A 144,179-nucleotide genomic window follows, 5' to 3' on the forward strand; every position below is an offset into this window, starting at 1 on the left:
TCTTCCATTGGTCCATTGAGGTAACATGGTCATCATTGCTCTCCCAAACATCAAGGTTGCAGGGCTTTCACCTGTGATTGAGGGAGGGTCGGAGGTTAATCTCGAAGAATTGAATTTAAGACAGTCTTAAGGTTGAGCTTTTCTTGTACAGCACATTGGACAACTTTCTTAAGAGTGTTCATGAAACTTTCAACAAGGCCATTGGCCTGTGGTCAAAGAGGTATGCTCTTCTGATGCTTCACATTAAGATGACTGAGAAAGTCTCTGAATCCTTGACTGTAGAAAGGTGGGCTGTTGTTGGACTTTAAGAATAGCAGGAACCCCCCATGTCTTGGGGATGCTGTCTAATCTCTCAATGACTCATTCTTGAGTGATAGATGAGAGATCCTCTATTAATTGAAAATGTGGGTATTCATCAACAATCACCATTAGGTGATGTCGGTTTTCAAGAAGACCGAAGAAGTCAACGGCAATTCTTTTGCTATGACAGGCAGTTGCATAGAAGACAGACCTTCAATTCTCTTTCAACTCTCCCGTTGAGATGTGGAAACCAGACTGGGTCTTAGAGAGCTCATTTGATGACAACAATTCCACATTGTCCTTCATGGGCCACTTCAATTATCTGTTGTCGTAGACTCTCTGGAATGACAATGCTCAAACCTCTAAGAATAATACCTACCTGAGTAATGAACAGTTCATCATTGACCTTTTTACACTTCTGGTATTCACTGTTGCTGGTAAGAGGTTGAGAGTGCTGTTACCATGACTGATGTGTAATAATGTCCTTCAGTTTTAGCATGTCCCTATCTTGTCTAGTGGCAGTGACAATTTGTTCCTACAACATAGCAGCTGGGTTGGTTCAGCCATCTTAGAATGGGTGCTAAGGCACTGTAGATGCACTCATAAGAAGTAGTCGGCAGAGGTGTCATATTTCCATAGATGATGCACGATGGTGTAGCTGTATTCTTGCAATCGTAGACCCCAACGTTCAATGTGAGGAGGTATTTTTGTCTTTTGATTGCCAAAGATAATCAACAATGCTTGATGATCCATCACAAGCATGAAAGGCTTCCCATACAAGAATACGTGGAATTGTTCACAAGCCCACACCACTGCTAAACTTTCTTTTCCAGGTTGTGAATAGGCGCTTTCAGTTTGGGACACATTCATATCCGCATCATCAAGCAACTGACACACTTTGTCGTGCTCTATCTGGGTAGCATCTTGAAATAGCTCTGATGACACACCAAAACTTGGTTTTTTGTAACAGAGCAGACTAACATGGTAGAACAGGTTGTAATGTACCAGCAATTCTCATTGATATTCCAACTGATAATATCCTTTATTCTGATCATCAAGGTGAGAGAATACCTTTTCACTATTCAATTGTGTTATCATGTTGGCAAACTGCGGACCTGGATATCATTTCAATTGCTTTGTTCACTCAATGCATATCCACGCAGATGGGTGCAGCTCCTTGACTATCCTTTTTGGGTCCTACCACTATCGGAGAAACCCATGGGGTTGGACCAGTGGAACGCTCAATGATATTATGTTTGAATAGGGATTGAAGTTCTTTTTCAACAGCTTCCTGGAAGTGAAAGGCAATTCATCAGTGTCATTGAGCAATAGGATGGACGTCCTCATTAATGTGTAATTGGGCTTTCATAATCTTGAGATTTCCCAACCCATAAATAAACAACAGGAATTGGCTTACTATTTTGGGATGAACATTCATGTTATAGTTCAGATATCAGTCCCATATCAGCAGTTGTGCTGAAGCTGAGTAAACAGGCGCTTGACGCCGTGCCTTGAAGTACATGAATGGGTGCTTGCACTTTTGTTTTCTTATGTTTCATCTTTACTACAAACCTTGACATTATAGCAGTGTTGATGCTGTCCATTTTGTCTTTGCGACGTGACATACTTACTTTTTCTTTGGCCTTGCAAACGGTTACAAAATGGTTCTGCTTTCCACAACCTTTGCAGGTTTGCCCAATGGTGGGACATTTACTTTCGTGTGGAATTAAAATCCACACCTGAAGCATAATTTGTTTTTCTGTGAAGAATCCACTCTGTGTCCCTTGGCCTTATACTTGGAGCTACTTTTCACATTCATTACTGACTCACTCTGGGCACCTCTGGCCTCCATGTCAGCAGTTTGTCAATAAGCTTGCTCTTCAGCTCTATCAGCCATGAGTACTCATTCCAGACTAAGAGTTTTTCTGAGCATTCTTCGTCTGAAAAAATCTGACAAGTATCCGTCAATCACTCTGAGGTGTATAGCTTCCTCATTCATAAATTCGTTAAACTTACAGTGTTTGATGAGTGTATCCAGTCTCTCAACAAATTTGTCGATAGTCTCACTGGATTTCTGTAATTATTGACTGAAGATGTACCTTTTGTAATCTACATTTTGCATTGGATTGAAGTTGAGATTCAAGCCTGCTTTGATTTGACTGTATGTAATTTAATTGGCTTGCAGCATTTTCTTTATTACTTCTATTACACCTTCAGCAGCAAGATTCTTAAAGTATTTTATAATCTTCTCATTATCTGCTTCTTCAATTGCATCAATTAATTCATCAAACGTCTCTATCCAGGCAGTCCACCTGTCACTAATATTCTACTTTTTGACAGTATTGAATGGCAGTGGAGGTTTCAAGAAGGTGGCGGCATTGCAGCCATTTACAAGATCGGCTGAAACTGAGGGTGGAGTTCTTTCTGACACCGCTAGGACCTGCTTCATCCATACCACCACTAAAGTCCTGTTTCATGCTGGCCTCTGGGTCATCTTGGACAGCGCATGGAACCTTGCCCTCCCATTTGGTCTCCATGAGAGCCCTTTGGTTTCAAGAAACCGTGGGAGTTGTTCTGAGCCATCACCCAGCAGCTGTGGTGGTGTGCCACTTTGGGTATGGACAGCTCCGTAAGCCCAACCCCGGGTGCTTCTTCTGGGGTTATTACCCTAAGCGCTGTGACATAATGACTTTCATTGATCAGTTCTGCTAAGCAGATGACTGTTTCTTGTATTTGAATTTCGTTGCTTGTACGCCTCTCTTTGTGTTGCCTGACACCTGGTTGATCTCTGCGTCACAGTGCTTCTGTTTACAGCATTCTCACTGCATATGATGTATGGCTTTAGGTGTTGTAGTAGTGCAGTACTTCTCTTTGTGGCCTTCCCAGCAGGTTTTTGGCCAACGATGCATAAACGTCTTAGTGAAGCTTTCAGTATCTTCAAATGCTTTACATGGACTAGGGTTGCGCTTTGATCTCATGTATGCCAAATGTCAATTACGCCCTTCAACAAAGGCATATGTGGCATGCACAACAACTTTGCTAGACCATGTAAAACATTATCTTTGGGTTACTTATCCCCTATCTCGTCACCAGTTGTAGCATCCTCTCCAGCCCGGCTACTTGCCAGTGACTACACCACATTCAGAGCTTAGTATAACATGCCTTTATTCCTCTTCATGTAACCATGAACCCAACACTCTAAACCTACATTCACTATGTTACGCTCTAATGCTTACGTCACAGTTCTAAAGAGTCCATCAGGAGACACAAAGGTTCTGTCATTGCACACTTACACAACACTACAACTGGGAGACTAGATTTCTCAGCAAAAAATAGTTCTCTCTCCGCTGATAATATGATAGAAAAATGTGGTACATTAGATTTATGCTTCACAATTTATTTCATTATAAATACTGTGCAACGTTAATTGAGCTAACCAGGCTGGGCAGCATGTATTTGTTTTTGGACAACTAATGGCATGTTGTAATAATTTCAATCGCCCTGCTCTTACCCTACTCTCTCCTGAGTTCCACCCTGAAGTGACACTAAATTGCACACTACACCCTACACTCCGAAATCATTAAATGTACAAGAAATTACATGTGCAACAACTTTACATGGATAATCAAATGTCCATGTGCTATGAAGCAAGTGAATCCTGGGTAAAGTACGATCTGATAAAATGTAAGGACTTGAGCTAGGCTTAGATTTGTCTATGGACAGTTTGGGTCATATGTACTAGTACTAGGCTTGTTCAAGTGGTTCATGAAGGGTACACTATGAAACAGTGTAATGGAGGATATGGAAGGAAGAAATTAAAGCAGAAACTGTGAGAGAAATGTTTCATGCTCCTACATGGAATTTTGGTCTGACTGGTACAGAATAGGGAGGTGGTAGGTAGAAATGGGCATGGGGCAGCACATAATTTCTTCTCTTGATTACTTTCAATGGCAGAAAGGCTGAGGCAGAAACATAGTAAGATGGATAATTTAAAAAGAATTGGTATCCACACTTGGAAGCGAGGAAGGGGGAAAATCCTTTACAACGCAACTTTTACAACGCACTACCATTACGATGCAACTTTTACAATGCAAGTTATTACAACGCATTGCGTTGGAGGGCGCTCTAGGATAGGTAATAGTTTAATTTACTATCCAACACCTTCCCTACTATCAACGGGGACTGGAGTTGGAATAGTAAATTAAACTATTCACTTGCCAGCGCCCCCCTACGCAAGTCGTTGTAACGACTTGCGTTGTAAAACCTGCGTTGTAAAGGCATGCGTGGTAAAAGCATGCGTTGTCACTTCATACATCCGCGAGGAAGGAGTTCCTTAACAAATGCAGAAATTGTCACTGAGAAAGGAAAGGTACTTATCACTTGTCCCACTTGATCCCACTGAACGGTCCATGCCCTCCTCCACAGAGTGGTTGAGATTGTAGAAGCACAGTGAGGAGGTGGGGCAGACTGAAATCCCCAGCAGTGATAGCTGCAGGAGAGCCACCACCAATGCCAACAGTTTGTGCCTGGAGGTGCCTTTGAAACCAACACTGGTCTCCTGCAGCATGAGATGTGCAGCGAGGAAGTGGGGGCAGATCCATTCCTCAGCAGTGACTGCTGCAGGACAACCACCACCGACGCCACCAGTTCGCACCCGGAGGTGACTTTTAAGCCAACGCTGGTCTCTTGCAGTGTGGGACATGCAGCGAGAAGGTAGGGGCAGACTCCATTCCCCAGCAGTAACTGTGGCAGGACATCTAACACCACCAGTTCGCACATGGAGGCGCCTTTTAAACCAACACTTGTCTCCAGCAGCGCAGGACGCAGGTGGGTCACGTCCCTGTCTGAACTGGGCTAAGACGGGCTGAGAGGGGGGCTGTCTGCACCCAGCTGCAGCCTGCCAAGGCTGAGCTGGGCCACCCCTCCTTCATTTCTGATCTCAGGTCAAGCAGCAAAGGGTGAGTGACACACCTTCATAATAAATGTTTACCTTTCATTGAAAAATGCTTTTATCAGTTGGAATCTCTTAGATAAGGTTTTGGTGGGACTTTTGGACTTTAGAGGACCTTTATTGACTTTATAGCCTAATTACTCTTGACACCCTACTATCAGGGGGAAGAAAAATTGTCAAGAGAGACCTGTGTTATCTCCCATGCCCCCAAAATAACCTCCATTGACAAGATGCTTCAAAACGCGATAAGGGGTTGTGGCCACTGAGATCGAGCATAACAAGAGATGGATGTCATTGACTACTGACTTCCTGGGAGGTATGACTGGTCCGCATATCTCTCCATCTAGCCCTGATAGGCCCACCGAGGAGGAGGATCTAATGGTACAAATTCATGTTGCAGGTTCTCAAGAGGAGCATATTAGTCCCCACATACAGAGCAGGCCTGCTAGGGGAGCTGCTAAAAAGGATCCCGTCCCATGCCGGCTACTGAATAATAAAAGTGAAGGTGGACCCAGGGAGGCCAACACACTACCTAGTCTTTCAACAAGTATGAATGTTGATGCGCAACCTCCATGGTTGGAAACATTCACTAAGGTTATTTTGGAGTAGGTTAAAATTATCATCTGTGAAGAATTGAGTTCCTTCTCCACGCAAACTTAATCTATTGAAACCTGCATCATTGGGAGACTAATCATACACAATGTGGTGGATTAAATGGTTGCATGGATGTAGAATGTCAGACTGATCAAGCTTTAATTGCTGAGCCTGTGGGGCCGTGTCACTCTGTGGAAAATGACAATGTATATGTACATAAGCGGCGTTCATTTGTGTTCACCACAGCCACTGTTGAAAGTAAAGCGAAAATCACGAAGCAGTGGCCACGCCATCTTGTCCCTTTTAGGCCCCATCACGAACGTAGGTGGCAGCCATTTTGTGTGTCATGACCTCTCTGCCCACTGCCAATAGCCTGTGCGTCTCTCCCCCTCACTCCCCAGCCTCGCAAGCATTCCCCCGCGCCTCGACAGCCCCCGGTCTCTCCTGCTTGGGCCATAAACGCACCTCTAACGCGACCCTGTCTCCGAGCCATATCCCGTGCTGAACCCCCTCGCTCTTTCATCCCATTCATGGAACACCCCCTTTCTGACAACCCCTTCCTCCCTGCCCGATTGTCCAGCCTCATCCTAGGCCATCACCTAGCCCAACAGATGCAGTTTATTGCCCCCTACAGTAGGACCTCGCCTCACATCAAAGGAGCGGTGGTTAATCAATACCCTCACACCTCCAGATCCGACCGATCCCCCACTTTCCCATTCCCAGCGGAATGTCCAGCTGCGCGACAACCACCACATGCTGAGATTGGGGTGGGAACTCTACTGTAGATGTGTGTGGGAACGGGCCTGGACCTGGGATTCCGGGGATGCCTTTCCGTACTTTAAAGTATTGACAAGAACATGTTTCATACAATAAAGCCATAAACCTGTGTATAAGAGGCCAGGCCTCAGAGATGCGGTTAGAGCACCTCTTGAAGACATTGTGTGCGTGTCCGAAATGACAGGCTCTCCTCATGAGAAATAAAAATCTGTTCTTGCATTCCCGCTTCCAGCGCCCGTCTCTTTATTTGATAACTGACCAAAATGGGAACTAAGAGGCGTCTTGTGCCAGCAGCCTGGGCATCGGTTGTAATTTGGGCTGTTTTTCCTCAACTCTACCATTAAGGAAGGGTCTATTAACAACACTGGTGACAGGGCTGGGTCAAGATCAGAGGATGTGCAATTGAGGCTGCCCTTGCCTACAGGTACTGCTACCAGCAAAGCAGAGGGAGAGCCCCAGCAGGTCACCAGGGGTGTTGCTGTGAAATTACCCATTATTAATTTGCCCCCAGCATCATGCTACTATGTTGTGGTTTTAACTGGAGTTCCGGAACTGAACAGTAACCAGAAAGAATCGCCAGAGGACCTTAAAAACAAATGTCTACATTGGCTCTCGAGGCACAGGTGTTTTCCCCCTACCAGAGTTGGGGGTATCATTTTAATACATATGTTCTGCTGGATTGGGGAAGGCCCCAAAGACAAACATTGGAACCGCATCATTACTAAATTCAGGGACCCAAAGCTGGTACAGGATTTATTATCAAGGGATCGATCTATACAGCCTCAGAATTCAGCAATGTTGATTGTCCCGCTGGGTTATTTTTATGGACCCTCCTTAGGTATGCGTACATTTTTCTCCTCAAAACACCTCAATTCTTATCCCTATGTCGGCCCACCAACTTCCTCAGATATCAGACCCTCGCATCTATGCCATACCTGTATACAACAGATTGAGGTCTTAGATAGGGTGGAATGACTCCCTGAGCCTGGGGAGTCTGTGACTCTTGGACAGCCGGTTTGGTCTCATGGAGTCTCTAGTGCCCCCAGCAGTGTGTGCCACCAAAGTCGGGCTGAACAGGGTGAAGCTTTGACTTGGGATCGGTTGGTCTGCACTGCAGGTAGAGATGGGCTAGAAGGAATCGCTCATGTAGACCCCGAAGTTCCTTGTCATGATAATGAGGGTCGTTTGAGCTTAGAGAGGGGAGAGAGGAGGAGGATGGTGGTTAATAGAGCTGGAGTGAAACAGGAGTTATGTCCCTAAAACCAATAACACAGGACGTCTGCCTGTGGAGCGAAAGCAAGAGTCCTAAGTGGACAAGGCCTTGTTAGATATCAACATCCAGTCAAATATCATCAAGGTAATGAAAAGAAGAAGAAACACAGGTATGATGTGGAGCTCTTCTTTAATCTTCCCAATAGATCTCTGTCTCGGCAGCAACTGCCATCTTCCACACCCCACACTCCAAATACGAATGCCCACAGATGCCACGAGCGGTGGACCACGCGGCACACATCTTAACACATCCCCTTTCCCACATTTCAAACAAAGAAATACAATCTAACCACCCCACCCCAAAGAAAAAAACAAAGGGGACAGAGGAAAAAAAAAACAAGCAAAGACATGAAAAAAAAACGACAAATGATCATTCAAAATGTAACAAAATCTCGATACTTGGCAGGAACAGAAATAGTTCTAGAAGACCTCCGCTGAGGAACAATACAGTTATCAGTAGTCCTCACGCTCACACTGGGAGAAATTTGTTCTTTACAAATTCCACTTTAGACTTGGGTACAATGGAAATGCAAGACTTATTCCAAATCTTCCCATTATCGAGCACCACAACATGATCCTTCACCTCTTTGACTCTTACAGGAGGAGAAAATTTAGCATGACCTTTGCGTATGAGTATGGGTTTCTTGATTCTCACCCAATCACCTTGACATACCGGAGATGTTCTAATATTACTACGTGCATATTTTGCTTGGGCTGCAGCCCTAACATCAGCCACTCTTCCAATCTTACCAACATCAATCTCTTTCCTCAACATCCAATCCTTATTAAGTCTGGAACCTGCAACCCTACCCCTAAGCAAAGTGAATGGTGACACACCCGTACTGGAATGAGGAGTAACCCTCGTAGCCCACAACATGTCCGAAATTACTTGCTTCCAATGTAACCCATTTATAGAAGCCAATTGTAATTGATCTTTAATAACACGATTCAGGCGCTCAACCAAACCATTGCTACATGGATGATATAAAGAGGTAAGTACATGTTTAATACCATGCTTCTTAAAATAATCCTCCATTTCACCTGAAACCAACTGGGTACCATTGTCCGATACTAATTCCTCCGGGAACCCCTCTCTCAGAAAAACATCCATGAAGAAATTAATTACCGTGCAGAATTAATACCATAAACAAATTTAACCTCCGGCCATTTTGACATGTAGTCAATTAAGACTAAAGCATACTTGGGGGTACTACCCAAATCATAAAATGGACCTGCCACATCGAACGACAATTTGCACCAGGGTACCTCTTTAACAGAGATAGGATTCACAGCAGACGGACAAGTAACTTGAGTCTTGTCGCTCAAAACACAGGCCCCACAATCACGCAGACAGTGTTCAATTGCCCGATCCACACCAGCCCACCAAAAATCTTCAAGCACTCTACGTTTCATAGCACGGATACCCAAATGACCAACATGAGCTAAATCCAGAACAGTTTTACAAAGTGACTTGGGCACCACCAACAAACCCCCTCTGCGTAAAATACCATCCACCAAAGACAACTCATCACTAACCCTACTGAATGGAACCAACTCTACAGACAAAGACTTTTCACAAGGCCATCCACTGGTTACAAAGTCAATCACTTTACACAAATCAACATCCTCAGAAATTGCACGTCTCCAATCAACCTCAGACAAAGAAGCGTCAGTCTCAGACACAGAACTAACAGCACACACCATCTCCAACTGGTCATACACCTGCTCCAAACCGTAGTGAGAAAGGGGTAACCTCGACAGACAATCAGCTACACTGTTCTTTACCCCAGGTACATACTCTAAATGGTAATTGAACTCAGCCAGTCTGTACTGCCACTTCGCTGTGCGAGGTGTAGCTCTTCCACCACCGTTAGTTGTGAAGAGATCCACCAAAGGTTTGTGGTCAGTTTTGAGTAATATATGATTACCCCACAAAAAAATTCTAAAATATTGTACACCCCACCATAAGGCCAAGGCTTCCTTTTCAATAGTCGAATAGGTACTTTCAGCACCACGAAGAGTTCTGGAAGCAAAAGCTATTACCTCCTCTCTATTATCAGATCTCCTTTGCATTAAAACCGCTCCCAGGCCAACGTTACTGGCATCTGTAATGACGATGCATTGACCATTGAGATCAAACAACTTGAGTGGATGTGCCTGCACAATTACTTCTTTCAAAGAGCTAAAATCATTGGCACACTGCTCAGACCAATCATACCTTGCATTCTTCTTCAGCAAATTACGTAAACACATAGTTCTGTCAGAAAAATTTGGAACAAATTTTGCGTAATACTCAACTAGTCCTAAAAAAGAACGTAATTGGTCTTTGTTCTGCGGTTCAGGTGCATTGCGAATGGCATCCAACAGTTTCATTTTAGGTTCCACACCCTTGGCCGAAATATGGTAACCTAAATAATCTACGCCGTCCCTGAGAAAGCTGCATTTATCCTTCCTTAAAGTCAAACCATAAGATTTTACAATATCCAAAACAGTCTTGACCCTCTCATTATGTTCAAGAATAGACCTCCCATGTATAAGAATATCGTCCTGAAAGAAAACGATAAGACGCTGAAACACAGCAGAAGCCGACGCTAGTCCGAGCGGCATCCTCAGATAATGAAATGCCCCCTCAGGAGTCACAAATGACCTGATATGTCTAGACTCTTTGCATAATTCAACTTGGTGGTACGCTGAAAATATGTCAAGAGTAGAGAAATACTTTGCCCCCTACCAAAGTAGACAACATCTCATTTATATTGGGCAAGAGCTGACGATCTATCCAAATGCAGGAGTTCAAGTCGCGCAAATCCACACACATCCTATGGGAATTATCGGGCTTGCGTGCCAAAACTATGGGAGATAACCACTTCGACCCCTCAATAGGCTCGATAACACCCAAGGCACACAATCTCTCAAGTTCACACTTCAACTCATTACGCATACTAAGAGGTACCTTGCGAACCTTGTGTGCAATCGGCTTAGCACCCTCTTTTAAAACAATACGATGTTGGAAGCCCTTTAGTTTGCCCAGCCAATCACTAAAAACATCAGGATGCTTCTGAACCCAATCACTTTCACCCAAAGCACACACAGAATTCACAGGCTCAGCATCCGAAAGAGAAGCATAATATTGCTTTGCTCACCCCTAGATAAAACCATATTAGGATGATTAGGGTCAAGAATGATTCTAATCTCCCCTTGTTCATGCCAACCCAATAAATTAACACCATCCTCAACGACATAAATCATACATAATGTGCATTCTCCTTTGAAATCGAGCTTGGCTTTGAATTTGCCGAAAACTTCTACTCTTTTACCCCCATAAGCAAACATCTTGATTGATGATGGTGCCAAAGAGATTTCACCCAGAACCACGAAGTCTGCAACATTAATTAAGGTGAAGGGAGACCCTGAATCAGCAAGAAATTTGGTGGGCTTATCATTAAGATTGATATCACACATAGGAGATTTTCTCCTCTGGGATTCATCAAGGGATGCAATTACCACTATACCCTCAGCCTCCATGGGAGAAGCCGATAACATCAACAACTCATAACAGGTGTCATCGTCATCACATTCCACATTATGCTCCTCTATATTCTTTACAGTATGTGCAGATCCTTTTTGTACAACAGAAACCTTACACATACGCGCAAGATGACCCTTTTTTCCACATTTGAAGCAGGATTGATTAGCAGCAAAACAAAATTTGAAATTTCCCAGATGTGACCTACTGCCACATCGATAACATGACAAGCCTTGAGCATCATTTTTTGATTTGGAGACTGAAGGCGGGGAAACACCTGTGTTCGTAATCTTGGAAAACTTTGAAGGCTTGGGAGTGAGTACATTGATCTCTGTTACAGTAGAAGATGTAGATGCAGGAGCAGTAACAGGTGTACTCATCTCTTTCATACAGAACTGTGAATGTTCAACAGATTTAGCCAGAGTCAAAGCAGTCTCCAAATCAGGATCATCGGACGACAAAAGCTTCTCTCGCACTTTCTTGTCACATGTGCGTTCAATCAACTGATCACGGATGACCTCATCTCTGAACTCTCTGTAGTTGCAGTTCACTGCTAAAATCCTTAAAGCTGCGACAAAGTCATCGATTGACTCTCCAGGCATCTGTGCACGTTGCAAGAATTTATGACGTTCCAAAACAATGTTGCGTTTAGGATTAAACCTCTTATCAAGCGTTCTTATTAACGAAGCATATTCATCAATGACCAATGAATCACTATCTTCACGTGAATTGTTGAGTATTCTCCCTTCCTCCAGAGGCAGCGTTTCTAGAATGGATCTGCATTCAACCCCCAGATTGTACACAAGAAGTGCTTTCTTCTTTTTCAAAGTGAATATATCACCATCAATTGCATCAATGTAAGCCTCAAAAGTGGCTATCCATTGCTTCCAAATCATGGGAGGAGGACCAGGAGATTGCAAAAAGGGAGGTGGTGACGCTACTTTCTCCATTTGTGTGGGTGAGTTGCTGCCCCCAAGCGAATAAAATAAATAAACAGCTTAAGTGAATCACAACACTTTAAAATAATTTTAAAATGCCAAAAGTACCAGAAATTCCAAATGACAGTTTTCCCGTTGTGTGCAATGTAATACAGTCAGCATTCAATTCAAGATGTTTTTAGAAAGAAAAAAAACCTAAAATGTCTTTATTCCTTGAACTCCTTAAGACGTCTCTTCAGCGCGTATAGATAGAAATGCCCAAACACACACCACGAGGACAAAATGGTAATGACTTTACCCTTTAAATGTCAAATCCATTAAAACCGCTCTTCAGCGTGTGAACGTGTGTCCTGTAGCATTGATATCAGGGCTCCATGAAAACAGATAGTGACGTGGTACGCACGCTGACAAAACGCACGCACTGTGGCAGGCTCGCGCTCAGGCTTGCGCTGAAGGTTTGTGCTCAGGCTCGCGCTGAAGGCTCGTAGAGACTCGCGAAGAAGGCGTTGGCACAGTAGGACAAAATTACAAAACACAGCAAATCAGAGTAAATCCTCGCCAGAGGAACTTACTGCTCAAAGACACAGACAGGGAAAGTCTAGAAACGCGTCCATCGGCAAAATCGGAGACGTTTTATGCCTGGACGTTGCAGTTGCCTCGCCGTGAAGTAGAGATGATTCCAGGGTGTCCAGCAACGCCAGTGAGAGCAGGCACCACTGGGAGTCTTCGTCGTCGCCAATGAAAAGAAGAAGAAACACAGGTATGATGTGGAGCTCTTCTTTAATCTTCCCAATAGATCTCTGTCTCGGCAGCAACTGCCGTCTTCCACACCCTACACTCCAAATACGAATGCCCTCAGATGCCACGAGCGGTGGACCACGCCGCACACATCTTAACAGGTAGCCTGCTGGAATGCAGCAGGCCTAAGAAACAAGCTGGGCCACAGTGACTGGTGGTCATTTATAGATAACTATGATCTGGTGTTAATTCAGGTAACATGGTCTAAAAAGGAGATAAGGTGTACTGGCTATGTGCACTTCAACAAGCCTGCTGTCACTGGAGTGAGGGGTAGACCCACGGGGTTCTGACCACCTGGATTGCTATCCATTTAGTCCGTTTGGCAAGGGAGATTCAGACGGGTCCCCTAACTTATTGTGTGCTTTGCTGGAATTTACCTCTGCAATAACCCTAGTTTTCGACAATGTATATTGAAGATTAGTCAGCACTGGCCAAGAATCCCCAGCAGTGGAGTAACTATCATCCCTCCTATCCACCATACCAGGGCATGTTTTCAAGATTATTCAGGGTGATTCTAATTGCCAATTTGAGGCACTGGGTATTAGACAGAGTGATATTTTAGAGGAAGAAGATAGACAGTGGGCTATACCAGCCTTAACAATACCTCTCTATAGAAGTGGTCCTCTATAGCTCTACAAATTTATGCTTTCACACTAAATCACTCAATAAGGGCTTGTAATGGGCAAACACAGTCAGACAAACATGGCTATCCCACGTTTAATGGGGTTGGGTCTCAGTCCCTAATTGATTATGTCTTTGTGGATAACAAACTGTGGTCTTCGGTTTTGATTTTGCCATCTTACCCCATCATGATAGTGACCACAATTTTTTTTTACACTAGACCCGTTACTTCAAGATGGGAGTAAGCAAGAGAAGTGTATGGATCCACTTGAACCTAGTTTTAGTCCGTCAACATCTTAGAGACGCATCCATTGGGCTAACATTCAGGAATCCCCCTATTCACGGTGGGCGTGTGCGGAGGACGGCCGGGGCTGTCTGAACCCCACCCACTCATTACTTCACCTGCACCGCGGGGGAATGTGCACAGCGCGCAAGGGGTCAAATATAAAGACTCAAGGGTTTTTGAAATATAGTTAAATTTGGTAACAGGAAAAGGAGAAACAGTTTAGAGTGAAACATAGTGCCCAAAGTTTGGAATGAAAATTTTCGCTCCTTCTATGATGTGCAGGACTTTCATGATGAAGGGTGGTCACAAATGTAGATCGACTATCAACTGGCAGGAATCTGGCTGATGTAAAGGGCACTGAGGATTTCCCCACTATTTCCCCTGAGGAAATATGCAGAGCTATATCCAAAATAGCTCCTCACAAGGTGCCCAGGATCGACAAGATACCTGGGGATGTGTATCTCTCAGAACCTGTTGTTTGGGGCCCCTATTTGTTAGTTATCTTTAATGCCATACTCGGGGGCATGCTCATCCCTGAGTCCTGGGTCTTTACAGAAATAATTCCTGTGTATAAGAAAGGTTCTCCCCTTCTACAGTGGAACTACTGGCCCATCAGCCTTTTAGATGTGCTGCAGATGCTCTTCCCAAGGGTTATCTTAGAACAGATCCAAGATTCGATAGAGGACCACGATGCCATTAGCACCTTACAAGCAGGCTTTAGAAATTGAACTTCCACCATTGATCAGGTATTTTGTCTCTAACTCCTTTATTGAAAAACGGTGGTGCTGGAGTGTGGCAGCTTGTATCTAATCTTTGGTGATCTAAAATCTGCTTTTGATTTAGTTCCTAGGTCTAAACTCTGGTCTGTCCTGACTAATATGGGGTTTCCCAATTATCTTTGCAATATCATTAGGAGGTTGCATAAGAACATCTATGCACAGATCTATTGCGGAAAATTAGGGGAGATCGCTGAACCATTTGCGGTGACTAGGGGTGTATGTCAGGGCTGTGTGTTGGCTCCCACCCTATCCTGTTTGTACATCAATGGGCTTGTGGACACTCTGAATGGGATTAGAGACCACAATACTGCCATGGGTTGTTCCACTAAAACTCCAGCCTTGATTTTCACCGACGACACCATCCTTCTATCAAAATCACCCATATTAATCCTGTGCATTCCACAAGACCTAATCCTCTGCTGAATGGAATCCCATTGAAGAGGGTCACCATCTTTGAGTATTTGGGGCTCACACTCAACGAGAATATGGATTGGTCTTTTCATATTGGTACACAGAGGTTGAAGCTAACGGAGAGGACAGGTGGCCTGGCCAAGGTTCACAGGACCTCCTTTCCAGGCTCATCAGTCGTTTGATGGAAATTTATAAAACACAATCCCTGGGAGCAATTACCTACAGGGCAGAGGTATGAGGCACAAATCTGTTATAGACATTGTGTTGATAGAAAAATAATTATATTAGGGCACTAGTGAATCTTTCTTCCAGTACCCCCGATCCCTTTCCGACTAGATCTAGGGCTGAGATCCATTTAGGAGGCTATCAGCCTAAGGCCTCTCATCTTTTGGAGGAGAATCTGGTCTACCCTAGAGCTGACCCCCTGTAGACAAGCATTAGAAGAATTTTTGGTGAGACCAGGGGCTAAATGTTTACTGTGTTTTTTCTATCTGAGGGATACTCTTCCAAGCATAGGACAAACATCCCTATGGGAAGAACCTCTAGCAACCTCTCTGGTAATAACCAGAAAGAAACTTGTGGACTGTTTTCGGACCTCCAGTTTCTCTCCTCTTTTGATGACTACAACCTTGGGCATCTTAACCAGGAACTTTATACAGATCAAAGATGACTATAGTTATGAGACCTTCCTAGACGAGATCCAGCCAGTTCTAACCAGGAAACTGTATTTGCAGTTTAGGCATGGCTCGCTTCACCTGTGCACTTTCACTAGTGCCTGGTGAAAGGAATTTGATCGGAAATATCCCTCATGTGGAGCAAAAGAAGAAACTGCAGCCCATGCACTTTTTTTGTCCAGTACATTAAAGACAAAGACAAAAGTGGATAGCACAGATTTTTAGGACCCTAAGGATCTCCAATCATCAAGAAGCTCTTAGAATACTGAAATATGACCCCCACTGCGCGATATTCTTCACGATTTTCAAATACTTATTTTCTATATGGTGTGCAAGGAAAAAGCTTCTAAGATAAGGGATGGATAGTTCATATGGTTTTAGAACTCAGGGTTTTAAGGTGGTCAAAGCTAGATCTTTTGTTTGTTTGGCAACTAGCCCTGGCACTTTGTGCAGTGGACACAGGAAGTAATCAACTCTATTTGTTGATACTGCATTATCTGGTTCTAAAATGTATTTAACTTTTTATTACCCAGTTTTATATGGGTTTAAATTTGTACATATTTCATATGTGTGTTAATTGTATTTATGAACTTTTATGGTTTTTAAAAGCCAATATAAAGATTAAAATGGAATGGAAGAAAAAATAACACAATTATTTAGAATATCACTACCCCCTAGTATTTGCACAATTTAGAAAACAATAGTTAACAAATGTGAAATTATTCTTAACCAAAGTAGTACTTTGAAAGTTTTGCTTGACATTTTAAAAATCAAATAGTCAACAATTCAATGCTATGAAAACAATGTTTTGATAATGGAGGAAAATGACTCAAAGGAAGGGGATTGAATGGAAAGGATTAATGTTAAACAGGGGTGAAGGAAATGTTTCTGCCACAGTAACACAAAAAGGGGCATGAAAGCTGCAAACAGGAGGAAGTTAACAAGGAACAAGGAATACAACAGAAAATACAATGACGAATGTGGGGTTAACAGACATTAAAGCAGAAAAGGGGAAGTTGGAAAAATGGGACAAAAACAGAACTTAATAATGTATACTAGGTGAGAAGTGTTCAGAAGTAATAAGCATTACTTAAAAGCACTAGTGGGAATGACTGGTTTGGAGGCTGTGGAATGGCCCTTGGCTGTGGCGGGCTTCCTGGCCCCATTAGTTCTTTCTGGTTGTCCTGAACCAAAAAGGATGAATGATAAAGAGGCACTGATTAGTTCATAAAAGCATTTTATAGGAACACAAATCTGCTAGCTGTCTAACCAATCCTCTTCTTCCCTTTTGCCTCAAACCTAAAAATAGTTCCCTGTCCTGCACATTGTTACTTACAACTTATATTATGCCTCGACTTGCTTCATACATTTTTTCTATTGCCACTCTGAAAGCTATGCGCAAGTCAGTGTACCATCTTGCACATCACAGAAATGGAGACTATACTAGTGACTTAAGAGCCATGAAGAAACACTAAGGGGCAGATTTATGTTAACTGGCGCATCCCCAGGGATGCGCCAGTTAATGTGCGCCGCAGTGCGCCACAGCTCCGCCACCCATGGTGCGCCGCATTTATAATGCGGCGCACCATGGGGCAAAAACGGCACAGATGCGTGACGCATCTGTGCCGTAAAGGTGGCGCATTGCTGGAGTTGCGTCGCAAGCGCGACGCAGCTCCAGCAAGGCTCGGGGGTGCCCCATCTTAACAATGCTGCGTCAAGACCTACGCCTGCTTCAAGCAGGCGCAGGCTTTTGACGCAGCATTGGCCTGAAAGTGACTGAGTGAAATCTTATAGATTTCACTCAGCCACTTTTGCGAGGCGCACCTGCCCCGGAACGCCCACCCTGCGCCGGAACGCCCACAAGCGGCGCAGGGCTTTACAACGTGACGCATCTGCCTAGATGCGTCACGTTGTAAATCGTTCGTAGGGATGCGCCACGTTTACGCCGCCTTGCGTGACGCAACAGCGGCGTAAACGTGGCGCAAGTGCCTCATAAATCTGCCCCTAGCACCCTTAACATCGGGTTATCCTCCTGGCATCTTGCACATTAGTCAAAAAGTACCGGACTCACTATGAACAGAATCAAGGCAGTATGATTCACTTGATGTCCACTCCCCTTCCCCCCCAATCTTCCAGGCCTACACCCTTCCTGTCAGGATGGCATGCCCCACTACTCTCTGTGAGTCACAATTCCTTCCCAATTACAAACTGTATACAGAAACTCTAATCTATCTATATTCGCTAAAAATAATAATGGTTAAAGTGATGTTACAGTTTGATATGCCTATTAGATGTTAGCTTTAATTTAAAAAAAACCCATAAATTAACCAAAACACAAAGATTAAGGTGATGTTGTAGGTGTTGAAATACCATAAAACCGAATGTTTAAAAAACAAAATGCCACTGAAATGCAGCAGTTATATTTCACTGAGCTAAATATAAGTCTTGCCCCTGTCATTCACTACTTATTCAAGTATTATGTCACTGATGACATGTTAAATGACATCATTGATAACATCACTGATGGGGGTTGGCCGCGCTGCACACCCGACCACTTGTGGGTGCCCACATCCACCACTGTGCATGGCCAGCAGCCAGGCCCTGCAGCCAACCCCTGTGGGCATCCAACCCTCTGCTGCGCAAGGCTTTGACCATACATTGCTTGTGGATGGCTGCAAGGCATGGCCCACCAAGCTCTTCACCCACCCCCCATAGGTGGACAAACCCTGATGCCTGCAGCCTTCAACTGTGCACAGCCAGACCAAAAAGGCAAATGGGAGAAAAGCTCTCTCAGCCAATAAGAAACCCTAATATTTTAAATTAATGGTAATGCAGGACCTCCGCAGGACACTAGTGGGTCCAACCTGCTGGATAGGACTATTTATTAACCCTTTAAGCCACCCTGAGCACTTCTTTCAATGGGAAGTTTTCGAAAAAGCCTGATGGATTTACACCAAACCATGACATTCGTCCTTTTCGTGTTCTAACTTTCTGCCAAATGTGTTTGGAATTAGCACAGAAAAATAATGCTTTGGGCACTCCCACTTAATCCTCAGAAGGAGCTGAGGTGGATGATGTTTTTTTGGAAATTATTGTGAAGATTTGTTGAACGACGCCCAAGTTATCAGCAAAATAAAAACTACATTTACTCTGATCTAACTATAACTACACATTGATGACCCCATGGGTTCCAGAGGACATGACAGAGCTGCATCCCTCTGCCTTAGCTTGGATAAAGAAGGTAAAAGTGGTAGATATACAAAAACAAACAGTTGCAGTCAAATGGAAATTAAAAGTGAAAATAAAGCTGTAGTATGGGTAAAGGTGGACAAGAATGGGGTGGCTGGAGTAGGAAAATGAGCTATATCTAGGCAGGAGCAGTGTAAAGTAAAGAAAATGGCTGCACGCTTGCACAACACTGTTTGCTGTTTCATGCCCATTTTGAACAGAAATGCATCTACTATGAAAATTTTTAATGCGAGATGCTGGAGGTGCTTTATACATGACTATGTGTAATTTCGCGTAATTTATTTGCAATTGCTAGTACTTTTCAAAAAGGAAATCAAAGTCATTTTGCACACCTCTAGCCAACTGCAGGGTTCTGACTTCTCTGGTCAGATGAGGCCTTTTTGAAACAAGAATACGTCTGCTGTTTGTGTCCTGCAGTCAGGCAAACTGGAGGCCAACCACTTGACCATTGGAGAGTAGTTCCTGTCCCTGGGTGGCTGCAGTAGGAGCACTTGAGCGTTTTGAGCTATCCCTCTATTTCCAGCATGGATAAGGAGTCAGGAAACTTCTTCCAGCAGGCCTTTTGCCTTCAGGTCGAGTTTTCCTGAGTCCCAGAACATTATTAGGAGGGGGCGTTGAGGTGCCAGATTTGTCCTGTACACTGGCCAATGACTGGAGACATTCTACCACTCAGCTAGTTTTAGCCCTTTTCCAACCTTCTTTTGCAGCAGTTGCTCCATGCTTACTGTAAATTCATCCTAGAGATATCAAAAACGGTGTGGCCACCAAGCATGCCAGTTTTCAGTTCCTTGGAAACTCCCCTATTTAGATGAGCTCTCCTTCTGTCTGGCAGGGTCCAAATTCGTTTTCTATGCACTGTGAATGGAATCTGTCTGTTTAGAAGTCACCTGTGAATACATAGGAGAAGTCTTCTCTTGGCATCTCCAAGTCAGATGGAATAATACTTTAGTTATCCTTTGTTCTAGCAAGTGTTCCTTTCCACTCCCAGATTGCTACCCCCGACTACATGGTCAGAACATAACATCCCCTATTCTTCCTGGACTTAGAGGCTAGCCATTTTATTGTGAACCAGGTGTTATAAACTCTCCCAGTCAAGGATGTGTATTTCAACTTTGGAGGTGTGATGAGTGGCAGAACAGGTTTTAAGAACGTTCTGAATCAAGCTGTCTAAAGAATTATTTTATGAATATACTTTATTTTCATCATTAAATTAGATTTAGTAAATTATGGAAAAAATAACTTTGAAGGACTTTGCTATCATTTTCTCATGTGTAGATGTGAAATTAAATATTTTAATCGCAGTTTCATTGCATGTGTTGCTTGCTATACTGTCTTTAAACTGCAGTCCGACCAGATCAAAGTGGTGCTCCTCCCAGATATATATATGTTTGTCATATATGTGGGTGATGTAAATAGACACTGCCGCCCACATATAACATTTAACTCCAATGCTTTTGGTGCATTGTCTTTTTCATCCTATTCTGCCTTGTAAAGAATTACATAGCGTAATTGTGTGAAATCAATTTTACCAGTACCTATTTAGTCCCTGAGTATGCATACTGTGGCACTGAACAGCAGTGTCACGATGCACAGAGCACTAATACCAGCAGAAAATAAAAATGTGATACATGGCCCATATTGCAAGGATTAATGTCTAAAAATTGACTTCTTCATACAGTAGGCATGTCTTAACATAAATTTAATTACCATACAATATTCACTTACAAACTTAAGCTGCGGAAGGCAATATTATAAATTTGAGAACTAATATCACACTATACAACTGCAGCCGCCCATGAGCAAGTGGCACTTGTAGCCTCATAGATTTGGTAACCGCCGCCAATTAATTTCATCTGGCCCACATTTTATCATCTTTTTCATTGCACATTTTTAATCTCTGAACCGTCTTCCCATTACCATAAAGATAGACTTGCTTGCTGTCCAGAACTCCAGTCTGCCAGCAATAGCTTTGCAATGATCAACAGGCATGCATAATCTCAGCATGCATAATACAGCAATTTGTAGAGGGTTTCTTTCTGCCATGCACGGCATTCCAACGCCCACTGTGGGAGCAATGTATCTTCTTAATTCATAGTCAAATATTAGCATCAATGTTCAGGGCTGCCTTTTAGCACAAGCTATATTATGTTTGTTTTCTTGATCATCATTGGCCCTTCTGCGATTAAATAGCAATCCCATGAATATTAATGATGCCATCAGGCAATGGGAAAAATATCTCCCAGCAGACAATACATCTTTTGTTCCAGTTAAGTGACACTGGAACTGGACATTTTTTTTTGTGAAAACTGAAAACCAAATACTCTTTTCATCTTGCCTTTAAATAATTGCTACATGTGCAATGGATCCTTTGGCATGCCTTCTCAGCAAGAGAGTCCATCATGGCACGCACTATGGATGAAATTAATGAATTGAGCCATCACTGAATATTGCAGCAGATGTGTCTAATGGACTGGAATACCACTCAGTACTTTATCTACTGCAATTTCATTGTTTATCCATGGATTGTCTGAGAGTCATGGGCATAAACTAATCATTTCTGCATGCATGGACATTAAAATCGCCACTATAAAAAATAAAAACAGTCATCGTATCCAAATTCATCTGATTTACTGTTTGCTTAATTTACATAGGAGTGCATGCCAGAGGAAAAGTAATCACACCAAAAATGGAGACTACATCTAGTGCCCTGAAATAGCCTCATGCCATTACTGAACACAACATGGAATGTCTAATTAAGATAGGGACGTGGCTGTGTTGTTTTCTTTTTGCTGTACTTCGACTTGGAGGTTACATTTAAGGTTTGTTAAAGGTTCAGTGCATACGCTGAAATGAGGAAGCTACAAGATTTTTTCTTTTTTTTCTAAGTCATGTAAACAAAGGTGTTTTACTTTTCCAGACAGTGTTTTATTTAGTGGGTTACCAGCCTTTGAAAAATACATTTTAGGTCTGAAAACAAACAATTTTTTTAAGCTCAAGTCAACAACACCAAATAAACTTGCACAGAGGGGTCTTGGGTCAGTCCCCTTTAGCTGTTGCTTCGTTGAAGTGTCTAAACATTTATTTGGATCAACCACTGGTGTACCATGCAGACATAAATTGTGCATTGGTTCTTTGCATCGATAATTGCGCTAAAAGAACAACAACCTGCAACCCAGCTCTTCTGATCCAAGAAACAGCGTAACCCGCCTTGAGCCTCTTCATCCTAGATGCAAACTTAAACAGACTTGTAGTGTTTTCGCCTACCCTAGCCCTGCCCTCACTCAGAGCACTGTTGTTTTGAGACCACTGAGTACCAGGTCATAGCAGCTTCCAGTACTCAAATCATGGGCCGAACATCAGAACGATGGTGCCTATCATCTTGTCCTCGGTCACAGCATTCCTTCCGCCTGGCAGTGGCGTGTAAAGTTGTGGGCTTTAGGCCCCCCATACTTTGTGAATGAGTGTGACAGGGACACAGGAGTATGGTGTTTAGAACTGGCCAGGAGAAGGTGCACCAGGGCTCTTTTTATTGGCAAGGTCACCTGACTGGTGAGGCCTGTGTTGGATGGGTGTGGGGTGGGAGTATGGGCCAGCCCTCGGGGGAGAGGCTGGCCAAAAACACTAGACTGTGTCCAGTAGGACGCAACATGGCGCTCCCGCAGACAGCTTAGTCACCAAGGAGAATCTTTAGCAGCTGCGGCCGTGTCACTGCCTATCCCATCACTGCCTTCACCCCAGGCGCTGCCATCTCAGGCCCACAGAGCAACAGTAATTCAAATTCTTTCAAAATGTAGGAAAAGACACTCTCACACTCTGCCTGGGTTTCAACCTGGCTCCTGCAATCCGGCTGTTACCCAAGGAGCCCCGCTCCAGCTCCCTAGATGGGCCCGACTGCCAAGACGTGCTTTATGAGTTAAGCAAATATTGCACCTCTGGCATGGCAATTATTCAATACATTACCTTAAAAGTGAGAAATGCCCACTTATTCAATTGAGGTGTCATGTTTTAAATTAGTCAGATGCGGGGTGTTAATGATTTCACAGTGCCCTCGGATAGTTACATAACGCAATCATTAAAGCTGTATACATCATTCATGTTGTGAACCCACCAAGAGTCAAACGAGTCATTGACACGTTTAAGTAAGCTATAGTGTATTTACATGTCATCAAACTCTGCAAAAAGAAACCACATTGTTATTTTTCCTGATATGGTGCAGGGGAGTGGTCTGAGTGCACAGGTAAACTGGTAACCAATTGTGTTACTAAACCCTTCTACTGTGTTTAGAGGGGTATTTGGCAATTTCCTTGAGTTACTGCATTAAGGATTATTATTGGTGACCTGAGGTTCCGTTCACTTGAAAGGAACATCACATGCAGTCGGCAAGGAAGCACCATCTCTCCCAGATTCAGCAAACGAGGAACAACCTCCAATGTCTTCCCTCAGCTCTGCCCTCACCCAGCAATAAAGTCCAAGGTCCCTCTGAGCAAGAACACAAGTTGCTGCACTTCAGGTCTCAGCCCACCTCTCCTGCTTTCACGCTCTCACAAAGGGGGACCCGATACACCTCCAGGGATGGGCAGATCCAGCATATCTCATCTCTTCATGTCTACCATGGCACACTTTGGGCAAAAAGTAAGCATATCATTATTGTTTCTGTTGTACAGCTGGAGAAGCCTTTAAAGGGGTCAGGAGTCTTGGTACCACACCCATTTGATCTCAAAGGGAATTCTAGTAGCATTCTGAGAGTAGGAAATTACTATATTTTATGTGATGCACCCCAAATGCTTCCCTACTTGTTTTTCTAGCATTAGAAGTCTGTGCACTTTCCCCCTGCTAATCAGGAGTACAGTGCCTGTGCACCCCCTTAAAACTTGATGAATGCCGCAGCCCGCGTCCCCCACAGAGGTACATCAGCAGGGCAGCCCCTTTAGTGCCCATTTGTTGGAGCACCACCCCCCAGGCCCCCGAAAAGGGGGTCAGTGGGGGGCAGTAAGGGTAAGGGTGCCTGAGCCAAAGACCTGGAGCCGCAGGGAGTTTCCGGGGAAACCGCGACGGCGCCCCGTTAGTCCTTCGGGCGGTTGGGGGGCCTGACCAACCGGGGGTGTGCCATACCACGCTCCACCCTGAAAGGGGCGGGAGTATAATGCATGATCACGTGATCCAGAAGGGGATCTACAAAGGTGCTGCACTGTCCGGGCATAGACCCACCGTGCCGGCTGGCTCATTAGGCGGGCGGGGCAGCGAGGGGCTGCCTGCCCTTGACCGCCTGTAAGATAACCCACTAAAACGGCATACTTTTGTTGTATGAAAATAAACTTGCAGCAGTTCTTTACCCATAAACAATGTGTATTCTGTAATCATTATAGGGGCAAGTGTAAAAGGTGCAAGGGGGAGCGGATGACGGTGTGGGCACTAATTGGCCTAAACCTGATTGACGCCAATAACTTTCCCATAAGGCCATAGCATGGGGTTAACAAATATACCCCTGGCAGACAGAGTCAAATGACACTTGTGGAATGCAGCACCTATTGTACCGTCCACTACATTAGCAGTAAAAACTTAGCTTTCGGCCTACTCTGTGTAGCCTGAAGCAGCAGTTTGAACCCAGTTGCACGGATCTGTTATAATTTTGATGGGTTGGAGCACCTCATTTTAAGATTGAAATAAGTCACCCCTGAGCACACCTACTGTCCACTGGGCGAGGTTGGGTAAATAATATTTTAGAACAGAACATGTCTGACATAAAAATGGCATGTTCCCTCAGTGATGAAGCCCAAAACAACATTGCCACTGGTCAAGTTGCAACTGGCACATCGGAAAGTCGAACTATAGATAATATCCTTTAACCTATACATTTTCACCTGTACCAGATACAGACTCCATTCAAAGATGTATTTCTATATTTAATTAAAACCCAGTCTAATGGTAGTCAGATTTCAATTAAATGTATTGTAAATGTAACCCTTATAAAGTTACCTTTCACATGCCAGAAGCTATTGGGTGCCAATTTGCATTAACTCTCCATCAATGAGGTGATGAAGAGATGTGAAAATAGCTCGAAGAGCAGGCACAATGAACTGCAAGTGGGAGGTGTTTTCTTCCCCTGGAAGGAAAGCCAGTTGGGGTGGGCCCAGTAACTTATTTAGCCTCAATGGGGCCTGCCTAGTCACAAGTAAATTTTAGGTGATACCTGGAGATGGTCAAACTTTATCCCCGTAGTCAGGGTGGCACTAAATCCAATGAGAGGAGAGCTACTCCCAGAACCAGCTTTTAATGACCACAGAGGAGAGCACGGGTCATGACCAATGCCACATCTTTGGGTGGGTACAAATTCTGCACAAGGTGTAAATGGGTTCTGCATTCTTGAATTTTGAGAATAAAGGCACTGTGGGATTGTTTGAGTAGAGCAAACAGGTGATGCTGAAGACATTGATAGGGTTACCCATGTGAACCTTTACCCCATTAGATAGAGAATATCCAGCAGTCAATCCCACCGACTAGCTGGTGTGCAGTATAACTGTGGCACCCCAAGCCTCCAACCTCAGGCTACTTTCTGGACCTGCGGATTATCATAAGAGGTCTGTAACATGAGAGAAGCCCTGAAGGACTGGGCCTGCCCACTTTGTCCCAAGGACAAAAAGTGAACTCAAGGGTCTGTTGGCTAACATCCCGTGTGGCTACAGGGGCTCAGCAAGCTGCAAGAGACCTATTTCCTGAAGTGCCCAGCTAACCAGTGGCTCTGAACTTTGTTGATCTCCTCTGCCTGATACCCTAAGAGTCTGTAGGTGCCTTCCTCTGAGGACTTTAGAAACTATTCGATTCTTGTAATTCTTTAAGGTAGCACAAGAAAGCTTGGAAACAAATGTTTCCATCATGCTAAAGAGCACCAGCGAGACTTGCAGGAAGAAGTATTCAATCTGTACTTCCACAGCGTCTGACTGAATTTCATCTTTGTCCGGCTCAAGACTCCTAGTACCTCCAAAAGAAATGTCCCATTCTGCTTTGAAACTTAGAAACATTCCTGCAAGAACACTCCTGAGCTCCAGCTGGACCAACCTGCCTCAGGTGTCCAGCTTTCGTTTCCATGGTGGCAGCTATAAATTCAGTGGTGGCCCATCCAGGGTGAATTTTCCTTCACAAAATTTGATACAGTCCTTTTCACCGTTGGGACATAAAATACGTTCCAGCAGTTTTAACCTCATCGCTGCGGCGCGAATTCCGCCGCAGTGCTGAGATTCCAATCGCGGGAGTGGTCATGATGGCTCCCAGCCGTCATCAGCACACGCCCACCGTGACTCATGACAGCCGGGAGCCGTCATGAGCATGGAAGAGGCTAAAAAAAGTAACAAAGTCCCTTTCTGAAGTGGATTTAAATCGTTTTCAAAAGGTTTCACTGCCAGACTTGAAGCAGAAACAATTCACTTGGGCGAGCCAACCAAGGCTTCATCATTGTCATCATGGGAAACATCATTTACCACGAAGGCATTACCACTACTCACGTTTACCACGTGACACTTACCACGCAGGGTGCCTTCCACGCAGGGTACCTTCCACGACGTCTTTACCACGGGCTAGGGGGGAGACGTGGTATTCCTTCAAGTCGATCTGCGTGGGCATGGGGGGGCAGAGGGAGGGGGGGGGCTCGGAGGGGGGCTGGGGGGGGTCTCCCCCCCCAAAAAATAACAAGCAGGTTACTTTAACAAAAAAACGAACATAAATTTAAAAGAAAGAGGAAAGAGCCTCCCCCAAAGACGTGCCGTGTACGTCAAAAAAGCAGTCCTTTTTTTATTTTGGTATACGTTTTTTGACGCTTGTTTCAAAGGAGGATGGAAGTAAGGGCTCGTGGAGAAAGACGTGAAGGTAAGACGTTGCAACGCGTAGTAAAATGCTACGTTGTAAATACCAGCGTGGTAAAGCCACTTGCGAGGTAAAATTCGCGTGGTAAAGCCATGCGTGGTAACTGAAATCGTGGTATAATCATATATTCTGTCATCATCAAATAAGCTCAGGTCCTGGTTTACGGCTTCCGGAGACTATCATAAGTGCTCTGTACTTTTTGATGTTATTGTTACCTAAAACTTTAAACATTCATATCTTTGGTTTCCAATATTGGATTTTTGTTGTTTTGGAGTCATTTTCTTTATTACATTTTACTTTATAGCTTGTTGTTTTCGTTTTATTCCTGGATTTTGTGACATTGCACTAAATTAAGCTGTCTGCTCTGCGCAATAGCTACCAGATTGAGCTTAGGTTAATTTACTGATTTTGAGGGTTCATTCTAACAAGGGGTGTTATCATTGGGTCAGGTGGAATTATAATTCCGCTTGCAATGCATGGGCTCCTGCTAAATCTGCCAATCGGTGCGTGTCGGAATTAATCTGTCATTTGCGCTTTGCAGGAAAAACACAAGTCTCCACAATGCATCTATAAGAGCAAGGTTTGCCAGCCCGTGGTGCGATTTCCAGTCACCCCAGAGCCTTCCGGTGCCATTTTATAATGCCGGCAGAGCCAAGCAGTTGCAGTCAGTGAGGGCTCTCATTCGAGTAGATTTGCTGCCGCTCTAAAAGCTTTTCTACCAAAAACCAACTCGAAAGGCTACGCACTCTTGCAAAATGCATGATGTAGTTTGCCCTGATTTGCAGGTCTGCTCACGCTACTGACACTAAATTGCAGCGCAAACAGCTTATTTTCCACCCGTTGGCAGAACTCTGCAAGTTCCACTTACCCCTAGTTATTTTTCTTTGAGGTGGGCAGTCATCCACCTCAAATATGAATCTACTTTTTACACTGAGGAACTACAACCTTTCTGTTGACTTCCAAGAAACATCTAGCATGACTAGAGATGTACAACATTAAATGATTGTATTGCATGAAATTGCATAATGTTTTGCAAAATTGCCTTAGTGGTATCCCAAGTTAAAGGAAATTATAAGGACATCTCTAAGATTCAACAGATTCCTGCTTAACTCAGTCACCCACAGAAAATAGTGGAAATGTTGTACTCACATTTGAAAACATTTCAAATTTGGTGTTTGAACTTGGAATGTGGCAGAATTACTGAGTGGTGGTCCAAGAATGGTTCGGAACTGAGAATTAGTGAGGGGCAGTAAAGATCCTAACAGGCTATAATATTTTCTGAGGGATGATTGTGCAACTCTAAACATGCCCATGTATTACTGAGTAATAGTACAAGGGTCCCATTGCAGACAAATTTTCAAGTCATAGTTTAAATTAGGAGTGGGTGGAATTCGCAGAATTTCACTCTTTCGAATTCTGTGGCGTTACATAAAAACTCAGCAAATTTTTGCAGAGTTCCTCCAATTGGCAGAAATATGCATGTCACAATGCTCGAGCTGCAGTTTAGCATCTGTGGTGCATTCCATGCTAAATAATCAGCGTAAACAGCATCACTCAGTGTGGAAGAGTGAGTGACCATTTGAGTTAATTTTGTGCTGCTCAAGAAGAAAATCCACCCAAAAAGCAGACCTCTAGCCATGAGCACTCACTACCGCCCACCTTAGAAAATCCCATTGCAAGTGCTCCTACCAACTGGAAATTGCACTTGGGGTTGCTCCCTTGTGCTTGTCAACTTGTATTTCTGGAGCATTGCGGGAGAAAACATTCTCCCATGCAACAATTGGCAGAATTTGCCCAGACCTTCGCATTACAAGCAGAATGAGATTTTCCAGACGGGACTAGTTTAAATCTGTCTCATATGGGCAAATTCTGCTTTGTCAATCCTGGCGGGTAACCTCAAGTTAAACAGATAGTATTGTAGTTGACCACTGCCTGTCACTCCTGATATCTTTCCAAACAGAGCTTTAAAAAAAAAAACTGGTTTCTTTAACCTCGTAAGTGTGGGTGTCGGCCCATGGCTGACACCCGCAAAACCTGTCCACTGCATGTGTCGGCCATTAGCCAACACTGGGTAGGTGTATAAAGCCCCTTCTGGTGCTCTGCACCAGAGGGAGTCCTTGATATCATTTTATCCTTTGGCTGTTTGGGCAGAGCTTCCCGCGCAGACTGAGTGCTCTTTTTTACTGTAATTGTGATCTGCGCACTGGGCCAGCTGATGTCATTACAGTAAAGTATAAGTGAAATGAGCTGATGGGCTTGTTTTACTTCCACTGCATAAGTGCTCAGAGGGGCATTAATCAGCCCCCCCGAGCACTGATTGCTTTTGGGGAAGAAAGCATAGGAAGGTAAGAATCTCTCCTTTCCAATGGAACCTCTGCCCAGTGAATCCCTGCCTGTGGATCACCACAGGAGAGCGATCTCCAAGTAGGAATTCTTCCACTAGACCCCAGGGGCATGGGGGAGCAGATCCTTAGTCAAGTGCTTGTGGTCCCCCCACCGCTGAAATATTCAGTCTTTTTGCACCCCTGGCAGGGACGGATTGGTAATGTGGGTACTCGGGCATTGGCCAAAGGGCCGGTGTCTCAGTGCTCTCTGTGGGCTGTTTTTTACCCCCTTTCCCAGTCCACAGAGAGCACTGGACAGGAAGAGGAAAGCAACCTCGCTGTGCAGCGGTTCAGTGATGATCAGCTGTGGCTTCTCCTTCACCCTCTGCCCTGCCCAACAATCACACTGATGGTGGGCTGGGGAGGGGCGATTGTGTGCCAGAATTGGCCTCGGTGGCCAGGTGTTGCTCAGGTCATGGAGCGCCCCCCCCCCCCCGGGGGCCCACGAAGCCCTGAAACAGTGTCTGCATTAACACCTCGCCCACAGCCCTTCTCATTCAGGGCATAGTGGATGAGGAAGAATGGGTCTTTGTGTGGGAGCCAGGTAAGGTTGGGAACTGGCACCATCTTCACCTTAGCCTCCCCCCACCCCCATGGATGGACCAGCTGCTGTGTTTTCTGCTTTATCCCCTCTCCTGCCACGCCATTTCCCCGATAAGGAAGGAATAGCTACATCATGTTTCATACCTTTGGAATAGTAATGCTAAATCCTCTTTACTGGTAAAGTTGGATTTAACATTGCTGTTTTAAAAATGGCACTTTTAGGAAGTGGACATTTCTCTGCTCTTACTGCTCTGTGTGCCATGCAGCACGTCTGCAATACACGTCTGGGATGGGTGACAGCTACACGTTGTGCATTCCCTCTAGACAGACACAAACACAAGAAAGGTAGGTATGTCTGAGTGTTCATCTGCATTTGATAGATTTTCCTGGTCAGGAAGAGGGGGGGAGCTGACACTTACACCTGAATATGCAATGAACTGTTTCCCACACAAAGGGCTGATTACCCCCTACTCATAGTCTGGCGCCAGTGCTGGGAAGAAAATACATATGTGCACTTTAAAGACCCTTCTTTGAAGTCACACCCACTTCAAAGGCCCAACAGGGTATAAGTACTGGGTCTCTAACCCTACCAAGGGAGTACACTACTGGACCTGTGAAGAACTCTTCCAGAAGTGAGAACTGCTGTGCCACAAGATTGCCACTCTGCTTGACAGCTGTTCTGGAAGAACGTCTTTTCTGCTTTACTGTGCTGCCTTGCTACCTGCTGATCTCTGCCCTGCTGAGGGCAAGGACTGGTCCCATCTCACTTGAACACAGACTGACTCCAAGGGCTTACTGGTTTGTTCCCTTTTTTCAAGTTTGCAGGGCCATCAAAGACTTACTTCAACTCTACAACAGCACATGGACTCTGCCATCTGTGAGTCCTGACCTGTAAAGCGGTGCCAATCCAGTCCTGGGCCCTTGAAAGTGAACTTCTGCTGTGCAGAACCATCAAAATTGACAAAGTGATGACTTTGCCCCTGTTTGATCCGATGAATTACAATTCGAAGGGGCTGCAGGAGCTGTTTGACGACTTCGCTTCAACGGAGGGCTCGACGACGACGGACAGCATGGCTCGACTTTGATGCAGTTTCTATATCGTACAGGGGTTTATCGAAGAAGCCTTCATCGTCTGCACAGATCACAATTAACACATCGAGTCATCAATGCTGCTTTCTCCATCTAAGGTACTTTTTAAGCAGAACCTCCATGAGTCCTGTAGCCTCCCTGCTCTCCATCGCAGTCAGCCTGAATTTTGGATTCACCCTGGTCCAACTCGACCTCAAGTATCCCATAAGCGCTATTTGTTTTTAAAGAATACATTTTTATTTAATCTTAAAAAAAAAAAATATCCTGTTCTACTTATTGGATTTTTGTTGTTTTGTTCTTGCTTTACTCATAACAATATCATCTATTTTTCTAAACCTGTGTGAAGTATTTTGTGGTGTTTTCATTGTGTTGCTGTGTGTGTGTGTGTGTGTGTTGCACAAATGCTTTACACATTGTCTCTTTAGATGAGCCTGACTGCTCTGTGCCAAGCTACCAGACGTGAGCACAGGTTATCTTTTAATGTATTTTTAGCTTACCCTGACTAGAGTGGCGGTTCCTGCTTGGACAGGGTGTTTATTCTTAAAGCACAAACATAGATAGTAGTGTTCCTTAAAGAGGAAAAACCGCACATCAGAATATGACAATGTATATGTTCCAAAAAGTCCTTTGGTGTGTACCGTAAAATTATGTAAGTTGGATGGGGGTGCTCAAAGCTGCTATCAACATCTGCTACCTAGAGACATCACCAGCATATTAAATACATAACATGCATATATTTGAAATCAAAAGAAGCCTGAACGGCACACTCTTGTATTAATTTATCAGTCCAACATTAGTATATGTTGATTAACAAATGCAAGAAAACATGTACTTATTGGTACATATAAAACTGAAGAGGTCAATTCAATCAGTAAGTAATCTTTGTGTCCAACAGAAAATCCAAACCCGATGCAAGGAGGCAAGATGGCGCCCGCGCGAGTGGACGCGTAAGCTGACCTCTCTAGCCTCTCCACAGGGAGACTGTAGAGAGAACACGTTTCCAGGAGTTTTCATGCGGTTCATTCAGGCTGTGCTCGGCGGAGGAAAAAAGTTAACCGAATTGACCACCAGATGGATGATGAAGCTACATTAAGACTTTAAAGATAAAAGAGCAGAAATCCTTACGGTTTACTTTTACGGTGCTTCAGCAGTAGCGAGAGAAGCGAGAAGATCGAGTTTCTGATGCTGGGCGTTCTTGCGGCTGTCCGTGTGCTCCCGAGTCGATACCGCTGTGTTTGGTGGGCGGTAACCAACGCAGCTGCCGGTGGTTTGTGGAGTCTGAGCAGCATCGTTACGGGAGCACGAGCGGCAAGCAGCAAGCTCGGGAGCCGAAGAATGGCTCCAAAGGGAACACGAGGAAAACGGGCTCTGGAGACGCCGGGTGCCGGTTTGGGAAATGGAGTGGAGGAAGGGAATAAATCCAGTAAGACGACCGGCGCCGCTGAGAAGAAGAGCGAAGCTGGTAAGACCAAGAACATTACAGAAAACAGAACGATACCTGCAATATTTAATGCAGCTGAGGAGAAGCGAAAGGGGAAAGTAGATTCTGCTTCAGCATGCACTCAAGCTAAGGCTCTGTCTAATGTTCTATCTAATGTCAACGCCAACGCTGATAATTCTGAAAATGTCGAATTGATCAGGGCAGACAACGCGGACTTTAATATGCATGCTGACATCACGGGGGAAGCACTCGTGTGTAACATTGAGACTGTGACTGTGATTGAGATTGAACGGGGAGCGGATTACAAAAACGCAGAGGTATCACTGGAGAAAGCTAGTGCACCACATGAAAAGTTTGCAACAAGTCATACAGCTGCTGTTTCAGTTTCTAACAGTGGTAACCTACAAGACGCAGTACATATTCAGCCAGCACAATTAATGCTGGAACAACCGTTAGTGACTGATGGGGAGTCAGGGGATTTTTCTTCCCTTTCAGAAGGCTCAGTTTCATCTTGTGATGATTTAACTATACAATATTCAAGGCAAATGCGTATGGCTGATGATAGTGAGTGTGAACAAGAGGATTCCATTGATTTAGGTGAAGACAGCCTAGCAACTATACGTGAAAGAGGACAATCAGAGATGGAGGACAGAGCGGTAGATAGTATTCAATCATCCGCCTTATACAGCGGTAGAACAGTATCACCTGAAGAGGAGGATATTACTTTGCACACGATCTACCAAACAATTCTATCACATATGGATAAGACTGAGCAAGAAAGTTTAAGAATACAAAATTCCTGTCACAGGTTACAGAGCTCAATAAGACGGTTGGCAAAATCTCAAACTGACTTTGGGGAGAGAGTTGTGGAAGTGGAAACAAGGGTCTCTAATATTGAGGATCAACTTGCCCAACAGAAGACTACTACAGTGTTACTGAGTGCTAATAAAGAGGACATAATATGGAAAATGGCTGATTTTGAAAATCATGCCCGTCGCAACAATCTGAGACTCATGCAGATCCCAGAAGGAAAAGTGGGACAAGATTCACGAAAATTTATTGTAGAACTATTTAAACAAGCTTTTCCAGAGATAACAAAATGGGACTGGGATAGAGAAATAGAACGGGCTCATAGATTCCCATTTAATATACATTTACGGCCGGGGGCAACTGATACTAGACCTAGACCCTTTCTTGTTGCATTTAATAGTTTTTGGGCCAGGGAGGATGTGTTTTTGAATACACGGCCTAACAGGAAAAGAAAGGGGGATGGTTTTGAATTTTTTGCCACACCTGATTTTTGTAAATATACAATGGACTCGCGTGGGCAGCTACGTCAGATTGTTACACAATTTCAGAGTAAGGGCACGCAAGCTTACATAATGAATCCAGCTAAACTTAAAGTGATTCATAAAGAAAATACATGCTATTTCACTAACGTGGCAGCCGCAAAGGAATACTTACATGTTATGTAGGGCGCACAGGGCAAATTGGGTCAATCTGGATTCATAATATATTAGATTTTGTTTTCTCTTTTTATTATTGGTGATTATATTGTTTGGAAATTGGTATCCCTGTGGGGGTAAGGCTGGGGGCGCGGGAAGCCCCACATCCAAGGACCATAAGTCCTAAAGTCTCGGTAAGAGGGGGGAAGGGGAGGCGTGGGGTGGGGGTTGGGGCGATCAGGGTGGTGGGGTTTTGAAGGGGATGGTAGCACTGTGGGGGTTAAAAGGGGGAAAAACCTTGATTGGGACAAAACACAGCACAAGAAGGAAATTATGTTTGATTTAAAGTTAACTTCTATCAGGAGCTCGGAGAGAACAAGCAAATTTTGCACTTTAGTTTTGAATGTCAAGAAAAACTTTAATGGCGAGTAGTATTAAAATATGCTCATTAAATGTGTCTGGTCTCAATAATGTGAAAAAAAGGAATAGGGTCGCTTCGGAAATTCGTCATATTCGACCTGATATTTTATGTCTCCAGGAGACACATCTAGCATGGAGCAACCGCTCTTTAGTAGGAGATCTTGGATATTCGCTAATATGTGCTTCACAACAGACCTCTATGACTCGTGGAGTGATGATATTATCAAAGCCACGATTATGTACAATAATCCGCACCTTAACGGACAAATGGGGTAGATGGGCTGTAGCTGAAGTAAAGATTAACTCCTCTCGTATAACTTTATGTTCAATCTATGGGTCAAACTTAGATGAACCTGAGGTGCTTGAAAAGTTGAATATGGAATTAGCAACAACTTAAATAACACAGAGCTTGCAGGAGGACCTAATAGTTATATGGGACGCAAACCACATGTGTTTAAGGCGTTATATAATTTGATAACAGATCATGGCTTAGTAGACACCTGGAGTAATATGAATCCAACATCACCAGGTTATACTTATTATTCGTTTCCACATAAGAAATTGGCTTGATTAGATTACTTTTTTGCTCCCTTATCGTTATTAACGGCAGCTCATGTTGAATTATTTCCTACAGTAACATCCGATCATGCACCTGATGTATTAAGTATACCTGATTTGAAAGTTGCCCAGGAGGGAAGAACTTTTACTTTTGATAGAAAATTATGTTTTGATGAAGAGTTTAAGACTTCGATGTCAAAATGGATAATGGAATTTATTTTTTTAACTTGGGTTCGGTCAGTATAGATATAGTATGGGAAACATTTAAAGTTTGTTTCAGAGGGGAGGTGATGAGCTATGGTAATTATTTCCAGAAAAAGTTAAGTGGGGAAATGCAAGATTTATATATGGCTTTAAAAATTTCAGAGGAGAACTTAATAAAGGAGATCCAAAAAACTGATCATCAACGAAAAATAGGAGAAGCTGAGGATAAGGTGACCAGAAGTCGGGCTAAGATATTGAGGGTGTGGAGTAAGGAAAATGCAAGAAAGTATTTGGTGCACAAACATCAATTACATGAATATGGTGAGGCAATTGGAAGATCCCTGGCTTTACGGCTAAAGATGCAGTCTACATCAAGATCTATTCCCAAATTACAGGATCAACAGGGTAATATACAACAGGATCCAGATAGAATTCTTGATATATTCCAGCAATTCTATACAGAATTGTATACACAACAAAATGTTGAGAGAGCAGAGTCAAGATTTGACTTAGGGGACTTTATACAATTAAATGATAACGATAAAGAGTGGTTGGAAAGCCCATTTACTCTGGAAGAATTAGAATTGGTGGTAAAAAGCCTGACGAACGGCAAGGCTGCAGGACCAGATCACATTCCTGGTGAAGTTTATAAATAATTTTTTGAACAACTAAAATATATTATGCTGGATACTTTTAGAGCAGCACAAAAGGGTAAAGCACCAAAATCATGGAACGATGCCACTATTGTTGTTTTTAGTAAAAAGGGTAAACCTCCAGAATTGCCGGGTTCATATCGCCCGATTTCCTTACTTAACTGTGACAGTAAATTGTACTAAAAAATATTAGCTAACCGTATTTCTAAAGTTATCACTCCACTAGTTTCTTTAAACCAACACGGATTTATCCCTAATAGAGGCACTGTGACACATATAAATAAAGCTATTACTCTTTTCGACATCGCTCAGGCAGAAAACCGCGCATTAGCTTTAATATTACTTGACGCTGAGAAAGCATTCGACCATGTAGAATGGCATTATTTATGGGAGATTATGAGGAAATCAGGCTTTGGAGACAATTTTCTAACTGCAATTCAAATGCTATATTCAGCTTCGAATGCAAGAATCACAGCAATGGGGCGGAAATCAGCAGTGATTAATATTACAAGAGGGACTAGGCAAGGGTGCCCATGCTTCCCGTTATTGTTTGCTTTATTTATTAATCCTTTGTTAATTAGACTGTCCAATGGCCCTTCAATGAAGCCATTTATAGTGCAAAATATACAGCACAAAGTATTCGCTTACACGGATGATGTGGCAGTTACTACGGTTGATCCAAACGAGGCGTTAGCACAGATTGAGCGGTTGGCCTTAGAATTTGGTCTAATATCAGGTTATAAATTAAATTCTGCAAAGACACACATTTTATGTACCGGTAATACTCAAATCAGCGACCCTAGAGTCGTATCCGAAGTAACGTACCTTGGGATCATAATTAAGACTTCCATGAAAGAAATTGTTTAAAACAATTGGACTAGCACACTTCAACATATTAAGCAATCGCTAGACAGGTAGGGACGTTTACAGTTAACAATTATAGCTAGGGGGAATATTATTAAGATGAGCATTTTATCAAAAGTCTTGTACTTGTTTAGAGCCATACCTCTGGAGATTCCACCATACCATATCCAACAGTTACAATCTATATGTGCGAGGTTTATATGGTTTCCAGGGAAATCCCGCCAGGCAATGAGATTGATAACACTACCGGTTGAGAGAGGTGGTTGTGCTATCCCTGATTTTTTGTTATATTTTTATGTATGCTTTTTACAAAGATTGCGATTGTTATTAACTGGGGAATCGGTAGAGGATATGGCAGAAGCACCATCCATATTTTATTTATTGTTAGGAAATGAAGCCAGGTGTAGTTTATTTAAAGAACTTGAAGGCAATTATTATAAGAGAACAAGGTACAAGATTCTGGAATCAGCCTTTGTAGTATGGAGAAAGGTATCTAGAATGATAAACTTAGCGAAAGTGTCATATTACACACCGTTTAATGCAGAGAAAATACTACCCTCTGTCTTCTGGGATCGGATTGCTATAGAATGGGCACAAAGGGGGATAACGCAAATTGGGGATCTGTTTGAATCAGATGGGTCGTTTGCAACTTATGGGAGTCTGACATTAAAATATCAATTGCACAAGTCTTCCTTCTTTAAATATCTTCAAGCAAGGGACTTTGTAAATCGAAGGCATATTCGATCCGGTATTATTCCTATAGTAGAGGCTATTCGTACACGGAAAAAAATAGGGCTTTCGTACAATTTACTAATGGACTATAGACCTGATGATTTACAGAAGTTTAATATGTATTGGCAAAATCAGCAGGGGGAACCTACTTTATTAATAGAAGATGCAATTGTTATGTCTAAGGAAGCTTTCTTATCTGCCAATTTGAAGGCTCAGTTTTTTAAGACTGTCTTTAGATTATACTACACTCCAGAACGCATGATGAAGTGGGGTCCACAATATGACGGGAAATGCTTCCGCTGTAAATCGGATAATGCTGATAGTACTCATATATTTTTTAGTTGCAATAAATTGCATCAACTAGTAACCCATATTGAAAATTTTCTTACTAGGATCACACAGACTACTGTGAAGATTTCTCCAGCGTTGATGTTACTAGGTATAGGGGATAATGTGAAAAAGGGGACTGTTTTATATAAATATTTGTGGCTATGACTGCCGCCCGTCTTTGTATTGCCTCTGATTGGTTACAAGAGGAACCTCCTGCATTCGAATTTTGGCGAGCCAAACTATATAATCATTTCGAATTGGAATGGAGTTTGTATGCTTTAAAGGGGGCAAAGAAACGGAGACTTGGTATATTAATTTGGGGTGCAATTTATGAACATTTAGAGATGTGAAATGCTAAAAGTTTAATTTGTACTAGAAATATTGTTAAATGGAATTTTATGATTTGTGATATATATGTGCTGTTTGTGCTGATGACTTGTCCCTTCGGGGGAACAATAAAAAAATAAAAAAATAAAAAATCCAAACCCAATCAATTTCGTAGATTCATGTCTTTATTGTTTTAAAAGAATTACCAGCACACAATCTAGCCAACACGTGCGCCAACACGTGTTTCATCTGTACTCAGACTTTTTCAAGGCGATCAACAATTTGAGCACATCGATGATTGCTAGTCACAACGATTGGCGAAACATCCAGTCAAGCCTAATGTGGCAACCTGTAAATCAAAAAACTGATTTTCTGCCAACCAGAAACCCCAGTTCTAACAGGGACTGAATCATATTAGCCCAAAATTATATTTGGTAAACAAACACTGTCTGGAAAACTCAGGAACCAGAAGTTATGGTGTACTGTGCTCTAAAGAACAATGCAATTCGATCACTAGTAGTAGTCTTTAGGGAATATAAACTGCTTGATTTACTTGCCTTGGTTAGTTGGGGTGCTACTTGGTTGTTTGACGTCCAGGAGGTGCTAGGTCCTCTCAGGAAGGAGGCAGGAGATCAAGAGCTGATGGAAAGTTCCATACATCTTTGATAAGGACAGTGAAAGGAGATTTGACCTCTAAAATGGCTAAATGATCGCTACCAGTGGTTGCTGGCCAAGGCAAAACATGCAGGGCTTGTGGATGACACGTTTCATATTTGATTGGGCTTTATCCAAGGAGAAAAAGATAGAAACAGATTTAGACAGAAACGCAATAAACCTGTCTCAGAACAGATGTACTTCAACTTTATCGAGGATTGGTTCGGAGATTAGTTGGCAAGCTTAGGGGCCAGGCACAAGAGGATTATGTGCCTTCTTTCAGCTATAATGGAGGTATGACAATCCCCCAGAAAGACTAGGGTACATTGTGCTCAGCATTGCAAGGCCTCTAGGTCCATCTCTTTAGGTAGCACTGCTGCCTATTAAAGGGTCTCAAGGCAGACAAGAGGACTTGATGTAATTAACAAAGAGTCCTGGCAGTGTTTAAGGGCTCTTTTAAATCCCTTGATTGGGTCACAACTCAGACATTGGAGGAAGGCTAAGCTGCAAGTGTTGAGCTCAGGGGTAGAGCAGACTTTGAATGGAGAAGGGCATTCAGCTTTTAAAATTATTCAAACATGTTTGTTTAGAGGTGTGGTAAACCAGTGGTGTAGGAGGTCCACCACATGGGGTTAAGTTGTCAGGCTTTGGAGTTAGGGTGCCCTAATTCTGAAGGGTCAAAATAGGCTCTCCCAACACTACAGGAGAGAGAATTTTGAGTGGGAGTGCAGGGATAAGGTGAGTTTGGTATAAAGTATTTACTTACAAAGCACCGGTAACAGGTGCAACATCATTCCCACTTGATAGCGATATGGTGGAGAAGTCATCTTCTGTAGTATCAAAGTCGTCCTCATCTACATCCACAAATGGGGCTAAATGGGGAGGGGGCTTGGGCATATTTCTTAATTTGTCATTGCGATCGCTTTCAGTGAATGGAGCCAGTGGGTAATGCACGCTTTAGCCCGGGTAAGGCATCAAGCTGGTGCTTGCATTTATGAACTGCTTCACGGAGATTACTAGAGGGTTCTGGGGTAGAGTGAGTTTGAGAGAGATTAAAGATAAAAGAACACTCCATTGAAGCAAGCTTGATTAAGGCCCGATCTAAGGAATACTGGATACGGGCAGCTAAAGCTGTAAGACTGAAGGCAGGGAGGGAGAGGTGTCATCTTTAGCTTTTTCAGAGGCTGGCATGATAATGTGCCCTGTGATGTATTAAGGTGCCAACTTGCTGGATCAATAGACTATGGATATGGATGGGAAATGCACTGTTATGTGTAGATTTACTAGGCCTCAAAACTTGAAAGGACTGTTTTTTAAATCTGTTTTAGATCTCAGGCCTTGAAAATTTTAGATTGACATCTCACAAGTCTTAGGCATCACGGCTTGAGCATTATCATAAAGGTGCAATGACTGATTACCATTTTTTAAGGCAAATTAAAGGAGTGTTTGTAGTGATGAAAGTATCCACAATTCACCTGAAGATATGAAAGGAGCTAGTTGAGGAAGGTTCATAGCAACAAAGTAACAATCAAGGAATCGCTAATGTTAGCATTGCTAGTTATGTGTGTTGAAAGAAATAGCAGGTGCACCATGTCATGACTGACCTGACAGTATGGTGGTTGAGGAGGACAAAAAAGGGGGAGAGCGCGCCACGCCAATGAGAAGAGGATTTATCTAGATTGTCCAGTCAATAAGGCAGAGGCATGAAGTGTGTTTTAAGCAACATGAAGTGTACAGAAGGAGGGGCATTGCAATGCCAAGTGCAGTGGTGGTCCCTGTAAAGATGAAAAGGGCAGGTCCTGCTAAATTGAGGGGCCAAAAGCCAGTGATGCATATTGGTGTGCGTGGATTCACAAGTCTTTATTGGGAACCACAAAGGAACATCAGCGAGAGACCAACCTAGAAGCAAGAAGGCGTCTCAGTGACAGAAATGTTCCCGCAGCAGCAGGTGTGCAACAAATAGAAATCGAAACTTGTGTGAAATAACAGAAAGAAGTAACAAAAATGCAGTGAAGGTTAAAAAGTAGCATTAATGAGAGGAGTGGATTTCCTGGGAGTAAAGAAATATTTGGGGAGCTAGTGAAAAAGAGAGCAGGTGAGAGATTAATATGTTGCCATCAGCAACAGTAAAAGAGGATGTGTGCCTTATGGTCTGCCTCTCATATAACTCAAGTGACATCTTCTTGTCTTTGTTGACTTATTTATTTATAAAGTTTTATATCTTACATCTCCTTGCTGCTGCCGGAAGACAGATCATAGAGAGTGCATCTATTGCACTACTCCATTGTCTTGGAATACAATCACGACAGCTTTCTAAGAGCAAAGTTATCAGCCAAGGATGGTAAACACATATGCCTGAGCGCTCCAACCAAGGAAAGTGAAGACAACTAATAAAAATTGGGAAACCCAAAAAATCTGGCTTTCGTGTTGAGTTCTAACTGGAATTGTTTTTTAAAGCCTGCTGATTTGAAAAAAAACATAACAAATAACGCTTGCTTTATGCATACCATGAAATAAAGAATTCCGATTTGTCATGAATCAGAATGATTTTGACATGCCATGCAAGCATTCCAGAGGGCGGAGTGATACACAAAACAAGTAAGAGGTGGGCAAGCCAGAGAATTTATGGAAGCAGTTGAGCCAGAGCCGAGGTAGAGGTACGGTTCCAGAAGTGCTAAATCCAGACCAAGTCTGCTAAAATTATCATGCAGTGACAGGCTAGAGGAGACATGGGGGAGCTGTACAGGTCCAGAGGGCCGGCATAGGCGGACCAGTTTATAGTTTGGTAAGAAGATGCAGTGACAGAACCCTGATAGGCCAGTAGTGCAAGCAGTCACAGTCTGTAACACTACATTACTGATTGTGGTCCAACCCTAATTGCCTTTTCATCCAGTCCTTTCCGGTTTCACTCATCTTCCATAGCATTGTTTTGCCCCTATGCCCTTTCTCTCTTCTCACATTTCTCACATCATTTCATGCTAAACTCCCCTTCTTTCTAAGTTACATGTCCTTTACCAGACTGCCACTAGTATCCTTCTCTTGCCTGCCTCTTCCTATTCCAGTGTATAACTTTCTCTGTCAAATCTCTTATCCTCTCCCCCATCTCTTCCTCTCTAATCATTCTTCTCCCTCTCTCACTTGCACTATGTACCTGAGCAGTCGAATGCAGTCTCTGGGAAGGGAAGCACCTAGAAGCCATGACAGCATTGGTGGAGCAAAGATTCTGAAAGAAATAGATTGAAGTTGCTTGATTCGTTTCTGACTCCAGGGTCACCATGCACAGCCAATTATTAAGGGGGGATGGGGTTGGCCCCTGCCTGTCTTCCTTTTCCAAGCATGATGAGTGTCTGTCAGATTTAGCAACGGTCAGCTTGACAGACACTCATCATTTTCAGGCCAGGCAGCCAGACGCTTTAAATGTATTAATGTGCAGGCACCTGGCAGTCAGAGCCAATCTTTGTACTGCTGAATGTTCCTCAGCCCAAGAGGACATTAGCCCATGAGTCCATCAGCCAATCAAAGTCTTGCGAGAGCCTCAACTCAGGACGAAAGTTACTTTAACCAAACGACTCAGACCTGGGCTCATCAGTTGTAAGCCTTGGAGTACCCAGGGCTGGGTGTATCATCAGTGATGCCTCGTCGCAGAGTGTGGTCAGCAACTTTTACTGACCCTATCCCACTCTGTGAGGAGTTGAGAAGGTCCTCCTCTTATTGGCTGATCCATGACAAGGACAGGCAATAAGCGGAGGCAGCGGGATCATTTGCCAGTCTTCCTTTCTCTGAGCCTCCAGAAACAATGAAGGCCTTTCTACTTCTTCACTTGATGTCACTGCTGTGGCCCAATAAGTGAGAACGCGCGTGTGTGTCCGCCCACCTGCTAAACTATATTAGAAGCCCCAACTCAGGGTAGGTAACAAAGGACCTCAGGTCAAGCCAGAGCCAGCGATCTACCTCGAGCCCGACTCGTGTCCTCTGTGGCTCGCCCACCTCTACCACCCAATAACATGTAGTGAGAGAGACATATTCCTCTGGGTGGAGTCATAGCTCTACCGTGTATGCTTTAAAAAATAGGGAACAATAGGGGAAATTAACAGCCGTGCAGTGAAGCCATACTTAAAAACAGGATAAATACCCGCACAATATAACTAGTTAGACTTACACACCACAATATGAAAATGAGACTAAAACACCTTCGCTCAACAACAACAACAAACACGGCGATTAACAAGACAGATCACATGTGACTAAACATATTCATTTAGAACAAAGCAAATCTAAAACGTGCTGCATGGAAAGGGTGAGAATTGCAATAAAGAAAGAGGGTTTGTATGTTGTGTGTTTATTTTTTTATTTTTACATGCCATGGGGTTTCCTGGTTGTGTATTTATTCAGCCTAATTTTCAGTAAAGCCTCACAGCAGTGGCAAGGAAGATTAGGGTTAAAATTGAAGGGAGACTGAAATGCCTGTAATCAAAAGTTAAAGTTATGTGGCTCCCGCTGTTTTTATTTTTCCATTCTCCACACGTGCCCCGACATTTTCCTTCATCTTCCCGCTCATACCATAGGCTCAATGTTTGCAATTTCTAAAGAATCAGGTAGGATGCGGGAACAGCCAATAACAATATTATTAACAGCAAGGACATGGTGGCATTATCAACAGGGTCTACACAGTTAATTGGTCATTTAGCCCAACTGAGCAATGGGGGTTAGAAGGACTTCCGGGTCGATCAAAAGACAGTCTATTTAGATTTCACTGGTCGCGTCTTGCGAGATTTCTCTTTCAAGCAACTGTCACAGCATCCGTCGCCCTGCCTGGAAGTTCCGCCTCTTTGATGAAGCCATTAAGCAACTTTGTGTATTATTGCCAGGAAGCAGTTCAGTGCCCTGGGTCACTACTCCACTTTCCTTTGGGATATATATGCACAATTACTCTTCTTAAAGCCGCTTTATAAACCTCCCTGAAACGGGCCATATAACAAGCTCTCAAGTGTTTGGAACGCTTTATTATATTCTTTTTAAACTTATCAGACAGAATTCCGGAAAGTGTGCAGTGTCGTGTTACTTGTTTGTTTACACTGTTGTTTTTGTATTCATCTTACTGGGCTTTGAGTCTTAAAGCAGATTGAAAACCGTTCTATATATTTCTAGTCTTTCTGTTTTGGTCATATAATAAGTGGTCTGAACAAGAGAACACGGGAAAGGAAAAACAAATTGGGGTTAGTTTAAAGGTATAGAGTGAGGCAACATTTTTTTAGAAAATTTTAGAATTATTCAGGTTATGTGTTTGGTGGATTTTCTTGAGTGTAGAAATTATTGCAGGTAGCTTGTTGTGGCTCTCCTCCAATTGCCCATTCACACATATGTCAGTCTTTACGCGGCATGTGCCACTCTTCAAGTTTTTTAATTCTCCTCCAACGCCAGTGAGTCTTACTCATAAAGGTAAAGTAGCAGGTAAGAATCTCCAAATTGGAGGCATTGTCTCCTTAGTTCCAATTTCATCAACCCTACAGACTTATTCCCTACCTACTTTGCTGCACCAGCAATATAATAATAATAATAATAATAAAAACATTTATAAAGCGCATGGCTGCACAACTGTGTATCCCCGCGCTGACTGCCAACAAAACTCACAGCGGAAAAAGGACGGAAAGGAGCAGAAAATATTATTGGGGAAAGAGGTGAGTTTTTAGTTTGGCTCTAAAAAGAGTTTCTGAAGGTTCCATTCTCAAATGAACAGGGAGGGCATTCCAGTATTTTACTCCAAGGTAGCGAAAGGAACGGCCACCTATTTTCGCTCTGTAGATACGGGGAAGTTTGAATTGTGTCATTCCCGAGGATCTAAGATCTCTGGTCGGACGATGGATAGTAAGAAGATTTCTTAGATTGGTAGGTCCTTTGTTGTGGGCAATCTTATGGGCGTAGCAAAGGCTTTTAAATCTGATTCTCTCCCTAACAGGGAGCCAATGCAGTTTGGACAATGCCGCTTTGGAAGATGTTCTTCTGGGAAGACCCAGTACCATCTTATGCAATTATTACCATACGTACCATACGTACCATGCGTACTCTTCATTAATAGATCTTTTTTTTTTTTAAATAAGTGATAAGCATTCATGCTATTTTACCCCATTTTGATGGAGTTGTTTTGATTGGCTACTGACGCTTGAGTAGCAGACATGTATGGCTCAGCTTTTCCTCTTGTTTCCTCGGAGAGCTACATTATTTGCAGCTTGTCTGCAATATTCAAAATTCCATTTGATGTTCCTGTCCAGTAATAGCTACTCTTAGCGTCATGTCCTTTTTGGTTATATAGTGTGTGATGTATAACCTCATGTCCAGCAAACAATTGTGGGTTTGCCTGTGTTGAATTAGTATCTTCTTTTACTCTTTGGGCATATGGGTTCCTTGCAATTGGGGATTTCAATTTGTGGGCCAAGTCTCCTTTTAGTCTAGATGTCATGTTTTTGGATTGTTTTTCCATTCACTATTTGGAGAAACTGGCCACCCCAAACATAAAAAGGATTACTCTTGATCTGATACTTCATCTTCTAGTATTTTAAATATTTTGTTAATTGTCTACTTCCTTCGTCTGGTTATGCTTTCTTTTTTATTGTTTGTGCACCTGGTGTCATCTCGTCTACATGTGGCACAATGTCGATTTTGAGATGATCCTGGAAGGCTGTGAGGTTGGTGACATTATCACTGATGTAGTGAGTTTTAAATATCGGAGTAAGGATGCTCTCAACCATGTCTACACTCTTAAAGCCATAAAACCTAAGCAATCGAAACCAACAGAAATCTGGCTCAATGAAGTCCTCCTCACAGTCGCATTAAATGCTCATGGTGTTCCAATTATTGTGCCTTTGCTTAGAAACAGTGTTTGACCACATTAAAAAAGATCAAAGTTTCAGGTGAAAGGTGATTTTTCAGAGGGCTTTTCATGCTCCTAAAATCAAGATATAAGAGTGTAATATTGTTCTAAATCTCTCCTCTTATCTCCTCCTTGTGGTGTCAGCACCTCCCACATGATCAAGGCAATCTGCCATTGCATTGTGAACTTATTTGTCGGTAAAACAGATACGATTAACATTGTTTTCTCTTTGCCTCAGGACAACAATTGTTTCCAGGAAGATGACATTTCACTGACCATTCGTCTTCTTTGTTACTTTATTTCAGATAGCCTTAACTTTATAAATAATATGATTAATTCGACGGGAGTACAGTAAAATATCTGAGGATGGTGGCAGATGGTGTAGCGCCTACTTTAGCTGATTACTGCCACATTGCTCTGAGCGCTTCAGTGGCTCTGCTAAATTGAAAGAGAGCAACAGTCTGAAAATACCAATACTGAAAAAGTCGAATTTAGATCAGATTCAGAGTAATAACAATCGACTAATTTCACTCTTCCTCTGGTATACAAAAACTGTTCAAAAGACGTTTAATAGTGAATTTTCCAATCACTTAGAGAGAAGAGCTCCTAGATGTGACTCAGGCCAGGCTGTGGGCTGTTTCTCAATGGAATCAGTTTTAATTGCTGCTTGAAATGACTTACGGCAATAATTTGAGTTTAGCGATGCAGAAGAAAAGCGAAACAGCAGCAGACATCACGTCTACCCTATTTGTGCGTATGGGGCCTATGTGCAGTGCGGATTGGTAACGCGGGCATTCGGGCAATGCCCGTGGGGCCGGTGTCCGAGTTCTCCTGTGGACTGCATTTGTGAGCAGTCTGGGGGCCATTTGGGCGCTGTCTCTATTGTTAAAATACAGCCAGTGACCCAGTGGGTGTCTGAGTGGCCTTTCTAGAGGCAGATGGGTGCTCATTACCTCTGTTTAGCAACAGGCAGTGGTATCACTCTCTTTGTCTCGTTGGCCGGCCCATTAATGTTTGCAGATACTGAGCGGGGGCAGGGGGCCTGAGAAGAAGTGGCCTCACTTGTTTCACCAGTGTAAACTAACATGTGCATTTTTTTACCCCCCTCCTAACGTGTTTTTATAAGATTGCGCCAAAGCAGTGATTTGAGGAGTGATTATGCAAATGTGGGCCGATTTTATTTTTGCGTGACCAGGCCGATTTTCAATCCCAATCCAACCCTGCCTATGTGCACAAATAAGATGGATGGTTAGCCACCACTTTTTGACAGCTATGCTGCATCCACCAAGCACTAAATACAGCTGACATTTGATGGAAAAGCGTGGATCTGACCTCCTAGTCATTTTGCATTTGTTTGCCTTTCAAACCATGCTTCTTCAAAGATGATATTTGACTGGGGCAAGAGGCAGTACATACGCCTTGTGAAGCAATGTTTTGAAGAGTAGTATCAGTTGGTTTCACTAAGTTCTCACCAATCCTCTATCTTTTTAAATTCACCTGTTGGACCTTCTGTGAACCTCACTTAGTCTAACTTTAAATTGCATGTTTCCACCATTAGCAGCTTTTTAATTTTTATTGGTATGCATATTAGACCCAGCTCGTCATTATTTTGGATAACGAGCTAAGTTTCACAATATTGAAGTCATGGTGATAGGGGCTGACTTGTTGCTGGGCTAGTAGTCAATTATCTAATCTAGGATGCCCCTCCATTGCTTGCGTCAGCATGATGGATAATAGAATTACACTTCATGAAAACTGTCACATCTTCAGATCAGCAAATTGACATCTGCCTGTTTCTTTTTTTTAATAATTATTTTTATTAAACACATTGAATTAGTAAATCAGCTTACTGCAAAGAGGAGGTAGGTCACAAATACATTGATAATCACAAGTGTTACAGACATAAAATGACCACACATCAGGAAATACATCATTTATGGTGTTGGTGGATTGTCAAAAAGGAGGGGCACTTGGGGGGTTGCAGATATTACCTCTGTAAGCGCTCCAGTTATTCCAACTCAAGGACCATTTTTTGGGGCATTCCCGTGCCATGTATACAGTTTCTTCCCTGAACATGCACCAGTCCATGTCCGTCTTCCAGGCTTCCGCTTTGGGTGGATGCGCGCCCCCCCCCCACAATTGTGCAATGTTTCTCTTTGCTATCATTAGACCTAAGGTGACCCAATAAGATACTGCGGGACTTTATCTGGGGCATCTCCAGGCATAGGCAGGCGTTGGTGAAGCTATTCCTGCCAACGGACCGGGGGGGCCTGGCTGCTCTTTGTTTTGAACACTACTACCTAGCCGCGCAGCTACAATGGGTTGCTCGCTGGCTGGCGGATAGAGGTAGAGATGATACAGCCATGCTAATGCCGCCATAATCCCTAGAGGGTATAACCAAACTTTTCCACCCCATAGCTATGACCGAGCGCCCAACCCCGCTCCTCCTGGCGGTGGCATATAAGTATTATAGATAATGGGGTAACCCAAAAAGTCAAGACAGACCTGGGCACAATATGGGAATGAAAGAATGGTCTGTGACCATTTGTTTAAACAAATTAAATTCGATTATGAACAGTTGGTGTTGCGTAGAGCACTACAACACTGTTATTTGATAACCAACCCAAAATTCCTTATGCATGCATTAATTCCTTTTTATGCATACATATGTCAAGAGACCACACAAGAAGGAGCACCACAATGTATAGTCGATTCCCAAATAACAACATTTATTTAGAATTAATCAGGAATATTTTTCAATAGTCATAGTTTGCGCGCGAAAATGAGTGAAAAGGTAGTAGGGTAGTGGTGGTGGGTAGTGAAAGTGCAAATCATAGAGATAAGGATGGAACCAATTAGATATTTAAGGATCACTGGTAAACAAAACAAGAAATTGCAGACCTGTCCATGTTATAACTTTCATTTACATGTATTCTGTAAATTACAATATGCACTAAACGCAATTTCCATGATACAACGGATAGGACGTAGGTACAGGTCTTGTTCAGAGGGAGAGCGTTTCATATATACACCATCTGTTTGCAAGCCCAAGATGGAGGGTCAGCCCTGAACTACACGGACCATTGAGAGTTCAGCACTCCGGTTCCCATGGATAGCCCCGGAGTCTACATCAGGGAAGGCGAACTACAGTTCAGACAACTCTGGGCGAGCATCTTTTGTCTGGTTCATTACAAAGCTTGAATACTTGTAATACAATATGACAATGTGCTAATGCATTTATGAAGGACCTGACTCTGCCAATGAGCTTTTATAAGTGATACTTGTAATGTAAAGTGTAACTCTAAAATAACAATGAAAAAAATAAAAAAAATTAGACCTAAGGTGACCCAGAGCTTACTTTTACTACTCAGGTCCGTTGGCTCCCATACATTTAGGAGGCATCTTTTTGCTTTGGGGCGAATAGTGAGTGTGCCTACTTCACTCAGGATATTGTGTGTTTGGCGACAGTACCGCTGAATGTGGTCACATTCCCACAGTATGTGCATGAAAGGGCCCTCCCGCCCGCACCGCCTTCTACAATCCCCTGGTTCTGTTTTCCCCATACCTGCCTGTTTCTTCACTTTGAAAATCTTACGGAACATTCTTCTGCTGCTGCCCATTGAGTACTGGAAAACAATGGCCCAGGCCTTGATTATTTACCACCTGGACTATTGCAGTTCGATATTTCTAGATTTGCACTCATCAAATTTGACATGATTCGATTAAAACAAAAAGCAACAAAGCAACTGCATGTCTTGTGCTTAGGGAGTCCCTTTGTTCCATATTACTCAACGCTTCTATACAGCGCTTAATTTGAGCCGGTGAATACTGAGTTTGGCACCAGCATTTAATTGTCAACATCAGCACTTATGACAGTCTGCCACAGGTGCACTGTCTGTCTGATTTAGAGATGATCTAAAAAACAGCTTATTGATTCAATATAAATAAAAAATGACTAATGCTTAATGCCCAAGACATTCTTGTAGCTTTGGTGGCTGGAATAGACTTAATTTTCTCAGTTGTAGGAGTGTAATGCTTACTAGTTTTTGTTGGTACTATTATTGGCAATGCTAGTAGGGACAATGGTTGGTACAGGCTGCAGTGAACTCCTGACGAGGGCCCTGGCAAGTGACACTTATTTTACTACACATCTCTATATTGGCTCATTATGCAAGAAAGGACGCTATTGACTTATCATTTCCCATCTGGACTATTGTTCCTTGGATGTTTGTCTTATGTGATGTTTACTCCTGGTAAAGATTATTATTTTTGAAATGTACGCCTCGGTCACAATCTGGGAGTAACAATCGATGCACATTTTCACGTTTCCGTTTCTAGCGGGTGTAAAATGTGCTCCTGATTCTGAATTTTGCACCAGGGAAGGGGAAATAATGTGCACATTTCACGTTTTCCCTTTTAAGAGTTGGCAGAAACATGTTCTTTGCTGTGTTTGCCTGAACGACTCTTGACAGTTTTTACTTGTCAAGAATCGTCATGGAAAAATCACTGGAGTTTTGGGCACACACTTATTTTTTGCTTGTTTTTTAAACCCACATTGTTGGCGAGTCTTTAGTGTGTTAAGATTATAACAGCCGGTGGTTAGCAAACATGACATTCCAGTTCAAGTTATACCAAACAGTTGCACAAAGGCACCATGTAACCTATGCATAGCTGTGATTACTGTCTCCAGGAAGTGAGAAAAGCCACCGAGGAAGCAGGACGCCTACTGATGAACTACACGGGGTTCTGTCAGACTTTACAAGGATGCTGAATGTCTTTATAATGAAAACGTGTCGTTTTCTGCTGATGCTTTAGCACTCTGGAAATTCAAACTTCATGGGATTGAAGTGTGTTTTGCAGGAGCTCAGCAAGACGCACACAGCCTGCACGCATCAGGTCTCATGTATAAGTACTCCGACCAGAGGGATTGCTCTGTGTTCCCTTTCCAGAGACAGACATTACTGAAGTGCAGGCCACGCTAGCAGCATTTTTTGTGTGTAATAGACACATATACGATGTGCTTTTTTGTGCTTTGCTAGACTTTTTGTCTCGAGGCCTCAGGTTGAAACAGCAACCCTTAGGGATAACTTCTGCTGTACCGTACTGTGCCGTACGAGAGAGAGTCATTTCCATTTCTAAGCCAACAAGTACGAGGCTTTCCCTGCAAGCGGGTCTATTTTCCTACATAATAGACACAAATAGACTATGCATGCCAGGGCTTTGTAAAAAATGTCTCCAGGCCTGAGGTAGAAAAGCCGGGCCCTGGGGGACCCTTGTTCGGGTGGCAGCCATTTCTGTACTGAGAAAATAAGAGATTTCCATTCTGTAGCCAACAAATACAACCTCTGGGATTTGCAGACTACTGGAAGAGTTAAAACCTTTCTCGTGTTTGCTTCTGACAAGAGGCATCTGAAAAATGCTCGACTCCATCATGACATTTGAGGTCCCTGTGGAAATGACTTGATGTCATACCTGGTTCAGGGTATTAGCTTGAATCCAGTGGTGCAGAGGCTAATTATTCATTTTCCACCACCCCATCTGTTTTGTTTGCTGGTGTGTTAGACATTAAAAGGAGCTCTGTCGAGAAAAGGAATACGCTCAAACCGTGGTGCACAAGAGTGTGAAGGCACAGCGCCTCGGGCAGCTGATGCTGTCTGCTGGAAGGGCTGCCTGGGCAGAAAATTTCACCTGCCACAAACATGTCCTCGGCTCTCTGAAGGCCTTTCAGACATAGCACATTAAGACAAAGTTCAGACAGATAAAAAAGGTTAACAAGAAAAGGCGGCAGCGGCGTCGTGACAATCATTTGTGCAAACAAGCTCACCTAACAGGGAAATGCCAAATGATTGGAAAGAAAGGTATGGACGACACGCCAGCGGGAGAGGCAACGCAAAGAAACCGTTTATCCCTATATGTAACAGATGACACTTTTTATTATTGAAAATTGCTTGAAAAAAATCATCACAAAGCATAATGTGTAGGGTGTATACTTCAATATACCGACTAACTGGAAGTCATTTACCTGTGGTGAAATTCTCTGCAGTGGTTTGCACACGTCCAGTGCATCTTTGAAATGCCATAAAAAGTACACGTTATCTCTGTGTCTGTTTTCGGATAAAGTACTATGCTTTGTCAAGACTTTCTTTTGGAAGTTTTTCGTAATTATGTACGTATTATTTAGATTTTGAATTTGTTTAGTGCTTGACCTCAGTGTGCTGGAGCAAGGAACATTCAGTAGAATGAAAGGAAACAATAATACACCCCTTCTCTCTTTACATAAAAAGTGAATATGCGAATTATATGAAGGACGGCGAGAAACGGAACGCAACGGGCTTATTTTACTGTTTAAAAAAAAAAAAAAACATTTAAGTCCACGTTATCAGAAACTCTAGAATACCAATTTCACATATGACAGGAGTTACCCACCTATGCAGCATTTTCAGTAACAGTGCATATCCGATTATTTCCTCTAAACCATTTCATTAGGAAGCATCAAGCAATTACTTCTATGGTTTTAGAGGAAACAAGGGAAAAGGACAACATCTTGAAGGGGCACAGGAAGCACAATGCAGAAAAGAAGGGAAAACACGAAGGAATTAAAACGAAGTAAATTCTAAGACAATGAAAGCAAACCAATATATAGTCACAGAAGTATGTAATTGAGTCACAACCACTATGCACTAGGCATGTACCTGAGTCCAAAAGATTATGCAGTCACATGAGGCATTTAACCGAGTCCAAACCACTACATGGAGTCATATGAAACATGTAATTGAGTCGTAACCAATGTGGAGTCCCAGAAGCATGTAACTGAGTCCAAACACCACCATGCAATCACGAGGCATGTAACTGAGTCCAAACCACTATGGAGTCACACGAGGCATGTTTCTTAGTCACAACCACTATGCAGTCACACGAGGCATGTAACTGAGTCCAAACCACTATGAAGTGGCACGAGGCATGTAACTTAGTCCAAACCACTATGGAGTCACACAAGGCATATAACTTAGACCAAACCACTTTGTGGTCACATGAGACCTGTAATATTGAGTCACACAATCTAGTAACTGAGTTCAAACCACTATGGAGTCACACGAGGCATGTAACTAGGTCCAAACCACTTTGAGGTTCACCCGAGGCATATAAGAGAGTCCAAATCACTACAGAGTCACATGAAGCATGTAACTGAGTCCAAACCACTATGCAGTCGCATGAGCAGCCGCGGCCCGTGGAGGAAGTTCCGTGGGGCAGAAATGCGGGGCAGGGGAGGGGCAGGGTGGGGGGTGCTAAACACCGGAATATGGATAATGCGAGGTAAGTAAACAGTTTAATAAATAAAATGAATTTCGTAGCGCGCCCTGCATTGAATTTTGAGATGCAGGGCACATTACGGAATTCGTTTAATTTATTAAATTGTCTACTTACCTCACATTATCCATATTCCGGTGTTCAGCACCCCCCACCCGCCCGCCTTTCTGCCCCACGGAACTCCCTCCATGGCCCGCCGCTGCACATGAGGCATGTAACTGAGTCCAACACACTAAACAGTCACAGGAGGTATGTAACTGAGTCCAAACCAATATGGAATGACATGCAGCACGTTACTGAGCCTAAACAATTATCGAGTCTCATGAACGTAATGAGTCCAAACCACTCTGGTGTCACCTGAGGCATGTAACTGAGTCCAAACCACTCCTGAGTCGCACAAGGCTTGTAACTGAGTCCAAACCACTATGGAGTCACGTGAGGCATGTAAGTAAGTCAAAGTTGAAAGCTAACAACCAAGAGCAGGCTACTTTTGAAAGGTAATGAACAAACACAGATTAAGTCTACAGGTCCACAGCACTCGGAGCACTAGAGTGGTTGAAAAAGCATTCTGTGTTTAACATCGAGTTTCGACAAAGGCAGTGGTGCAGTCATAGGTTACCACAAATGTCCAGTGAAAAGTAAATAGCATTCCACATATGCTGAATATGTAAACATATTTTGTCCTTGTGGGTAAAAACCAATGAAAAGCATTGAAACATTTTAGGTTGAGTGGAAATTAAGGTCCTTTTCTAGCGTTCGGTGGACCGGTTACTCCATCACAACCATGACTGTATCCTGTCTACCGTATTACAAATACCTTTGGATATAATGCAATTGCAATATGACTGGCGGGATATGCATCATGTTTGTGATGCAGTAACTCATCTCCTGAACTCTAAATGAGACCCTAAGGCTCCTTGCCGTATCAGGTGAGGTGAATTTAAGATTATGGTATATTGTTTTTCTTGCATATACTGATATTTCTCCAAATGGTTTTCACCAAACTGACTCTGCCTGAGCCCTGCTGCTTGTGTCTACCTGGAGTGAGTCCTGAACAATAAGAGGTGCCCCACAGGTCCTGCATGCTCGGCTGGCATCAGAATGTACTCCTCTTTGCCTAACTGTGGGTTCCATCAATTCCATGGCAGCATAACGGCCCTCAATGCAGGAGCTCACATGGTAGCCCTGAATGCTGGCATCATCGAGACCGACTCAGTGTGACACAACTCAACTCTGGGCCTCAGATCTTGCAGATCCTGTTCAGCGGCCTCATTGAATCTGGCACAGCTTGACCCAACTCAATGCAGGATGTCACATGGCAGCCCTCACAGTGCCTGGTCGGAATTGGCACAGTGTAAGGCAATTAGATGCAGGACTTCACATTGCAGCAACGGGCAACTCCTGATCGGAACCAACGCTGAGTGACATGAAACCTCACATCAAGGACATAAGGTACAACTTTCAGCTCGGCTAACCTGGCCCCCGTATCTGGCACGTGCTCCATCCCTGTCAGTCTGAACTTGTGGCTATGTCCTGGTCCAGCGTGACCTGATAACCACAGTTGGCACTTTGTGTCTTTGATGCTATTTTTACTACAACCTTTAAAATTGAATAACTCTGATTTTACTAAATAGATCTATCTCAATGGGTATCATTTTATTTCTTAAACTGTATTCTATTTTTCTACAGTGGTTAGTGATTTTTATTGTGTTGTGTTTTCACTTCATTACTGTTTGTGTGCTGCATACATACTTTACACATTGCCTCTAGGTTAAGTACAGGATACTGTAGTCACTTTTGTGGCTCATCCTAACAAAGGTTGTGGTTGTTCAATGAGTGGGACTTCTACACCCCTCAATCAATAATCCAATTTCTTAAACTTATATATAATTAAGTATATGCACACCTATCAATGTCATTATCTTTTTACTGTGTGATCTCCGGGAGCACGGAGCCTTTGGCTTGAGTTGAGGGTCTGAAAGCTAGCAGAGGACATCTGAGTGTGAGCTATGATGACTGGGAGCCAGCTGAGGTGCTTTTTAGGGCTGGGTGGATAGTAGGCCCTAAGTTTGAAAATGTGAGATCCCAGGGGATTTGGTCAATAGCAAGGTTTGTTTGAGAATCTTTGAGAGCCGGCAGAAGGAATTATAAGGTTAGCTAAGTGCCTTTAAGAATTAGGTAAGCATCCCTCGGGCTGGCTAGTGGTCCTCTGCGTCCTCTCGTATTTAGGGAAAGGTAGTATGTGGTGGACTGAAGGCAGGTCGAGTGTGTCCACAGAAAGATAGTGACCCATTACTCAGAGTACTTTTGAAAGCCATTGTAGGACATAGTACAGCCTATCTCGGTGCACTATGATTCGGTGATAAACACACTGTCTAATGGGCAGACCATAAATTGCACTCTTGACTTGTTTTCAAAGGAGTTGACACATATTAGAACCTTCTTGTCAATAGCACATAGAAAAGCAGTAGCACCTGGGCTCTGAAATTAAACAGCTCTATAAAAAGCAACAGCAAGGCCATTTAGAAGCATTTAACTAGATAGACCCATTATTTAGTGGCAATCTTCAGTAGCTAGATTTAGATATAATGACATAAAACACATTACTTTAGGGATCTTTAAAAGTAGACACACCCTATGCCTCTGTTGTTCAACATCAATATTTTGACGGACATCTCTCTATTAAATGGGCCTATATGGTATGTGGTTTTTAGTTTTCACCTGCAAAAGTGCATGCGCTGTTGCAGCAAGATGTATTCTTTGTATTCAGTGGGCTCACAACCCATCCACATCATACCACTGGTTGTTTCCATTGTCACTCTCATTCACTAGCTTTCTATTGCTTAGCTTCCGTAGACTTCCCTTTGTTTCTTGCTTTGCAAGTCCCTGGAGCATGGACCAAGTACGTGTTTTCTTCATGCATGCACTATTTTTAATCTCTGATTTTCAGACAGCTGCTCCTGCCATCTGGTTGCTGCTAGTGGGTATGGGGTGGTTGCCCACTGAACAGTATTAACTCATCCATAGTCTCTGCTTGTCAGGTATTCCTGGAAGCGACCTTTATTTCTTTCATGGTGCACCGCGTCTGTCCTTCGCAATCTAGGGCCTTCTGTTCGGCATCTCTTTCACTTGCTGGGAGGGTGCGGAGACTCGTGGACTTCCTTGGGGTACTTTTCAGCACTGTTGTAGTATTGTATGCACTAAATCAATGTCTGGTGCGTCATGAAGTGATGTTGCGTCCTCTGTAGGCGTGGACGTATCTACCATTGGTATTTGTAGTTTTTGTGGGTGTGGCTCATTAAACAGACTGTTACACAATTTTTTATTTGGCTGTGTAACTTTAAATTGTTCAACAAGCATTGGCAAAGCCAAAAGGTCTCGCCTATGCAAGATGTCATGACTTTGTCAATGTTTCATTTATCATGTTGTACAGCAGCACGGCTGCTCTGAAGCATGGCTCAAAAAGCTTTTTTTTAAACTTTTAGCCATGCCGCTCAGCAGCTGTGCTCCAGTACACCATTACAAAAAATCTTACAAAGCCAAGAGATCTCACATAGGCGAGACCTATTGGCGTTGCCAATTCTCGTTATCTCTCCTAGCACTTATTGGTGGGTAAAGAAGAACCGTGTCATGACTTACAGTCACACGTCACAGTGTAACAGTGTGACAGCGACAGTGACAGTGTCAGTAACAGTTACGCGTAGGCAGATTTTACTAAATTTAAGCACGCAGGGTCATGTAAGGCCACGCAGGATTCAAATGCTTCCAGGTTCCATCTTTACCTAGACTATAGCCAGATATTTAGAAAATGTCAGTGCATCAGTAAGCTTTACAGTCCCTTTATCGCTGGAAAGCAGTAGTTCAGGCTTCACAGTCATTACCCAATTATGTTATAGTGTAAAATATAAAAAAAAAACTGTCGTTCAAATACATTGGCCAAAAAAATCGCAGAAATTATGCATAAAATTCTGAAATAATATTTTGCGATTTTGTCCTTTGCTTCCAGGCTAGGTTAACTGCATGGCACACTGCCAATTGAATATGGGTCGCCGAGGCTGCAGCAAGTAGATATCAGCATCCGTACAGTTTCTTATACCGCAAGGTACCCGTAAAGGTTTAGCCATTGTTTCCGAAGATAATTATAAACACAAGCAAGCAACACAGAATGAAAGCAGCATTCCCCAGTGCACATATTACAGACGCACTTCTCTGGCTTCTAAGCATATACTCGAATCTAGGCACGACCCATTTTCGAAAAATCCCATTTTCCAGACTAATATGAGTCATCTTACCGTTTTCAATATAGGATAAGACGAATAATATTACGTTTTGTTAGTAGGACTCGTATACATAGCAAACAAATGGTCTGTCTGCACAGATAAGAGCTGCTATTATTAAGCAACTCAGAGGCATTCATTTAACGGGCCTCAGAATACTGCCTGACCCCGGGAGCTGGTTAAGAGGAGACAAAATCCGGGTGCCAACACATCTTAGAAACAGATGCATGAACCACTACCATAATATATTCATTATCATATTTTATGCCTTCCAATATGGATGCCCACAACCTATATTTTTGACACTCATGAATCCAGATAACAAGAAATATTAGGAATATTCTCAGGCGTCCTCTATTTCCACATTTTGTGGCAAGACTCGAAACTTCAGGACAGGTTAGTAAGGTTTAACGGAACACAGGGCAGCTAGCAACATTTCTGTGCTGCATTTCATGAATAGGAGAGAGCAGAAATGTACCATATCTACTAAGATATGGCGCACTTCTGCTCCCTCCTTGCCCTGTGTGCAGCCATGTGTCAATTCAGGCACCCTTGCACTATAATGCAATGGTGCCTGTGTTACGAACAGGATTGTTTTTTATGTGGGAAGGGACACAAACAATCCTCAAAGTCATTTTCCTTTTTTCTCTGTGTGATGCGCAATGCATCACTCATAGAAAAGTAATGCGGGGAACAACAAATATTTATCTTTGTTACGCCTGGGAGGTGCATGTTTTTGGCGCAATCGCATGTTTACTCAATATACTAGATCTGGAATAGCGTCAAAATCCATGGGTGGATGCATGGGAACACTCATGGTCCACTAATGGAAAGCCACTCCGAAACAAGGTAATGATATGCACTGCCTTGCGTTTTTAAATTCTTTTTTACAAAGCCATGCAAAGTGCCAAAAATTGCCCCTTGAACACACAAGATGATGGACGAAATGTAGCACATTGGCAAAAAATTCACCCCAGCCACCATATCTGGGTTTAATCCATTGTTATTTTGCTCACCACGCCACCCCAGTTCAGACATGGCCATATGAGGATAGCTTGACTCCAGTGGCGTAGTGAGCATGGGACCCACGTCTGGGCATACCCTTCCCACATAGGGGGACAGCTTGACTCCAGTTGCGTAGTGAGCACAGGACCCACGTCTGGGCATACCCTTCCCACATAGATGGATTTAGGCCCACATCTCTGTACTGGGGTGAATGTATGACATTGCTCTGCATTCTGTCAATCAACTGTAGTTTTTGCACAAATCGCTTTGTAAATCACTCCTAACATTTTGCGTTGAGGCTGTGTAAAAAAAATGGTGAAGCCACAATGCAAAAGGTTAGTAATCTGCCCCTTTGGGTATTATGTAGTAAGGATTGCACAGGAGCTTTCGTGACTCTGTACAGTTTTGCGCTGCACTCACAGGCTATCATGATCGGAACTAAATCCTACACAGTGCTTTACAATAATTTGAGTTACTTTGCAAGATGTGAGTGCCTGCGCAAATCTTTAGTAAGTAACACACATTGTATTATTTTTTCATTTTATTTACTACAGCTCTGCAGAAGCAAAGAACAAAATACTGTAATAGGAATTGACTTCAACTCCTGTGATCCTGTAGGGTAAGTGACAAATTTATAAGAGAGGCAATCTTCCCCAAGCCAGAATGTTATTAGTTCTCAGGCATGAAGAAAACATCTTTTTTCTGTTATCCATGTCATCGGATGGGCATTGCTGTTTTTTAAGCTTATTTTATATAATATTTCGCTAATACTGTTGATTTCATGAGGAGTTGTTTGTAAACTTTGTTGGCTAAAAGTGCTTTTTTACTAGGAAAAATTAATTGACCCTAGGGGCCACGTGACAAATGAAGTGATGGATCCGTGGCATCTGGGGCCCTTACGTATCAACGCTTTATCCCATAGACACAAAACGGGTACAACCCTTTCATGCATTGGCCTTTTAAAGTTGTTTGGGTACTACTGTGGTCACCTACTTAAATTGCTGTTAAAATTGTTACCTTTATTCCTGGGCTTCCATGTACAGCAGTCACCACCACTTGTGCCCTTGTAAAGTTGCAGAGTTAAGCCACCGCCTGCAGCAATTTACATATCAAGCCCCACTATGGGGGGAAACTCCAAAATCTTCTCCTACATCAACATAGGCACCAGGTATACATATTGGACCCTCTGATGCACTCTTCAGATCACTTCTGGACCTGTAATGACTCAGAAGGACTGCTCTGCTGCAAAAAGGACTGACCAGCTGCTCTGCTGTTATACTGCTCTGCTACAAGAAGAACTGTTCTGCTGCCCTGCTGTCTGAGTAAGAAGGACTGGGCATGCACTTTGAATCCAGGACCACCAGAGTGACTCCAAGGCATGGTTGGCTGGCCTCCTGATCAGAGCTGCAGGGAAAGAAAATGCTCCAATCATGTTGAAACCTGCTCCTGGACTCTGCCTGCCAAGTCATGCTCCTCCCACCCCAGTGGTGCCTCTGCAGTCCATGACTTGTGTAAGGGGGATTGAAGATGCTCTGCCAGCCCAGCTGTGTTCCCCACCAAAACTGACGCAGCACAATGCAACTCGATGCAGGGCCTCACATTGTGGCTCTTGCAACGCCTCATCACAACTACTGGCACAGTGCAATGAAACTCAAAGAGACCTCGCCTCATGGACCTTACAGCTCTTGCAGCTCATCAGGACCAATGTTACGCATTGCATCTTGACACAGGACCTTGCATCACACCTCGGAATCACAGCTGAGAGTCGCAATGCCCCAAATCTAGGACCTAAGGTAAAATTCTCTGTGGGCCTAACTTGGTCCTGTCTCCCTGCCCGCACTCTATCAGAGTCACCCTGAACTTTTGACCAGATAACCACAGTTGGTGTATTGTTCTTTTAAGCACTATCTTTAGCTAAACATTTTAAAATGCATATATCTGGTTCTACTAATTGCATTGTTGTCACTTTGGTGTCAAATAAGTTATTACAATCTACTCAATATCGCTCGAATTGTGTGGGATTTTTCTGGTATTGTGCTTTTACTTTATCATTCTGGGTAAATTTAGTGACTTTTGTGGCTGAGCCTGACAGGGATTGTGGCTGTTGCTTGAAAGAGCTCACACCTTCTCTGCCAATAACCCAATTTCTCAGGCAGTGAGCATTCAGTTGTGAGTTGAAAGGTACAAATAAGAGTGAAACTGGTGATGGCAAAGATATTCGTGATTGTGCACTGTATTTGTTGATACTTATAGGAAAGCGTATCTTAACCTTGGCACTGAGGACCTAGAGCTCCATGATGCCCACTCAGGTGGTCTGTGATTGCTTAGAAAATTCATAAAAGTAGCAGATTAATAAAGTATATATGCAAAGAAAAGCAAAATGTAAACCAAAAATTCTTTAAACACCCTGGTATTTAAAGTTGGAGGCTAAACATGAAATTGTGAGCAGCACAGGTATGGCACAAAATCAAGTATGGATTTCTGGTAGCCTCAATTAAACCACTTGTATGCACTGACAAAAAGAGAGCATACATTAGGAACAAAAAGACAAAGTGATATGGTAGAGTCCAGCCTATTGTTTTGTCTTTTCGATCGAAAACCAATTTTTGAAAACCTCTAAAATTTCAATTAAAATCAAAATGTCGCTGTTTGTATATTATACAATTTAGCATAATTTGTCTATTTGTTAGATGCATTCTTGTTTCTTAATTTTGTGCATTGGTTTGATGTTCAAATTGTATACATTGCTTAGGTCTGGGTCCCTGGCTTTCAGCGGTGAATCAGCAGGGGTCCACAGAAGTCAAAATGTTAAGAACTGCTGTTCTAGTATGTTGGCAATTCGCTTGTTGGGCAAAATTATGTTCTATAAATTCAAGTTCTCTGTTATATGCATTGGCGATACATATCCAGTGGGTGGGTATGGGTACCTAAATATCTTCGTTAGTGGTTTGATCATGCTAGAATTTACATCAACCGATTCAACAGTTGTTATTTTTGTTCTCATTCATATTAACAAGCCGATCACATTTTCATAAGGATGACAGAAAACTATGATTTTTCTACGACATCAGTATAATTCATCAATTCAAACTAAGAAGTTCAATTTCCTTTTTCACTCACCTGTGACTGGTTGGCTTCTCTGAAAAGCAACTGGCTGAAGGTAGACAGGGTTAGCCGGAAGGGGTAGACTGTAAGCAGCTTTGGTAAACAGGGCCCTCTACCACTGAGCATTGATCATTTAGGAAAAACACAATATGTCAAATATTTTTGGCAACATGGATTTTGGTTTAAAACATCAGCAGCAGGAAAGCCAGGTGAGGCTTTCCCACAACAAAGCCACTTGACGCACCACCGTCTGAAACCTGCTGGACCCTCACTTCTAAATCGGGCAGTGGACCTGCAAGTCAGTAGACCAGCCAGTTGAAGGTTGCTGTCCCACATCCTCCAAGCCCTAACAGAGGACCTTAGAATTTTGGTTTAGAAAAGGAGAAAGAAACAAGAAACTGGAAAATTAAGCAGTTGTAACTAATACCTCTCTGGAGCTTCTCATGCAGAGCAATATACCACAGATACTAATACATCATTAAAATATGTGGAAACTCACAATATGAAAGCTAATTCTCAAAGTTCTTCCTTCACTAGTTGAATACCAAAGCGCCTGAATAATGGATTCTGGAAGATTAGCCAATATGGAAGCCACTTTTTATAGTACATATTCTGAATGCACTTCATACAGTTTCAACTTCTCTACGTTGGTCATGCCCTTTTCTGGACAACATCACAGAGCTGGCTCTCCAAAGCAGAATAGTAGACAAACTGTCGGCATGTGCTGAATTGTAAGATACATTCTAAGGCAAAACATATTGCCATTTTAGGGTCTATACACTATATTTGTAGATTCTTAACATTTGGGACTTTATTTTAAAAAGGACCGCAAACATCAATTTCACTAGAGCAGCAACAGCACTTCTCAAATACGAGTGTGAAACTACATGTACATTGTTCTTTTCAGAACTTTTACAGCTAACCTTCCAAACAACTAGCTCTGTTACACAAGTACTGCCTATGAAACTAGGGTTTGAGTAACTGCTCAGTAATACACCATAGATAATAACCGAATCAAACCTGTTAGAGCTCTCCCTGGTGAGAACACGAGGGCTGCGAGCTAGCGCTGGACCTAATATCTTGTTCACTATTTTTACCACGTTGCTGAGAATCGTTTTTATTCATTTTTAAATCATGCAAATATTTCTCTGCTGGGGGGCTGTAAATCATGTAGTTAAAAGGGAATTTTGAGAGGCACACTAACACCCCTTACACGCTGCTGTTTCTTGCTCCCTGCCTCGCCCAGTCGCTTTTATTGAACCGGCTGCAAGCGACGGCGGGCGCCATTTTAGGTGTGGCTGGGGCTGCGCTCTAGTCGTGCCGGCCTCCCGCCCTCCTCAGCTATTTAGCCTGGTTGTGGAGTCTGCCTCGCTGCCTTTTAGAGCTCTCCCTGGTGAGAACACGAGGGCTGCGAGCTAGCGCTGGACCTAATATCTTGTTCACTATTTTTACCACGTTGCTGAGAATCGTTTTTATTCATTTTTAAATCGTGCAAATATTTCTCTGCTGGGGGGCTGTAAATCATGTAGTTAAAAGGGAATTTTGAGAGGCACACTAACACCCCTTACACGCTGCTGTTTCTTGCTCCCTGCCTCGCCCAGTCGCTTTTATTGAACCGGCTGCAAGCAACGGCGGGCGCCATTTTAGGTGTGGCTGGGGCTGCGCTCTAGTCGCGCCGGCCTCCCGCCCTCCTTACCCTCCATATAAGCAGCACCATGGCCAGACGGCGCAGCGGGCTGGCGCAGCGGGCGCGCGCCGAAGCCGCGCCTAAGCCAAGCCCGTCTGCGCCCGTCCGCGACCGGACTCGGCCCAGGGCCATGACCCCTGGCCCTTCTGTGCGTTATTCCTTAAACCAACTCAGACTGCTCAATCCGGGCTATCTTAGCCACCATTGCATCCATTTGCCTCCCTCAACCGCTGTGGGTATTAACCCCGCCCCGTGTCCTGGATGCAACTATCAATTACCTTCTCCTCTTCTATCCAATTTATTAGCTCCTGATGCCCCTTCCAATATGACCACTACCCCCTTTCATGGCTGTCGAGCAGCGCTAATTAACACACGCTCTCTCCCATGTCACAGTCTAGATATCAGTGAGTTTATTACTACTCACGACCTAGACCTTCTTTTTGCCACTGAAACTTGGGGAGATGAGGGCTCGGGACCGGATTTCTGTCAGGCTACCCCGGATGGCTATAGCGTTGTGAGACATGACAGACAAATAGGAAGAGGGGGAGGACTCGCCATAATTTACAAGAATCAGTACTATACCACGCTTGACCCCATTTCATCCATCAACTGTGAAGCTGTAACCTTTGCAATTAACATCAATTGTAAACAAACTTTTAAAGGTACTCTGCTATACCGACCTCCTGGACCTCGAAACTCTTTTCTTGGGTCCCTCTCTGAGCTAATTGACTTTATTATAGGCTCCACTGATTACACGATACTGGGAGATTTTAACTTCCCTTTGGAAGAACAGGGAAACCACGATACTTTCCAACTTACTGCTGATTTCCTAACCCTAGGACTTCAACAATTGGTAAAGGGAATTACTGACCAGGCGGGACACACACTGGACGGTGTGTTTACCAATAACTCTCTCATCACGATACTAGAGATTTTACCCCTTACCTGGACTGATCATAGGGCTATTATATTTGGTATTGACACTCGCCCAGTTAATCTCCCCGTTTCCAGACCTCCTAGCAGGGCAGCAATTCGTGCCTGGAAGAATGCTGACATCCCTCAGATGGCAAACATCCTGACATTATCCTCCCCTACTACAGGATCCAACCCCATTCCCTCAGCTTCCGGCTTCCAAGATTGGATTAGGAACGCTGCTGATCAGGTAGCCCCGGAAAAGTCCATTCGAACTAACAGAAGGTCGCCATCGGCGGCATGGTACACAGAAGAGCTTAGACTTCACCGACAATATTGTAGGAATCTAGAAAGACGCTGGAGGAAATCCTATTGTCCTATAGCCAAGCAAACCTACAAAGATGCCTTAACTATATATAAAAAGGCTATTTTCGCTCGGAAAACGATTTTTTTTCCACCCAAGTAGATAATGCCAGCAATTCGGCCAGAGAATTGTTCTCAGTGGTCACCTCCCTATCTACTCCTCCGTCGGGTCTCGGAACTGAACCCTCCCAGCTGTTCTGTAACGCACTGTCCACTTTCTTTATCACTAAAGTGGCAGATATTTATGCATCCTTTGGTGGAGATGCAGGGGCCAGATCCACTGTCAGCAGTAAGGACATACCCCATATCAACCATGACCCTCTCTCGTCTTTCGCCTACACCACACAAGACCAAATTAGCAGACTTATCTCTATCACCAAGTCTGGATCCCCTTTGGACCCATGCCCCCCCTCAGTGATGGCCAATTTAAGTGAGGTGATTTCTCACCCACTTATGGAACTTTGCAACACTGCCTTTCAAACCGGCTGTTACCCAGCCCCGTGGAAGAAGGCAGTGATTAAGCCTCTTCTGAAGAAGCCCTCCCTGGATCCCTCCGCCCTGGTCAGCTACAGACCTATTGCCTGTCTTCCCTTTCCTGCCAAAATTTGCGAAGCTCTGATGAATATACAGCTATCAGAGTTCGTCGATACTCACCAACTCTTAGACGAAACGCAGTTTGGCTTTAGGAAGGGACACGGGACGGAGACTACTCTAATAAAAGCTTCAGATGAAATCAGAACCATCATGGACCAGGGAGGTGCGGCCATCCTAATTCTTCTGGATCTGTCCGCAGCATTTGACACGGTCGACCATGCTATTTTGGTCGACGGTGTCACAGCTCTGGGGATAGACGGTTCGGCTAGAGACCTTATTTCATCCTTCCTGGCCGACCGCACCCAGACTGTTAAGCTGGGTAATTTCTATTCTCCCGTCTCTGCATTACCATGTGGAGTACCACAAGGCTCCTCGCTAAGTCCCACGTTATTTAACATCTATATAGCGGACTTAGCGAGGATAATAAAGGCCTACGGGGTACGTTTAACATCTTACGCAGACGATACCCAACTGGTGCTGGCGATCCATAAGAACGGCACAGCCGTGGCAGCCAACTTTCAGGAGGCTATGCTTGCTGTCAATATGTGGATGTCCTCCAATTGCCTAAGGCTTAACTCGGATAAAACCGAGGTTATGACCTTTGGCAACCTCTCCCCAGAATGGTCTTCCATTTGGTGGCCCAACCAGCTGGGCTCTCCACCTATCCCAGTGGTAAAGGCGAGGAATTTGGGAGTCATTTTCGACAGCAAGCTTACTTTCAACCTTCATGTCAACAAGGTTGTCTCCTCTGCTTTCTTTATTTTAAAGAAGATTAAGAAATTGCTGCCTTACCTCCCCACCTCAGCTGGGAAGACCCTAGTCACCGCCTTGGTATTTTCCAAAATTGATTATGGAAATGCCCTCTTTCTTAACACCCAGAAACGTGTGCTGTCAAAGCTACAGTCCATACAGAACGCGGCTGCTAGAACTCTCTTAAACATTCCTCGCCGTCAGCCTACCACTCTCGCCATTCGTCAGCTTCATTGGCTTAGAGTAGAAAGCCGAATTAATTTCAAGGCCCTCTGCATTGCCTACAAGGCAGTGCATGGCAGCGGACCTAAGTTTCTGACTGAGGCACTTCAGCCGTACACTCCCAAAAGACTGCTGAGATCTGCTAATACCTGCCTCCTACCTGTACCTCGTACCAGAACGGCAACTTGGGGAGACAGACGCTTTTTAGTGGCTGTACCAAAACTCTGGAACCTTCTGCCACTAAATATTAAAAATGCCCCCAACTTGATGAGCTTCCGGAGGCTTTTAAAGACCTGGTTGTTTTGATCAATGAACTCTATTATTCGGTCCTGCTAGTTCTTACATGCGCCGAGACACCCCAGGGTAATTGTTTGCGCAATAAAAATTACATAAATAAATAAATCTTTTTTTGGAAAACCAGGTTTTCACAGTTGTAGCCCACCTCACAGGCTTAAAGAGCCAACACATATCCCAAAGTAACTTTTGGAAAGAGGTTTCATTTAGTGATCTCCGTCTCACCTCTACCAATCACCTGAGAGTCTCCAGTCTCACAATAAGCCCTCAGTAAATGCAGAAGTTCTGTGTGTAGGTGCTTACTGGGAATAAAGCATGTTAATCATCTAACAGGTAGCCTCTCTGCTAGGTCCTAGCAACAGTCTTCTATTCTATGCCATGCCCGTTCAGTCTATCAAGTAGTGAAAATGGTCCCTGTATATTTTGGAAACAAGTGTTTCTGGGAACTCAGTCTCCAGATGGCTTTCCAAAACTATTGGGCATGGGGCCATTCAGTAGCAGCAGAAGGAGATTTTACAAATGATGGAGGCTGCAATAGGAAAAACGTGGATTGACATGAAATGCAGGAAGAGCTCAACTATTATCTCTGATGATAGAGATATATTATCTTTAAGCTTGCCAGTTATAAAACAGCATAAACTATAATGTTTGAATTAATTGTAAAACTCTAGAATCTCTGAATTCTTAGAAATGAAGCAATCTTTGTCTCTCTAGCTCCTCAAAAATCCAAGTTATATGTTTGTGCATACTTGTTGTAACATTTTTACAGTAAAACATATGTGAAGACTTAGTCCTACCTGCTGCACTGTAAAACATCCACACTGAAGTCTTTGGAGTACTTTGTGGAAGACCTTGAGCATAGCAAGCATGAAAAACAAACAAATGTAACATTTCTGGTAATATATGAGAAATATTATCCCACGAAAATTCTGCTATTTTTTAAACAGTAGGGGGCCGATTATGATGGCGGACGGACCTGAGTCCGTCCGCCACCATAGAGAAGGAGGGACCGTCCGCAGGGGCAGCGGCGGTCCCTCCGTGCAAATTAGGATGTGACCCCCACCCTGGCGGTCACATCCTGTATTTTTATCATTGCGGCGGGTGCTGCTTGAAGCAGCACCCGCCGCAATGATAAAAAAGTAAGTTGTGCATTTGCATGCAAAAAGCGGCAGGCACCTCGCGGTGCCTGCCGCTTTGTGCAGGCAAATGCAGGGGGTACCATAGGTACCCCCCATGTGCACCCCCCACCCCCCTTCACCCCTGGGGGCCCGCAACGGGCCCCCAAACACAATTCCGTATGCCTTTACACGGCGGAAATGCCGCCGTGTAAAGGCATCTTTCCGCTGTCATCCTAATATGGCTGGCGGTGTCTGATAGACACCGCCAGCCATGTTAATGCTTTTAATAGCCAGTCCTTCATGTATTTACTTCTATTATTAACAAGACTACATTCTTTAGATGGTGCCAAGTTTCGCATCCAATCTCTGTGGCTGTAAAGTCCCCTTATATATCGTATCGTCACCTCCACCCCGTCGCCAGTTTCGAAAAAAAGTGGATCCTTTTATATATTTTAATAATGTAGCAAGGTGGCTATCCCTGTGTACCCTTGGATTCTTGTACGGCAAATTCCGCTAACATACCTATTCTTCGTCAAAATTAACTATCGACATACTCTCATCACTTTTTGCCCTGAAGAAGTCCTTTGGACGAAACGCGTTGGCTACGTTTTGCATGAAGAAAAACAATAAAATCATTTTTTAAGCCCTACTGAACAGATTCTTCAAATCTTTATTTGATTATTATTGTTTGCTATGGGGAGTGCTGAACCATTGTGCTTTATTGTAAAATTTGGGGTTTTGCCCTTGGAAGTCTAGGGGTATGTGGCTTCAGGTTCTTGACACCCAGACTCTTGGAATACCTAAGACCAACATCTTAGATAAGTGAAGTCACTTTTGCCTTGTACCCTTGATGCTCTATTGTTGTTTGTTAACTTTTGTTTTCTGTATTGACTTCTTCATTTTAATAAATCTTCATGGTTTTTACTTTGAACAGTGTCTTGTGTGGATTGTCCAGTGTATATTAGTTCCTATATGTATTCTCTAGGTTTACATGAATTTATGTTTAGGGCTCTCATCTTTAAAGACTCAAACATAGCTCTGATCCATCAATTGGCCCTTTTGATGTACAAAGTGCTGACAGGATCAATAACCACTCAAGTGAACCATGATATTGAAAGTGCCAGTTTCACCTTGCAAACATGCTGTTCTTTTTGCCTTACATCTGCACTTTCCATGGAAATTTTAAGCCATTATAACCCTTGTTTTGTTATACCTGTTCTAAACAAAAAATCTTGACATTGGAGAAACAGTTTACCTTCTCCAACGATTGAAAAGAATGCCACTGCCAGGCAAATACTGCTCCTACTCAGCCACATCACTCTGCCTTTGGAGTGATTGACTCACTAGACACATCCAGAAGTTCCTCCTCTAAAACACTCTGCACTGATGGCAGGACCATTTACAGCACTAGGGGCCAGATGTTGGAGCCAAAATACCGTCCGGTAACGGCCGATTTCGGCCGTTACCGACCAGTATTTAGGATTTGGCATGTAGGGGGCATGTCATTTAAAGAATCGGTAAATTTACCGATTCGGTAAATGTACAGAATCGGTAAAATACCGATTCTGTAAATTTACCAATTCTGTAAATGAGATGTAGGTGGCACTTCAGAAAGTGCCACAGGCTCTTAAGAGTCGGTATTTTACCACCCAATCCTATTGGGTGGTAAAATACTGTATACAGGTGTGCATGCACATCTGTGCATGCACACCTGTGCAAAGTGACACACAGACATGCCCTTAGGGCATGTATGTGTGCCACATGTTAGACGTGTCTGTATTTGGGGTGCTAGAGGGTGTCAAAGTGAAGTAGTGTGGCTCACTGGTTAGAGGCGGCAGACCCGAGAGCAGAGGACGGCCCGGGACCAGGGTTCGATTCCCGGCGCGGCAGGTTTCTGGACCAGGGTCAGCGGACTCGATAATTCTCTCGCCTCGGTGCCCACTCTGATCAGCGATCACACTCGGCAACTCTGGGCATTAGCTTGCCTCATCTTCACTAACGGCCCCACCAGACCGCCGGGGATGCCTGGTCTCACCCTGGAGATACCCATTAAGGGACCATCTCTCAGGGAAGCCAGGAAGGGTTTCGCAGCGGTCGAAGCGCCTTGGGACCCTACGGGTAAGTAGTGCGCTATATAAATGCCTATACATTTACATTTACATTTAAAGTGACACCCCCTGCACCCTTGCAGAAATCGGTATTTACCAAATCGGTAAATACCAATTCGGTATTGCGCATTGATTCCTATGGGCTTCAAGGCCCATAGGAATCAATGGGCAATACCGAATCGGTATTTACCGATTCGGTAAATACCGATTTTTACAGATTTGGTATTTCAAAAAAATAATTTTCCTACATCTCCCTCCTTCTAATTTACCGATTCATAAATACCGAATCGGTAAAATTCGGTATTTATGAGTCGGTAAATTGAAGTTACCTACATCTAGCCCTAGGACATCTATTATTCAAGTGAAGCCCCACCTCTTCAAGAACACATTCATCCTTGGAAATACCTTTTCTGTTCAGGCAGTGAAACATTGCAGCTCACTCTGAACAAAGATCATAAAACAATCAAGAGCACATGGAATTGTATACATTTGTAAAGACCTATCTGCTATCCAAAAGATAGCATCCCTACTACATAGCAATAACAGATACAATACATTCCAAAATGGAAAAAGCAAGTCAGTCACACAGCATTGGTAGGTAGGAGCATAAGCAAATATATCTCATAATCTCCTTTGCTTCCCTTCATGGTTAAGTACAGCTACTTGATCACTTCAACACAATAAGATCACACACATTGCCAAAAACATCCAAATGATGCCACTCTTCAAAGTCACACGCTGCCCACCAAATACATACATTTTATGTATAAGCAGTAGCAACATGATCTTGTATGCCTCTGTTCTCTGCTTAGCACTAAGGTGCTGCTACTTGATGGTAAGTAATGATAAAAGGATCACTCTGGTTTCCATGCAGAACACTAACAGTTTCACTACATAGCCCACGCGATAAAAACTCAACCTAAGCAGAAACAATAGAGTAGTGGCCTACCTGTCCACCTGAAAACACTTTGGATTCTCACCAGAGGTATCAAACACTAGGGGGTCCATTATGATGGCGGGAGGATTGCCCCCGCCAGGCTGGCGAGGCAATCCGCCCGCCATCCACTCACGTTTCCCCCCCACCATATTAGTATGGCGGGGGGGGACCTCAGCGGACGGAAAGACCGTCCGCCGCTTTTCCGCCCCGGTCGCCTTATCATGGGCATTTTTCAATGCCTTTCCGTGGTGGCAATGCCGCCAGGGAAAGGCAGGCGGACTTCACTCTGGGGGCCCCCTGCGGGCCCCCAGAGTGAAAGAGAGTAGCGAGGTGCACACGGGAGGTACCTGTGGTACCCCCCTGCATTTGCATAATCAAAGCGGCAGGCACCGCGCGGTGCCTGCCGATTTGATTATGCAAATGCAAAAGTGCTTTTTAAGCATTGTGGCGGGCGGTGCTGAGAGCACTGTCCACCACAATGCTTAACATGCAGGATGTGCCCGCCACTGTGGCGGGCACATCCTAATACCACCTCCGGGACCCCCGCCCTTATGGCGGGCGGTCCCGCATACCGACAGGATGGCGGGCGGACAAAGTCCGCCCGTCATCCTAATGACCCCCTATGTATATGCAGCTGTACAAAAATATAAGACTTTGAACCAAGCTCAGAAACTTTAAAATGTAAAAAAGAAGTGAAAATGCAATTATTTAAAAAGGCTTGCAAACTGGATGGTGTAAGAAATTGGACTATTATTTGGGATGGGTGACTACTCACCTCAAAGAATAAGCACAAATCTTGTCAGGGTGAATCCATAAAGACTAAATTAACCTGAGCTCAAACCCCAGTTAGCTATGGCACAGAGCAGACAGACTTAACTTAGGGTAATGTGTAAAGAATTTATGAAGTACCAAAACAGTAATAAAGTCAAAACACCAAGCAATAAAAATGCAAAACCAAATTAGGAATATAAAGTAATATTTAATAATTAAATGACACCAAAAGAGATAAATGCATCAGCATGATGTGTCACAGTGAGCTAGGCAACCAAAAGACAAGCGACTTAGAGCTGCCCAAAAATATTTGTGTGTTTGTAGCAAACACTAAGCACAAATTCAACTAATAGGCCAGTGTCACTAATGTTGTTTGTTTTTTATGCATGTTGAGGGCGTTTTGACAACAAATGCAATGCCTATTGCTTTACAATATTTAAATAAATGTGTAACAACACCTACAAGTACAGCGTAATTAAATAATGAAACATATTCATGTCAATAAATAACAGTACATTCATACATTTCTCGTTCATAGTCATGAGGTGAATATGATGTGTAATCGCACATGTAAGATTGTTATTGACATTTGTAATTACGGTCAGATCAAGGGCGTGGTCATGAACATTGCCTTTGGTGTGGAATCAGCACAGAATATTTTTAACAAAATAAGCTGTACAAGAAAAAAGCGATATGAAGGACTATTTAGGGAAATTGTTCGGAATAGATAAAGCATTTCCTCGAATTCAAGCAGCATATGTATTAAATCTTATCTACTGTTTGAAAAGTCTAATTTGGAAAACAACATGAAGTGAAATATTAATATTAATTCACATTTAGGTAATAAATTGCACGCATACATTTAATTAAAAATGGATTACTGTATATTTCGCTAATGGGACATTTTTGTATGAAAAATATAATGGACTTTTTATGTCTCTACTTCATTCTAAAATGTTCAAGCTTCTTGTATATTCAGACCTTATTGTATCTCATTAAATTTTTAAAAATAGCTATTTTAATTGTCAAGTACATGACAGACTCCTATAAAAACTTGACACTTAAGTTTCAATTTTGCGCAATGCATTTTTAATGAATACTTTTCGCTGCTTGTTTGTGATCCAGAATCCTGGGTAGCATACTTAAATGTCATTTTTTCATTATTTGGGTATAATACCGTTGAACTCATAGTAACAATGGAAAGCAGAGGGACATATTATATGAATAATACGATATATATATTTTAAATGTCAAGAAAATTGATGTGTGCTTCAGTGATAAAGCCATGACCTACATATAGCGCACCCCGGACTACCTACCAGTGCACACACTGTTTTATAGCAATTTACCCTACTACGCCTGAAAACTGGGACTGCAATTTGTTTCTAAATTTTGAGTGTTCCTGGCCACATGATATTTGGGATGGCTAAATGTCATATCTGAAACCGATTAACTTAAAATAACACTGGGCCTACCAAAGGAATCCAAGACTTTATACGTCCAGCATTACAATAGGCCACATCACTAGACACCTAAAATAAAGGCAGGTTTAAGAGAAACTGTTGGGACATATTAGATAAAGAACTGAGGGGCATATTTACAAGCCCTAACGCCACTGGAGCATCACTTTTTATGACTCACCGGTGGCAGAGCGGCATTCCCGATGTTTACTTAATGTGTGGCTAAACACCACCTTGTAAATATGCCTTATACCATCGCAGTCCTCTACGGCAAAAGGGCGTGCAATGGGTGTTGCTGTGGGCCTTCCACCGCAACACCATTGCTTTTTGACACTGACCCACATTTACAAGGCTGCGTCAGTGCCAAAAACAAATTCCAGGGAATACCTGGTCTTAGAACAGTGATACAAGGAGAAACTATTAATTGAAATTGTTAATTACTCCTCATTTTTTGCTCCTCATTTTTTGCTCTTTCTATGTGTGCTGCATTCTGCAGCACACATAGAAAGAGCAAATCACAATTATTGTTTGTTTATGTGGAGGAAGATAACACTTCCTGCAGATAAATATCAGCTCAGACACACTTGCTACATGGTGGCAGGGTGCATGTGCTGAGGCTAGACAGCTTAGCACCAGCGCTAGGGCAAATACACGGGTGTGCAGTACATATCTGTGTTTCAAAAATGTTGGAGTGCCACGTTGCCAAATTTGGCGTAACACCGAACTCTGAAATATTTTGTAAATATACCCATGAGTGTGTCAATAATCATGAAATTCTACTCAGGTGACACTCTTTTTGGAAGAACGCTGCTGGCTGGTTACGAAAATTCTTGAAGAGGCAGGCTAAAGATCTCCTGAAAACATATTTTTTCCATCTTTAATGATGTGGCCAGATTACAAGACTTACGTGAAAAATCGAAATTCTTGATTCTATCCCTGCAAAATAGGGAATATAAGAACATTTCATCCACACATTGTTGAATTCTTCTATTGTATCCCAATCAACAGCATATGATTCAAATATTCAGAAATTAAATTCAAAACCTATATTTGTGTAACATGTTTTTAAAAATGTATTTTTTATTTAATAGCACTACTATATGGGGGCAAAAAAAATCCCAACATCAAAATCAAGGGGTAATTTAGAGTTCCACCAAGTGGAAAGATTGCTATAAGCTCTTAACCTTCATTTATCAGTGGGAGAACTGCAACGCTGGATTTCTGGGTTTCAGTGGTGCTCATCCCTTGTTATTCAGAACTGGTCAATAGCACTGTTTTTTTCCTTCCTGTGATCCTCCGGCATGCCATGGTGATCCTGGGAGGTAAAAATAGTCAAATGTCCCTGATGAGCAGGGAGGGAAACTACCTGGTACTGATTTGTCTTTTGCTTTGCATCAACAAGCCCCCACTTTGGGGTTTGTTGATACAAAGCGAACAAAAATGCAGTGTGGGCTTGTTCAACTTGTTGGCCCTCCTGCGTTCAAAGCAAACACAAAGAGATAATGGACGGAGCACTGAAACTTTTCAGACACTCACCCCCGGTCACAGATCTGGGTTGAACCCATTATCGTTCTTTAGCTCACTTCGCCATCTCACTTCAGACCCAGCTATCTGCAAATCAGGCTTGACCCTGTGCCTCATGGGAACAGTCCAGCCCGAACTGCCAAGCCAGGCCTTCCGGGAACCAGAAACAAGCATCCTGGGACCGGTTTAGGCTAACATCCCTCGTCAGTCAGGCTAGCTTGAATCCAGTGGCAAAGTGAGCAAGGGACCCACTTCTGGGCGTACCCAGCCAACTTACATCCAACAAAGCAAACACAAGGAGTTGATGGACGGAGCACTGACACTTTTCAGACACTCACCCCAGTCACAGATCTGGGTTGAATCCATCATCGTTCTTTAGCTCACTTCGCAACCTCAGTTCAGACCCAGCTATATGCAAATCAGTCTTGACCGCGTGCCTCATGGGAACAATCCAGCTCGAACTACAAAACCAGCTCTTCTCTGTACTGGAAACAAGCATCCTGGGACCGATCCATTCTGACAGCCCTCATCAGCCAGGCTATCTTGAATCCAGTGACAAAGTGAGCAAGGGAACCATGTCTGGGCATACCCTGCAAACTTAGGGCGAACAAAGCAAACACAAGGAGATGATGGGCGGAGGGCTGAAACTTTTCAGACACTCATCCTCAGTCCCATATCTGGGTTGAATCCATCATCGTTCTTTAGCTCACTTCACCACCTTAGTTCACACCCAGCTACATACAAATCAGTCTTTTTTTTAATAATTCTTATTCTTTAAATCAAGGCATCCAACAGAAAAAGACACATTACAGATGAATCACCTTATACTCAGTAACACAATAGTGAGAAGTGAGGGGAGCAAAAAACGAAATACATACTTATCAAAGATATCACGGTGATGGGGGAACATCAAATACAGAATTTCCAGGTGGTATACAAATCTCTCCTCTATACTTATTCCATTGGTTCCAAATTGAAGCCCATTTCCGGGGTCGCTCTCTTGCAATATACACAGTTTTTCCTTGGAACATACTCCAATCCAAGTCCTTCGTCCAGTTCTCAAGGGTAGGAGGAAGCCTCTCCCCCCATAGTTGGGCGATATTCCTTTTCGCAATCATGTAACTCAGTGTGGTCCATTGTGTCTGTGCATTATTAAGATCAGTAGGTTCCCATATATTGAGAAGGCACCTTCGTGCCTCCGGTAACAGGGAGACACCAGTGACCCCCTGCATAATATTATGAATCCCACCCCAATACTCGGTCATATAGCGGCACTCCCAAAAAATATGTAAAAAGATACCCATTGAACCACATCCACGTCTACACAAACCATCTTCCGACAACCCCATCTGTACAAGGCGGGGGCCCGTAACATAGACCCTATGCAGTATTTTAAACTGTACCAGTCGTAATCTTGCAGGAATAGCGACTACTTTTGGAGAGTGCACCGCTAATTGCCAATCTTCATCATCCAATTCTAAGCCATCCTGCGTCCATTTATACAAATCAGTCTTGACCCTGTGCCTCATGGGAACAGTCCAGCCCGAACTACCAAGCCAGGTCTTCTCTCAACTGGAAATAAGCATCCTGGGTCTGGTTTCGGGCTAACAGCCCTCATCAGCCAGGCTAGATTGAATCCAGTGGCAAAGTGAGCAAGGGACCCACATCTGGGCATACCTTATGTGTAACATGTGTGACATTTGAATCTCCCTCCTTGATGTAGCAGTAGCTACTTAAAGGAGAAGATTGAAGTTCAGATTACCGGTATAGCTGTCGATGAGTGGTGGCTGCTACTTACTTAATGGGGAAGCGTGACTAAAATTAGTTTGTTCCCTGTATCTGAGTGTGTTGCTGGTAGGCGTCCAGTTGGCAACTACCAGATGATCCCTGAAGTATCAGCAAGGTGGAGATATGTCCCAAAGCCCTGATGAAGGTTCCAAAAATTACTAGGCAATGAAACCTTTCGGCCGTTCCAATTATAATGGTCTAAACCTGCCGTGTTGTTAATCTGAGTGCGGTCACTGCGAAGAATAAAGAATGTACAACTGCAAGTGAACCACAGCTCATTATAGCTTGGAAAAGCAATTTCCACATTTGCACGTTACAGGGTCTAGATGGTCGATTGATGACACAAGCATTGACACCACACTTTTATTTTCCTTCACTTTTTTCCCACGCAACTTCAAAAATTTAGCATAATAACTTTCCACTTTTCCCTTTTCTGTTCTGGTCATGAAAGTTACCAATGATGACAAAGTGAGCAAACTGGTGAGTACCAACCAGAAGCTTCTTGGTTGATGCTTACATGAGGTACTTTCTGACCTTTCACACCTTTTTTTGTCTCACCGGAGAAACTCAAACCTGCTTCTACACAACGATGAATACTGCCACCAATCCTCGGTAAGTTTGCAAAGGGAACTTCATGCCAGCCAAGCGTTTAACACGAAGGGTCCATGGAGCGGCTTCCAGCAGCCACCTTTCTCTCTAGTGTGAGAGAAAACAAATCCGATAACAAGAACTACGCACAACTCGTATGTTCGTCAGCCGAACTATAACCCCTCTCCACAGCACCAAGGATTCCTGGGAAATGTAGTTTTTACATCCTTGATTCTGTAGGCGCAACCGTCGGTCTATTTCCTGACAGAGTCATTATATATTAAGCTAAGCAAATATTTTTCAAAGCACTAGCATTAACCAGCATCCACAGCACGCCAGTCATCTGTGGACCACATCATGACAGACCAAATCACCACAAGCTCTGTTGTAAAAATACATGAAGTAAAACAAAGCCCAATAAAGACAGCGGTGGCCCACGTAGCTAATATCAGTGGGGCAGTGGGGCTGGGTTGGGGGGGATGCGATAGAGGACCATGATGAAAAATTAAATAAATAATTAATTTTCCCTAGTTGTTTTCTGTTGAAATCCCTCCTCCACCCGTCCCCACTGTTCTTCCCTGCCCGGGCCGAGAGTGAATAAAGGCCTGGGACAGTTTAGGAAGTATATATCATTCATAATGGTGTATACCAGTAACAAATCCAACACAAGGAATGATCATGGATAAAGTGTATGGTAATAAGTAAAGGTCTTGGATCAAAATGTGAAAATGAAAAGAAGAAAAAAAAAATAAGGGAGGAAGAAGAATGGTAATAAAAAGGTATCAACTGGTGTCAACCCTCAAACGTCACTAGACCAGAAGCATAAATAATCATAGAATGACCAGTTGCTGTTCAATAAATCCACACCATATAGGAGATATATCAAATCTATATGTAATGTATATTCCACACAGTTCATATTAATGCAGCAAATGGCGTCTGGCAGTCGTAAAATAACCATGAGTAATGTAATAATATATTCCACAAAATTCATAATTCTGCAGCCAGGGGTTTATTACAATCTGAAAATGACCACAAAGTGACTCAGTAAATATATGCCATATAGGGGATGGTTTGACCCTTATCTGAAGGGAGGTAATTGTTTTAAGACGTCTTTTTCCAGGATTTTCCTAGGAAAGGAAAGATGGCAATAATAATTCCATCTTTGGTTGTTTTGTTGTTTTTAGCAGGGGCATGACAATAGTTTGCTTGGGTGGTTTAGCCACTGAAACCTCTAGGAGTAAACATTAGTAGAAAAGTGAGCTCTTGAATATGAGTTATGATAAATTGTTTCAGGAATACTGCAATTCTTGGTTTCTAAGCCATCTTTGAAACTATGATCTTCGACTCCAGAATCAAGACCTCTTCCTCTTGCAACGGCTTGATTGTAACAAATGGCTTGACACTTATATACATTTACAGTTTCTTGCTACCATACCTGGGACAGTTGTAACTTCTTGATGATCACCGGTAGATCCTGAGACATTTCTATTGAAATACTCAGGTATGTTCAGGACAGCTATAAAAACTTGACCACAAACATGTAGACTTGAATTTCTTGGGACTGCACATTTGAAGTCTTGCTGAACAAAGTGTCAAAAAGGATGACTTCCATGTTACATTGACTATTTTGTTAGGTAGGGTTGTCTATACCTGGCTGACAGAACCTTGGTCATGTACTGCCCCTTTCTCACATGATCTTTCAAATGAATGTAAGGTTATAAGGCAGCATTCGCTGTTACTTCTAATGTTGTGAACCACAAACCGATGGGGAAAGTGCGATGTTTGATTGTTTGCAGAGGTTATTCCATTGGATTATGTGTCATTCATGTAAAAAGAAGAATAATGGTTGACTCAGGTTGTCGCCCTTTCAGTAGAAAACATTAATTTGTGTAGGGGCAGAAGAAACCTTGGCCATGGGCAGTTCTTGGGTTGGGACAAATTCACAGAAAAATGCAGACTTATGGGAAATCATTTGACATTCCTCATTTTGTGCTAATTCCAAATTCTGAATGTTGGACTATAAAGTATCAATTAATTTTACAATACGAAACTAACTCTTCAGGCGGTCGTTGGAAAAGGGCTGTCAAAAAGCAGACTGAGGTGAGGCTGCAAGATTAAGGCATATAATAAATAGTTCTGTAAAGGAGATGCCTGATTTCAAAACTCTTCCCTGGCCTTAAGCCTTTTTGTTAAACAAAGGCTCACTTGGCATTCTTGATGAAAAATAGCGCAGTCAGTTTTTTGGTACGGATTGGTAACTTTTTTAAACAAATCTTTGACTTCCAGCCTCTGGATTTTGGTTGCCACCACTCCAGCCACATTCCTCACCTGGTCTTACATTTCTGAAGCTGCTAGTAACTGTTCCAGTTTTCTGTTTATGTCTATCTTGGTGTGACCGCCAATAGTTAAATGTATTTGCTGTTACTCATTTCATTTTGCATTAAAGTTTATATCATTTAGTTGCAAAATTTTTGGTTAGCTGCACCTCCTTTATTCTCCTAGCGTAAGTCAGTGGGTTTGAAGAGAATGCTTGTCTATATTTTGTCATTCTTTAATACTTTTTTATATATTGACTTAGCTGTATAATGGGCACCATGATGGCATCAGTGGGTGTCTTTCAGTTGCACAGGCATGGGCTCTGGTGCACTGTATTTTGCGTTTGCAGTGTACAGGGTATTTGCAGTGTAGGATGTGAATTGCATTTATTAGCATGTGCTGATAATGTTATTAGAGCTTGGTGCAAGTTTCACTATGCAATACTATTCACATTTGTTCTTCTTTAAGTTTAGAAAGCTTTATTGAATCAGAAATACCAAGTAAAACATCAGTACAAAATCACAATCAGTAAAAATAAGCAAATGGAAAAATGCAATATACAGGTGAAATCAAGAAAAGGAAAATCCCAAAAAGGGAAAATGAAATATATATACTAAGAGAAAATGTTTTTTAAAGGTTTTGTGAAAAATGGGAAAAAGGGAAAGAGAGATAGAAGGAGGAGAGAAAGAAGGAGAGGGGAAGGAAAAGAAAAGGCAGGCATTTCAAAGACAGTAGATAAAAACACCAATCAATAAAGGCATATTAAGGCATATGTCTGGAAAGAAAATCAGTTAAAGACAACCATAACAAATCCCTCTTAATCAAAAGGGGGGTAGTCGTAGCATAGGCACGATCAAGTCTGTGATGGTGACATATCAAATTCCACCAGGCATTATAAGAAATTTTTGAGGTATCTTTCCAATTCGTAGTGATTACCTGCAAAGAAATAGCTATAAACAAATCTATGAAGTTATGAACATTATATGAAACAGTTCCAAATGGGGGAGAAACCACCTAGAAAAATATGAACAATGTCAAAAGGATAGCTAGAGCCTAAATGTCATTCAACTTGGACCATATTTGATGCCAAAGGGACTTGACCAACGGACAGTGGAAAAACATGTGAAAAAGATCACTGTCAGAGTGAGGGCAAGACCAGCATTGACTAGATTCTGAAGATTTAAACTTGAATAAATCCGAGGGGTGAGGAAAAGTCGGTTATAAAAAAAATATAAAGTCTGAGTGGTACTGGCTGAGCGAGAGACAGTGTGAACCTTAGACCAAATGGAATCCCAGACAGAAAAGGAAAAGTCCTGCGACAAATCTATTTCCCAAGCAAGCTCGGGTTTAGATTTGGTATGGTGAGGGGTAGAACGGGAGAGAATCTTGTAAATAACAGCAGCTTTTTGAGGAATAGTGAAATCTAGTGGGGGATATCTGAAGGAGCAGTATCACGTAGTGAGTTGTGATGAGAAATAAGAGTCGTTAGGGCTGATTTAAGCGCAGGGAATATTATGTGTGAGATACGTGAAAGGATGTGCGGATATCTGAAAAATACAACAGAGAACCATCTACAAAGAGCTTATCCACATAAATAATACCTTTGTCGATCCATTCCTTCCAAAAAAGAGATTTATTATTGATCTTCAGAGATTGATTGTACCATAACGGGGTGAGGGAGTGGAGACGTGGTTGAGAAAATGAAGAGCGAAACAGAGATAGTGCAAGTGCCCTTGAAAGTTTGAAAGTAGGTGAGAGAAATCGCTTAGGGGACTGGGACAAATGGGTAGCAGTGAGAAAAGAGAAAGGCGAAAACTGAGCCGATTCTAGTGCACTCCAGGCCGTGACAGTGAGAGGGGATGAGTCGGTTAAGAAAGGCCATATTTGTTTTAAAGTAAAGGAGGAGTGAAAACGGACGAGATTGGGAACATTTACCCCCCCCACCCCCAAATCTTTTGGGTGCTGAAGACGAGATAGAGAAATTCTAGACTGACGGTTATTCCATAGGAATCGAATAAGAATGCGATTGGTGAGTGTAAAAAAATTGGCGGGAAGAGAAATGGGGAGTATTGAAAGATAAAAATTGATAATGGGGAGAAGCATCATTTTGATGGTTGCCAACCTTCCCCACCAAGATAAAAATAACGGAGAACAGCGATCTATGAGAGTGGAAAGTTTAGAGAGAATATCTTTATGGTTAATTTTAATGGTATCCTTGATGTTGTTGGCATAAAGGATACCTAAACATTTGATGTTAGTAGGATTCCATTCAAAACCGGAACCTTGAAACATATGGGGAAGACAGAATTTATTAAGGGGTAATACTTCGGATTTATCAATATTCAACCTGTTTCCAGAAACTAAGGAGTATTCGCGAAGTAGGGAAAAAAGAGCAGGTAGAGAAGTATTGGGTCTAGAAATATAAAGTAAAATATCGTCAGCATAGGTGGTGAATTTAATATCTAAATTCTTATAAACGAAACCAGAATAGGATGTGGAGCGCCGTATTTTTTCAAGAAAGGGTTCTAAAGCCAAAATAAAAAGATGGGGAGACAAGGGACAACCTTGCCTGGTACCCTTATGCAAGGGAAAGTAGGAGGACTGAACACCATTAACCCAAATAGAGGTAGAAGGAGCTGAGTAAAATAGCTGAATAGGTTTAATAATATGTGGACTAAAACCATGCCAACGGAGAGCGCCAAACATAAAATCCCAACTGACCCTATCAAAAGCTTTTTCAGCATCAAGAGTGATGGCAGCGAGTGGAGCATTCATTTTAGAAGCAAGGTGAATAATATTAAGGAAGGTTCTAGAATTATCTGTGATAGATCTACCTTTAACAAAACCGGATTGATATATGTTAATAAGGTCAGGGATAATAGTATTTAATCGGAAAGCTAACATTTTGGCATATATTTTGCAATCTGTATTAATTAATGAAATGGGCCAGTAATTTTTACAAAGAGAAGGGTCTTTTTCTTTTTTTGGGAGTAAGCATAACATGGCTTGCGTGAAAGAACCTTTAGATTCCCCCATGGAAAGAAAATGAGCGATCAATGAGGATAGATGCGGTAATAGGAAGTTCTTAAAATGAAAATAGAAACGGACAGAAAAGCCATCAGGGCCGGGTGATTTATCTTTAGGTAAGAGAGTAATGTCCTGGAGAATCTCTTTCTCAGAGATGGGAGCGTCAAGGGAGGAAAAATCAACATCAGCATTAGACGATTTGGTATGGTTTGGAAAAATGAATCTATTTGAGCAGAGGGCGGAGTCGATTCAGGTGTATATAATGAGGAGTAGTACTGAACAAAGCATTCGAGAATCTTATCATCCGTGGAGTGACGATTTCCATGAACATCAGTAATGACTGCTATTTTGGACTTCTGTTTCTTAATTTTGAGGTAATTGGCAAGTGATTTACCAGCTTTGTTGCGCCCACCGTACATTTTCGAGTTGAATTTAAGAAGATTGTTACATGCCGCATCCCAAGAATATTTATTAAATTGAATTTTTGCTTTAACAAGGGAGGAAAGGGCATCTGCAGAATTGGAGGTATAAAAAAGATGCTCCAAATCTTTTATCTGTTTAAGAATAAGGGATGATTTAGCAAGGGCTTGTATCTTCTTGCGAGAGACGTAGTCGATAATATAACCTCTAGCTGCTGTTTTGAAAGCATCCCAAATAAAAATGGAATTGAGGGGTCGAATCGAGGTTATTCTGAAACAATTCCTCCATAAAAAGGGTAAATTGGTCGTTAAGTTGGGGGTCAAGAAGGAGAGAGTTATTGAAGTGCCATCGATGGGAACTGGGAGTAGGAGAAGGCAGGTCAATATCAAGAATAACGGGGGCATGATCAGAGATGAGGATAGAACTGATTTCAACATTTGTCATGAGTTGGAAGGTGTGCTGAGTGAGAAAAATGTAATCTATACGGGAATGTGATGCATGAACAGGAGAGAAAAAGGAAAATTCCAAGGTATCAGAGTGGGATAATCTCCAGGAGTCGATTAGGCCTCTGGAAGATATAGCTTTGTAAAAGGACTTTTGCATCTTGTTGGGAATGAATCTAGTTTGGGACTTGCGATCCAGGAAGGGGTCCATTAGTTGATTACAATCACCACCAACAATTAAATCAGCAGAATCATGCGAAGAAAGAAACAGAGAGAAGTCATTCCAAAAAGTTAAATCGATACCATTAGGGCCATAAACATTACAAAAGGATAGATCCGTATAATTAACTGTAACATTTAAATACAACCTTCTAACAATATCATCTGAGAACTCATTTTGTAACTGAATAGATAATGATTTATGAAACAATATGATAACTCCATTTTTATTATTAACTGAAGGAGAACAAAAAACTTCTCCCACCCATTGTTTGCGTAGAGAAGACAAGTCTTTAAGGGTGAGGTGAGTTTCTTGTAACAGAGCAACTTGGCATTTCAGTCGTGCTAAATGAGATAGAACCTGCTGTTTCTTGACCGGGTTACGAAGACCTATAACATTCCAGGAAACGACACGAAGACCATTCATTTCTGGAAGTTAAAGAGAAATAGGCAAGAGGATAGGAAATAAGGCGTGTAACATAGCGAGAGTAGGCAAAAGACAAAAAACAGAGAAGAAAGAAGAAAGGCTACTGGAAGGAACGTAGCGAACAAGAAAGTAGAACATATAACCACTGTAGAGAAGAAACAAGAGTGAGCCAATTTTGGAAAGTTGGAAGGATTGAGGAAAGTCGTGATATGAGTAGCAAAGGGGAAAGGAAATGAAAGGAGCAGGAACAAATACAGAATGCCTAGAAAAAAAAGAAGGGCACGCCAAGGGAAGGAATATCCAGAGGAGAATAAAAAAAGAGGGGAAGGAAGAAGGGGTAGAGTCAAAAGACAGAGGAAGGGAGGTGAAGGTATGAAGGAGGGAGTATGAGACCAAAGCTCCCATGAGATATAGTGATAAAGAAAGGATGGCAACAAGCCAGATGGCTTTAGCCATTGAGGTCAAGACACGAAGAGCAATGAAGTGAGAGTGGGAGCAGCGAAGAACAGGACAACTGCACAAGCAACAATTAAAAATCAAATGTCTCTAAAACAATGGGTACAAAAAGAACATAGATAAATAGGTCCAGAGACCGAACACGACCTAAGAAGACAAGTGAAGGGAACTTACCAAACAATTGGGAAGGGAAGGCAGCGTAACGAAATGCACAGCTAAGACATCGGGGCAGCACAAAAAATGGGATGAACAACGAGAACAACGAAGAGGGAACCTGAAAAACGAGATGAAATAAATAGGAACAGCATTACCATAGAGGACAAAATACCGAAAAATATAAGACAATAAATATTATCATAAAGAACAAAATACCCAAAAATGTAAGACAACAAACATGAAAACAGAAAAATTAAGGTCTGCCAAAGTCCATGGATTCATCCTTGTGAGTACTGATGAACTTTCGAAGGTCCGCCAGGCCGTCAAAACTTAAAGTTCTTTCTTTGTAGGTCACTTTGAAGAAACAAGGATGGATGAGACCATATCGGGCATTCATAGTTTGAAGAGTAGGCCTCTAGTCCAGACACTCCTTGCGCCGTGCAGCATTTGGTTTAGAAACGTCTTGAGTGAAAAATACTTTATGACCTGACCATAGTAACTGCTTGTGCTGCTTAGCAGAGTGAAGAATAGATATAAGGTCTGAATAGAGAAGAAAATAAGCAATGATGCCTCTTGGTTTAGAGGATGAAGAGGAGGCTTTGGGTCCTAATCGGTGAGCCTTTTGTATATTGACGTCCAAGTGCTTAGGAATGCCAGTAATAGGTAGGTCTTGAGTCTATAAAAATGGAATGATATCGGACCCCTCAGAATTCTCCGGAATACCATAAATGCGCAAATTATTACGCTGATTGCGATTTTCCAAATCCTCAGAGGTTTTATTGAGAAGGTCAACTTCCTTCGTGAGACTGGCAACCCTGGCTACAACATCATTTTTGTTCGACGTCGGGTACCCTCCTATATAGACAGGACCATTTATCATCAAGTCTCTGAAGAGTAGTAGTGGTATCAGTCATAAAAGGGTGCATACGACGTAGTTCCTCCATGATATCCTCCAACGTAACAGGAGGTGGAGATTTAGAAGGGGATGGAGGGTCTTTTTTAAGGCGTTTACCAGTGGAAGCAGAATCTTTACGTGAAGCGGAGGCAGCGCCATGAGTCTTGGAGTTCTGTGAGGGTTCCATTATGCGCAGGATACCAAGAGGTCCAAATTGTGAAGACAAAGGAGACAAAAGGGCCACCAATGCGCAGGAAAATGATGAACTGGCAAGCGAGGCAATAGCAATTAGGTGAGAAGCAGTAAAGACGACTCAAAATGCACCATAACTTGAGAAAGTAACAGCACCTCCAGACGGACAATAAAGAACTCAACAGTATCCAGTAACAAAGGTCAGAGGAAATCACCAAAGTGGATAAAAGTGCCATAAAAAGTGGTAAAATCAGGCAAAAGATAAAGGTTCATGAGGAGAAACTGCAGAAGGCTTGCCAAATATGATTGCAGCATCGAAGAGAGTGAGAAAGAAAACGTTATTTGAAAAAGAAAACCAAAACAAAAAAAATGGCGGCCGTTTTCGAGCGAGGAACATTTCCTCATGTAATTAGGTGAAAACGGCATATTTTGCGGCGAAAGCATACCAGGATGGAGAGGAGTGCCTCCGGATGCAGAATCCGCTGAAATGGGAGCAAAACGTCGACTTTATAGAATCCCTTCGTCGGCGAGCGCCACTCTAAATCGCGGAGCTCAGCAAGGTGCGGCCATCTTGTCCCGCCACCTCGCGCGCTCTGCCACATTTGTTCTTCTTAAACAACGTTTTGTGTGCTGTCATACCACTCCAGGTGTTGGAACACTGTAATTTGGTTTGTATTTATAATTGTGCACTATAGCCGTACAAATTCTGACACAAGATAACTATTTGCATTAGCCTTTTTAAGCCTCACTTGTAGAAAGACCTGTAATTTCCAGTACAAACACCATCCTTACAGGAGACCTATGGACATCCCCTTGTTCATTATTGATTGGCTTTATTGTCTATATCTGAGTTGTCTGTTCTTGTTCTCATGTTTGGCCCACCCACGAGCATTTAGGTCTCACGGTGTTTAGATTGGATTAGCTGTATCTGTTGATTGCACACTTGAGGGGGGTCTTTTTTGTTGTGGATTCAGCTCTATATGGGAGTGCACGTTTCCTTGCTCTTCCCCCCTGCATTTTTTTCTGTCCTCATATACTCTCTTCTCGTTCTCCTCTCCCCCATTCCCTGCCTGCTCCCTGTCCCACACCCCCCTGTTCCTGTATATTAAATGTGTTTTTGTTTTATTATTTTTTTATGTGGGGTATGAAGCTGCCAAGCCCTCCTAGGCACCCTGTTTACCTTTTTTAGGGCTCGGACTCCTCCCCACTGTAAGTGGGGGAGGAGTTTCGAGATCCTAATGTTATAAGAAAAAAAAGAAGAAGTATCCTTAGGGCCTTGGTGAGAGGAATTCCACACATTCCTTAGCGTTTTCTGTCATCTGGCCAGTGATTCGTCTTCCTTGTGTTTTCGTTTTAATAGGCTTGAAGTGATAGGGTAAATGTAGTTTTGTTCCGCCATTTTGGGCATATTTCGTCCGTGCTCGCGCAAAGAAGTACATAAATTATAATTAGGAGCTGTCAGGGTGCCTCCGTTAGTGAATCCAGATGGCCGGGCGCGTTCACAAATCTGCAGCGCTCATTGCGCGCAGCTTCCTTGTTCTTGTTTATTATTTGAGAAGAAGGATCGACTTCCCTTGTAGTGGATCGGGAAAGACAGGGAAAGAGATTTATAACAATACATGGGTGCACTGAATTAGAAACGACAGCTCCTGGCCCTCTCCTCCCTTGCGCCCACCGCAAAGATGTCTCAGCTGCGCTGAATTAAAAGTGCATGAGGTTTTGAAATTTTTTTTTCTACGCGCTCAGTTTCTTTTGACAACCTTCCCTGACTGCATCAAGGGAATGCTTTGTAGCCGGGGGGTGACAACTGCTACCAGCGCCAGTTCACGGCCGATGCATAGAACTGCAGTAAAATGTCACATCTGACATTTGAATCACTGCCCCAGAGCCTTTGTACAGTCAGAGCTGCCGTGTGGTATTTCTAGCTGTTGCATTCATATAGATTCTGCCCCGCCTCTCTCCTCTTCCGCTAACATTTCTGAGCTGATTCCAGGTAGACTCAAAAACACTTATCACGTCAAACAAATCTACTCCCTAAACCACGTCATGCGCACTTTATTTACATTAAATGCACATCCGCAAGGTGTTTAATGATGTATTTGTGACGCTGACGTTTATTCTTCGTCAAATCAGGTTGTGATTTGCTTAAAGAGACCGTGTTGGTTAAGGATAAGTGACTCGCATTCTGTAGTTTGTTATCAACTGGCAACTACATCTTTTCTGAATGGATTAGCCAAAGTGTTTTTTCTAACAAATACTTACGACTTAATTTGTTTTGTCACTTTGTATAAAAACCCTGTTTGTAAAATCTTTAGAGAAAAGAAAATCACCGCAAAAAAAGGGTGGCAGACAGTTTTCAGCCCAACAGATGGCTAACTTCTAGAAGCAACTACGTGATAATAAAAATAAATGGAAGTTAACTAACATTAGCGCATGGAAAGACGGCAACCGACTTGTAAAGCAACCTTTCAGGAGTAAAAGACTTGATTCGCGTTCCTAGTTTCCTTGTAAATAAACAGGAACTACGTTGTGGCCCCATTTTAAGGCAGGCAGGTCGGTGTTCAGCCATTCCCAGGAAATGATGAGGCAGATGGGCCACGCCCGGCAATGGTTGTTCTCACATTCAGTAACTAGAAATGCTTGTGAGGAGTGTCACTATCAACAATGGTCCCCAGCTGCAACTCATTGTAAAGGGCCACATCCACTAATAAGGTTCATCACGATGCGTATCTATGGCAACAGACAATAGTAAATAGAACTGGGGTGCCCTCTGGTTTACCGATAGAGCTGCAACTGTTCCTTTTCATCTACCAATAATCTGATAAAATCACGTGATTGGGTTCTTTTCAGGTTACTTCTTGTTTACCGTTTTTCCCACCATTGAAAACGCAAAAAATTGCATCATTTAAGGTTTCTAAGAATTGCTTACGTTTTAACGTAGTATATTCCAGTGATGCTGTCTTCCTTATGCTCTTTATACACTGTGAACCTTCGTTCTTAGGCTCTATCAGAAACCGTCAATTTCACAACATCACCTTAATACAAAGTTACAAAAATGTAAAAAAAAATACATTGTATAATATTTCTAAAAATGGATGCCAAGTCTGTGCATGTAACATGTTATATTTTCATAATGCAGTTTTGAGGTGATATTGATATTTTTAAAAGGCAGTGTTCAATCTTGGGTCAATCAGAAACCCTCAATAGCTTGATAAGCCCATATAACACACAGTTTAGCTGGCTGTTAACACGTACTGTAACTATCATGGCTGTACACAACAGACAATGTTTCATAAAACAGAAAGTCTTCACAGATATAATCTATTTCACCCAAATGTGCCACAGTTCCAAAAGAAAGGCCTTAGTGACAACGAAGTGCAGAGTGCAGTTTGAGAGTGGAGAGTGCAGATTGAGAGTGCAGTTTGAGAGTGCAGTTTGAGAGTGCAGTTTGAGAGTGCAGATTGAGAGTGCAGTTTGAGAGTGCAGTTTGAGAGTGCAGTTTGAGAGTGCAGTATGAGACTTGAGAGTGCAGATTGAGAGTGCAGATTGATAGTGCAGATTGAGAGTGCAGAATCAGAGTGCAGAGTGCAGATTGCAGTTTGAGAGTGCAGTTTGAGAGTGCAGTTTGAGAGTGCAGAGTGCAGTTTGAGAGTGGAGAGTGCAGTTTGAGAGTGCAGATTGAGAGTGCAGTTTGAGAGTGCAGTTTGAGAGTGCAGTTTGAGAGTGCAGTTTGAGAGTGTAGTTTGAGAGTGCAGTATGAGAGTTGAGAGTGCAGTTTGAGAGTGCAGTTTGAGAGTGCAGTTTGAGAGTGCAGTATGAGACTCGAGAGTGCAGATTGAGAGTGCAGATTGATAGTGCAGATTGAGAGTGCAGAATCAGATTGCAGAGTGCAGATTGCAGTTTGAGAGTGCAGTTTGAGAGTGCAGAGTGCAGATTGAGAGTGGAGAGTGCAGTTTGAGAGTGCAGTTTGAGAGTGCAGATTGAGAGTGCAGTTTGAGAGTGCAGATTGAGAGTGCAGAGTGGCAGTGAGTGCAGACTGAGTGCAGAGTGACAGTGAGTGCAGACTGAGTGCAGAGTGACAGTGAGTGCAGAGTGAGTGCAGAGTGACAGTGAGTGCAGAGTGACAGTGAGTGCAGAGTGACAGTGAGTGCAGAGTGAGTGCAGAGTGAGTGCAGAGTGAGTGCAGAGTGAGTGCAGAGTGACAGTGAGTGCAGAGTGACAGTGAGTGCAGAGTGACAGCGAGTGCAGAGTGACAGCGAGTGCAGAGTGACAGCGAGTGCAGAGTGACAGTGAGTGCAGAGTGACAGTGAGTGCAGAGTGACAGTGAGTGCAGAGTGACAGCAGAGTGACAGTGAGTGCAGAGTGACAGTGAGTGCAGAGTGACAGTGAGTGCAGAGTGACTGTAGAGTGAGTTCAGAGTGAGTGCAGAGTGACAGTGAGTGACAGTGAGTGCAGAGTGACAGTGAGTGCAGAGTGACAGCAGAGTGACAGTGAGTGCAGAGTGACAGTGAGTGCAGAGTGACAGTGAGTGACAGTGAGTGCAGAGTGACAGTGAGTGCAGAGTGACAGCAGAGTGCAGAGTGACAGTGAGTGCAGAGTGACAGTGAGTGCAGAGTGACAGTGAGTGCAGAGTGACAGTGAGTGCAGAGTGACAGTGAGGGCAGAGTGACAGTGAGGGCAGAGTGACAGTGAGGGCAGAGTGACAGTGAGGGCAGAGTGACTGTAGAGTGACAGTGAGTGCAGAGTGACAGTGAGTGCAGAGTTACAGTGAGTGCAGAGTGACAGTGAGTGCAGAGTGACAGCAGAGTGACAGTGAGTGCAGAGTGACAGTGAGTGCAGAGTGACAGTGAGTGCAGAGTGACAGCAGAGTGACAGTGAGTGCAGAGTGACAGTGAGTGCAGAGTGACAGCAGAGTGACAGTGAGTGCAGAGTGACAGTGAGTGCAGAGTGACAGTGAGTGCAGAGTGACAGTGAGGGCAGAGTGACAGTGAGGGCAGAGTGACTGTAGAGTGAGTGCAGAGTGAGTGCAGAGTGACAGTGAGTGCAGAGTGAGTGCAGAGTGACAGTGAGTGCAGAGTGACAGTGAGTGCAGAGTGACAGTGAGTGCAGAGTGACAGTGAGTGCATAGTGACAGTGAGTGCAGAGTGACTGTAGAGTGCAGAGTGACTGTAGAGTGCAGAGTGACAGTTAGTGCAGAGTGACAGTGAGTGCAGAGTGACAGTGAGTGCAGAGTGACTGCAGAGTGAGTGCAGAGTGAGTGCAGAGTGACAGTGAGTGCAGAGTGACAGTGAGTGCAGAGTGACAGTGAGTGCAGAGTGACAATGAGTGCAGAGTGACAGTGATTGCAGAGTGACGGCAGAGTGACAGTGAGTGCAGAGTGACAGTGAGGGCAGAGTGACTGTAGAGTGAGTGCAGAGTGAGTGCAGAGTGACAGTGAGTGCAGAGTGAGTGCAGAGTGACAGTGAGTGCAGAGTGACAGTGAGTGCAGAGTGACAGTGAGTGCAGAGTGACAGTGAGTGCAGAGTGACAATGAGTGCAGAGTGACAGTGATTGCAGAGTGACAGCAGAGTGACAGTGAGTGCAGAGTGACAGTGAGTGCAGAGTGACAGTGAGTGCAGAGTGATAATGAGTGACAGTGAGTGCAGAGTGACAGTGAGTGCAGAGTGACAGTGAGTGCAGAGTGACAGTGAGTGCAGAGTGACAGTGAGTGCAGAGTGACTGCAGAGACAGTGTGTCAGGGTGCACATTGTGTGAGTGTGCAGAATGAGTGTGCAGGGTAAACAGTGTGTGACTATGCAGGGTGACATTGGGAGTGTGCGGGTGAGCAGTGTGTGAATGTGTAGGGGCAGTGTGTGAGTGTGCAGAAAACACCACACACACATACACCACACACACATAACGCACACACAAACCACACACCTCAGTCTCTCAACACCACACACTTGTCACCACTCAACACAACACACTCACCACCACACTCACTCCCCAGGCTCACCCCCACAGACTCACCACCACACACTCACCAGCACACAGAAAACAACACACACAACAACACACCCCCAGCCGTCAATGAATGCTTTCACCATGCACAAACACCAACAACCATCATCCATCTGTGCACGCTTTTACCAAGCACACACCCACCAGCCGTCAGTGCACCCTTCCACCAGGCACACACACCTCCAGCCGGCAGTGCACTTTTCCACCAAGCAATCGCAGTATGGTACACTTTACTTTTAAACATATTCATATAAAGCACAGCATGCCACCATTGGTAAAATTACAATTCAACCAAGATACTTCCACTACACACCACATGCACACACTCCATAACACATGGCAAAAAGACATTGGCATTTACAATGCCATTAGCTCAAACTCAAATAAATCCGAGCCCGATTGCATTTCTAATGCTTGTTTACTATGTGCACACTTGTTTTTCAGCTTTTTCAATTTTATTTAGCATCTGCCACATCAGAAAGGGAAATAAAAAATGCTGCCATCTTGAAAATCGTTTCTTTAATGTGAAAATCCATTACAAGTTATTTGGTCATGCGATTTCCTACACATGGTTTGGTCCTGGCCGCTACTGCTCGCTTATTGGGAGGAAGTACTCACACGTCGGCAAGGTGCTACAGGTTGGAGTATCCCTAGGGACATTAGGCAAGTTTTACTAGGACTGTTACCTATGCCACGGCACAAAAAGCTAAGTAGACGGTTTGTTCTCCTGGGGCTTGTCTTGGTCAAGAGATGTGCGTCATAGCATAGATGCACCCCCGGCATCCGTGGCTCAGGAAATGGATTAGAGATGCGTGTGAATGGGCGACTGCAGAATCAGTTCGAATAATATTTGTACAAAAGGATGTTAAGGTTGGGGACGATCTCCTGGTATGGTCCTCTATGTTGGCAGAGTTAAAAGAAGAATGGTCCCCCGGACCCAGAGGCCCCCAGATGGGGGAGCCTCCCCAAGAGGAGATCAAGATGGGTATAATGCCTAGACTATATTCGGTAATCCTGATGTTAGATATAGTATCGAATTTCTCCATGTAACCATGTACACTGACACAGATTGGAGGGAGATGGGGGGGTGGCGCGGGAGGGGGGATTATTTAAATGAGACTTTTTCTTTGTACCATGGCAGGAAGGATTGTGTGGGTCAGGATGCTGTTAATATGTGGGTGCCAAATGTAAGTGAGGCTCATATGTACAGATGTAATGTTTACATTTGAAATGGCAATTAAGAAATTAAAATTAAAAAATAAAGCTATTCAGACATGCATGCACATGTGTCTTGATACATGTGTTCCCACGGGAATGTCAAGAAACATTGGTTAAACCAATAACTCGACCTTTTAGAGTTGAGGCACATTGGATTTTCCAGTGCTTGTTGATTTTAAATCTGACAATATCTCTGAAGAATGTGTCCCAGTGTGAATGCTTTCTGAATGCTTTTAGCTTAAAATGACTTCATGTCAATTTGAACTGATCCCGTCATCAGTATAAAGCAGGAGCGAGGATAATAACTTCAGTGAAACCACTGTGAACCATGCAGTGGACAGTATGCTGGTCAAAAGTAGACTTGGGGAGAGGGTACTGGCACAAGAGAGAGAGAGAGAGAGAGAGCGGAGACACTAAGGGGCAGATTTACGACTTCTGGCGCATCCCTGCCTTGTCGGTCCAGCCCTGCCCTTGGTCAGATCATTTTCTCATCTCTTTCTCACTGGATCTAACTTCTACCCCCACTACTCCACTTCCTAAACATACCCGGGCGAGGAATTGGAACAGAGCTGATATCCCTGCCCTCTGTTCCTCTCTATCAGCTTCTCACCCTATCTTGGCCAATCTTACGCCGTCTAGGCAGTTGGACGCTCTCGGCAGCTGGCTCCTGAAGGCCTGTGACCTGGCTGCTCCCCTGAAGCATGTAATAGTCAAGCGTGCCCACGATGCGAACAAATGGTTCTCTCCTACACTTAAAGCAAAAAAACTTGAGACGCGTCAAGCGGAGAGAGCCTGGAGACGCGCCTACTGTCCCCTCCTAAAATCTCGTTACATGCTCATCTTAAAAGAATATAAAAAGGACATCCTCCTTGCCAAAACTGCGTATTTCTCCGGGAGGGTCCTCGATGCTGAGAACCACTCGAGGGAGATATTCTCCATAGTTCGAGAACTGTCTTCATCTGACAGGGCCTCCTCTAAAGTTCCTCCTTCCCAGATGCTATGCAACTCTCTCAACAATTTTTTCGTTGATAAGGTCGCCCTTATTAAGGCCGGGATCCCACCTCCATCCCCTACCTTCTGTGATCCCCAGCTTCCCTCTCCTGCTTCTCGCCTGACCCACCTACCTCCCTTAACCAGAGACTCTTTCTTTTCCCTACTGACTCGTGTTAAATCTGGCTCGCCGATGGATGTTGCTCTGGCGCACATTCTTCGCAGACTCTTCATGAGCTGCTATCTTCCCCCCCTCACTTTCCTCAACGATTCCCTTGACCAGGGTATAGTCCCAGCTCTCCATAAAACTGCTATTGTCATTCCTCTTTTAAAAAAAACAGGGGCCGACCCCACCTCCCCATCCAACTACCGTCCCATCTCCCTCCTCCCCTTTCTGGCTAAGGCCCTGGAGGCCCATGTTACTCAGGCTCTAGGTGCCTTCATTGAGGAGAGTGGGGGATTTGCTTCCCGGCAGGCCGGCTTTCGCCCTCGGCACTCCACCGAGAAGGTTGTTATTTCTGTGATGGACGACCTCAGAAAGGGGCTTGATACCAATACGCCCCAGGCCCCGGTCCTCCTAGATCTCTCCGCCGCCTTTGACACGGTGGATCATTCCATTCTTCTCTCCCGTGTCAGGGCGGCGGGTATCGAGGGTCCGGCCTTGGCTTGGATCAGCTCCTTTCTGAAGGATCGCTCTCAGGCCGTCCACCTGGCCCAATTCACCGCCTCCCCTCACTTAGTCCGGTGTGGTGTTCCCCAGGGTTCCTCCCTTTCTCCGTTAATATTTAACCTATATATCTATCCCCTCATCTCCGCACTTCAGAACATGGAGGTCACCGTATACAATTACGCTGATGACCTCCAACTCATTTTTCACTTATCACATTCCCCTACCAGTACACTCAACTTCCAGTCAGTCATGCTGTTCATCAGTGATTGGATGAACGGTAATCACCTGAAATTAAATCCAGACAAGACTGAACTTGTTGTCACTGGTAGCACTCCCAGCCCTTGGTCCCCTAGCTTTTGGCCCCCTTCCCTGGGTCCCTCCCCCACCCCTTCTTTTTCAGTGAAAACTTTAGGGATCTCACTTAACAAGCACCTCACCCCTCACACTCAGATCAATTCTGTTGTTTCTTCCTGTTTCTTTGCCCTTCGCACCATACGTAAAATCTCCCGGTTCTTTTCTGTTCCCGCCCTTAAAATTATCCTGATGGCGATGGTTTTGTCCCGCTGGATTATGGGAACATCGTATACAATGGAGCCCCCGCTTATGCTCTCCATCGTCTCCAGCTAGTCCAAAACCAGGCCGCCCGTCTGATCCATGGCCTACCCAGATTTCATCATGTCACTCCCCTTCTTCAATCCTTACACTGGCTCCCCATTAAAGAGCGGGCTCTCTTTAAATTGGGATGTACCACTTTTCAGGCTCTGGCGGGGACTGCTCCCGACTTCATCTCCTCCGCCATTAACATCTACTGCCCCAACAGAGAACTCCGTTCCTCTGCTAAATCTTTGCTCTCTGTTCCCCGCTTTAAGAAAAAGAAATCCGGGGGCTCTAAATTCAGGGTTCTTGCCCCAATCTTTTGGAACTCTCTCCCCTTTCACATTAGAGCCATCCCTTCCTATTCTGATTTTCGCAGAGCACTTAAGACTTTTCTTTTCTCCCGTGCTTTTCCATCCTAGCATCTTGCTTCACCTACCTCCTATCTCTGGCTAAGCGTCCTTCTAGCGCCATGAAACCGCATGGTATAAGAGCGCTATATAAATTGCTGTAAATTCAAATTCAAATCTCTGCTAATCAGCAGAGATGCGCCAGAAGAGTTACGACGCATCTGTCTACCCGTGCGCCACCACTGATGAGCCGCATTTACAATGCGGGGCACTGTGGCGCTCGGATAGGCAGATGCGTAACGCATCCCCGGCGGAAATGCGGTGCATTGCTGGAGTTGCGTCGCAAGCGCGATGCAGCTCCAGCAAGGCTCGGGGGGTGCCCTATCTCTAACATGCTGCATCAACCTTAACGCCTGCTTCAAGCAGGCGTATGGTTTTGATGCAGCATGGCCCTAAAAGTGACTGAGTGAAATCTTGTAGATTTCACTCAGCCACTTTTAGGAGGAGTTCCTGCACCGGAACGCCCTCCGTGCCAGAACGCCTACATGTGGCACAGGGTTTTACAATGTAACGCATCTCCCAGATGTGTCACGTTATAAATACCCTCCACAAACTGACAGAATCTCACGATTCCTTTCTGCAGGCTGCCATCGCGCGTCTACGTAGAAGCTCTATATGCTTCTCTCGCAAGGTGCCACAGATTCAATCGGTCTGCCTGCCATCTACATAATTAAGACTAGCAGCGAGCATTATCATTTTTCAAGACCGGCACACGCCGCAAGTTGCCCCTTTGGGGATTTGCTCAAATCCATACAGTATGTGCAAGCACAGACTACTTAGCAAGTCCAGCGTCGAGTAACTATTTAAAGCTTCATTCATAGAAGCTTCGGTCCTGATGAGAACTCAACACTGATTCTGAGTTCGAAACACGTAGACCATATTTGTTGAGCCATAAGTTGTTGACAACATTGTTAAAAAAAGAGCTCCAAATGAGAAAAAAAAATCGGATCAATTGTCTATGGCTTTTTGTGAATATTGTAAAGTTGTAATTATGCTGTATATATTTGTGGGGAACATGAATGTGTGAGATTGACTGTTGAATGTTTGGAATTGCAGAGAGCTTGAAACGGATATGAATGCATGGAGGGTGATGTTTTTATGAGAATGTACATTAATTTTGTGTATTTTTTGTAGATGGTTTGAAATATAAAATTGGTGATATTCAACCAAAAAAATGATTATGAGGTTAAAGAAAAATAAAAAGTGATTAAATCTGTTCATTGAATGGTTAAAGTACATGGTGTTTACTTCACATGTATTCAGGGATAAGAATAGAATTATAGAAACAGTACTGGCATTCGTTTTGTACTATATTGGTCAGTGGCTTGGCCTTACTGTGCATAGCCCAAACCCAGTGATGGTTATTAGTAGCACTACTGGGGCCATATATTTGTTCTGATATGCATTTTATTTTTATTATTTTTACCACTCTCTTGGTCCTCAGATGGACCTTGTTTTATGCTGAGAGGAGTTGGATATAAGGGTCCCAACAGTCATCCAAGGATGGCCAGGAATTGGATAACTTGACTACAAACTAGAAACCAAATTCATATAAATTACTCTCAGAACAAGGCTATAAAGATATGGGATTATCACTGAAAGCCCAAATCTCCTAAAGATATGTAGGTGAGTCAAAATCATACACAACAAGAGCTCTTGATGCTCGGACATTTCTCGAGCATGACCTCTCATGATCATTAGTAAACATTAGTAAACCCAAGTTAAGAATGCGCATTCAAAGGAAATAAATCATAATAGCTTAGTCATTATTGTAATTTCAGATTGGTTTAACAAATGTTAAAGAAAGGTAAATGCATCAGTAAGTTTGCATCAGGTTATAAGACAAATGAATCAAAATCTAAGAATGTTATACCAAAGCTCAAGAGCTCAGGAAAGGGCATGAACATGCCAGTGCAAGCAGTCTCCCAAAAAGGAAGAGACGACTAGGCACATATGGCATACTTATCGATTCGGAAAGGAAGCCAGGTGTGTCCGGATCAGGTGAGTCAAGATTGCCAAGAAAGTTCAGCAAAGTCTCTACCACACAAATCAGCATGCCTCTGAAAGTAAGGATAGAGCCAGCAGCCCATCTCTCAGAATCCATCGTGCCAGCAAGAAGAGAGAGCCCCCATCCTTTAAATTGGGCAATATTATGTTCTTAAAGTTCCGGGCCTGACACCTCCTTGAATCACCTCAACGCATCAACCCACTAAGTTCATTGGTCAGATTGAATAGGATGAGTGTCAGGTGGCATGATGAAGACACAAAATGTAGAGAAATAGGGGTGACAATTACGAAGTCCTTAAGAAATTCAATATGTGAAACATCAGAACAATGCTCCTTTAGCAAGAGCACATGAGCGAGTTCAAGAGAACAGTTACCCAGGCAGATGGTCCTCACTGTAACGAAAAATGCAGCAAAATATCTTGTACAGTACATGGGAACTCAGGAAATAAATTATTGTTTCACATCATTGGATATATTGAGGGATTCTCTCATGAGTAGTGGATTCAGCAATTCAAGAAACTTTACATATGCAGTCAGGCCCACATTGATGTAAGCTCATATAACATAACACTTTTATAATCATTAAGCATACATTCATAGGGAATATAAAGATGTTATAATTCTAATATAACTCTGATGCACTTGAAATAATTTAGTAAGATTAAAATAATATGTGTCAGTGTGATGCACTACTACTTTTGAATGTACCAACATGTAAAATACATTTCAAAATATATATTAAGAATATCGTTTTAGGGTGTATAGAATTAGTACATATGTGAAATAAAATCTCTGAAAGTTTCACAGATGCACCATTAATTAGGAATGTGTAACACCTACTTTCTTTTTGTCATTTCGGTGCACACTTTACTCGCAGAAAAGATACATCTTAGTAAAATTCACCATCATAATCAGGTTAAATAATAACATTTGATTACTTCCCAGTAGTTCTACACACATATAAAAGATAATAAAAAATGATTAGAGGTAAACTCCATAACATGAGAGCTCACCATTTACACATTTCCTAGCACACATTATTGAAATATAGCATTTTGTCAATTAGTAAATTACAGTCTATATTATTTACATGTGTGATATAATCTAGCCACATCTTTTCTGCATGTTTTTACGATGCAGTAAGTAAAAATTCTGAAGTCTTGTCACAGGTGAACACATACTGTGGATTATTACATTGCCAGACCAATGGACACACCTATCAATTAAGAACCACATTACAATTCCTAAAACCTATCAAAAGCCTTTCTTGGTTAAGGAGGATCTGTTTTGTTAGACCTGGCTTTTTCAGCAGGTTTATCCCCAGGTTTTTTACTTTTTGGCCTCCTGTTTCTGACTGGTTTATGTTGGCTTTATGACTCTGGCCACTTTACCACTGCTGATCAGTGCTAAAGTACATATGCTCTCCCTGTAAATTATTGCTATGGATTGGTGATTCTATGATTGGCATATCTGATTTACTAGTCAGCCCCTAGTACAGTGCACTGTGTGTGCCCAGGGCCTGTAAATAAAATGCTGCTAGTGGGCTGCAGCACTGATTTTGCCACCCACCCAAGCAGCCTGTAAATGTAACCTAGGCCTGCAATTGCAAAGCCTGTGTGCAGTCTAGTACTGCTATGTCGACTTGGCAACTGCACCCACTTAATCAAACACAGATGAGTAGGGAAAGTAAGAAGTGTATAGAAGTGTGTACACAACATACATAGAAAAAAATGGCACGTATTCACTGTGGAAAAAACTGCCCTCACTCACAAAATTCAAATCAAATCAGGTGTTTGTTAAGCACGACTACTCACCCGTAAGGGTATCAAGGTGCTGGGGGGGGGGGGGGGGGGGGGCTTGCAGGTTCCAGTCCATCAAGAAGGGGGTCTGTTGAAGAGCCAGATTTTGAGGTTTTTTGCAAAGATGGGGAGGGATGTTATCTGTCTGAGGTGGAGCGGAAGGTCGTTCCAGGCACTGGCCACATGGAGGGAGAAGGAGCAGCCTCCTGATCTGGTCTTTCTGGTGTGGGGGACCACGGCGTAGGAGAGCTGGGCTGATCGTAGGGTCCTTTGGGGTGCGTGGAATTTCAGTCGGCTGTTCAGGTATGCTGGTCTGGTGTCATGGAGGGCCTTGTAAGCGTGGGTTAGCATCTTGAAGGTGACTCTATCTTCGATGGGGAGCCAGTGGAGTGTGCGCAGGTGCTGGAAGATGTGGTAGTGACTTGACAGGTTGAGGACCAGTCTTGCGGCGGCTTTTTGGATGTTCTGTAGCTTGCGGGTGAGGTTTTTGTTTATTGCAGCGTAAGTGATGGTCTTTCTGTGTTCGAGGGGGATCCATTTGAAGGTCTTACGTAGGAGGCGGAGGGTGTGGAAGCAGGAGGACGAGACGCAGTTGATCTGGCGGTCCATTTTGGGCTCTGAGTCCAGGATGATTCCCAGGTTGTGTGAATGGTCCATGGGGGTGGACGGGCTCCCGAGGGCGGGGGGCAACCAGGTGTCGTTCCAGGCATCTGGGTTTGGGCCCATGATGAGTACTTCCGTTTTGTTTGTGTTTAGTTGTAGGCAGCTGTTTTGTCATCCATTTGGCGACAGCTTCCTTGCCTTCTCGAAAGTTGTGTCTGGCGGTGTTGAGTTCATTGGATAGGGAGAGGATTTGTTGGGTGTCGTCTGCGTATGACACAATGTTGAGTCCATAGGTTCTGAGGATGGGGGCGAGTGAAGCAATGTAGACGTTGAAGAGCGTAGGGCTGAGGGAGGACCCCTGGGGGACTCCGCAGGTGGTAGGTGTAGGGTCTGAGATGAAAAGGGGGAGTCTGACCCGCTGCGTTCTGCCGGAGAGGAAGGAACAGATCCAGTCGAGGACCTTGTCTTGGATCCCTGCGCCATGGAGTTTGTGTATTAGGGTGCAGCGAGAGACTGTGTTAAACGCAGCTGAGAGGTCGAGGAGACACGCTTCATCATAGGGCATGCTACAGACACCCCCGCACAGACCAATGCCTGGGGTGGAGCAACAGGGAGGGGAATACAATACAAACAATCAAATATCTTTGGATCGCCGAAGAAAAAGTGCAGGGAATCATCCATTAAAAGCAACCAAATATCACTGTTGTTATGTCAAAATCGGGGAGGGGGGACTCACTGAGTTTCATAGATAAAGTCTCTAGAACTGGCGAGCTATTGGGGTGACCCCCCTGTAGTCAAACTCTTGAGGAGAAACAAACACATGTAGATTCATATATACTGGATGTTGTCAATAAGAAGTTCACTTGCATGGTGTAAATATGGGGACAACAAAATGGTACATTGTCTCCTAAGCACACAAGCATATCCCTCAAAAAGTGCCTGAGAGAAACGATATCAGTAAACGGAGCTAACAGGATAAAAGAGTGGAAATCTTTCTGTTTCCGGTATCCGACCTCCCACTAAATCATGTGGGAGACTAAGGTCTAAACCCGTAGCCTGTTGCAAGGGGATGTTCGGCAGCCAAAAACATGCCGTAGCCATCGTGGAATGATTGGTGATCCCCCTGCGGAAAAAACGGTTTCCATTTTCCCATGATCAATGTAGGAACGTTAAAATGAAATAACATAGCATAACACCAGATCGCCAACCGCCCCCTTCCTCCTTACTACGTCAAGGTTGGTACAACGCTCAGAGAGTTTCCAGATCCTTGCCGCAAAGGTGGTGAGTCTCCCTTCTGCCCGTTCCTTAATACAGGGGCAGTTCCGGTCACTTACGAGGGACGTACCTGAAGTCATCGCATGATCGGTAAGTGTCTTACTTCCCAGTTCAACATAACTTTATTAAAAAGGGAAAAGAGCAAACCGAATAAGATCAAATGTGCTTTCTGTTACACGGTAGGGTTGCATTAAAGCAAGTTATGGTTGATGACTAGTGGGGCATCAAACATGTGTGCTACACTGCTAGTCCCATTAGAGAGTTGTCGATAGTCTCATCTGGGATAGTAGGACCCAAATTGTTACGTGCATCTAATGGGGATAGAAAACTCTCTGGTTGAAAAAAAAGTCTAGGTGAATAGCTAGCTAGCAGAAATACAAGCTTACTCCTGATTCCCTGATGTCAGTGATTGGACAAAAGGGTCGCAGGTCGCAAAGAGTAAATGTATAGTTATACCCAACACTTAGACTTCATGGGAAGTAAAAGCCCAGTATGCAAATCGTGATCAATACCCTTAGTCAGGAATTGCTGGGACCCTTATCTAAGTCTAGGTGGTGGGTCAAATATATCTACGGATGTGGAAGCCAAGTGGTTCTCTAGTAGTGACTGGTCCAAAAGAAAAGTATATTTTCTGCCAAGCCTAAAAGAGCGGGAAGGACACAACCAAACCAAAGTACCCCTTACCAGTTCAGGTTATTCCAGGTAATATCATCATTGGATCCCGATATATGACTTTTAAGTCTATACACCAATTTCTGTTACCCCAGTAGGAGTGTTCTGTTCCTATCACTGGAAGAAGAGTGGATCCTGGGTTTTTATCCAGCATGGTCCATGAGATATCATTAACCGAGTGATTTAGTTCTAGATAGTGTTTTCTGAATTTTGTATTTGACTTCTGGCATCTGATGGTACTCCTGTGTTCCATTATTCGAGTATTTACCCTCCTAGTCACCATATCAATGTAATGTTTATTACATGGGCATGTGATCCTGTCGAACACATTCTCTGAGTTACAGTTCATTTGGACCCTCTCTTCCCATGGGTAAGTAAGGCCCACATCCATCCCCACTTTTAGATTCCTTCGTCAGATGACACACATTACAAGAACCATATCTAATGTGTCCTACCACTGGGGTCAGTGATGTTTGATCTGTGGTTCCAGTAGGTTTCTCCATGGTAGGTTGTGTGTGCACCAATACGTCCTTCAAGTTGGCACTCCTTTTGAAGGAGAACAATGGTTTTTCTAGATCAAGCCCGTTGGAATTCAATATATGCCAATTCTTGAGTATCAGTCATTTGATATTATGAGAGGCTGTGTTGAAAGTGGTGACACATATGGTCTTCTTAATTGGTGTTCTTTCAACTTTTTCCAAGAGGGTTTCTCTGTTCTTGTTCCGGGCTGTCTCTTGCTCGTTTGGTGATACTCTTCGGGTAGCCTCTGTTCTGGAGTTTGTCGGTAAGAATGACAGCTTCATCTTTAAAGGCCATTCTGTCAGTGCAATTGCGTAGTAGGCGGAAGAATCTTACCACTGGTAGATTTTCTCTTAGAGATTCTTTTTTTTTTAAACTTTATTTTGCAGGTTTATCAAGACAATGATTCTCTTGGAGATTTCAGATGGAAACTATCATAACAGAGCAGGGAGTTCTTATCTGTGGAATTGTGGTAAACCAAGTTGGAGATCCCTCCATTCTTTGGTTCAATGATCAGATCCAGGAAAGGTAATTCAGTTTTTGTGATGGTATATGTGAAATGCAGTAGGGGGTTTCGCTCATTCAACCACACCAAACATTTTTGAACAGTTGAAAGATCCCCTCTCCTTAACACTAGAATGTCATCTATGTATCTGCTCCATTGTCTGATGTTATTAGGCCATATGTTGTCCACATTATAGATGTTTTCCTCTTCAAAGGCACGACATACAGGCCCACCAGAGAGGGGGTGAACGTACTCCCCATGGATGTCCCGTTGGTCTGCAGATACAAAACGCCCTCAAATTAAAAAAAGTTTTTTGTGAGAGCGATCTCTGCCAGGTTCAAGATAAAGGACCTAGGGGCTTGGTATCCCCAATCTCCGGCAAACAGAAGGTCTGCACAAACTCTCAGGATTTCTCTTTGGGGGATATTCATGTACAAAGCTTCGATGTCGAGGCCTGATAGGTATTCATTCTGGTTGTCTAATTCCACATCTTTTAATAGGTTCAAGATGTCCAAGGTATTCTGCAGGTAAGCTTTAATCCTTTGTACCAAGGGTTTCAGGTAGAAGTTACATAATTGTGATAGGGGCTCCAAAATGGACCGTATCCCTGACACAATCGGTCTACCTGGGGGGGGGGGCAACGTGTAGGTTTGTGTATCTTCTGGAGTATGTAGAAGTAAGGTGTTCTAGGCTGGTCTTTTGTGAGGTAATCCACCTCATGTTTCGAGATCGAATCATGTGTCACGCCTTCCTCTACCACAGAGCATATTCCTTGCTGATATCTATGGAAGGGTCCCTTCTTCTGTAGTTCCTTTGATCAGATAGAAGGCATATGCATTGATCCGTATAAGTCTTCTTCTCCAGGATGACAATGGCTCCCCTTTCTCTGACAGTTTAATTATCAAAGTGGGGTTAGCTTTCAATTGCTGAAGGGCCTCTTTTTCTTTGTTATTAAAATTCACAAAAGGGCAGCCCCGTGTTTCATTAGGGGATTCCACACCATGAATCATTGCCTGCTCAAACGTTGCCACCTCCGAGGGTAATGATGCTATTGGAGGAGTGAAATAAGATTTGGGGCAAAGGGGACTGCCCCCACCATGTGTGTCCCATGTCTCTTTTCCTTCAAAGAACACCCCCAGCTTTATGTTTCTGAAGAAACTTGCCAATTTCTGTTGTATCCGAACGATATCCAGTGTGTTAGTAGGGAAAAAACCCAAACCTTTATTTAAAACTCTCTTTAGAGCTATGGACAGGGGTGTCGCAGATAGGTTAACCACTAGTGTCCCTCGCTGCTCATGCCCGGTTTGAGGTTCTGTGCCATACTCCTGGTCACCCTCTGGTCCAGGTCATCGCATGTGACCCTCTGTTGACCTTTCTCTCTGTCTGCCCTTGCCCCTGCCCCTGCCTCTGCCTAAAAAAGGGGAGTGGTTGAGGGAATTGGGGATTTTGGTAACCCTGCTGCAGAGGTAAAATCATACCAGGCCATCCACACCCCTGGCTCATGTAACCCTTGAAAGAGGCGGGTACATAGGGATGCGTTCACCACTTGGGACCCCGTCCTCGTCCCCTTCTTCATGGATAAGAATACAAATCGCTCCCATCGCTGCTACTGCTCTGGGTGTCCAGATCTCTTCTCCCTGACTGAGGGACCCATTTCATGTCTGCCAGTTTGCGTTGAATATATTCCTTATTTGTGTAGGGGTATATTTTCTCCTTCAAAAACCATTTAAAAATGTTTTGCAGTTTAGTGATTTTTGACTGCATAAGATACTTTTTGTATTCCCCCAACTCAGTATTGACCTCTTCCAACTTACGTTTAAAAGTGGCTAGGATGACACTCGTTTTCAGACCTTGTTCACTTGTCTGTATATGGATGATAAGGGTGTCTGCTAATCTCTTAGCTTTGTTAATGATAAGGATTAACCAGTCTCTAGTACACCTCCATGCAATGAGTGCCAAATCTCTCCGGAAAGAGGCGTCTTCCAGGAAGATTAGCAATTTATTGGTCACAAGGAGACCTCGTGGTGCCGCGTTTCTCTGAGGTATTCTGTGAGGATGGCCCCATGGAGAATTGTTTTTACATGTGTTCTTTTTAATTCCAAAAGCCTGTCAAACCCCTCACCCTGAGTCAGGACCTGATTATTCATAATGTCTCCCAATAGAGATGGACCTGCTAATATTTCTGCTACTGCTTCTTCTTCGAAGGCCAGGTCCTGATCCTCTGCCATGATCCTACCCTCCTGTAAGGAGCTAGATCAGTAGAATGCTGGTGAGAGTGGAAAGTAAAATGGATGTGGATAAAAAGAATGAATATGGAACTGTGTCCTATGGGAGGTGTGGCAAATGGCACTATTAACCCCTGCAGCTGAGCTGCCGCTCAATGCAAAATGCTCACAATAGGAAGGGGGAGAAGAAAACTCCCTATTCCAACCTCCCAGTCCAATCACTGAATCACACACAGAGGAGTAGGGAAAGGAAGAAGTCCTACCTTTCCCTACTCCTCTGTGTGTGATTCAATGATTGGACCGGGAGGTTGGAGTAGGGAGTTTTCCTCTCCCCCTTCTTATTGTGAGCATAAGTGCACCCACTTGCCATGCCTTAATCTTCGTTTTCGTACATGTTAGTCACCCCTAAGGTAGACCCTAGGTACCCCTCTGGGCAGGGCGCAGTGTATGTGAAAGGTAGGACAGGCCTTGATGTGTGTGGCATGTTCTGATAGTGAAATACTGCCAATTTCACTTTTCACTATTGTAAAGCTATCTGTTCCCATAGGATAAAATAGGGAGTTTGCTTATAACATCTGATAAGCATAACTTCCCCTGGGAGCTAGATAAAAAGTTTAGTATGCCTGAACTCAGAATGTTGAAATGCATCTTTTATTGAGGGTGATTTTTACATTCTGTGTTTGAAAATACCACTTTTAGAAAGTAGGTACTTTCTTTCTTAGCCATCCAGTGTGCCTCTGCTAGGATGTGTATTGACTGTCTGGCTTTGGAGTGACAGGGGCTGGGGATGTCCAGTATCTCCAGAGAGTCTGGATGAGTCAGCGCTAAGCTGTATAGGCCTGGCCTGCATTTCGAGGGGTGGGAGGAGTAGCACCTGCACCTGAATAGGGCTGTGCCTCCCTTCCACAATGATGGCCTAGCCCCCCTGTGGTGAGTCTGGAGCCAGGGCTCACACTGACAATAAAGGTTGTTGTGCACTTGCAAAATGCTCCCCAGAACTGGGTTAGACTGGGCTCGGAGCCCTAGGCCAGGAGAGAACAAATAGATTTTCTGTATAAAAAGAGGGGCCCAGACCGAAGACTTTTAACTCACTTCTGGGAATCAAGAGGAACCTTTGCTAAGGAGAAGAGCCGGAGAAGCTGAGGAGGAATACTGCCCCTGTGCTGTTTCCTGTCTGGGGTTTGCCTGCAGTGGCTACTTGCTGCCAAGGGAAGGAGAAAGGATTTTGCTGTTTGCCGTGTCCCCTGCTTGAGATAGATCTCCAGGGGCAAGCGAAGAAGGGGGTCAGCAGGGGTTATTTTAGATGTGTATCCCCCTTACCCTGATTAGAAGCAAGGGTCCTATTTGGACAAAAGCACCTACCTCTGCCAACTAGAGACCCCCATTTCTAACACATTTTATATATTTTCTTCCATTGGCAGTAAGTTTTACTTTTCTTTGAAAATGAAGATAATATAAGAAGTTATCTGTTTCCTCATCAATTTATTGATTCTTATTGGGGGAGAAAACGTTCCTTCTTAATAGACAACATCATGGTGAAGTATCTTAAGGAATTGGGCGCAGTCGCAAATAATTATTATGCACAGATTATTAACATAATGGACTGTGTAATTGGTTCTTCTGAAGTTTCTAATCACTTTTTGAAGGGCCAAGTGAAACTGACAGGTGAAGCTACTGAATCACTGGCTCTTTATAAAGGTGTCACATGGGACACCAACCCGCTTATCCGACAACTATTGTTATGTGCATTTTCATAAAACAAAATCGAGACAGTTGGCAGGAAAACATGCCTCTGCAATAAGTGATGAAGTCAGCATTTCAGATCTTGTCCGAATCATTTGTCTGAGAAAATGTTTTCAAAATAGGGCCATTCCCTTCAAATATATTTTAAACAATGTTAATGTATTTTTGCATGTCACCATTTGACAGCTCCACAGTACTCACTAGTCAGCCACCTGGGAAATTTACATGCATTTGAATTCACCCTGCCAAGCACAGCCATCCTAGACTGACAGCCCATTTAACTACGTGATAAGTTAATCTGTACAACAGTTGATAGATTTCTGTCTTTTACCTTCTCCGTCACTTGTGAAAATGAGTCAGCTACAGCCTTAGCAAACTGCTCTCGTATCTGCATCCAGCTGCAATAAAAAGTTTGGAATTACTAAGCATATAATTATTTGTCTGCCCTTCCCACACTGGGAAATAAAATGCTGCAAATGGAAATAGTCCTTTTTAAAAAAAGTAAGATAGATTGAGATTAAATTCGTCACAAGGAGTCCTTTTTTTAGAAAATACTCATCTTCAGGCGGGGTGTTCCTTTCCTAGCACTTGGCACGAATAATGCCTGAGATGAAATATGTAATTAGGTATGGGGACATTGCAGATCAACTCCTTTAGTTGGTACACCGAGGCACATCCGCAGTCTTGCTCCTGTTGCTATTACTTAACTTCTCTCCTCGTTTAAAGCAATGAACTACCTTCACTTCTGATGCATCATGGCGTGCTCGTCAGTTTGCATTAGGCCATGTCATCGCCATCTTGTCACGTGACCTGATGCGACATGATGTGACTGTCATATGGTTTCACAGACATTACAAGTTATGCTGCAAGTTTCTAAAAAACATTTCTGGCGCAGTACCACTGAAATGATGTCAAGCCCAGGTAAGCAGATGCAGCTCCTGTTTGGAGGTTTCTGAAATCATCATGAGGTGATTTGGTCCATTCGAGGCAGTAAGGAGGTTTTAAGACCCTCGTTTCTCCAATTATTAATTTACAATGGAAAATTAAAAAAACACAGGGTTGCCATCGCAATATATTTGGCATTAGTTCATAAGGCCAACTAAATGAAATCACTAATCTCATAATGCTGTTGTGCATTTTTAATATAGGTTACATCTTGGCTCAGATAATGGGAGAGTCATAACAACTGTTATTTTTACCACTGCACTCTAGATGCCAGTGAGAGAGCAGGGCAGCCTCTATTCATCAAACATTTTCACAGTGCTTTCAAGTAAGAAACGGAGTATTTTTTCTCACTGGCGCAGTAACAGATAGACCTCAGCAGCGCACATTTTTCAATTTGGATGACTGACTAATGTTAGTGCGCGCGAACGTGCAACTCGCTGACCCCCCCCCCCCCCCCCCCCCCCCCACACACACACACATGAAACGACTCTCCAGGAGATAAACAACTGCAATTAGTGTGGTTTAACCAGGGCCTAGCCTTTTATTCACATGGTCACATCACAGCAGTGAGTGATGATAACCATAGTTATGCATACATTATTGTTATGCGAATACATGACATAAGATCGGGCAAATACATTATTGTTATGAGATTACAGGACGTAAGATCAGCAAACAGCTCAAAGATTATGCAAGCAAAAAAACTGTTGTCTCGACCCATTGAGCGCAATACTTCAGAATGCACTTGCAAGATCAGTCCAAGCTATTATTGTTCTGAGAATACAGCGAGTAAGATCAGCAACACAGCTCAAAGAGTTTGCAAGCAATATTACAGTTGGCAACACTTTGGAATGCAAAAGTGCCAGCAGGCCCCTTTTCCATATCCATCGCCCATGCCCTCAACCAAGGGTATGTAGGACATAACTTAGTTGCGACTTCTTCTCCGTCACTCAGAGGGATGGTCAATACCTGCAGTTCCACACAGACCAGGGCACTGCAGAGCACTCCGTCCCTGCTGGGGTACAACCCCTGAAAATGTTCAACCACCAGCAGGTCAGTCCCCCCTCTTCCTGCCTGCCCAGTGCCTGCACAATAGAACAACCCTCGAAGGTGTAAGTTCAGTAAACCCATCCAAATTTTGGGTAGCCCTCTTTTTCTGCTGCAATACATCTCGCCAATTCCTCCTTCCTCCAGGAGTGGGTGGGTGAGTGGAAGTTTGATGCAGTATGTTGTCTGGTGCGTGGTGGATAAAAAAAATAGGCTGATTCCTCACCTCATGATGATTTATAAATTGACGCCTCAGGCGCCCCCAGATGACGTCAATGGTAACCTTCTTACTGTCAAAAACAGATGAGGGACTCCCTGCTATGGCTCCTACCCATGGAGCGGCTAAGAGTGCCCCTCTGCTATTTGTGGTGGGCGCCTGGTCAGGAATGTTTTTCTTCAGTGACACACATTGTAAATTGAGATTACTGATTAATGTGGAAGGTTCTATTGCCAGTTATTTATATAAAATCAAATAATTATACCAATATTCATGAATAATATAAAAAACCTCCAACCCATGAACTGAAGCCTTCATACTGATCAGCACCGAATGCGCTGAGGACAAGTATTCCATTTTATTGTCATCTCAGTTCAACTTTTCAAAAGAAAAGTGCGTGTTTTTAATTAATGCTTCGGGAGGTGTTAAAACACAGTTTGAGAAAGCTAGCTTTTCTTCAGATTTGATTTGATTTTTAGGAACAAAAGACACAGTGATCCTCAAAGGAAAAGAAAGACACAGTTAGGCCAAAAAGGACAGCATTTCAGAGTTATAATAAAGGACACCAGAAATATGGCAGCACAATATGAATGCAAAAACTAAAAGAAACAGGAAAGGATGTATGGAGAGCAAAGGTATGTGGATCTAAGGTTCTCTGCTTAATTCTTTACAAAAAACAAATGGTAACTTGCCACTGTGGGAATGCAATATAGTGACCAGATACCAAAAAAGTAATAAATATGCGCCCATAGAAGTCCTTGAATGGATGAAAATGTACTACTTTTCGACATTCATGAACATTTGCAGTAGTAGGCTTGGAAAGCTGCACTAGTCTTAGGTTTTCAGGCATACTACTGTCAATCAAACACCCAAAAGGTAATGGGCAAAATATATAGGAGTAGATTTTCCTATTAAAAATATTGTGCCTAATTTAGATTAGTTGATGGAAGAAGATGCAACTGGTCAGGTAGATGGGGCCTGAGTTGTGTAGCGCCTTGAATGTATGCATGAGGAGTTTGAATTGAAGGTGTTTCTATATCAGGAGCCAGTTGAACTCCCTGAGCTGTGGCGTGATGTGCGTTCGGAGGTGTGGTGTGATGTGAGTTCTGTGTAGGAGGTGGAGGATGAGTCTGGCTGCCAAGTTCTGGATGGTTGATAGTCTTCTAGTGAGTTGCATGGTGATCCCAGTGTAGAAGATGTTCCCATAGACTACCTTCCTGATGACTGGGCAGGACTGACTTTTTTTCTATTATTGCTTGGGTGCCATTTGATGATTTTTCTCAGAATCTTCAGGGTGTGGAATCAGGTTGTAGCATGTTCAGTTTGCTAGTATTTCAAAGTTCCTGGTGTGGATTCTGTGTGTGGGTCTGAGTGTATGCAGCCACCAATTGGAGTCCCATGCTGAGGTGTTCTTGCTGAAAAAGTTCACAGATTCTCCTAATGTCAATAAAAACTGGTACAGCAACAGAAGGCATACATCTGGGGGTGACCTGGCAAAAAAAGGCAAGGTCCACTGGTGACCAATCCTCTTTATGTGACTAAGCCTCACCTACTCTCAGCTGTGGTCTTTGCACAGTTCTTCGTGTACAGTCCAGTCTCTCCAGAAACCCAAAGTGCAATAGTGTTGTTGTCAGGATAGTTTTGATGTTGGAAAAATCTCCTACCTCCAAATATCTATACTTTAAGGCTATTTCCTCCATGTATATGCAATGTACAATGCAGCACAGATGCAAAGAGAAGAACAAAAGATATTTCTTCTCATTATGACAGCCTCATTAAAATGCAAGATTTTGGGACAAATCTATTACTACAAGTGATTATAGATATAGATTTGCATCAAAGTGCATTTTGTGGATGTATGGGAATTCCCATACACCAGCCATGGAACACCTTCCTAAGCACAGTAATGCGAGGGAGTAAGTACGCTGCACCACATTAAATTAAAATTGGTTATAAACTAACAGTAAAATAAATGTCTGTTAGTACAGATTCTCCTAATGTCAATAAAAACTGGTACAGCAACAAAAGGCATACATCTGGGGGTGACCTGGCAAAAAAAGGCAAGGTCCACTGGTGACCAATCCTCTTTATGTGACTAAGCCTCACCTACTCTCAGCTGTGGTCTTTGCACAGTTCTTCGTATACAGTCCAGTCTCTCCAGAAACCCAAAGTGCAATAGTGTTGTTGTCAGGATAGTTTTGATGTTGGAAAAATCTCCTACCTCCAAATATCTATACTTTAAGGCTATTTCCTCCATGTATATGCAATGTACAATGCAGCACAGATGCAAAGAGAAGAACAAAAGATATTTCTTCTCATTATGACAGCCTCATTAAAATGCAAGATTATGGGACAAATCTATTACTACAAGTGATTATAGATATAGATTTGCATCAAAATGCATTTTGTGGATGTATGGGAATTCCCATACACCAGCCATGGAACACCTTCCTAAGCACAGTAATGCGAGGGAGTAAGTACGCTGCACCACATTAAATTAAAATTGGTTATAAACTAACAGTAAAATAAATGTCTGTTAGTGTATAACTGGAAATATAAATTTTTCATCAAGTCTGCAACAAAGAAGTAACACACACCTGATACAATTTCTCTATATTTCATGAATGTGGAATAAAGCTAGTGTTAAAAGTGCTTGAGCTGTAATTTAGCACATAACTCTAGACATATTTATTATTATTATTAAGAATTTACTAGTGTAGCATACTATTATGATGTAGAAATATAACAAATTATACTTTTATGTTTATGTTTTTGAATTTTGAATCACTTTATAAAGCACAAATGAACAAACTGATGTTACCCGTGACCAAGGTGCGGCTGCACCGAAACGAGTCGGGCGTTTTTGACCATTTGGCTTAATTAAAATCATCACGCTTATGAATTTGAGGCTCGAGTTTCCTTCTTTGAAATATGGAAGTTGGTGTGAAGAATTACTGAGGATCGCCTCCTCACTCGAGCCCGCCGCCACTAAGAAGGCTGAGGGATTGGCGGACTTTGTTCTTTGAATATATATATATATATATATATATATATTCTGCTCCATTCTTGTCATAAACAAAGAATTACCCGCACTCACGGAGATCTCGGTTTTACCAGGATTGCTTTATTTCTCAAACAGACAAAGACAGACGCCCTCGCGTTTCGGCACACAGCCTTTTTCGATGTCGGTAGCCACCGGACATCGACATGTTTTTAAACATATCCACCACATTAGAGGAAGGACTACTGGTCAACTGACCATAATCAGCGCCATTTTGGAGTGGTGTTTTTGCAATGTTGATATGATCACTTTCTATTTACCCGTTATGATATTGAATAACAGTGTAAACCACTCGATGATACAAGTATGACAGAATGCGAGGCAAACATTTATCGCTATCCTCTCGCAAATACGATTATCATATATTAATATTTCTACATACTTGTTGAAACAAAACACAATTAAGCCGTGGATCGGCCGTTATCCTTCCTGAAATGTTATTTTCGGTCTGTTTTCCTAAGGGTAAGTCAACCATTATTTTCTAAACTTTATATACATTATATACATTCTTATATCTGTCATACAACATGTGACGATTTTCAGTATATAATCTTTTTTTCTCTACTTCTCTCTCTTATTTCAAGATTTCATTTGTTATACTTTTTTATATACTGTCATTTTTTTATACATTTTACTTAATGAATTCATGTTTAGTCATTTTCTAGACACCCAAAGATTTCTCTTATGACTCCATGTCGCACAATTCATTTGACAGCAGTCATGAGTCATTAGCAGATCAAACAAAATTCAATCAGAATTCTAAAATCAAAAAATTCAAAATGCAAAATTTGAAAATTTCAAAAGTTCATAGAAGCAAATAACCCCAAATAACTGCCCTGGTTCTCAGACACCTTTGCTTATGTACATATATACAACTATATACACATTTGCAGAAAATCCCAGTTACATGTTAGCAAATCAACGAGCTTTTTTCACTAAACATTCATGTGCCTATATGTACCATCAGGTCTTCGCCACTGTTGATACCCAAAGGTGTTTTGGTATGCATATCAATAATATACCTGGATTCAAGTCTGCAAAGTTTCTTGAGTCTATCACCTCCTCTGACGTTGTCGGGAATTGAATCTAAACCATAGCACATTAATTTGTTCCTGTCGCTTTGATGTACATCGGCAAAGTGTCTGGCGACTGGATAAGCCTGATCTACTTTGTCGATTGCCCTCATGTGCTCTAAGATTCGAATTTTGAAGGGGTGCACCGTGCTGCCTATGTATTTCAGCCCGCACGGGCAAACAAGGCAGTACACCACATATGGTGTGCTGCAGGTGATGAACTTGTTAATTTTCTTAATCATGCCAGTGTCTTGAATAGTGTGAGTGTCCTTTTGCTATTACAGCATGCCTTACACTTATGGCAGGGAAAGAAACCTCGCATGGTTTTTAAGGTGTTACTCTTAGGAGGTACCTGATCTAAGTGGCTTCGCACCAGGTGGTCACGAATCGATCTAGCTTTTTTGAAAGTAACTAGGGGGTAGACAGGGACATCCTCACCTATTACGCTGTCTGCTCTTAAAATATGCCAATTTTTCTTAAGCATGCGCTTGAGGTGGTTTGCTTCCGCTGAATATGGGGTAATTAATCTAAATTTACCTCCAGCCATTTCTTTGTTGTCTCTCTTGTCTACAAGTAAACTCTCCCTGGTTATGGCTCGTACTTTACAAAGTGTCTTATTCAGAGTGGTAGGATTATAGCCTCTAACCGTGAATCTGGCTACACTTTCGGTGGCTGCAATTTCAAAGGCATCGTCTTGTGTGCAATTTCTTCTGAGCCTGAGTAATTCTATATATATATCCACCGATTTGGCTCCATTTCACAATCCTCTGGCGCTCTCTCCACCGGTGCAGCGACTCCTAAGCAGGGCCCCGCTTAAACAATGTTTTGTCCAACTCCCTTTTATCAAGGGAATGAGTCCGCACTCACAGAAATAGTTATTTCCCAATTTCTTTATTTTCCAATCGTCAATGCTCCAAACATCAGCACAAAACCAACGCGTTTCGCAACAACAGTCGCTTGCTCACGGTCCGTTTTGTGCTGATGTTTGGAGCATTGACGATTGGAAAATAAAAGAAATTGGGAAATAACTATTTCTGTGAGTGCGGACTCATTCCCTTGATAAAAGGGAGTTGGACAAAATATATATATATATATATATATATATATATATATATATATATATATATATATATATATATATATATATATATATATATATATATATATATATATATATATATATATATATATCTATATCTATATCCACTCGATCTACTCGAACTCCACGAAGAGATGACAAGCCACACCACCAGGTACGTTCAGATTTTGTTTATTTGGGCAAACAAAAGACGCGTTTCGAGCCAACAGGCTCTTGGTCACATATTTATATATATTACCTACTGGCAGTCGCCAGTAGGTATATATAGTTAGGATTGATTTCCATAGGTAAATCGCAACATTCTATTGGGATTAACTTTGGCGCCGGTTGAGGAATCAGCCTGAATTTTTCAGCAACTTTGCCTCGCGGCTCTCCGCTCCTTCCCTGAAAGTTTGGGGGGGATTCGTCAAGCGGGGGCTGAAATAAAAGGGGGTCCCAAAACGTGTTTTCCCCATGTTAATTTCCATAGAGCGGTCTGTCGCAGTTTTAGCTCGAACGGCTGAATGGATTTTCACCAAACTTGGCAAAATTGTAGGGACTGGTAGCCCGATGTGCCTTTGCTATGTCTCAAGATATGTGCTCCAGTGGATTTTGAGTAATTTAGGTTTAAAAAAATGTATATATCTGTAAGCGCGCCCCGGTACGCGTACCGGGGAGCGCTCCGGGCGCGCCATGCGACTTGCGCACGGCAAGCTGATTGGTTCTCGGGTGTCTGTAAACATTTGAAACAGTCAGCAGCGGCCGCCATCTTGTGTCTCGGTAGGATTGAGATACAAAAGGTGGCAAAAATCAAAGGGGGAAATGAGCAAAAGGGGGCATGGTAGACCCCCCCTGACCCCCTAGATTTGATGTGGGGGCCATAAAAGGGTCCAGTGGGACAAAAAAAGTTTTTGTTTTTTTTCGATTTTCGCGGGGGGAGCGCCCGGTACGCGCACCGGGGAGCGTATGAGGGAGCGTACTTAGGTGAAAAATAGTGAAAATAATAGTGTAAAATAATCATTTTGAGTGATTACAGGTAGGGTAGCTCTGAAAAGAGCTTTTGGGTTCTGTGGCTGTTTTAGGTACCTACAAGTGTGTCCCACACACACCCACATGCACACAACCCCACACTCACACACCCACACACTCCCCATACACACTTCACACATGCACACTTCCACCCACAGTCAAACACCCCACACCCCCACATCGACACCTTACACATCCATAGCTACATCCACATCCCACACACCCACACTCAAACACACACCTCACCCCCCTTCCACCACACACACACACACATGCACATACACACAAATATCTCACAGACACGCCACACACATCCCACACACACATCTCCCCCCAACACACACAGAGACAACTCACAGACATATCCACACATCTCATACATACATACACATTCTAAACACATACCTCCCACACCCACACACACCCCACACACACCTCACACACCCACACTCCCACCTACACTCAAACACCCCACACACCCACACCCACACACACACCTTACATAGCAATATCCCCACCCACATCCATATACCCCACACACCTATACACCTCATCCCCCCTAGACACACAGACACACACACATACACACCTCACAGACACCCCCCGTACTTCCCCCACACACACCTCCCCCACCCCCACACATGGGGAAAACTCAGTGAAACACTAAAATAATAATTTAAAGTGCTTAGAGGTAGGGTATCTCTGAATAGAGTTGTTGTGTTGTGTGGGTGATTTAAGTACCAACATGTAGGTACCAATGCAGAGTCTTGAATTCAATGTACACCGTTTCCTCTGTAGATAATTTGCATGTTGTTATAGAAGTTAGTGTGGTATGTATATGGAATCTATACCATAGTCTGTCAGGGAAGCAGAAACAACATGGAGGCAGGAGATGAAAAAGAGATGTCAAATACACATTGGAGATAATATAGTGGGAGAAAGGAAGTAACTATGAGCAAAATTACTATGTAACACAAATACGTTGCACAGTATACTATAAGTCTGACTTTATATTATAATCAATTTGGTAATAGTTTATGAATTACATATAATAATTAATAATGTCTCGAACAATTTTTGATTATTAAATATAAATTTATTTTTCTGATTCTTTTTCAAAATTTAATAAAACTTCTAACAATATATTGTCTAGAATGTCCTCATTTTCATTCTGTGATTCTATTGCTTCCACAAACTGAACTAATTCTTGGTCCAGTGACTCATCCATAAAATCAAAGTCATCATTCTCATCAATAATTTCTTCAGGGTTGTTCTCCAGAACAATTTCGAAAGAAATATTCTGTTCTCCTTCCATTTTCTTGCTGTAAATTGCATAAAAAATAAATATATCAGTAGAGATAGGGCACTGTTGGGTTTAAGTTCAGACAGATAGTTTTTAACAGTGAAGTTATGTTTGGGCAGTGTATGGTATCAGGCTGGAAGTAGAAATATAAAAAGTGTATGTGATAAAGCCTAAGTAAATTCATAATTATACAAGACAAGCCTAACTCCATCCATAACTATAACAGAGAAGCCTATCTCAATCTATAACTATTACAGAGGGATAGTATATAACTATCAGAAAATGTTTTCCAAATTACCTTAAAGTGCACAACATACTTCACTTTCCAAAATAACAACTTACCTTTGAGAAAGCAGTTGAAGTTCTCAGTGAAAATCCTTTTCAAATGCACTTCAGGAAGTAGTAGTCAAAATGGCTGTGTTTCCCTCTCATTTTTCATTTATATTCATGTACATAACCAATCAAATGTCAGGAAAAAAAAATAGAAAATGAAAGTAACATTTTAATTGGTTGTCAATTCTAACACTTCAGATGTGTTTTTGTTATGTAATTTACCTCAGGATATTTAGACAGGGCTACAGGCCAAATGGCTGAATGGAATTCCACCAAATTTGGGAAAATTGTAGGGACTGGTATGTAGTATTGCCTATTCTATATTTGGTGAAAGTGTCTCCAGTGGTTTTTATGTAAATTAACTTTTATTATTTTTTTGGGAGCGCTTCCCGGTGCGCGCCCCGGTACGCGTACCGGCAGCGCTACGGGAGTCCGCCATTTTGTGTTTCGGTAGATTTGAGTCAGAAAATGGCGGACAAACAACGTTGGGAATGGGTATAAGGGGGCACGGTTGGCACTCCCTGACCCTCTATATTTCCTGAGGGGGTCTTAGGAGGCCCATATAGGACAAAATAAAATTATATTTTTAAATTTTCGCGGGGGGAGCGCCCGGTACGCGCACCGGGAAGCGTACCGGGGAACGTACTTGGTGAAAATTAGTGAAAAAAGTTAGAAAAAGATAATCATTTGGAGTGATCAGAGATAGGGTAGCCCTGAAAAGGGCTTTTGGGTTCTGTGGCTGATTTAGGTACCTACAAGTAGGTACCAATGCACAGTCTTAAATGCAGGAGGAATATTCTATTTCCTTCATCTGAGAAGTGCACACCATCTTCTCTGTAAATATCTTGCATGTTGTAACGCAAGTTGTTGTTGTATATTGAACCCATTCCATAGTCTCTCATGTAAGCAGAAACAGATTTATTCACATGTTTCCGTGCTTTTTCAAATTGTGGACAAAATTGGTTGGACCACTTCCATGTCTGCCTTTGGCAGATATTGGAATATACCAAGGCAGTTTGTGGAAAAAGTGCCATAAATTGATCAAAGGTGTCCTTTAAAAGCATTTCCAGACCTACACCAGTCAAAGTGCCCAAGTCATTTCCTCCACAGTGCAGAATTAACAGGTCAGGGTGTGGCAAATGCAAAAAGGTTTTCACCAATGGAATCAATTGGTGACATTTTAATCCTCTGTAGCCAATCCATTTTATGTTCACGTTTGATAAATCAAGGTTGTGTACATTTCTGTTACTAGCATACCTTTGAGCCCAGTGGATATAACTATGTCTAATAATCCAGACAGAATACATGGCCAGAGGAGATTCTGGTGCAGTTAGATGAAGTGTGGAAAAGAAATGGCAGTTGGAATAATAGGAGTTTGCAAAAAAAAAACTGTGGAGTTTCAGTGCTCTTGAATCACAAGCAATGATTGGTAGAATGAGATAGGTGAAAACTGAAAGTTAGGGTGCATGGTTGTGTTCTGCGTAAGAAGTAATTTGAATGGTTAAAAAAAGTCATTTAAAGAAACATGGCACCAGATAAGCTGGTGTATTTGCAGGTCAAACATCCTTGCAGAGGTGATTTGCAACATTGTAGAATAAACGTTTAACCCTGGGAGCTCAGTGAGGAGGGAGTTGCTATGGTAACAGGTAGAAAGAGCTGATGGGGGAAGGGTGTTGGTTTGAATATAGAGAGGGAAGAGTTTTAATTGGTTAACAAAAAGGGATATCTGTGTAGAATTAGAGGTTTTCTGTGCCTTTATGGTTTGCAGTGGTTGGAGAACATACCTTTTGCTCTGTTAAAGAAATATTGGTGTGTGTATCTGACACTGTTGTGAACGTCTTAAAGCATTTGTAAAGGTGAGTTATGATTCATTTAATATACATAGAGACTTGTATACTCTATGGAGAAGATTTGGAAGAAAATTGTGGTCTTTACATCTTGCTTTGTGTCATGCTTTTTGATAATGCTTGGTAAAACGTTTTTACTGCATAGAGTAATTGTATTTTGTAAAATTGTGAATTTTTAGTCGTGACATGGAATGCTTCTACGTAGGACTTGTGCTGTGTTTTGTAAATGTGATGTAAAAAACGATTTTGGGGGGAAAAAATAGTTTTTACATTTTTTAAAAGAAATAAAAAATGTGTGCATGTTTAATAGAAATACATTTGACTCTTTACAATGATGTTACCTGTGTTAATTCAGTGTAGGAAACATATTGAGTTTGTTTGCATAGAGGAATTGTAATTTGTAAAATTGTGAAGCTTCATGTGAAAGCTTTTGCCTTAGTCTTATCATTGCTGTGAGGCAGATGGTTGTACATAGGATCTGTGCTGTGTTTCCTAAATGTGATGTTAAAAGCGATTTTGGGGAAATGAATGTTTTTTACATATTTGAGTATATTGTGTCACAGAGGTTTAAAAAGTGACGCATCTAATTACATGTGTCTCTTTTTAAATATGGTGCAAAAAGGTACATGTTTGGGCTTTCTTGGGGAGCGCAGGTGGTGAGGCTTGTGTCTAAGAGTGCAGTGAACTAGGCTTCATGAAGCCTATCCCTGACTGCACTGTTAGACACAGGTGTGAATTTGACTCTTTACAATGATGTTACATGTGTTAACTCAGTGTAGGAAGCATATTCAGTTTGTTTGCATAGAGGAATTGTATTTTGTAAAATTGTGAAGCTTCATGTGAAAGCTTTTGCCTTAGTCTTATCCCTGCTGTGAGGCAGATGGTTGTACATAGGATCTGTGCTGTGTTTCCTAAATGTGATTTCAAAATTGATTTTGAGGAAATGAATGTTTTTTACATATTTCAGTATATTGTGACGCAGAGATTTAAAACGTGACGCATCTAATTACATGTGTCTCTTTTTAAATATGGTGCAAAAAAGTACATGTTTGGGCTTTCCTGGGGAGCGTAGGTGGTGAGGCTTGTGTCTAAGAGTGCAGTGGACTAGACTTCATGAAGCCTATCCCTGACTGCACTGTTAGACACAGGTGTGAATTTGACTCTTTACAATGATGTTACATGTGTTAACTCAGTGTAGGAAGCATATAGAGTTTGTTTGCATAGAGGAATTGTAATTTGTCAAATTGTGAAGCTTCATGTGAAAGCTTTTGCCTTAGTCTTATCCCTGCTGTGAGGCAGATGGTTGTACATAGGATCTGTGCTGTGTTTCCTAAATGTGATGTCAAAAACGATTTTGGGGAAATGATTTTTTTTTACATATTTGAGTATATTGTGGCACAGAGGTTTAAGACGTGACGCATCTAATTACATGTCTCACTTTTTAAATATGGTGCAAAAAGGTACATGTTTGGGCTTTCTTGGGGAGCGTGACAGACGCGGCGATTGAGGCTGCAGATGTGTTGCTATATTTTATTCTCCCCACATAAACGCTGACGCTGATAGCTGATTAATAGCTTAATAGCTTATTTTTAAAACGATTTTCGCATTTATTGAATGTGGGTGATGTTAACTTTCTATGTTGATACTTTTCTGTGAGAGACTCTCACTTGCATAATTCCGCTCCTGGCCCTGTTCCGCCCCGGCTGAGTGCCGTTTGTGCGGAGGGTCGAACAGCTGAGCGCCATTCTCCGCCTTCTCTTCACCACTTCTGCCCTGCCTTCCCAGCGCAGGTTAGCGGTCTAGTGGCTATTGTTGCAGGAAGTATATTTAGCGCGCAAATGTGGCCAACCAGTTGACAGACGCGGCGATTGAGGCTGCAGATGTGTTGCTATATTTTATTCTCCCCACATAAACGCTGACGCTGATAGCTGATTAATAGCTTAATAGCTTATTTTTAAAATGATTTTCGCATTTATTGAATGTGTGTGATTTTAACTTTCTATGTTGATACTTTTCTGTGAGAGACTCTCACTTGCATAATTCCGCTCCTGGCCCCGTTCCCCCCCGGCTGAGTGCCGTTTGTGCGGAGGGTCGAAGAGCTGAGCGCCATTCTCCGCCTTCTCTTCACCACTTCCGCCCTGCCTTCCCAGCGCAGGTTAGCGGTCTAGTGGCATAATTCAGTCCACCATAAAAGATGATATGGCGCAAGCGCAGCGGACGAGCGCAGCGGGCGCGCCGACTTCGCGCCGAAGTCGCGCCTAAGTCCAGCCCGTCTGCACCCGTCCGCGGCCGTACGCAACCAGCGGCCAAATACCCTGCCCAAACCTTTTTTTTATTCAGCTGCTGACTTGCTCTCTCTGCGGCAGGCTGTTTCTTTACCGCCCTGCGCCACCAGGATGGCCCAGGAGTGTGGTATCTTGATTACTCCATCTTCAGGAATCCCCACTCCACCGGACCTCGGTCCTACTCCTGCACCCTTGCTCTACACTTCCTCAAAGCCAGAGACGCGTCCCCTAACAATCCTTTACCTAAACACTCGGTCCATGGTGAAACACCAACTGGAAATCTATTGCTTACTTGATGACAGCGCCGTAGATATTCTTCTCCTCTCGGAGACCTGGCTCACAGACGACTCTGTACCCGATATTTTGGCCGCCACCCCCAATGGCTACTATATCATATAAGTTAATCGTACAGGGGGGCAGGCTGGAAGTGGAGTGGCAGCCATAATTCGTAAAGAGCATATCTTTTCCACCTTGGACTGCACTCCTATCCCCAACACTCAAACTCTTGTTATCCAACTTCGTTCGACCAGGTCTTCCCTTATTTGTGTTCTCATGTATAGACCCCCCACTTACATGCCTTCTTTCCCACAACTAGTCGGGGACCTCGTCTCTCAGATCCTTATTAATCATGCTAAAGTCATCATCATAGGCGACTTTAATTACTGGCCCACTGACCCTCGGGAAAGTCGACTGTCTGAGCAGTTCTCAGAAACTTTAACTAGCATGAACTGTCGACAACTGATTTCCACGCCTACCCACTGTAAGGGCCACATACTAGATCAGGTCTGGTCGGCTAACTTAGACCTCTTGCCCCCACTGGTAACCCCTTGCTCTTGGTCAGACCATTATTTTATCTCCTTTTCAGTTGACCTCTCTATTCCCCATCGTCGTCCTCCCCCTACCAGCATCTCAGCTCGCAATTGGAAGAATGCCAATCCAATTGAACTACACTACCTTTTGGCAGCTTCAGTCCCTCCGTCTTCTGATTCAGTCTCCCACCAAGCCTCTACCCTGGAGCAATGGCTGATGGCGGCTGCCAATTCTGTAGCACCCTTAAAAACTATAAAAGCTATGCGCCCTCATGACGCCCAGCGTTGGTTCACTGTCCAGTTAAGACTGGACAAATTGGCTCTCCGCCAAGCCGAACGCCGCTGGCGCCACAAGTATGATCCCCTGTTTAAAACTGAATTTACGATCTTACTCAAAAAATACAAATCCTCTATTTTAGAGGCAAAATCATCATACTTCTCCAGCAAAATTTTGGAGTCGGCTTCCAAAGCAAAAGACATCTTCGCGATTGTTAATGAGCTCTCCCTCCCTGATCGCGTCACTCTCCCCTCCATTCCTACTCAAGCTCTGTGTGATGAGCTCAATGCCTTTTTCCAGGACAACATTTCCATGATTAACAATAATATTCCCTCTCCCTCCTTGCCCCAGTCATTTTCACTACCTCCCGCAAACTCCCAGCAATTTAATACCTTCCCCCCCATTTCCATCACTGAATTTCACAGCCTCTTGCACAAAGTCAGTTCCGGGTCTCCCAACGACTGCTGCCCTCCTCACATTCTTAAAGAAATTTTTCTGACCTGCCCTGATCCTGCTTTGGCTCTTCTCAACACCTCATTAGCCACTGGAGTAGTTCCAGAATCCTTCAAGCAGGCTGTAGTGCTACCCATTTTAAAAAAGGCAAATGCAGACCCCTCAGTCTTGAGTAATTTCAGACCCATCTCTCTCCTTCCCTATTTGGGAAAGATTTTAGAGACTTATGTAACTCGGTGTCTGAGTACCTTCATCGAGAGCTCATCTTTCCTGGATCCCCTACAGGCTGGCTTCCGCCCCCTCCACTCCACTGAGGCGGTTATTGCGGCAGTCATGGACACCTTAAGAACAGGAGCGGACAATAACATCTCTCAAGCCCTCGTCCTGTTGGATTTGTCGGCGGCTTTTGACACGGTCGATCACACTATATTGATCGATCGTGTCACTAATGCCGGCATCCAGGGCGTTGCTCTTGACTGGGTCCGATCCTTTCTAGACGGTCGCTCTCAGGCAGTCCACCTTTCTATCTTTTCTGCTTCTCCTTCTTCCCTCTCTTGTGGTGTCCCTCAGGGTTCGGCTCTATCTCCACTTCTTTTTAATTTATATATGCAACCCCTTATGGTCTCTCTTCGTCACTCCCCTGCCACTATCTATAACTATGCAGACGATCTGCAGCTGATTTTTCCGTTGGACACTTCCTCCTCTTCCCGCACCAATTTTCAAACCACCATGTTATATATCTCTGATTGGATGGCCCACAGCCAGCTCAAGTTAAACCCATCCAAGACAGAACTCGTCCTGGTGGGTGGACCGACCAATCCGTGGGATGACAACTTTTGGCCCTCCTCTCTTGGCGCCCCTCCTTGCCCTGTCAGCTCTGTGAAAAGCCTCGGAGTTGTCATCTCTGGTGATCTATATATGAAACCGCAGATCTCGGCAGTAACATCATCCTGCTTCTTCCATCTGCGCAGGATCCGCAAGATCTGTCGATTTCTCACCAGAGAGGCACTCATTCTAGTCATCTTGGCCTTAGTCATCTCCAGGGTTGACTTTGCAAATATTTTATATGTGGGGATTCCTGGCTACCAGCTCCAGAGACTCCAAATGATCCAGAATCAGGCTGCCCGTTTGGTGTTTCACCAGCCCAAACACCAGCATGTTTCTCCTTTGCTGAGGAGCCTCCACTGGCTTCCAGTGGCCAAACGGTGCACCTTTAAACTCGGCTGCACCATCTTCAAAGCTCTCCACAATCGGGCGCCCGCCTTTATCTCTTCCAAGTTAAGGCGGTATTTACCAACTCGCCACTTGCGCTCCTCTGCCAACAATCTTCTGTGCATTCCCCACAACCATCGCAAGAAACATGGTGGTATGCGTTTTTCCTTTTTAGGCCCTTCTTTCTGGAATTCTCTCCCTGCCCCTTTTCGTCACTGCCCCTCTTATGAGTTCTTTCGTAAGTCATTAAAAACGTTCCTTTTTAAAGCTGCCTTTGAGTAACCACTTACCCTTGCCCGTTGTGTTTGTCATGAGCGCCAAGAAACCGTTCGGTGTACGTGCGCGTTATAAGACTTTTTAACATAACATAACATAACATAACATAACAGCGTAGGTGGTGAGGCTTGTGTCTAAGAGTGCAATGAACTAGGCTTCATGAAGCCTATCCCTGACTGCACTGTTAGACACAGGTGTGAATTTGACTCTTTACAATGATGTTACATGTGTTAACTCAGTGTAGGAAGCATATTCAGTTTGTTTGCATAGAGGAATTGTATTTTGTAAAATTGTGAAGCTTCATGTGAAAGCTTTTGCCTTAGTCTTATCCCTGCTGTGAGGCAGATGGTTGTACATAGGATCTGTGCTGTGTTTCCTAAATGTGATTTCAAAATCGATTTTGAGGAAATGAATGTTTTTTACATATTTCAGTATATTGTGACGCAGAGGTTTAAAACGTGACGCATCTAATTACATGTGTCTCTTTTTAAATATATTGCAAAAAAGTACATGTTTGGGCTTTCCTGGGGAGCGTAGGTGGTGAGGCTTGTGTCTAAGAGTGCAGTGGACTAGACTTCATGAAGCCTATCCCTGACTGCACTGTTAGACACAGGTGTGAATTTGACTCTTTACAATGATGTTACATGTGTTAACTCAGTGTAGGAAGCATATAGAGTTTGTTTGCATAGAGGAATTGTAATTTGTAAAATTGTGAAGCTTCATGTGAAAGCTTTTGCCTTAGTCTTATCCCTGCTGTGAGGCAGATGGTTGTACATAGGATCTGTGCTGTGTTTCCTAAATGTGATGTCAAAAACGATTTTGGGGAAATGATTTTATTTTACATATTTGAGTATATTGTGGCGCAGAGGTTTAACACGTGACGCATCTATTTACATGTCTCACCTTTTAAATATGGTGCAAAAAGGTACATGTTTGGGCTTTCTTGGGGAGCGTAGGTGGTGAGGCTTGTGTCTAAGAGTGCAGTGAACTAGGCTTCATGAAGCCTATCCCTGACTGCACTGTTAGACACAGGTGTGAATTTGACTCTTTACAATGATGTTACATGTGTTAACTCAGTGTAGGAAGCATATAGAGTTTGTTTGCATAGAGGAATTGTAATTTGTAAAATTGTGAAGCTTCATGTGAAAGCTTTTGCCTTAGTCTTATCCCTGTTGTGAGGCAGGTGCAAGATTTTGCCTCAGTCTTATCCCTGTTGTGAGGCAGATGATTGTAAATATGATCTGTGCTGTGTTTCCTAAATTTGATATCAAAAACGATTTTGGGGAAAATAAATGTATTTTACATTTTTGAGTATAATGTGGCACAAAGGTTTAAAAAATGACGCATACATGCGTCACTTTTTAAATATGGGGAAAAAAGGTACATGTTTGGGTTGACAAAAATAGCAACGGAATTACAGCATTCTTCCACAACAGATACTTCAAAAAACAGGAACAAGGCTCCTGGTAAGACAACTAAGTCTTTTTTACGCAACATATGTACATCCAGAAAAAATAATGGACACCATGTACAAAAAGAAAATGAGAGAGTAAAATTGAAAAGGAAGGAGAGAAATTCAAAGAATCCTAAAACTGGAGCAGGAGAGAATAATATGTATAGGAATAGAAGGCAGAATCAGTTTAGAGACATTCGTAGATGAATGTTTCGCAATAGGGTGGTTTTAAATTTGTTAAAAAAACATTAGGAAAGGTAAACAGAGAGCTGCTTTTTATAAGAAAAAGAAATGTGTAGAGAAGATTGTTGATCATGCTTTTGAAGTTAAGAAAAAATTATTTATTTTAATAATCAATAGAATTAGGACACTTAACAAGACAATTGATGTTTTCAAATCAAACAGTAGATGGAAAAGAGTAATTAATCGGACTAATTTTTGTAAAGTTTTTTCTGGAGAATGGATGCACAGTTCAAGTTGTGAGCCATTTTTTAATGAGGAGAGTTACTTCCAGGAGAATGATTTAGTGCATGCAGTGGACACCAGTGGTCGAGTGTATGAAGTGAAAGACAGTTGTCCGATTGAAAAAGAGAAACTTGTGCCTAGAGAACCAGAAGAGGTGTTATCTGATGGAGTTTTAGGGAGACGTACTAAGGGTCCAGTGTACACTTGGAAGTGTAGTAGTATTTGTAGTGTGCGACAGGAATCAGTTGATTTGTTTTGTAATTTCTTACGTACATATAGTAGGAAAAGTCTAAAGCAGAAAATGAAGTTGTTGCAAGACTTAGATCCTTGCAGAGTGAGAGGAATCACTGGTTTGCAAGGCCATTCACTGGCTTGTCTTTCTAGAAAAGTCTGTCAGAGTGTTTTTCATCATTTTAGGATGTTAGCAGTGCATCATACCAAAATGAGGAAATTAGTGAGAATGCTGTATTATGCAAAAAGTCCAGCACTTAAACTTAAACAATTAAACAGTGGTCTTTTGCATGGAACAGAATTAGATGTGAAGAAGATTTGTGAAGAAATTGAGGTTTGTTATTTTCGTGAGCAAGAGAACAGTGTAGAAATTGAGACAGCAATTCAAGGTAATGTGGAAGACAATGTACAGATTATAAATACAGAAAAGTTTGAGAAGGAAATTACCAGGTTTAAGGTGAAATCAAGTGAAAGGACGAATTTTATTTGTGTGTGTTGTCGACGGACTCATTATAAGATTCAGACTAGGTTAGTTGATTTATATGCAAAAAGTGAAAAGATGGATAATTAGGAGTGGAAAGATTTAGCAACTTATTTGTGGGTGGAGAATTCTTTTGATTTGAGTTCTGATCAGCGTATTTGTAAATATTGTTATGACAAATTAAATCAAAACAGAATGCCTGCTAGAGCTGTTCATAATAATCTGGAGTTGATAGACATTCCCCGTGAATTAATGGATTTAAATACATATGAGTCTATTTTGATTCAATGTGTCCATCCTTTTCAGGCAATTGTTCTCATGGAGCCTAAGATAGGGAAATTGCCTCCTACAGATTTGCAGAGAGGATTAAAGGGAAGAGTTGTTTATTTGCCCCTAGATTTGAAAAAAAATATTGATACAATTGGTATAGAAAAAGTAGAAGAGGAACTTTAGTTATTCTAGTTAATGGGGTTCCAACAAAGAGTAAAAAAATCTGGCAATATTTAGTGGATGTTAGGAAAGTCAAAAAGGCAACGTTGTATTTAGTAAAAAACAATGAGTACTACAAAGATGTATGTGTTGCAGCAGAGGAAACAGCTACAGATGAAGACAGTGATTGTTCAGGCGGCCAAATTGAAAAAGTCGATGTGTCTAGAAGTAAAGAAATATATGAACATTATACTGTTCATCCGTTGCATTCCAAAGAAGTAATGGGGAATGCAATTGACTTGTTTCAAATGAAAACAGCAAAAGGAAGTCCCATTAGTGTATGGGAAGAAAGTTTGGAAGCTCGTTGTTTTCCACAGCTATTTCCAACAGGTCGAGGTGGACGATATGACGATCGACCACTTCAAATTCCTGCATCTGAATATGGAACTGTAAGATTATATGCTGAAGATGCAAGTTTTTGTTAATGCATTCCCTATTTGTTTCATCTACTGTATGAAAGTGACTTGTCTGGGCTTTCTTATGCAGTAAACCATATTCTGAAAAGTGGAGCACATCTACAAAATGTTTCGGCGAGGGACTTTATGGAGAAAGTGAATCTTCAAGATAATATTTTTGAATCTCATCTAATCAATCTCATGGCATGTCAGCGTGGTACAAATGAGTATTGGTACCGTCGCCATGGGGAATTGAAATGTATGCTAAGAAACTTAGGAACTCCTACATGGTTCCTCACTCTTAGCTGTGCCGAGTATGCATGGGAGGACTTACTTCAATTTCTATGAGAGGCCAATGCTAATATACAAAATATAGAATTCAAAACACCTGGAGAACTGTGCTCTTTGGATCCAGTGAATGTATGCAGATATTTTAATCATAGATTTGAAGCTATGATGTCTTTTATTACCAACAAAAAAAATCCTCCCCTTGGAGAGGTTTTGGATTTCTTTTGGAGAAAGGAGTATCAAGCGAGAGGTGCTCCTCACATACATATGTTGTTGTGGATTAAAGATGCACCCAAATTTAGAACAGATTCGGATGAGACAGTGATGAGTTTCATTGAAGAGTATTCAACATGTGCTGTTCCGAAAACTACGGAAGAAAACAGTTTAAGGCAACAAGTTTTACGCTTTCAATCCCATCGTTGTGGAAAGTAGTGTCGTCGAAAATTCAGAAACAAGGACACACAAAATGTCGTTTCAGCTTTCCACGACCAGTGATTTCTAAAGGAAGAGTAAATAATTTGATGTCTTCTCCGCGACATACTGTGACGAGGAAATCACCAAAAAATACATACAATTTAAAAAGAGACGAAGAGTCCAAGTACATCAACGACTACAACCCAGTGATTTTGTCCATGTGGAATGCTAACATGGATATTCAATTTGTTGCTGACAACTCTATTGCTGTGGCTCGATATGTGACGTCTTACATCACAAAAAAAGAAAAGACAGAACTAAAGGAAATGTGGGAGGACATTTCACATGAAAAGAGTCTAAGCAAGAAATTATACAGTTACAGTCTGAAGATGTTGTCGCATCGATAAATTGGAGCGTATGAATGTTCTGATCGATTGTCGTCAGCAAGTCTCTATGCCAAATCTAGAACCATCATTTGGGTGAGTCTAGGTCTTGCTGCAACACGAAATCGAGTTTTGAAATCTGTACAAGAGATAGAGTATTTGGCGGAGAAAGAACCAGAAAGTACAGATATTTTGAAGACAAACATGTTGGATACATACTATCCAAATAGAAGTCATCACCTTGAGAACGCTTGTCTCTATGAAGTTCTGCAGAGATATATTTATAAGAGTAACATCAGAGAAGATATCAATAATGGAATATATGGAGTCATTGGATGTGAAGGATGTCTAGTGAAACAGAAAAAAGGTCATTTGATTAATCATCGCAAATTGAGTTGTGATAATCCAGATAAAAGAGAATTTTATTATTTGGCTCTTTAGCAACTGTTTAAACTATGGCGTGAAGAAGAGGAAGTTCTTGGAGATTTTCTCTGTTATGAAGACTCCTTTAATGCAACGAAGGATACCATAGAATGTCCTGTTTTTCCAAATTATCTGCAAATATTGAATGAAGAAATAGAGCAAGAAGCCACAATTGCTGCAGAGATTGCGAGAGACAGTTCTCAAGGCAGTCAGAGTTCTGCTTCATTGAGTCAGGATCCACAAGGAGGACCAATCATCCAAAATGAAGCTGCTACTGCCATGGATGAGGTGGAAAGAGTTATGGAACAAGGTCAAGATGATGAAGTTAACTTAGAAGATTTGGTGAAACAACTAAACCTTGAGCAGAAACAGATATATGACGAAGTCACAGAACAGATTGAACATGGATTCAGTCATGAGAAAAAAGAATGCTCATGTACATCATTTAAGCCTGTCCAACTGTACGTGAGTGGAGAAGCGGGAACTGGAAAAAGTTTTCTGATTAAAGCCATTGCAACTTATCTGCAGAAAAGGACTGAATCACAGCTGTCTTGTGTTGTTACTGCTCCAACTGGGCTGGCAGCACATAACATTAAAGGGATTACTTTACATTGTTTACTGATGCTGCCAGTGGAGCATGATAACAAATTGGAGTATCACAAGCTATCAGGAGATGCGTGTTCCGAAGTTTCGAGAGTCCTGAAGAAAATGAAACTTCTTATCATTGATGAAGTAAGCATGGTGTCAAATATCATGCTTGCTTTTGTGCATTTGAGAATGCAAGAAATTCTTAGAACAGACTATGATGTCTTATTTGGTGGAAAACATATTATTGTTTTTGGAGATCTTCTGCAGTTGACTCCAGTGAAAGGACAACCTGTGTTCAAAATGCTCACACATGAAGATACCAGGAAGTGCTTAGGGAGCTTTGTAAACGTTAATATATGGTTAAACTTTAAATATGCAGAACTGCTTCAAAATATGCGGCAAGCAAATGATGAAGATTATAAAAATATTCTACAAGATGTAAGGATCGGAAAAGTAAGTCAGCAAGGGAAAGAAGGTTTACATGCACGATTCATTTCAAATTTGTACCCAAATGAAAACATTCTTCCAGAGAACATATTTAAGAAAATTAACGAGAAGAAATCTGGCATATGTTTGTTGCCAACTCTGAAAGAATGTTCCATGTTCAACAACAAAATGTTACAGTTAGAAAATGAAGAGATTGTGAAACTGGAAGCTATTGATAAAATAGAGCATATGGGAGCAACAACTATTTTGTCTGAAAATTTGAAATCAAAATTGGATTCATTAGAGAAGACTATATCTAAAACTGCTGGTTTTGAAAAGACTCTGAATGTGTGTTTGAATTGTCGTGTCATTTTAAGAAGGAATTTAAATGTTGAAAGAGGTCTAGTAAATGGAGCAATGGGTTATGTTGTTGGTTTTCTGAATTACAAAAATAGAGATGGAATTGAAATTTTAAAAATTAAATTTGATGACATTGATGAAATAGAACAAATTTGTCGTTGTTCAGCTAGATTTTTGCTCGTGAAAGACTTATATGTTCGCCGAAAACAGTTTCCTATTTGTTTGGCATATGCGGTAACAATTCATAAGTCTCAAGGTTTAAGTGTAGATAGCGCTTTGGTGAACATTGGAAGTTCTGTGTTTAAAGAGGGTATGGCATATGTGGCATTATCACGAGTCAGAACTTTAGCAGGATTGTACTTGATTGAGTGTGATGAAACAAAGATTTATGCAGATTTAGATTGTGTAAAAGAATACAATAGGTTAAGAAGAGAGTATGCTCCACATTTGCCTCAATATCCTCTGATTGAAAAACGTGTGGTAGGCCGAAAAAGAAGAAATGAGAGTAATTGCAGTGAGGTATCAGCAAAAAGGCATAAAGTAGATAAAAGTGTAATTGTAAAGAGAAACAAAAAGGATTCTGTTGAAGATGTTGTTGGATTTCAGTTTGAAAACAGTTCTGGTGTCAACTGCTATGCTAATGTAGTAGTTAATGTTGTTTTTTTTCTTCAAAATTTACAAAGACAGATTGTTGAAAATCGGGAACAAACATTGTGCTGTTTATTGAATTCTGTGTTAGAGAAATGTAGTAGTGATAGAGCTAAAATAGAAAGTGTTTCAGAAATTAGAAATCTTCTAGATATATGTTCAGGTCAAAATCAATTTTCACAGAATATTCAACAGGATTGTCAGGAATTTTTAATGTATATGTTTGATGTATTACAAGATGAAGGAGTAGATATAAAAAATATATTTGGCCTTTCTTATCAAGGGCAACATGACTATGATAACTGTGCTTCATCAAGTACTACTAGAATAGACTCTGAAAGATTTATATATTTAACTTTACCAGACTGCAAATCAGTGTCTTTCAATAATCTAGTTAAAGCAGCGGATCACAATATGGTGTATACTCAATGTAAGTCTGCAATGCTGTCCACATTATTTCTACAAAATTATGGTCACTATGTTATTTTAATGTTCCAACGATGTAGACCTGATGGAACTAAATTGACAACTTCTATTAAAAATTTTGTGGCTTCTCAGTTATCGATATCAGGAAGAACCTTTGCAACTGTAGCTATTATTTTTCATGACTGTCCTTCTACAACATCAGGGCATTACACATGTTATTTAAAAACTTCTAAAGGTTGGACCCAATGTAACGACAATAATTTGACTTTCAAACAATGTTTGCCTTTTGGCTTTATAAATTCATACCTAGTGTTTTTACAGCCAAAATTTAGATAAAGGTAATTGGCCTATGAAGACGGGAGGAGTACTCATATATACTCACACATGTGACACTATTTGGCCAAATGGAAAGGTGCAAGAATGAGTAAAGAGTCATGACTGAAAAAAAGGAGTATATTAAAATTTTGAAAATATTTCAGATGTTCTTGGAGCTTTTCTTGTAGAAAGTCGATGAAATGGATTTCTAAGTGCACAGCAAAATACTATGTAACGAGAAAAGGACCTCCATGATATACTATTTGGCCTCAAGGAAAAGTAAGTCAATCAAAGATTAGCGTACATTTGTCGTTTGTCAGTATGTAAGGGTTTTTTTAAAACACAATCTTTTAGATTGTGGTTTTTTTTTCCGCTGTCATATGATGAGTAATTTGAACTCACTGCTTTAAGTGAAATTCAATATATTCTGAGAACAGCAAAAATAAACTATGTAACATGTTGTAGAAATTATTCTATACTTTGGACTGTGTAAATTAAATTGTATTCCCATTCTCTGACATCCACTCTCCCTCGCTTATCTTTATTTGCTTCTTACTTTTGACCTCTTCTCTCTATTTTTCGTTCACTACTTCTCTGTGCTCAGTGCCTCACTCTACTTGTGTTATTTTCACTTGTGTTTATCTACCTTCTATCATTTCTTTTACAACAACTTCACTGCTCCTCTCTCATCGTTCTTCATCCCATTTCTTTTACTCTGGTTCCGTTACTATCCATCATTTCCTTTCTTTCAATGTCCTTCTCTTTACTTTCATCACCAAATTATTTTCTCTCAGTACCACTGTTTTAGTCGTCTTCTCCTCTCTTTCCTTTTTTTTGCAGACTTACTTTTTTTCTTTTCTCACTCATTGTACTCCACCTCACTCAGTTTTTCTCTCAGTGTGTCTACGTTATAACTTCCTCAGTCCATTTCCTTCAATTGTTGTATATTATTCTGTCTCCCTTCATCCTTTCACTCTATGACTGTTCTTCTCTTACTCTCAGTTATCTTCTATTCCTCATTCTTCTAAATGCATCCTTAATTAGACTGTTTTCTGTCTCAGTCATTATCTTTTTACTTACTTCTGTTTCCTGATTTAGTTTTGCTAACTCACATTGTTTTAGTATCTTTCTTACCTTCATTTCATTTCTCTGTACTTCTCTCTCTTTTTCTTAGTGAATCTATATGCCTTACTCTTTTTAATTTGCTCTCCTTCTATTTCTTTCTCCCTCTTTTTGTCCTTCTACCTTAGTTTATTTCCCTTTCTGTGTTCTTCACTCTCACTTTATTTCTAAATAGAGTGTTATGATGTTTTTAGCTCTTCATTTGTATCTTTTAATTTAAAATACATATTTTACTAATTATAACTTATTTTTTCTTCTCTCTTTCACAGATACCAACTGTAGTAAAAAAAAAATTAAAGTTACATTTATTATATGGTAAGTATGACTAAACAAATGTAGTTTGTTATCACCCTTTGCTTTAAGGTCACTAACATTTTCTCAATCTACCTCACTCCTGTGTTTTTACTCTGCTTCTTTCACTTATTCTTATTCTCCATGTTTACTCCCCTTTCCCTATTTACCCTCTCATATTCAACTTCTTTTGATCCCTATTCTTTACTTCACTTACCCTCTGTTCCCTTCCTTTGCTTCTTCACTCATTCTCTTTTTCTTAATTATTTACCTTACTCCTACACATATAGCTCACCCCCCTCCCAACACATGCACACACCTGTAACATACACCTACACCCACACCACACACACACCTCATACACACAAAAAACCTCCCACACACACTCTTCAAAAACACACACACATTCCATACACACACATACATCGAACACATATACACCCCACACTCATACACTTTTCATACATATTTCACACACCCTCATTTTTACCCACACCAAAACAGTCCACACAACCACACCCACAGACACACCTTACACACCCAAACTCCTACCTACACCCACTGACTCCCTGTAAGTTAGACACATTGCATTACTTAACTTTTTATGCTGTTTTACTCAAGCCCATTCAGGTACTGTTTCCTTTACTCTCTATGTCACTCACCATGTGTTATCCTAATTCAATATTTCTCCCTCTTTCACCCCTCTTTACTTATACTATGGGTAGCGCATTTCTCTGTCAATCCACATGTTTTAACTTTATTCGATGTTATCCATCTTATTTCATCCCTCTTTATTTATGCACACTACTTTTTTCTTTCTCTCCTTTACCAGTGTTATTTAAATCTGGTTCCGTTATTACCTTTTATTTGTACATCATTTTTTCTCTTTCCTTTTAGTCTTTACAGAGACTCACATTCTTCATGTGCCTCTGCTTTAGTATTCTTCTTCTCTCTTTCTTTGTTTCAAAGCCTTATATTTTTTACATTTTCTCTCTTACACTTTGTTATATCTTTTACACTGTTTTACTATGTATTACACAGTACATCTGTGTTGCTCTCTCTTGCTGTCTGTCTCTTAACATTACTCTCTCTTTCTCTTTTCTTATGCTCTCCTTCCCTTGTTTTTTTTTTTCTTTTTTTTGTGTTGCGCTAACGGGGCGCTCACCGGTGTTTTTTTGGTTCTTTTGGGGGGTAAAAACGGAAAACAGGCATTAGAAAGGGCTCAACAGGAGCAAAAAAAAAATCACTTTTTGGGGCGTTTTGAGCACTTGTGATTTTCAAATGCTCTGTTCATTAGAATCACACTCATCTCCCCGTGGCAAAGTAGTCCCCCACAATAAATACACACTAGCTTGATGTGTTGAAAATTGCTCTGGATATTGGGGACCGTCTCCCTCGCCTCTGGTCCCGAAAAACTTTCCTGTGTTGAGGTGGTGGCCACAGGAGTTTGTGGGTTTTCACGGAGGTCACGCACCTCAGCCACGCTGTAATTTATTGGATGCCACCTTTGCATGTGGCGATGCATAGTATAGTTCCCGTAGCTATATTTTTTATCTGTGCCTCGCGACAGAACTTCTTTGCAGATCAGGCATGTGACATAACGGGCATTGACTTTTTTTTGGCTTTCTGGGAATGCATAAAATTGCCAAATGAAACTGTCCTTGTGGTGGGATTTCCGGGGCTGTTCAGGCAAGAATACTCTCTCATGTACCTCCTCTTCCTCTTCTTCCTCCTCTTCCTCAGGGTTGGGAAGGAACTGGGTAGGTGGTCCTTCCTTCCTAGGAGGTGGTGGTGGTGGTGGGGGTGCACCAGCTGCAGCTACTATTAAAGCCATCTCTTAATAATGAAAATAGCTCTTCCTCTCACAAAGTTGAAAGTCAGAGTGAGAAAAAAGGTGGGGGCTTTCATCATTTGGGAAAAAAAAATGTTCTAAACCAATGAAAAGTGTTATTTTTAGGTCACATGACCTAGCCTTACATCATTAGGAAACCAAAAGTGAAATGAACCAATAAAAAGTTTTATTGACAAGTCACATGACCTGTTACGCTTACGTTACGCGCTCCGCCCCGCGCCCCGGATCGCTTCCGGGGAGCTGCGCTTCGCGCCTCGGTTCGCGCTCCGGAGCACTTCCGGGTGCGCTAACGCGGCGCGTCATAAGACACATTACGCGGCAACGCGATACGTCGCGCTTACGTGACGCGTCACGATGTTGTTTTCTAACGCGACAGTTGCGCTAACGGAACGTTTACCGGTTCGCGGACCGGGTTGCGGCAACAAATTTAGCTAACGGGAAGCTACCCGGTGCGTGGACCGGTAGCGAAACAAAAAAAATATATATACATAAAATAATTATATTAAAAACATATAAAATATATTTTTCGATTAAAAGAAGAATACATTTTACAGCTTTTGATATTTGCTATTAAAAAACCATTGAAATTCACTGAAAAAACCATAGATTATAGACCATATATAGTTAGGAATTAGCATTTACAAAACCTTGAAAATTCACTGAAAAAACCATAGGTTATAGACCATATATAGTTAGGAATTAGCATTTTTAAAACCTTATTTTACTCACACAAAACCATTGAAATTCGCATATATAGTTAGTTGTACTAACTATATATTTCGCGCACCCGCAATCCACTGCTGATGATGTCACATATTACATCATTCATGACATGGTCAGTGACATCACTGATGACATCACTGATGACATCTCAAATGACATCACTGATGACATCACTAATATCAACATCCAGTGTCTGTATGTTTCTGTAAACTTTAAATATGTCTTACATATTGAAGAATGAGTGGATGTATAAGTGTCTGGATAAAGCATTTAGTAGGTGCATGACTGACTGTATGAGTGAGTGATTAAATGTGTCTCACTGAGTGCATGGGTTAGTGACTAAACTGTCTTAATTTGTGCATCATTATGTCTGTTGTTTTGTAAACTGCTGCATGTGTTGATCAGTAGCTATATGAGTAACTATATGGGTTATTGATTGGTTGCCCAAGTATTTGTATGGGAGACTGAGTGTGTGTGTGGGTGGTTGGGAGGTGTATGACTCTGTGCATAGATGTGTGAGCAGTTGATTCACTAGATGTATGGGTTCAAAAGTGCATGTGGAAACAGTTGTATGGGCGGTTGACTGTGTGCATGAGTGTATTGGTGAGTGAATGGATATCTCAGTGCTACATGTCAAAGTAAGAACATATGTAAAATACAGTATATGTGAGAGTTGACATATATAAATAACTGTGCATAAGAGCCAGTGAATGTGTGAGTGGCTGTATGGATCATTCTGAAATTGTATCAGGGATTGTATAAGAGAGTAAATATGTGTTAGTATCTGTTTGAATAAGTAAGGTGTGTATAACTGTATAGTTGAGGAAATGGAGGTGTGATTGATTCTTTGCATGACTGACTAGGTGTGTGAGTAACTCAATGGATGAGTGACACTCTGTGAGTGTCTGTTTACACTGAGTGTATATAAGGTTATATTAGAGTCTGAAGAAGTTCATCGTATTATCACATGAATGATGTCATCAGTGATGTGATCAGTGATGTCACTGACCATGTCATGAATGATGTAATATGTGACATCATCAGCAGTGGATTGCGGGTGCGCGAAATATATAGTTAGTACAACTAACTATATATGCGAATTTCAATGGTTTTGTGTGAGTAAAATAAGGTTTTAAAAATGCTAATTCCTAACTATATATGGTCTATAACCTATGGTTTTTTCAGTGAATTTTCAAGGTTTTGTAAATGCTAATTCCTAACTATATATGATCTATAACCTATGGTTTTTTCAGTGAATATATATATATATATATATATATATATATATATATATATATATATATATATATATATATATATATATACATATATATATATGTATATATATATATCACACATGTACCAGATTCCCAAATTGAAGGGCCACCAGGAAGATATATATGGTCTATAACCTATGGTTTTTTCAGTGAATTTTCAAGGTTTTGTAAATGCTAATTCCTAACTATATATGATCTATAACCTATGGTTTTTTCAGTGAATATATATATATATATATATATATATATATATATATATATATATATATATATATATATATATATATATATATATATCACACATGTACCAGATTCCCAAATTGAAGGGCCACCAGGAAGATTCTTAAGAAAACACCAGGTTTTATTCACGGCTTGCTAGTGGCAAGTTCACAGGAAAACCACTCAGAAAGTTTGTGCTGCCAGACGCGTTTCGGGAGGAACCTGCTCCCTTCTTCTGTGGCACGGTATGCTCGGCACAAGAACTGACTGTCTTAATTGATTGCCACGCCCCTGGGCGGGGACGCTGCCACTCCTGCGCCATCTTGGACGTTGTAGTGTTTCCCAAGTGGGTGTGAAGTTCATGTGATAATTAAGCACCAAAATAAAATCCCAAGTGGGCTGAGAGGATGACCTGTGCCTTGTCACTCTGCTTTGTAGCCTTGAAAAAGCGTTCGCGTGAGCACTAACTGGAATCGTGCTCACGCGTCTTCCATCCGCTAACATCACGCACCCAGTGGTGCGGACTCGGATCCATTGGCTGGGGGGTCACCTTCGCGACCGGGACGGCCGCTGAAACATCACACATGTACCAGATTCCCAAATTGAAGGGCCACCAGGAAGATTCTTAAGAAAAGACAAGGTTTTATTCACGGCTTGCTAGTGGCAAGTTCACAGGAAAACCACTCAGAAAGTTTGTGCTGCCAGATGCGTTACGGGAGGAACCTGCTCCCTTCTTCTGTGGCACGGTATGCTCGGCACAAGAACTGACTGTCTTAATTGATTGCCACGCCCCTGGGCGGGGACGCTGCCACTCCTGCGGCATCTTGGACGTTGTAGTGTTTCCCAAGTGGGTGTGAAGTTCATGTGATAATTAAGCACCAAAATAAAATCCCAAGTGGGCTGAGAGGGTGACCTGTGCCTTGTCACTCTGCTTTGTAGTCTTGAAAAAGCGTTCGCGTGAGCACTAACTGGAATCGTGCTCACGCGTCTTCCATCCGCTAACATCACGCACCCAGTGGTGCGGACTCGGATCCATTGGCTGGGGGGTCACCTTCGCGACCGGGACGGCCGCTGAAACATCACACATGTACCAGATTCCCAAATTGAAGGGCCACCAGGAAGATTCTTAAGAAAAGACCAGGTTTTATTCACGGCTTGCTAGTGGCAAGTTCACAGGAAAACCACTCAGAAAGTTTTTGCTGCCAGACGCATTTCGGGAGGAACCTGCTCCCTTCTTCTGTGGCACGGTATGCTCGGCACAAGAACTGACTGTCTTAATTGATTGCCACGCCCCTGGGCGGGGACGCTGCCACTCCTGCGGCATCTTGGACGTTGTAGTGTTTCCCAAGGGGGTGTGAAGTTCATGTGATAATTAAGCACCAAAAGTGGTCACTTCGCTTGGGATACCTGCAACTGTGTGATATATATATATATATATATATCAGTATCAGAGTCATTCTACAACAACGTGCAATTCCATGCTTTCCTCACAAATAGATGTGGTTTCTCTTTAATTTGCAAATATTCTGTGGTAAAACAAAGAAAGTGCAACTAATGTCATAACTATGTTTTTTATGTTCATTATGTATCACATGACACGGGAGCACCACTAACAAAAATAAACTTAAAAAATATGGATATAAAAACATTAAGGGGACTGCGTTTCCGCATATGAACAAGGATACTGTGTTATTCGAAATGTGTCTGACGAGCTGAGAAAAGAATAAAGACCTGTTTTTTACCAAAAGAATCTGGTGTCCGTATCCCTCTCTTCTCGCTTTGCCGGCTGGGAAGTGGGAAGAGTCAGAAAACTGGCGGTCGCCAGTAGGTAGTTATAGTAGGGACCTATTTTCCATAGGAAATACGCACATTCTATTTGGAATAACTTTGGTGCCTGTTGACGAATCTTCGTGAAATTTCCAAAACTTATGGCCCGCTCTGGTCTGCTCCTATCCTGAAAGTCTCTGGGTGATTCATCAAGTGGGGGCCGAGAAAAAAGGGGGTCCCAAAATGTGTTTTCCCCATGCAATTTCCCATAGGAACCTTTAGTCGCAGCTGCAGCCCTAACTGCTGAACGGAATTACACCACATTTGGCAAAAAGGTAGACCTTGGTTCAGAGTTGTACCTTTTGCTTAAATGGTGTAAATCCGTTCAGTAGTTCCTGAGAAAATCAAAAGTAAAATCACATATATATCCAAGGCCGCGGAGGATCCGCCCACCCTAAGTACACCCTGCCGTGCACAAGCTGTATTCTAATTGGCTGTCAACACTCCACATCAGGAAATGTTGGCAGCCATCTTGTGCCTCTGAAGAACCAAGGCACAAGAAACCTAAATAAAAAACTAGAAAAATGCGAAAAGGGGGCAGGGTAGAAACACCCTGACCTCCTAGGCCTGCTCAGGGGGTCCTGGGGCGGTAAATCCCGGGGGCATTTTAATAAAAAAAAGGGGGGGGCCCAATCCCTCCCCACACTGCCACAGGGCGTGTTTGGAGACATGTCACCTCAGGCCATGCTCCCTTCCTTCACCAATGTGCCAGCGCGCCCCGTGGCATGTTTTAAGTTGAGGAATTAATTCTCTTTCAATACTGAGGGTCCCTGAGGGCCAAATAGCCCAACAGGTATCCCCAGTATGCGCCAGGGAGCTGCGTTGCAGACAGGTGTTCAGCCAAGCCCCTTTTTACACCTCTCTGCAACGCAGCTCTGTGGCGCCTATTGCAGGTACCTAGTGGGCTAGTTTGACCCTAGGGACCCTTAGGATTGAAGGGGACTTAGTCTCTCAACTTAGAACGGCCACAGGGCACGTTTACACAGTGGGGAAGGGAGGGGACGTGGACTGAGGTGATGTGTGCAAACATGCCCTGTGGCGTGTTTTAAGTTGGGGAAAAAAATTCCCCTTCAATCCTGAGAAACCATGGGGCCAATTAGCCCACCAGGTGCTTCCAGGAAGCGCCACTGCGCTGCTTTACAGAGAGGTGGTGCAGGCTGTGCCCCTTTTTACATCTCTCTGCTACGTAGTACTGTGGCGCTTACCGGACGTCCCTAGTGGGCTTGTTGGACTCTAGGGACCCTCAGGATTGAAGGGGAATTATTTCCCTAACTTATAACACGCCACAGGGCGCGTTTGCACAGTGGTGAAGGGAGGGGATGTTGTAGGAAAGTGGCTCTATATATACTGGACCGAAGTAAAATCAGCCCAACTACGAATTCCGATTTACTCACCTGTTATCAGGAGAGACCTCAGTGCTGCATCTTTGAGCCCAGTACTGATCCTGAAAAGTAATTTTAATCGTATTCACCAGTAACTAGAATTTCCTTCCATAAGATATAATTGCCTGCTTTTTGCTAAAAAAGTTTCTACGTGTGGAGTTTTGGAACTTACAAGTATTCCTCTAAAATCAGCCGAACTACGACTTCAGATTTACTCACCTGTTATCATGAGAGACCTCAGTGCTGCATCTTTGAGCCCAGTACAGATCCTGAAAAGTAATTCTAACCGTACTTACCAGTAACTTGAATTTCCTTCCATAGGCTAACATTGACTAGTTTCACATGGAAATTCTTCAAAGTGTGCAGTTTTGGAACTTTAAAATATTCACCTGAATTCCTCCAAACAAAGAATTCCGATTTACTCACCTTTTATCAGGAGAGAACCCAGTGCTGCACTTTTTAGCCCAGCACTGACCCTGATAAGTAATTCTAAACGTACTTACCAGTAACTTGAATTTCCTTCCATAGGCTAACATTGACTGGTTTCACTTGGAAATTCTTCTAAGTGTGGGGTTTTGGAACTTTATAATATTTCTCTAAAATCAGCGGAACTACAAATTCTTATTTATTCACCTGTTATCAGGAGAGACCTCAGTGCTGCATCTTTGAGCCCAGTACTGATCCTGAAGAGTAATTCTAACCATACTTACCAGTAACTTGAATTTCCTTCCATAGGATATCATTGCCTGCTTTTTGCTGAAAAAGTTTCTATCAATTTTTGAAACGTACAAATAATCCTCTAAAATTAGTCGAACTATGAATTTTGATTTACTCACCTGTTATCAGGAGAGACCTCAGCGCTGCATCTTTGAGCCCAGTACTGATCCTAAAAAGTAATTCTAACCATACTTACCAGTAACTTGAATTACCTTCCATAGGCTAACATTGACTAGTTTCACTTGGAAATTCTGCAAAGTGTGGAGTTTTGGAACTTTAAAATATTCACCTGAAATCCTCCAAAAAAAGAATTCCGATTTACTCACCTTTTATCAGGAGAGAAACCAGTGCTGCATCTTTTAGCCCAGCACTGACCCTGAAAAGTAATTCTAACCGTACTTACCAGTAACTTGAATTTCCTTCCATAGGCTAACATTGACTAGTTTCACTTGGAAATTCTTCTAAGTGTGGAGTTTTGGAACTTTATAATATTTCTCTAAAATCAGCGGAACTACGAATTCTGATTTAGTCACCTGTTATCAGGAGAGACCTCAGTGCTGCATCTTTGAGCCCAGTACTGATCCTGAAGAGTAATTCTAACCATACTTACCAGCAACTTGAATTTCCTTCCATAGGATATCATTGCCTGCTTTTTGCTGAAAAAGTTTCTGTCGATTTTTGAAACTTACAAATAATTCTCTAAAATTAGTCGAACTATGAATTTTGATTTACTCCCCTGTTATCAGGAGAGACCTCAGCGCTGCATCTTTGAGCCCAGTACTGATCCTGAAAAGTAATTCTAACCATACTTACCAGTAGCTTGAATTACCTTCCATAGGCTAACATTGACTAGTTTCACTTGGAAATTCTTCAAAGTGTGGAGTTTTGGAACTTTCAAATATTCACCTGAAATCTTCCAAACAAAGAATTCCGATTTACTCACCTTTTATCAGTAGAGAACCCAGTGCTGCATCTTTTAGCCCAGCACTGACCCTGAAAAGTAATTCTAACCGTACTTACCAGTAACTTGAATTTCCTTCCATAGGCTAACATTGACTGCTTTCACTTGGAAATTCTTCTAAGTGAGGAGTTTTGGAACTTTATAATATTTCTCTAAAATCAGCGGAACTACGAATTCTGATTTAGTCACCTGTTTTCAGGAGAGACCTCAGTGCTGCATCTTTGAGCCCAGTACTGATCCTGAAGAGTAATTCTAACCATACTTACCAGTAACTTGAATTTCCTTCCATAGGATATCATTGCCTGCTTTTTGCTGAAAGAGTGTCTGTCGATTTTTGAAACTTACAAATAATCCTCTAAAATTAGTCGAACTACGAATTTTGATTTACTCACCTGTTATCAGGAGAGACCTCAGTGCTGCATCTTTTAGCCCAGCACTGACCCTGAAAAGTAATTCTAACCGTACTTACCAGTAACTTGAATTTCCTCCATAGGCTAACATTGACTGGTTTCACTTGGAAATTCTTTTAAGTGTGGAGTTTTGGAACTTTATAATATTTCTTTAATATCAGCGGAACTACGAATTCTGATTTAGTCTCCTGTTATCAGGAGAGACTTCAGTGCTGCATCTTTGAGCGCAGTACTGAGCCTGAAGAGTAATTCTAACCATACTTACCAATAACTTGAATTTCCTTCAATAGGCTAACATTGACTGGTTTCACTTGGAAATTCTTCAAAGTATGGAGTTTTGGAACTTCAAAATATTCACCTAAAATCATCCAAACAACGAGTTCCGATTTACTCACTTTTTATCAGGAGAGCACCCAGTGCTGCATCTTTTAGCTCAGCACTGACCCTGAAAAATAATTCTAACCGTACTTACCAGTAACTGGTATTTCCTTCTATAGGAATCCATTGTCTGGTTTTCACCAGAAAAGTTTCTAAGTGTCGATTTTCACAAACTCAAATATTCCTTAAAATCACCTGTATGACTTAAACCCATTGTTTCAGCTGTTTACAGGAGATGCACCAGTGCTTGATCCGGGATCCACCACTGAGTAAGAAAAAGTAACGATAACACTACTTACCTGCTAAGTGAATTTCCTCCCGTAGGATAACATTGGTGATTCTATGTGAAAAAATTCAGTGTCAACTTTTAAAATACAATAATATTCCTTACAAATCACTACTGTAACCAAAACGCTTTTACTCAACTGTTTACAGGAGATATCCCAGGACTGAATCTAGGATACAGTCCTGTGGTTAGAAAAGTAATCCATAAAGTAACTAATTGCATTTAACTGGAAATTCACATTGAGCTCAATTGTGTTTGAAATTGTGTTGCCCATTGCAACAACTGTAACTACTGTACTTAAAAGTCTATTGCCCATTTGCAATGTATTTAAACTAAAGTAATTCATTCTGAGACAGTATATTTTATAATGTAATGTATAATGTAATTATAATGTTATTAAAAAAATAAAATATCTAAAAATAAATAGTTTAAAAAAATGTAGTAAATCAGTATCAAAAAAATAAATATAACAATTGATACATTTATAAATTGTAATTTACAAAACCTTTGAAATTCACTGAAGAAACCATAGGTTTCAGACATGGTATAGTTAGGAATTAGCATTTAAAAAACCTTTGAAATTCACTGAAAAAACCCATAGGTTTCAGACATGTTATAGTTAGTAATTAGCATTAAAAAAACATAGAAATTCACGAAAAAATATAGGTTTTAGGGGTGTTATAGTTAGCTGGACATTTCACTCGTACAAACCTATTGAAATTCCTCCGTTATAGTTAGTTGCACTAACTATAACTCGTGCGCCCGCAATCCACTGCTGATGACATCACATATTACATAATTCATGGCATGGTCAGTGACATCACTGAGAATGTAAACAGCAAATTCATTTCTGCAAGTGTAGTGGGCCTTCAGAGCGATAAGTACATCTGAAAAAGGTGTAAAATCTGTCAAATCATTGAAACTTTATTCGGATAACAAAGTATCCACAGAAGTACAAATACATAAAAGAAACATAAGAGTCACAAAAACAGTTAAAAAAAGAAACATCGTAAATTCACAAAATACATACAGGTTCACAGATCAAACATAGTCAGTCAAGCTCGAGCAGCTGTACGCAAAAAAGTGCCAGTGCGAAATATGAGTTCATCATTGTCCATAGTTAATATCATTAAATATGCATTTTCCAAGCTAATAGGCTTTAATTTTTAAAAATACGGAGTTAAAAACCATTTAATATATTTCATATAAAATTTACAAAAGAATAAAAAATGCAACGCAGATTGGCCACTCAGTCCGTCACACGGACAGGGCAAGGAATCCCGTTGTTTCTGGTGACCAAGGGGAAAACAAAGTGCAAATTTAATTGCACCTGCCCTCAAGCGGAATAATAAACCCCGCACCCAGTGGCTCATTGGAAGTGTCAAATAGTGGGGCATGGGCGAAGTTAAAAAATCAAAGGCCAGATATGTAGAAACAGTGATCTTAAGAGATTCCCAGTCTAATCTTTCTTCATCATACAGTGTGTATAGAGCATTTCGTATTTCATTTTTATGTGGGAAATATCAGCAGTGTTCTTAATAAAAACATTCCCATAGTTGATGCT

Source organism: Lissotriton helveticus, chromosome 5_1, assembly GCF_964261635.1.
Source record: "Lissotriton helveticus chromosome 5_1, aLisHel1.1, whole genome shotgun sequence".
NCBI classification, from domain to species: Eukaryota; Metazoa; Chordata; class Amphibia; order Caudata; family Salamandridae; genus Lissotriton; species Lissotriton helveticus.